The following is a 144,179-nucleotide window of genomic DNA, read 5'->3' as shown; positions in this document are numbered from 1 at the left end:
ACATCTTTTGACATCTTTTGACGTCTTTTGACGTCTTTTGACATCTTTTGACATTTTTTGACATCTTTTGACATCTTTTGACATCTTTTGACATCTTTTGACATCTTTTGACATCTTTTGACATCTTTTGACATCTTTTGACATCTTTTGACATCTTTTGACATCTTTTGACATCTTTTGATATATTTTGACATCTTTTGACATATTTTGTCAAAAATTTTCAAAAGATGTTAAAAGAAATAAGAATATGTCAAAAGATGTAAGGTGATCTCGGAAGATGTTAAAAGATGTCAAAAGATGTCAAAATATGTCAAAGGCAGTTAAAATATGTCAAAAGATGTAAAGAGATGCCGGAAAGATGTCATAAGATTTCAAAAGATTTCAAAAGATGTCAAATGATGTGAAATGATATCAAAAGATGTTCAGAAGATCTCGAAAGATGCCAAAAAATATCGAAATTGTTGAAATTTACAAAATTTTCAAAAAGATTTCTCTCATATTTATCTCAAATTATCTTATCTAATATTCTATTAAATTGACTTTCAAATTGTTTTAACTATGTGTTTGCTCAAAAATACCACAAATTTATCTCGTTTTGATATTTTAATCTCAAAAAATCATTTTTTTAATCTTTCAATAAGTACTTGTCTAGAAGAGGCTCTAGAAAGTTTTGAAAAAATTAGGAAAATTGTTTCAATTTTTGTTCAAAATGTTCTCAAAATTGGATCACAATTTTCTCGGAATACAATTGAAAATCCCAAAACCGTTACAGAAAATTTTTACAGCTGCCTTAAATCTTTTATAAACATTGTCCCAAAATCAGTTTTTAAGTTTTTTTTTATACTTTAGAGATGTGTCTTTATGTTGCCTCAATACTTTTTCAAGCATTTGAAAATTGTTTGGATATTTTTAATGTTCGTAAAACTGTAACAATGTTTTTTTTTCAAATTGTTTCAGAATTATATCAAAATAGTTTCAAAATTGCTCCAGATTATTCTTAAAACTGTGTGAAAAAATTATCAACATAGTCTTACAAATTTCCATGCAAGTATTTTATGACCATCTGAAAATAATCTTACAAATAGTTTTAAAATTTTCGTTAGAGTTGTTTATGAATGCTCTAAATTGGTTCAAAATTTACCCAAGGTATATAGTCCTTAAACTGAATCACAATTGAATCAAAATAGTCTTGAAATTGTCTAAATATTGTCTGAGAACTCTTTTAAAATAATGTTGAATTTTCTCAATCGAACTCAAATTTTTCATTAATTTATCTGGAAAGTGTATCTTGTTTTTTTTTTCTACAAATTGTGGCAAAATTGTCTAAAATCATTTCAAAGATTTCGCTAAATTGTCGGAAAAGTGTCTTTAATATGTGTCCAAATAGTCTCCAAACTGTTTCAAAATGGGTTTAAAATTGTCTCTTAAATTGTATTAAGCGTATCGTCATTGTATCGGAATTGTTCCAAAATTTTCCTGCAGTTGTTTCAAAACTCCTTATAAGTTGTCTTTAATTTACATTTTTAGTATCTCAAAATTTCCTCATAAATTACAAATAGAAAATTCAAAATTGATTCAAAACATGTGTTTTAATTGCCAGAACACGGTTACAATATTTTCTATTAATTGTCTGAGAAATATCTCTAAATTAAGGTTGCCAAATTGCCCGGTTTTGTCCGGGTTTGCCCGGATTTTCGATACAAAATTTGGGAAAAGTCCGGCCCTGCCTAGTTATTTTATTGAAAAATGTTCGGATTTTGCCTGGATCTTTTCACTTTTTTTTAGCAAATCAAACCAAAAAAATTGTTTTGGAATTTTTTTTATTATTTATGCCTCCAAATCGAAAATTTCTCGAGCTAGTTTAAAAAAATATTCATGAAAGGTTTCTGGAAGCATATGAAACGAATTTGAATCTGTCGATGAGTTTTGATGGAAAAAAAAATTCTTTCGTGTTTTTTGTTGAGTAAATTTTAGGTTTTGACAGAACTTTGTCTGGATCTATTAACTGTTTTTGTCAAATCAAAAAAAAAAAAAAAAGATTTTGAATTTATGCCTCCAAAAAGAAATTTTTTGAGCAAATTTTATTAAAATAATCATGAAAGGTTTTCCGGAAGCCTAAAATTCGATTTTAAATCTGTTGAACGGTTTTGAGGATTTTTTTTTTCAATTTTTGTTGAGTAATTTCTGGGTTTTGAAAAAATTTTGCCTGGATCTATTCACTGTTGTTGGCAAATCAAACAAAAATCAACAAATTGTTTTTTATTTGCCGCAAAATCGAATTTTTTGAGCAAATTTTATAAAAATAATCTTGAAAGGTTTTCAGGGAGCCTAGAATTCGATTTTAAATCTGTCGATGAGTTTTGAGGGGAATACTTTTTTTCTTGATTTTTGTTCAGTAAATTCTGGGTTTTGACAATGTTTTCACGGATAATGCCCGGATTTCAAGTCGTCAATTTAGAAATCAAATGCCCGGATTTTGCCTGTTTTTTTTTATAAAAAATTTCCTGGATTTGTACGGCCCGGATAAATCTGGCAACCTTACTCTTAATCATCTTGAAATAAATCCATAAAGGATAAATATGTACGTTAAAGTCAGCTCGAAATGGTTTCAAAACTGTCAGAAATTGTCTCCAAATTGTTACAAAATTTTCTTAAAATTGTTTCAGAATCATCTTCAATCAAATCATCTTGAATTAGTATCATAAAGGATAATAATGTGTCTGAAAATCTACGAAATTTTCGAGATTCTCAAATATGCTCTTAGTTTGCAAAATGTTACAAAAATTTCAAATGATAGCAATGTAGTTAAGTTATCATAAAATCAACAAAATAGTTATGAAACAACTTTTCTTATACCGTGGTTGAATTAAAGGGAATCTTTCGAATGCTTTGATTCAATCTAAAAGTTGTTTCAAAATTCTCTTAAAATTGTCTCAAATTAAGTGTTTAGTATCTCAAAATTTCCTCATAAGTTCCTCAAAGATTATTTCAAAATTTGTCCTAAAGTTGTCTCTAAATTGCCTGAAAATTGTTACAAAATTTTCAATAAACTGTATAATAAATATATCAAAATCATTTTGAAATTAACCCATAAAAAAGTTGTGCGTTAAAGTAATTTCAAAATTGTTTCAAAACTATCAGACATTGGTTCTAAATTCTTTCAAAATTTCCTTGAAATTGTCTTAGAACTATTTACAAATCATATTGGATTTGTCTCATAAAGGATACCAATGTGTCTGAAAATCGTCGAAATTCTCAAATATAACTTAAAATTTTATTTTAGGTCACAAAAATGTTTATTAATAACAGAAATGTCGCAAAGTTGACATCAAATCAACTGAAATGTCACAAAATAGTCATGAAACAAACAACATCAAACGGCAAATCTGTCACAGCATCCCAGAATTTTTCGATGCTCAATTCATTGGTTGAAAAAAGATTTCCCATCTTAAGGTGAAAAAAGATGGCTCCATTTTTTGCGTGCCGCGAGCTCATATTCACCTTCTTTTGCAAGCAAACCACCTGCATTTTGCTGACGTGCACGACACGAGACAGCAAAAAGAACTAACTTTTTGCTGTCTCGTTTTTCTTCATTTTGATTTATGGTGAAGCAACTTTCAGCCCGTGGCTGAACTGTAATTATCTCTAAATTGTGGTTTCCACCGTCTCATCAGGTGAGAAACTGCACCGAGCCAAAGGGTTGCCACGTCGAGAAGATCCCAAGGAATCGCGAGCTGGGTTGAATGTTTGAAAAGTTTGAACACAAAGTTTTTGATTCATTTAAGCGGGAAATTTATCAATCCGAGAGAACGAAACAATTTATCAAAAAGTTTGCTGGCAGGGCTGTTTAAAGCAGTTTTTGCTCGAAATTTTCCAGAAAATTTTGATTCTAGTTTCCAAGAGTTCAACTATAAATACTTTAGTTTATATTTTGAAACAATTGGAAACGAAGGGATTTTTTTTTGGTTGGTTTTCTTCGAATTTTATAAAATTTAGAGACGAGAAACCAAACCCAATCGGGTAAATCACATTCGTCGGAGACATTCCGTCATCGTTGGACAAACAACAGCTCGTCTCCTCGTGGTGTGTTAGTTTCGATGAGGTGGGTCGGCCATATTTTGTGTTTACACTTGGCGGCTTTCGAAACCTTTGATGTCTCTCAGCTCTTGAGGACAGGTTGTTTGGAAGGCAGCACCCGGCAGATTAAAAACTATCAACTGCTCAAACTGACCCAACCGATGCGATGATTCGTTGTTCGTCAAAAAACAAAAACTCTTCAACCAATGAGAGCTTTCAAGGGAGTCTCAGACAACGTCGTCAAAATTAGGTGATCGAAAAGCATTTTTGAGCTATCGAGCAGCCCCTTGAAAGTATGTTTTTCTCGTACGTGGAGAAACGTCACTTGTTGTGATGAAGAGCTTTCGATGTTTACCGGTCCCATGATTTAACGAAGTGGCCCCGAAACCGCCCAAGTTGTTGGTTTTTTTGGTTTGGATTTTTGGTTAAGCTAGACGATAAATATTTGATCAATGCTGACATTTTTCAGTAATGGAAATTCCAAATGGTTTTGTTTGAGCCATTATGGATTCAAACGAATTCCCGATCAATTATTTGAGCTATCAGAGACTGCTTGGGGCCGATCAGTTAAGTTCAAAGCGACGAACTCGGAAGATATCTTCATATGATCGTCGAAACGAGTTTCTCTATCAAGCCTCATAAAAAATGCAGTGAAATAAAAGTTTCAAAAATTATTTCAAACAGCTTTTTTGTAGTTTGATAAATTTAACGAAAAATTTGGATACCTGTTAAAGCCTTCATAAAAATGACATCTTTCTCAAACCTTAAAGGAATTCAAACCAGAATTTTTCAACCGTTGAACTTCCTGTTCCATCGGTTTAAATAATCTACTAGAAACCTGTCTCCCCAATCTCGATTTTACCTGGTCCAACTATCAATAAAGTTTGGCTCCCAGTAAGTGTCATTTTTACGACCACCATCTTTTTTTTCTTGTCCATATATCTACATGTGAATGTTAGGCCCAACTTGACCTTCTACTAATTTCACGAAAATAAAATCTTTGGAGAACATTTCGAGTCAGGGTCCATTGAAAATTGTCACCGCCACCCGAAACTTAAGCGACACCAAAATCGAAGGGGACCTCTCCCGCCTGAACAAAGCTCTACTCAATCGGAACCGGTTTCCGCGCCTCGCCTCGGTCGTGTTTTTCATGAATGAAACTTCCAAATCCGGTCTGGAATTTTTATGTTCTCGAAAGATTTAGATGGCCAACTGTTGTTGAAACACTTGTCGCTGCTTCGTTCTTTTGGCTGAGAGAAGAGCTTAGCGCGTTCCCTCCTCGTGGCACATTTAAATTTTTCTCATCGTTCCTGCCAGGATACGGATGAACTGTTTCGAGAAATTTGCTGCCATCCATCCGTGGAAAAATGCTCTAATTGCAAATTACTTCCTTTTGATGGTGGAATTTCTTTTTTTTTTGCATTTTAAGAAAGGGACCCGATAAGAAACCAGAAACCTATACATTATAAAATTAACGTTCAATTTGTCATGAAAAATTCAACACAATATATCAAAACATTGAAGTGTCGAGTTTTAAGTCCGTCACATACAAAAAAAATCGAAAAAAACGATAAAAAGCGGTAATATTCAATCTATTGACAAGTGATTCTCTTCAAATGTTGTGAAAATTTGTGTATCCTGATGAGGATTGTCTCGTGTTTTCATTATAAAAGATAGGGACCCCTCTTTTTTTTGACGGGAGGGGCCTAAGTGTACTAAAAATTTTATGCATTTTCACAACATTTGTTGAGAATCACCTGTCATTAGATTAAATTTTACCGCTTTTTTGTCGAATTTAACGATTATTTTGTATGGAAGCTCTCCCTCTCTTGAGTGCGACGGACTCAAAATTCCACAGATACCATTCTTAATTCAAAAAAACTAATCCATGCCTATATTTCACATAAATTTGTCTAACAGTTTCTGAGTTCTTGAAGAACAAATGCACAAATTCTTTCTATAAAAGTTAGAGAGATTTTGAAGAATTTTAGTAAATTTCATATAACCATTGAACGCATTGATCAAATAACATATCTACAGTTTTTTGATATTGTTATGATTGTAAAATAAACTACCAAATTTTAGGTACGAATGCCTCCTGTGGAGTTCAAGTACCTTTAAAAAATGAACTTCAAATGCAATAAGCGATTCAATTATCGACCTGCTCAATTTGGTGTTATTGAAGCTCTAAAAGAGTCATTTTTCAACACATAATAGCCTAATAGCTTCAAAAAAAAAAAACAAATTTTGATAGGAACCGTTTTCAACAAAAGATGCGCATTTTAATTATCTATAATGTAGCTGAATAAATTATTTTGAAGCAATTTCACCGTGAAAAGATATAAAAAAACTGATTTTTATAGGACCACCCTTACTTCATGAAAAAAAGTTGTTTTAAAACATTCAGTTCAAGAGATAGATGTTTGGTGTCTTGAAAAAAGTATCATGAATTATTATGTTCTACAATTTGGGCCTCACCGTAGCAAAAGGATGAGTTTTGGGGGTTTGCCCAACCCCCCCCCTCCCCCCCATGAGAGTGCAAAAAACTTCAAGCAAAATGTTCTTCTATAATCTCAAAATTTTAAATTCTTTATCAAATTTAGATGAACGACTAAAGTGAATCAAGAGTTAAAATCTTGACTCAGTATCAGGCCTAAACCTCAAAATCCTATCCCAGATCCAAAACTCTATTAAAGATTTTCAAAAAATTTCTCACTTGTTGATAGAAGTTTACTCGATGTACTCGGAAAACGTTATCAAGAGTTATTCACAAAAGAAGTTGGTGCGTGAATTTTGGGTACAGTCCTTAGTCTCGAATATCGAATTTTCAATAAGATTAGACTCACTAAGGTTGCCTGATAGCCCGAATTTAGCCCGAATATTTTTACTTTATATGAAAAATCAAAGAAAAATTTTAATTGTGCGATAACAATTATGTATTTTGTGTCCAAAACAATTTTTTTTAACAAAGGTTATCCGAATAAACTGGCTGATGTGTTTCGATAAAAAAAAAAACAACTTTTCGAGTTTCTTTTTTCTTCTTGATATCGATATTGCCGAAATTTTGGAAACTTTAAAATCGATTGCCCGGATTTTGCAAGAACTTTTCCTAAGAAACGATTTTTAGGCGAACTACAAATCTTCACTTTTTATTTTCGACTGTTTATTGTGGCAGTCTCAGTTTCGATTGGATTTGGACTAATAAGAGCATTAAAACTTTCCTTTATCAGACAACTCAAATTCAATTGGAAAAAAATAATTTGAACTTGAATGTTCGTTATTTTTGTCATTTTTGTCATTTTTGTCATTTTTGTCATTTTGGTCATTTTTGTCATTTGTGTCATTTTTGTCATTTTTGTCATTTTTGTCATTTTTGACATTTTTGTCATTTTTGTCTTTTTGTCATTTTTGTCATTTTTGTCATTTTTGTCATTTTTGTCTTTTTTGTCATTTTTGTCATTTTTGTCATTTTTGTCATTTTTGTCATTTTTGTCATTTTTGTCATTTTTGTCATTTTTGTCATTTTTGTCATATTTGTCATTTTTGTCATTTTTGTCATTTTTGTCATTTTTGTCATTTTTGTCATTTTTGTCATTTTTGTCATTTTTGTCATTTTTGTCATTTTTGTCATTTTTGTCATTTTTGTCATTTTTGTCATTTTTGTCATTTTTGTCATTTTTGTCATTTTTGTCATTTTTGTCATTTTTGTCATTTTTGTCATTTTTGTAATTTTTGTCATTTTTGTAATTTTTGTAATTTTTGTCATTTTTGTCATTTTTGTCATTTTTGTCATTTTTGTCATTTTTGTCATTTTTGTCATTTTTGTCATTTTTGTCATTTTTGTCATTTTTGTCATTTTTGTCATTTTTGTCATTTTTGTCATTTTTGTCCTTTTGTCATTTTTGTCATTTTTGTCATTTTTGTCATTTTTGTCATTTTTGTCATTTTTGTCATTTTTGTCATTTTTGTCATTTTTGTCATTTTTGTCATTTTTGTCATTTTTGTCATTTTTGTCATTTTTGTCATTTTTGTCATTTTTGTCATTTTTGTCATTTTTGTCATTTTTGTCATTTTTGTCATTTTTGTCATTTTTGTCATTTTTGTCATTTTTGTCATTTTTGTCATTTTTGTCATTTTTGTCATTTTTGTCATTTTTGTCATTTTTGTCATTTTTGTCATTTTTGTCATTTTTGTCATTTTTGTCATTTTTGTCATTTTTGTCATTTTTGTCATTTTTGTCATTTTTGTCATTTTTGTCATTTTTGTCATTTTTGTCATTTTTGTCATTTTTGTCATTTTTGTCATTTTTGTCATTTTTGTCATTTTTGTCATTTTTGTCATTTTTGTCATTTTTGTCATTTTTGTTATTTTTGTCATTTTTGTCATTTTTGTCATTTTTGTCATTTTTGTCATTTTTGTCATTTTTGTCATTTTTGTCATTTTTGTCATTTTTGTCATTTTTGTCATTTTTGTCATTTTTGTCATTTTTGTCATTTTTGTCATTTTTGTCATTTTTGTCATTTTTGTCATTTTGTCATTTTTGTCATTTTTGTTATTTTTGTCATTTTTGTCATTTTTGTCATTTTGTGTCATTTTTGTCATTTTTGTCATTTTTGTCATTTTTGTCATTTTTGTCATTTTTGTAATTATGACAATTATTGGGATTTTGTTTTTGAAATTTAGATTCAGAAATCGATTTCAAAATAGGAATTCGAAATTTTTATTCAGGTTCATAATGCAGAATTGAGATACGTTATTAAAATTCAAAAGTGCTCAAATTAAAACACAAACAGGTGAAAACCACTATTTGAAAATAAGATCTGAAATCATTTTCAAAAATGCGTTTTTTTTTTAAATAAAAATTTAAATTTAAATTTTTTTTACAGGATTTTAATAATAAAATAAATGATTAATGATGATTTATTGTTGATAAAATAACTTGTACTTAATCTTCAAGTTCAGGAAAATTCAGCAGGAAATATATTGTATTGGTTTGCTGTTTAACATTATACTTTCAAAATTAAGATTTAATCTTAAATCAGAATGTATCGAGTTTACAAGAGTTGAAAATAAATCTGATGCGAACGCCAAACAAGTTTTTTTAAATGAAGCTTTAAAGATTTCTCATTTATTTTTTAGAACCGAAAAAAACTTTTCGAAGTATCGAAAGAAATGATTTAAAAAAAAACCAATAATATAAAAAAAACCTCAACCCGAAAAATGTGATACTCTTAGTATCACTTTTAATATTTACTATTGATATTTCATGCAAAAATGTTATAGAAAAATTTTATCACCTAAACCCCCCTCCCCCATTCTTCCTACGACCCTGGGCCTCTATTTTATCACAGTTAGAAAATAATTTTTGTGATCTCAGAAATCTTATGAACCACCCTTAAAAATTTCCAATCAAAATGACCGCCTTTAATTGTTGTAAAAATTTGTTAAAGGCATCAAATCCATCAATCTTAAGGGGAAGATGCTAATAATTGTTTTCCGCTAAATTTCATTTCTGAACCACTGTGCATAGAATGGTGGATAAAAATAAAGAAAAATAAAATATGAAATCTAAAAGATCATTCTTCAAAAAATGTTTAGAAATTTGTTTGAAACTTGGAATTTAAAGTTTTAAACTCAGATTTGATATTTGAAAATAATCCATGCAATTCGAACGCAAAATGGTTTTAAATTTTTTATGCCAATTTTCAATTCCAGTTCCAAGAACGCAGACACAGTCTAGAAAAAATGTCTATTTTCTGTTGTTATTTTTGTGATAATTTGTCTATAAAAAATCGAAAAGACGGAACAAATTTAAAATTTTAAATCGCATAAAAAACATAAATTTCTTTTATAATTCAAGCAGTTTTTACATGTTTTTGTTTTTGTTCTTGTTTTTGTTGAAAAACTCAAGTGGTGCTATTCTTATTTCGCACCCCTTTTTCACATTTTTGGTTCTCAACGCCAATTGCTACTCCCATAAAAAGTAAACTTATGCTTGATTTATCCGTTAAGCAATTCAGAACAACTGTGAAAGAAAATTTTCGTAATTTTCAATCAGTAATATTTTTACAAGCAAAACACATAATGGTGCTACTCTTATTTCGCTCACTGTATGACACCAATGCTCTAAGTACTGGTTTCTCTCATTCTAACTCAAACTTGCTCATCTTCCCCAATTGATCACAATTTACCACAATTTCAATCATTGGCTGCACAATTTGAGTGATCATTGACGTAGTTCTCTTTATCTCAGTGCCCCGTGATGAACACGGTAGGGGAGGAGCGGGCTATATGCGCCTATTAAGCAGAATATTGATTTAATCAAATATTACATCGAATATGTGTACAAAAACTATATACACATGAGCAGACATCTGTTTACTATACACTGGAGTAATTTTTTTGTTGAAATCTCCTTCCGTTTTTGAGAAATTGATTTTGTTATAACTGTTGTCAAAATTGCCGAACCTCAAAATGTGCGGGCTAAACGCGCCTATTTATGTTTTAGGTAAAATTTCTATATTTTTGGCAATACATCCTTATAATTTCATTGGAAATGCTAGAAACTGATAACATTCATACGACAAAGCTGAAGTTTCATAAAAATCTATGTCTTTTATAACTTTATGGAATAAACAAAATTTAGGGTTGCCATCATATGAAGGAATTTCATTCCTAAGATGAATTTTATCAAATCTGTTTTAAATCTTAGATTTGCTCTTAAGATGTTAATTAGAGCTTAGATTTGAAGTTTTAATGATAAAAATCATATATTTATTATATTTAACCTGTTATTTTGGGGTAGCGGCATTTTACAAACATGATGGGGGCATACAAAAACACTCTCTTATTCCACTTTCCAATCATTATGAAACCATCATAAAAGCTTAAATTTGTTTTACTTCTAAGGTTTTTTTGAATAAGAAATAAAAACCACCTAACTTTTTGTTTTGAGCTTCTTTACGTATAATTTTTTGAAGTCAAAATATTACATCAAAAGTTATCAAAACCTTGTATGATTTTTTTAAATTTTTTTGAGTTGGTTTATTCATAACATTCTTTCTTGCCTTATGTTCAAAGCATATTACCCGCAAAATGCATTGATTAGATATTTTGTCTTGTCAGCCATTTCGCCAAACGGCCGTAGGGTCATTTAGCCCGATAGGCCCATTTAGGAAACCTTTCCCCTACAAATCATACAGTGAAATGAAACTACGCATAATGTGGTTCACTGGTTACACTCCAGTGTTGGCAGATGTCAATTTGTGTTCCAGTTAGAAAATGCTAATGTGTGCAAGTGATAAGTAGCTCTATTCGACCACTGAAACCTGCGCTGAATTACTCATTTCAAAAGTAAACGAGATATGTTGAGAGAGGTACTCTCAATACTTGCTGTTAGCTACTTCATCAGCAACCAGCGCAGCGGGGCCAGTCAGTTGCCAGAGAATCCTCGAAGAGACGACCGGGAGGAGAACTCTCAGGTTCTTCTACCAGGATTGGCAGGTCCAAATGCTCCAGATGAAGGCTTGGCACGGATTAAAGATTGAAAAAAAAAACGCGGGTTCCTCTCGAGGGTTACTGCCGTAATGTGGAGCTACGCTGCAGCCAGCACGCGTGAGTTCATCCAAGCCTACAGTTTGATTTTTTGTGGCTTTGGAGCAGATGTTTTGAGTGGCACGGCTAGTTCCCAACAACTTTAGCAATACAGAGTCAGATTGAACGTTTCTTGCTGAACTTAGCCTTCGGACTTCATATAACGGTTCGCATGCGCGAGCTTGCCTTCGACGGATGAAAGCTATTTTGGGAACTTCGTAAGAGGTGGTTCTGCCAACGGTTAGTCACCAGCGAATTTATCTACCTTTCAATCGTTTCTGAGGCATTCTGGATGAGTGCTGCCAAACGAACTGTTGCTAATTCTCAAGGCTTTTGAGTGGTTCAATTATCTACGAGAGGTTGCTCTTCTGGGGTTACTAGAAACCAACAACAAGAGTAGCGATGGAAACGATGACGATGATGGGTAAGATTCCGTCAATCCAGAACTGGGCCAGGAGACGTGGACGGCGAATAAGAAAAGCTTACCCCAGGTCACAGGAAACCCATTCTGTTTCTAACCGAAATGGCGTTGGTATGCCGGGACACCGGAATACTAATCTGATATGCAGATGAAGATGCAGATTATGATGATGATTTCGATGACCGAAGATCTGTATCGGGCCACGCATTCATGATCTTTGAGAATTTAATTTCGTGGTTAACAAAACTTCAGTAGGCGATCAGTCTGTCATCAATCGAACTTGAGATTGGAGCCCTAGGGTCAACGAAGGTTTGTGGCTAACACATTTTTCGGTGAGTTGGGTGCAGTTAACACTCCTTTCACATTAACGAAGGACAACATATCTTGCATCCAGTACCTAGAGGAGGCGCGGACTCATCAGCGGATGAAGCATCTGGAGGTGAAGTATTTATGCATTCATCAGAGAGATCGTGAAAAGCGGACGTCTCCACTGAGGATCAGCCAGCTGATGCTTTTACGAAGGCGCTACTGAGAGCGAAGCATTCTCAACTTGCGAATTGAAGGAGGTGTTAAACTTGCGGCTTTCGTCCTGTTCGGATCCTGCAGGAAACCGTTCCGGGACCACAACAACTGTCCCGAGTTGCTGCCGATTGCAGCAGAATCAAAACAATGTTTGATTTGGTTCGCCGCACTGTCGAGAAAAATGGATTGCTGATGACAAGTGATGTTTACATCATCACACGGTGGAATGAAACTACTCATACTGTGGTTAGCAGTTACACTGTAGTGTTGGCGGATGGTAGTTAAAGGATTGGACTGACGAAATTGAATAAAGATTACCTCTCTCCAACCACTAAAAACAGTATTTCAACAGGATCCGTTAACAATTTCTGGAAAAGACTGTTTCAATTTATCTCCATTCGAATCTTTTCGTTTGTATTTGTAAGTAATAGGATCCCTTCCCGTTTTTTAACACTGATGGAAACCAACGAAGAGCGATTTAATTGAAACCGTTAAGACTTTCCACCGGGATGCTGTAGCTGCAAGATCAAAGTCCGACGATTTACGTGATCCACGATTCCCGGGCCTCGCAAATCAGACCCACCGCCTGAGGGCACGATCTCGTGCAAGAGACCATAAAATGCAATGGCGGGCGGCTTCTTCGTCCCACATCTTCGAGTGGTGCCATTTTGCCACTTGAATTGAGCGCAACAAAGTTGCAAATACCTACCCAAACCGGCAACTTGCGGTTGCATTGTTGGTTAGAGCTTTTCATATCGTTTTTTTTAGCTACACCCATCGGGTAAATGAATTGCCGGTCCCGCGGAACCATCATCTTGATCGTCGTCGTCGTCGTCATCATCTTTTTGCATCGCGGCCGCATCGACGTTCCATTTATCTTATCGTGGTTTTGAAATATAAATAAGAGGCTACATGCAACACACTTATTGGCAGCAGCACACGAGATACCGACTGTCATTTTAGTGCGGAAAGATTCGTTTCAATGATTGGTAGAAGGAGAGGGAGTCCGGGAAGGTTTGCTATCTTTGCATCTTCGAGGACCGAGGAAGCCGAGGATGATTTATCGTTTTTCTCTTCCCATCATGTGAGACCACCACCGCCATTCGTTCTGTTTCATCATTTCCCCACTCCTTTTGATTGAATGCAACCTGCTGATTTGAGAATGAAAATGGTATACTCAAGACATCTTCGTCATCGTACTGAGGTATTGGCTTAACAGGTGGAGTTGTAGAAACCATCAAATTTTTAAAATGATACAAAATTTGTATCTACGTCTGGGACTTATGATACAGGTTAGCTATCAAACATAAGATTTTTGCGACAGTGTATAGAACCAGAATAGGTATGTAGACATTATACACTGTTGACGATTTGGCCCCATCGTCTTCACTGCCAGTCTCTGGCGGCTTCTGGTGGCACTCCGTTTTCCTAGTTCTGTTGGACAGCACTGTTCAATACTCAAAAGAGTTGTTGCTCAGTTCAACGGTTGAGATGATTTTTTTACGGTTGTTAGCATTCCGGATCTTTCGAAAAATCTTAAAATCTTCGTCCCAAAGAAGTGTATCAGATTGAAGTGTTGAGCACAGGTCATGTACGAAGATTATAAACAACAGTGGTCCGAGATGGCTTCCTTGAGGAACTCCAGACGATGTGGCAAACATTCGTGAGCGCGTCGTATTTCATATTCTGGTGAAAACTTGACGGTCCCTAAGATAAGAGGCAATCCACTCGAGTGCCCCAGTCCGGAATCCTTTGATCCGGCTTTGATATGCGAAAAAATGTGAAAAGTTAACTAGTCTAATACAGATTCAATGAATCCTTCATTTAGGCATCATATTCAATCGTCAAGTTTTGTTCATCTACAAACTTGAATCAATGAGATGTCGTTTCTGCAGCTTCCATTCAACGGAATATGTAAAAAATTTGCACACCAGCCAAGTCTCAGAACCTCGGTTCATTTGCCGACAATATTAATGAGCTCTGTACCTACCAACAAGTAAATAAGTATATACGCTATACTGAGTTGTACAAAGTGCAGAGCAATTCATTTGGCACAAATCAATTGACCTGCCAATGCCAACATCTCGCGTTGACTCACGCCTCTCACCCCTTCATTAATAAAAAGCCCCCTTCTTCTGACTGAAGTCTGAACGTCTCGTCGAGCGTCATCAACCCACGACAAATCCTTCTCCCCGTTCGTATGGGTTTGTGGGGGTAGGTAAATCTGAGGCCCCGAGACTCGCGGGAATCGCAATGTTGTAAGTAATGTGACTTGTGCAACCGCGCTTTTGACTGGCTGCTGACGTGGAATCGGTGAATGAGGTGCCAAGACTACCCACCTGCCTACCTACCCTTAAAGTGCCGAACAGAACTTGTTCTACAGCTTCTGTGGCCATGTGATGGGAGACATTCAAGAATATACACGCTGATTGCTAATGGCTTCTTGAATTGAATTTTCTGCCGGAGAGCGAAGGTTTCGTTGAATGGCGTGATTGAGGATTGAGCTGTCCCGGAATGTGTGCTGGATCTGTTGATGGTGAAAAGACTGGGAGCAGAAAAAAAACGGTAGCAGCTCGAGGTTTTTTTTTCTTGTGCATTTCGAATTGACAAGTTGTGTAACCCGATTTGCTACCACCACCGCCAGTAGCAAACTTGTTGGGACCGATGATGATTTCATGAGTGCTATTGACACCATTCAATGGTGTCCGAGGCGTTTCTTTTGATTCGTGTTCCTCGGCCAGTCGAATTTAATTTTTGGATTAAAATTTATAGTTGAAATTTCAATTCCGGGCTTACAGATCTTACAGAAAAACTCAATATATGGTTGAAACAAAACAAAAAAGACAGCAATAACAAAAACGACAGTAATGACACAAAAATGACTTTAAAACTACACAAAAATGACACAAAAATAATACAAAATTAACAAATAATTGCACAAAAATGACACAAAAATAATACAAAATTAACAAATAATTGCACAAAAATAACACAAAAATGAAAACAAAATGACAGAAGCGACACAAAAATGACAAAAATGAAAAAAAAATAAACAAAAACGACACAAAAATGAAAAAAAAATGACAAAAAGTGACACAAAAATAAAAAAAATTACGAAATTTTTAGGCATTTTTGTCATTTATGTCATTATTTTTTCTTTCATTTTTGTCATTTTTCATTTTTGTCATTTTCGTCATTTTTGTCATTTTTGTCATTTTTGTCATTTTTGTCATTTTTGTCATTTTTGTCATTTTTGTCATTTTTGTCATTTTTGTCATTTTTGTCATTTTTGTCATTTTTGTCATTTTTGTCATTTTTGTCATTTTTGTCATTTTTGTCATTTTTGTCATTTTTGTCATTTTTGTCATTTTTGTCATTTTTGTCATTTTTGTCATTTTTGTCATTTTTGTCATTTTTGTCATTTTTGTCATTTTTGTAATTTTTGTCATTTTTGTCATTTTTGTAATTTTTGTCATTTTTGTAATTTTTGTCATTTTTGTAATTTTTGTCATTTTTGTCATTTTTGTCATTTTTGTCATTTTTGTCATTTTTGTCATTTTTGTCATTTTTGTCATTTTTGTCATTTTTGTCATTTTTGTCATTTTTGTCATTTCTGTCATTTTTGTCATTTTTGTCATTTTTGTCATTTTTGTCATTTTTGTCATTTTTGTCATTTTTGTCATTTTTGTCATTTTTGTCATTTTTGTCATTTTTGTCATTTTTGTCATTTTTGTCATGTTTGTCATTTTTGTCATTTTTGTCATTTTTGTCATTTTTGTCATTTTTGTCATTTTTGTCATTTTTGTCATTTTTGTCATTTTTGTCATTTTTGTCATTTTTGTCATTTTTGTCATTTTTGTCATTTTTGTCATTTTTGTCATTTTTGTCATTTTTGTCATTTTTGTCATTTTTGTCATTTTTGTCATTTTTGTCATTTTTGTCATTTTTGTCATTTTTGTCATTTTTGTCATTTTTGTCATTTTTGTCATTTTTGTCATTTTTGTCATTTTTGTAATTTTTGTCATTTTTGTCATTTTTGTCATTTTTGTCATTTTTGTCATTTTTGTAATTTTTGTCATTTTTGTCATTTTTGTCATTTTTGTCATTTCTGTCATTTTTGTCATTTTCTTCTTTTTTGTCATTTTTGTCATTTTTGTCATTTTTGTCATTTTTGTCGTTTTTGTCATTTTTGTCATTTTTGTCATTTTTGTCATTTTTGTCATTTTTGTCATTTTTGTCACTTTTGTCATTTTTTGTCATTTTTGTCATTTTTGTCATTTTCGTAATTTTTGTCGTTTTTGTAATTTTTGTCATTTTTGTAATTTTTGTCATTTTTGTCATTTTTGTCATTTTTGTCATTTTTGTCATTTTTGTAATTTTTGTAATTTTTGTAATTTTTGTAATTTTTGTAATTTTTGTAATTTTTGTCATTTTTGTCATTTTTGTCATTTTTGTCATTTTTGTCATTTTTGTCATTTTTGTCATTTTTGTCATTTTTGTCATTTTTGTCATTTTTGTCATTTTTGTCATTTTTGTCATTTTTGTCATTTTTGTCATTTTTGTCATTTTTGTCATTTTTGTCATTTTTGTCATTTTTGTCATTTTTGTCATTTTTGTCATTTTTGTCATTTTTGTCATTTTTGTCATTTTTGTCATTTTTGTCATTTTTGTCATTTTTGTCATTTTTGTCATTTTTGTCATTTTTGTCATTTTTGTCATTTTTGTCATTTTTGTCATTTTTGTCATTTTTGTCATTTTTGTCATTTTTGTCATTTTTGTCATTTTTGTCATTTTTGTCATTTTTGTCATTTTTGTAATTTTTGTCATTTTTGTCATTTTTGTCATTTTTGTCATTTTTGTCATTTTTGTCATTTTTGTCATTTTTGTCATTTTTGTCATTTCTGTCATTTTTGTCATTTTTGTCATTTTTGTCATTTTCTTCTTTTTTGTCATTTTTGTCATTTTTGTCATTTTTGTCATTTTTGTCGTTTTTGTCATTTTTGTCATTTTTGTCATTTTTGTCATTTTTGTCATTTTTGTCACTTTTGTCATTTTTTGTCATTTTTGTCATTTTTGTCATTTTCGTAATTTTTGTCATTTTTGTAATTTTTGTCATTTTTGTAATTTTTGTCATTTTTGTCATTTTTGTCATTTTTGTCATTTTTGTCATTTTTGTAATTTTTGTAATTTTTGTAATTTTTGTAATTTTTGTAATTTTTATCATTTTTGTCATTTTTGTCATTTTTGTCATTTTTGTCATTTTTGTCATTTTTGTCATTTTTGTCATTTTTGTCATTTTTGTCATTTTTGTCATTTTTGTCATTTTTGTCATTTTTGTCATTTTTGTCATTTTTGTCATTTTTGTCATTTTTGTCATTTTTGTCATTTTTGTCATTTTTGTCATTTTTGTCATTTTTGTCATTTTTGTCATTTTTGTCATTTTTGTCATTTTTGTCATTTTTGTCATTTTTGTCATTTTTGTCATTTTTGTCATTTTTGTCATTTTTGTCATTTTTGTCATTTTTGTCATTTTTGTCATTTTTGTCATTTTTGTCATTTTTGTCATTTTTGTCATTTTTGTCATTTTTGTCATTTTTGTCATTTTTGTCATTTTTGTCATTTTTGTCATTTTTGTCATTTTTGTCATTTTTGTCATTTTTGTCATTTTTGTCATTTTTGTCATTTTTGTCATTTTTGTCATTTTTGTCATTTTTGTCATTTTTGTCATTTTTGTCATTTTTGTCATTTTTGTCATTTTTGTCATTTTTGTCATTTTTGTCATTTTTGTCATTTTTGTCATTTTTGTCATTTTTGTCATTTTTGTCATTTTTGTCATTTTTGTCATTTTTGTCAATTTTTTTCATTTTTGTCATTCGAAAAAAATAGTCAAAATTGTCAAAATTGACAAAATGGACAAAATTGACAAAATTGACAAAAATGACAAAATTGATAAAATTGACAAAATTGACAAAATTGACAAAATTGACAAAATTGACAAAATTGACAAAACTGACAAAATTGACAAAATTTACAAAATTGTCAAAATTGACAATATTGACAATATTGACAAATTTGACAAAATTGACAAAATTGACAAAATTGACAAAATTGACAAAATTGACAAAACTGACAAAATGGACAAAATGGACAAAATTGATAAAATTGACAAAGTTGACAAAATTGACAAAATTGACAAAATTGACAAAGTTGACAAAATTGACAAAATTGACAAAATTGACAAAATTGACAAAATTGACAAGATTGACAAAATTGACAAAATTGACAAAATTGACAAAATTGACAAAATTGACAAAATAGAAAAAATTGACAAAATTGATAAAATTGACAAAATTTACACAAAATTGACAAAATTGACAAAATTGACAAAATTGACAAAATTGACAAAATTGACAAAATTGGCAAAATTGACAAAATTGACAAAACTGACAAAATTGAAAAAATTTACAAAATTGTCAAAATTGACAATATTGACAAATTTGACAAAATTGACAAAATTGACAAAATTGACAAAATTGACAAAACTGACAAAATTGACAAAATTGACAAAATTGACAAAATTGACAAAATTGACAAAATTGACAAAATTGACAAAATTTACAAAATTGACAAAATTGACAATATTGACAAAATTGATAAATTTGACAAAATTGACAAAAACTTCAAAATATTAATGATATAAAAAAACACAAAAATGGCTTGAAAAGTGATTCAAATAGCATCGTTGCAATATTATTTTTTATTCTGGAATCAGGATAAACATTCCAATCGGAATTCTAAACTCATTATTTTTATTACCGACCGTTGGTTTTCATCCCTTGCATTTCAGAAAAAAGGATTGAATACCTGTTTTCGGCACCTCAGAAGAACTTTTTGGCCGAATGGGCTCATTTCGAAAGACAAATATTATCCCGAGAAAAAAAGTATTTCAAAATACGTTGAACATCAACAACCGTTTCCGTATGTTAAAACAATTCCTGCGATTCCCCCCCGAAAAAAGAACCTTTCATTTGATGCTAACTTTCCGAATGGCTTCCCCATAAAGTTTGGTGGTTGGAATATTTTTTTAGCCACCTCTCACCACCTAGCCTTTAGAGGGGAAAGAAAGCTCGACAAAAAAAAAAATCGGAAAGGAATGTGTTAAATATGGCAGCATAATACTAATTAATGTAGCTTCTCGCTTTCCGCGTTTTGTCACTGCTGCTGTTGCTGCTAATGAACTTTCTACCGAACTTTTCGAAAACCGTTTCCCTAAATATAAACGTCGAACATTCTCAGAAAATTTCCGCTTATAAAGTGTTGCCATTGAAATTTGAATAAATTATTCAAATTTCAAAGCCATCGCTCAGCATCAGCATCAGTTCGTCTCGACAAAATCAAAGCCCCAAACCTAACAGGAGAACCAAAACGAGAAAAAGTAACACAACAACGCAGCTCAAGTGTTGCTGCCGTCTTTAGCGTTTAGCCGTCAATAATCACAAAAAGTTCAAAGAGGTCCTCACTGTCTCGGAATGTTTTGGTTTCTTTTTTCGAAGGAGGCAATCGAAGGAAGAAAAACTTTTCTCCTTCAGTATGCAAATTTCGGCCAATGTTTCGCTTAAATAGTTGGTTGTTTCCAAATTTTCGGGAGTAAATTTTCGGCCAGGTTAAAAAAACTACAACACATGTGCCTTCGATCGTCTTTGAGATGAAAGAAAGAAGGACATGAAAAAAAAAACAACGCCAGCACTTTAGATGAGCGAACGTGATTGCTTTTTAATGATCTGTGCTGAATATTAATAGCCTGAAAAAGGGGAAATTTAAATTTACTTGGGAAAAAATACCGAACAAAAATTATTCATACCCCATCGTCACTTATAGGTTGATTGTTTTCTTCTGTGTTTTTCAATTTTCTCAAGTTAGAGGTTCGAGCATAAATTTGCATCCCGAAGAGGCTAATAGAGTGTTTAGTATTATTAAGGTCTCTTCAGTTCGCTTCAGAGGTCTTCTCATCCATTCCCATTTTATGCAGGATACCGAATAATCTTAATTAGGAAATGTGAAAATCAGATTTATGGTAATTTGAGCTGTGTTAAAATTTAAATAAAATCATCCTGTTACAGTTGCACTTTTCAAAACTCTCGAATGCGTTCTCCCATTCAAAGGTGTGTAAATACCTTTTGTCGTTTGAGTCCGTTTGTCGGTCTTATTTTCGATTTTCCAACGACGAATTCATTTTTTCAATATCACTTTGCAAGTTACCTGGAATTAAACAAAAAAGAGCATCAATTAGATAGGATGAAAATTATAAACAATATTTAAAATTCTTTTGAAAAAAATTATGTCTTTAGATTGGAAATTTCTTGCACGAGTAACCCAAATAGAAATAGAAAGAATTTAGAGATGAGATGAAGGATTTGAAGAAAATGAATCAAATTTAATAAAAATATAGTAAAATCATAGTTGAAATCGGCAACACTGAAGATAAATAACACGCTTATTTTGAAAAAGCCAGAGCCTGGCTCCATTTTACTCAGTGATCGTCTCTTGTATGACACAGCAGTCGCTTGATCTGAAACGACTCAGTTTTTCCGAGTAACGACTACTCAGACGACACGAGAATTGGCACTCAGCAAATTCAAGTGCTTGAAGGTGACAACTGAGTAAATGTTGATCGGTTTGTTCGAGGCCTTTCTTCACTTTTGTCGCTTTGGCTGAATTTTACTTCGGAAAACCAATTTCTAATGGTAAATATCAGCTATTATGGACATTTTATTAAGAACCTTTTTGACCAGATAATGGAAAATACGAAGAAGCACTAGCAGCAGCAAGGAAAGCCACAATCCGGCATCTCGGCCCCAATTACATTCTGTTACTAGGAAGGATATGGTAAAATCATTCGAATGAGAAAGCCACCATTTCGGAGTGAAAAGTGAAAGTGTGGTTTAATAAATTGTAAATTTGGTGAAAATGTATAAATTTATAATAATGGAAATATAAATGTTTTAAATTTTTTTAATTATATTATAATTGTGATCCACCAAACTGATAAAAACTGGGTTTTACTATTTCTACCACGACTCAGTTGTCCTGAAAAGTACGATTAGTCAGATTTGAGTAAAGGCTGTTTAGTCAGAGTTTATTGGGCCGGGTTTTGGCGAAACCGAGTTACTGGCAACACAGAGCTGAGTTGCTCAAAGTTAGCAAGAAAATAAAATAAATTTCTAAGGCTACGTTTGTTATGTTGGCAACACTACACGCTCCTTTTTTTAGTACTCAAAATTAAGTTTGTAGGTTTGTAGGTTTGTAGGTTTGTAGTTCGATTTTATGAATTTTAAATTGAGTTCCATTATTCCTCCTTGCGATGCGATGGTTTAAAACGGAGTTTGAACTGCCAAATTAAAAACTAATTCCCATTTTTGCAGAACTGTATTTTGGGTAGCTACAAATGAAGGCATTAAAAAGTGCAAATTGGAAATCGTTAGTCGAGTATGAGTATGCCAGTCAGAACTTAGTTTTGCGATTGCCCAATCAGACTCAAAGATGAGGGTTGTCCCTGCAGTGCCGTTTGAACCAAAACAACTTAATTATGAGTTTGAAAAAAGGAGCGTGTGGGCAAAACAAACAACACAAATTCAGTCTTTGATCTATTCTTGTGAGTGACAGTCGTGTCCGAGTGAATCTCTGAATTGAAATTCGTAAAATTCGTTAAATGACGACGGTAAGGTTTTGAGCTTTTGAAATCATGACCTGAATTTAAAATATGGTATTCAAAGTTTCATTCAAACTCTTCAAAAGATAGTAATATAACAGTTCACTTCTTATTGCTAAAGAGAAATAACAGTTCACTTCTGATTGCTAAAGAGATTGTATATCTTACACAGAACTCCCAATTTTGTTTAAATTTTCATTACAGTTGATACAATATTTCATTCGACACACATTCGTGTTTGGTGATTAAATCTGCCGATGAAATTTAAATATAGTTGAAACAAAAGTTTGAAATTTCAGTTAAAACTTCAAATGATGCCTTTGGAGCCAATGGGGTTTAAGTGCATATAATCTTATTTCGAAAAAACACGCTTTTAAGAAGTTGTTTTTGGCCATTTTCCATTCATTTATCAAATATTCATACTTTTCTTTCGAGCGCAAAAATATAAATAAAACAATAAATATAAAAAATCGTTTGGCATCATTATTTCTAAATCGACCATTTTGTCACTTATACCCCTTTGGCTATGAGGGCCTCAAATAATGATTCATAATTTAAATGTTTTTTACATGATAGATAGCTATAATTAAAACCATATTTATAAGTTTTTTCTTCTTCTGGAGCTTTTTTCTAAATATAATGAGGATTCTGAATTGTTGGAAAAAATATGATTTCGTTTTTTTTCTCCCTTCTTTAAAGTTTTCTTTAAATCAAGCAATATTTCTTTCTAATGGAACTCAACATTTTGTCACAAATATGGTATTAAAATTCTTATATTCTTTTTTTAGAACTAAGAATTTTAAATTTGCAGCCTTAATGTGAATTTTGAAACTATATTTAAGATTTTATGAGAGGTGGAATTTTGAAGTTATTTTTGTTGTATCTTCAGAGTTGAAGACTTGAAATAATTGATTTATTGAATAGATAAATCTGAATTCGTATAAATTTATTATCGTTTTAGTTTCTGAGGAATAACGTATCGAGATTCTAGAAAGTTAGAAAAATATCAAACATTTCTGAAAGACCTTTCTTCACAATAAATATAGCGGGATACCCAATATCAAATTTAACAAATCAATCAATATGAAACTTTGTAGATCATAGTTTTTAAAGTCGGATGGTTTCAATAATATTTTCAAACAGAACCGACTCAAAAGAGGGGGGCTCCAGTACAAAGTTCATACCAATATGGCTCTAATCATTAAATTTTTTAGCAATTTCCATTTAGGCCGAAGAAAGTATCAATTTTTTCTTTTGACATCCCCCCCCCCTCCCTTTGAAATTTCCTTAAAACCCAAAAAGAGGAATACATAAAGTTTGAAGTATTTATTTAATGGTAATCTTAAAAATATTACCAAATACCCTAAAAATTACAAGAGCAAAAATGAACTCTGGACGATGGGATTTCTATCACCTTTTATATTCTTGATTTCATTGAATTTTTCGATAAAATATCACTTGATTTATAGGTTTGATGCAATCATTACAGCATGCAATTTTGTTGTATACAAGCTTCAGTACAATTTATTCCAATTTATTAGTTTTTTTACTAGCTGACCCGGTGTGGTCTGCTACACCTCCTAAAAACCAATAACTTATGTGAAAATCATTTCATTATAAATAAATTTTCGATAGCTTTACAATGAGAGCTTTCACATCAAAATATTATCGGAATAAAAAGAAGATTAGAATCTCTGAAATGATTTTTTTTATGCTTGGTCTGAAATTGATTTTCAATAATTGTTTTTAATCTGATATTAAGAACTCAATTTTTGTGCCTTTTTTCCCTGCAATGTGGAAAGGGTCCTCAAACTGCCAAAAGAAACATTTAAACATTTACCGTAATTTAACAGGTCGAAAACATGATTTCGTGACATTTAATTTTTAGTGTACAGCTTTTTTACAGGAAATTTGCTGTAATAATAAATGAATCTTCGTTAACTTTCATGGAAAACAATTTAAAATTACAGATTTTGTTAATTACAGGTGATTTTTTGAAAGGTTGCTGTTCTCAGTGACACGTAATAGTCAAAAAAAATTTCTGTGTACTTTCCTTCTTCCTTCTTGAATTTAAAAAACAATCTCACATGTCAAGTATGGTTTCTATTGCTTGAAAAGTTTTAAAGACTAAGCGAAACTCTCCCATTTCCGGCTTTGTTCTGTATGGAATCTCTCCAAAATAGAAATATTTTTTGGTTTCCAATACTTTTTTTTCAAATTTGGTTCCATTTGTTGGATAAGTTGTCAAGTTATAGAAGAAATTGGACGGAAATGCTTTTCCCATCTCTGGAACTGGAAGGTCAAAATGGGTTTTCATATTAACCATAGAATCATTTCTCGTACACTTATTCTCACTCTACTCCGTAAAATTTGGTTGAGTTTATTTGATGAGCTCTTGAATTTTCAAGATAAACATATGGTACCTTTCTTGTCTTTCTTATTCCGTGATCATCATTGGAATATTTCTTGTATTTAAAGCCTTTTCACAATTTATTACCATCTAGATCTGCTAAATTAACACTCGAGTTCTTAAAAAAATTGTATGGTAGCTCCCCTTCATCCTTCCTATCGAATCAGTGAAAGGATGAAGAAGCCTTAAACAATTACATATATTAAAAATCTACTTAAATGACCTCTGCTATTAAATTTGATCGATAAGTTCTCCAGTGGTCCAAAAATATTGTATAAAAACCTCCCTCCTCCTTCACCTCTTCCGTTGGAGAGAGGGAGGGGTCTAGAAACATGAAAAAAAACATTACTGGAAGAAACTTACTGGAATATACTTCCATGATAAAGTTGGGTTCAATTAATTCTCGAGTAATGCATACCCTCTCTCCTTCTTATCCGCCAAGTGGAAGGACATACGGGTCTCTAACATCGTAGAAACTGAAATCGTAGCCTTATACCATCCAATGTGAAATTTGGATTCGTTTTCATGATAAGTTATCGAATAATGCAATAAACTGTATGGAACACCTCCTCCCCCCTTTTAATCTCCTCAATCGAAAAGGGTGTCCCAAATACTCATAGAAACATTAATGGTACCCAAATAACCACCCATGTCAAATTTGGTTCCATTTGCTTGATTACCTAGTTCTCGAATTTAGTAAAAACTTGTATGGGAGGCCCCTTCTTCTTTTCTATCTCCCTCCATATACCCTCGCATGCCAAATTTGGTTTCGTTAGCTTGATTAGATCTCGAATAGGAGTACCAAACCATTTTTGGAACATTTTTTATAACCAAATACACTCCCATACCAAATTTAGTTTCAATTGTATTATCGGTTCTCGAGTTATTCAAACATATTTATTTGTTCAAGAAATTCCCTTCCAGAGAGTTGGAAGGGTCTCAAACTATTATGAGAACCTTCCCCGACCCTCATGCCAATTTTCACGCAAATCGGTTCAGTAGTTTCCTAGTCTATAAGGAACAGACAGACATACAGAGAGAAAGAAAGGCAGATAGAAATTCGTTTTTATATATTTAGATTATACCCCCCTTCCCCCCTCACGATGTTCCTACTCCAAGTGAGAAATGATGGATTTGAAACATGTTCCGGCCTTGATTTTCATCAAAAACAATTTTTTACATCATGAGATGTTCTATTGTGATGTTGGACAAGTTTTGACATAGTAAGACGATCAGTTGTATTGAATCCTTCTGCATTGTTCGAAATGGGGAGGGGCCCATGCAAATGCGACAGAACGCGACCATTTTTTAAAATATTTTGATCAAATTTGGCACACATTTGAATTAAAAAAAAAATTCGTTGATGTAAAATATTGTAAATCGTTCCCCGTTTTTATAAAGGGGGCTCCCAAACAAAATAACCTGAAACATGAAAAAACTCGAAAAATATTTGAAAGATCTTAATAAAAAATCAATGCTCATTAAAAATTTGGCATTGTTTGATGGTTTTGGTAAATTATTGAAGCTGTAAGTTGCCGTATTCACGACCGGGAATGGTTTCTTTATTACCTATCGAATTAAGGAGAGGATGCTCCCATACAAAATAAACAAAAAAATAACAAAATTCGAATAATTTTCGGTAACTGCTAAACCAATCAAAGTCAAATTTGATGTGTAGCCGTTTCCAACTCTGAAAATGGTTTCTATAAAACTTTCAATCCCCTCGGAATTCAGGGAGAAGAGGTTCTTAAATTATCAAAAACATGACAGAATTTGAATTTTGTTTTTTATTATCTTGTAGATCCTTTCCATATTTGCATGAAGACTTAATAAATGTAAGCTACATATTATCAGCAAAAACAATTTCTAAGTGTTTTTTAAAATAATACTTTTACCGTTATCAAAATGGTTGTCATTTTTGTAAATTTAACAGGATTGTATGTTTCATTGAAGGTCCCTAAATTTTTGTGAAGGCCGGCTACTTATACCTTCCAACCTTCGAGTTGAGTTGAAACTTAAGCCACAAAACTAGAATACAGCTTCCATCAGTTCGCTTTTGAATACTGAATATAAAGAATGATCGAAATAATGTTAACAATTTTATTCATGAAAGGGGTAGCAAAGCATAGCTAGTTAAAAATAAAATTTTATTAAGAATTTTTAATTCAGGATAAAGTTATATATTTGGTTTAGTGGCCATAATCGTTTAAGGGAGAGCGAAGTGTCCATTTAATGTCATTTTGACCTGGGAGAAGAACTATTTAAGCTTTGTTGATTACTTAAAGTAAGACGTATTCCGTCAAACGTGTGGAAGATAAATGTTCAATTTTAGTTTGAAGCGTGCAAGATTCATCAAGTTTTTATTGGCCTTAGGTATTTACTTGAGAAACTCTTATGGGTATTTTAAGGCTCAAATTACACTAACCGTGTACTTACTGAGTTTAGAAAAAAAATAGGCAAAATAAAATAAAATTATGAATAGAAGACTAGCACGTGTTGGCCTTATGCAGCTTTTAGAGTATTTGCTCCGAGATTCTGTGCCATTCTTCCTGAACAAAAACCATAAACCCCAACCTGCCTTACTGGAATTGGCACAACTTTGATACACTAACTTTTTGCTATCGACAATTGAACCACCATTGGAGCGAAATCGGCACATCATCTAGGCGGATCCAAAACGCCCCACCACACCGAGAGCCAAAAAGCCACAAGAGAGCCGAGGAGTTACCAGAACGACAGAACTGGTTCTGGACTGGACCCTTTTTTTTATATTCCCTCAACTCTCTGCAGCAACGTGCTCCAAAGGGAAGGAAGGTACGTGTAAGTATAATCCTGTGCTCCAAAGCAACTAGCAACATCCATCTGCCCGCGGGAACCAGACCAGGAGAAGACCAAACCAACTTTATTGGCAGGCATCAGAGCAAGAACATGTTCGGGGAGCCTCATGTTTTATTATTATGATTACAGTTTGTTGGAGTCTCTCCCTTTCCAATTTTTCTTCTGCGCGCAAGGTGAAGTATATCTGCAATTACAAAAGAATTCGCCTGTAATTATTTTGAACCCTGCCCACCTCACTCGCTCGCTTGCTCGCAATATACGTGAGATGGAGACCTTCACGTAGTTTTATTTTTCTTCTGGCTGTGGTTTTCCCTCCAAATTTGGTGTTCGGTTTTGGGTCCTTTGCTTGGAGGCTGTCGATTCACGTCATCTCTCCCAGGAACAATAAAACAAAAAAATTCCTCCACCAAATTGTCGTAAATTTTCTCTCTCGGTTGGAATGTGTGCTCGGAATATGTGTTAGCCGTCGTCGCCAATGATGAACCTCCGAAGCGCTTTTTTATGTCCCAGAACTTCCTGCCCGAATAACGAACGATAACTACAAGTCATCTTCAAGTGGTCCTCATAAAAAATAAAGACGACGACGACGCTTTCCGATGATACAGATTTTCGAAACCGCGCACTGCTCTCTAGACTACGACTAGCTCTAAATCTATACAGCATTGGCTGGAGGAATGCCAACTTTCTCGCTGTACCTTCGAAAGCGTTTGCTCCTCATGTGTTGTACTCCAGTTTACATTCTCTACCCCAATTTACATTTTACTTTTCACAAGACACATTCCTCATACCGGGAGCCCTTCTTCAAGAGCAGTAATAATGCTTCACTGTCTGTTGAGGAGTTTCCCCTTTTTCGAAAGAAGAGACCGAATCGCAGCCGTGGAGCACTTTTAAGGTCACATAGAAGAAGACCGGGGCTTCAAGTTTGTTTTATCCTATTACCAAAAGTTGCTCTTTCCCTGGAAGTGGTCCTCTGAGATAGATTTTTTTTCTACCTCACCCCAAAAGTGCAGAAGCAGTACAACACTTATCAAAAGTTTCGTATCATCATCGTTCGGAAATGTCGCCACATGGTTTAATTTTTCCTTCTTTTTTTCTGTGGTCTTCCTCAAAAGCTGCCACTTTTCGTCGGGGGAAATCAAAACCGGAAGTTTTCCGAGGGTGTGAAATGTGTCCTTCATTGGGACGGTTTCGGGCGCTAAATGAGCGCGTAACTGCCTCTTTGGGAGCGAAATGCGTTCTTGGCGAATGTAAGAAACGGCGTCGTAATCGTTGCCATTTGAACTAATGTCGTAGAGGAATTCCGTTTCGAAGTAGTATGAGTGCTTTCAATAAGAGAACAAGTTACAATTTGATTGCTGGAAAACTTTATTAAGGGATTTTGACGATCTACAAAATGGCGTTTATTTAGGGAACTTTAAGTTAAATTCTATCCTTCATCAGAGAATAAAACAAAACATTTATTTAATTTTTTTTCAATTTTTCTTCCTGCAGTTCTTGAATTTCATGGCCTGCATGTGATCTCCCAAGAATATACAATTTTCCAGGGATGCGGGTAAATATCTTCCATTCCATTGAGTAGAATCTACTATCGGTAAGACCTCATGTGTACTTGTACTTGTTCGATTTTTTTCCCCATTCTTCTTACTACACCAGAACCCGAACCAAGGATGAACCCAATCACAAACTTGTTCCATCTCGCAACAACAGCCACCTCAAACGGTTTTTTCCGAGTCGTGTACTTGGGCTATCTTCCACTCACGGATCGCAAGAAAAGTGGATGACCCTACTACTTACAGAGCTTCTCACAAGCAGCAGCACACATAAGAAGTTCCCGGTTTATATTTTTCAATGTTAGGTATTTGTTCTCCGCAGCAGCCATTCTCGGTTTTCTGGTTTTTTCCTCCATACAGTCGTTATTTTCTGGGCCCTTCCGTGCCCCCTTTTTCAGAGGGTGCCCCCCTCCGGAGTTTAAGGTGATGCAACATGAATATTGTTTTCCCGTTCCTTAGTTTGGAAGATCGATGAAACATCAAGACAGTAATCATAATTACAATTTTTTTTTTCTCAAATGTTCAAGAAACTACTTCGACAAATTTAAAGAAACATCATCGTCGTCTGTAAAAGGTCCTATTTGGCCCAAATTTGGTATGGGATCTTGTAATTGGTCTAGGATCCATTTAAACCTGCAGCGCAAGTCAGGTCATTAGGGCACTCCAATGGATATTCATTCGAACATATCTACCTGTACTAGAATAAATGACATTACCTTTTCAAATCGTTATACTGTGTTTTTATTTTATATATTAATTTTTTGTTTTAAATTAGCAACTCCCCAGCAAAAATTTTTGTAGCAATATTTTTATGCTGTTTTGATATACGTTCCATGTACGTTATAGAAAGTTCGAATGAAAGTTGAAAAAACAGCATTTACCAATCAAAGTGGAGGCAATATACAAACATAAATTAAATTTCTTCTTTAAGCCTTCAAATCGTGGCCAGCGACAATATTCACCAGATCCCTCAATGGTCATTAGGTAAAGGGTGATACGGTCAAAATTTGGTCAAGGGAAAACGCGTATAAAGCGGTGAAATCGTTTATTTAAACGATCAAATTAAATTTCTTTTTCAAGTTTAATTAGTATAAAATTCAGCAAAAATATTCAGTTAGGCTTCCGCTTTTCCAAAACCGAATTGCAGGGCCTTACGCTTAACCCCTGTCATCAGATTTTGTACAGCCACCTTGTCCACCTTCCTCGCCGCAGAAAGCCAGTTTGCCTTGAACTGCTGCCAGTCCTTAGCAGTTTTTTTGGTCTTCTTTAGGTTCCGCTTGACAATAGCCCAGTATTTCTCAATTGGGCGGAGCTCTGGCGTGTTGGGAGGGTTCTTGTCCTTGGGAACCTCCTGCACGTTGTTGGTGGCGTACCACTCCATGGCCTTTTGACCGTGATGGCAAGATGCCAAATCCGGCCTAAACAGTACGAAACAACCGTGTTTCTTCAGGAAAGGCAGCAGACGTTTATTCAAACACTCTTCCACGTAAATTTCTTGGTTGACAGTCCCGGAAGCTATGAAAATGCTGCTTTTCAATCCACAGGTACAGATGGCTTGCCAAACCAGATATTTCTTCGCGAACTTTGACAGTTTCATGTGCTTGAAGATATCTGCTACCTTTCCCCTTCCTTTTGGCGTTTAAACTCCTGTCCCGGAAACTGCTTGTAGTCGGCTTTGACTTAGGTTTCGTCGTCCATTACCACGCAGTCAAACTTCGTCAGCATCGTCGTGTACAGCCTCCGGGATCGCGCTTTGGCTGTCGTATTTTGTTTATCATCGCGATTTGGAGTCACTACCTTCTTGTAAGTCGATAGTCCGGCTCGTTTTTTGGCTCGATGCACGGTTGTAGACGATACACCCAGCTTATTTGCGGCATCTTGGAGAGAGAGTTTAAGGTTTCGCTTGAAACTACCGGCAACTCTCTTTGTCGTCTCAGGCGGCTTCCGGTTTTCGATTTTCCCCCGATCCAGACTTCCTGGCTGTCGACAAACGTTCCGCAAATACTTAAATTACATTTGTAACGGTTGATTTGGCAAATTTTAGCGATTTTGCCAGCTTTGCGTGCGAGCAGCTCGGATTTTCGCGATGCGCGAGCAAAATTTTGATACGCTGCTCTTCTTCCTTGGACGGCATTTTGACAACTGAAGAGTGAATTTCAAAATCAAAATAGGAGCAATATTCTACACACCTTCAAAATGAGGGGTGTTCAGGTTTTTAAATGCAAAATTGAAAGAAATACGTTAAGTTGATGTTAACCAAATTTTGACCTTATCACCCTTTATTATTCAATTCCCATCAGAGTTTTGGCGGGGGACCTAGATAAAGGGGGCAGATACGTCAATGATCACACGAGTTGTGCAGCCGATGATTGAAATTGTGATAATTTGTGGCAATTCGTGAGGGAAAATCAGAAGGTTTGAGTTAAAATGAGAGAAACCAGTGCCCAGAGAGAGAAAAAATGTGCGAATTGTTGCAAATTGTTGCAATTTGTGAGGCAGTTGTTTAGTTTTAATCATTCCCATTCCAAATGCAAAAAATTCTCTCTCTATTGCAAACCCTTGAGTTTTAGCCTTCTGGATGCACTGCTGGAAGCAGAAAGAACATAACGATGGTTTTCTTATTTGAAGCCTGTGCGGGGGCAAAATCATTTCCAGATTTACAAACATGGCGGACTTTTTATCATAACCGATTTAACACGTTAGTCGCCACGTTCATTTTGGTTGTTTTACTAAAAAATTCTCGGAGCGACAAAATAAAGATGGAGAGCTCCCAGCTTTGCAACTAATGACTGAACTGAGCGGCTTATCAAACTTGAGTTAGACAGCGTCACAAGTTTTTGATGAGACAGGGCCTCCCATATATATGAGTCCCATGGCGTCGAACGTGTTACAATGACTTTATACGACATCTTATACGATCTTTGCACTATGCATTTGGAATTGCGATTTGCAGCACCATTGTAAACGACTTAAGTTATCATTTCTGATACGATTTCATTTTCTCTGGGTCGGCAGCCAACATTCAAGAAATCCATACCAAACACGTATGTTATGTGTATTGCTTATTAAGGGTTATTCAAAATATGAACGATTGCTCAATTTTCGGCACATAGCTTAACGGATCTGTTTTGGACCACTTTGGGAAGTGGCTATGCTATTTTTTTGGAATAAAAAAGTGCATGTTACAATTTTTGACTGCTTTATTCGTTCATTACGAAGATCAAGGCTTCTTCTATCGGAACATATCGTCGATTGTTGCAATATAACATGATTTGAGCCTAAAAACTTCGTCTTCGATCTTTACTCTGGTCGGTATTTTGGACCACCCTCTGGAACTATTTTGAACCACCCTAAAACTATTTTTTTTTTGTTTTCTAAATTGTGTTATATTTACGATTGCGATTGATATGCAACTATGCGAATAATTCAGTTAATCTTTTCCTTTGTTATTCTTGCAGTCAAGTTTGGTTTGTTCACGTTAATTCATTCCTGAACTAACTTTCATCAACTTTGCATTGGATTGATTGGAAAAGGTATAAAGGAATGAAAGGTCATTCTTGTCCTTTCGGAATCCTCTGCATCCTAGCAAATCAATTTTTGTTTGGAGATTTGGATTAAAGAATATAATCGGAAGACACTTTTGACTAGTGTGATCAAAATGAAGCCTATTCTTCTACCGTTTTACTTTTAGTTTGATAAAATAAGATGATATTAGTTCATATCTTTTTCCCTAACATTATTCCCTATCTGAATCTAACATTAAGCGTCATTACAGTTTGGATTGAAAAATTACAAACGCGTGTTAAATTCAATGATTTCCTTCTTTCGAATGCATTTTCGTTGGTCAACTTTAAAAAACAAAAAAAAAATCAAGTAATTTCAACATCACTTATTTCTAGAAAAATACCTTAAATTTATCAATTTTTGTAAAATTACACAGAAAATGATATTTTTCTGGAAGGTAACCTTAAATTCTTAACCAGAGCTGCAAATTATCAGTGTCAGACGACATCAGCTGACTTTAATACTACTTAGCATGTCTATGTCATGCGATATTGATTTTTGGTCAGCGACATAAGCTTAGTTGGATGAACGACATTATGCATGCTATGACATTTTTCTTCTTACAGCCCACAACTACTTTTTTTTAACCGTTGCGCAACTTATAACGTAAAATCCCTCCTAACATACCCAGAAAAAGAAATAGAAAGGGGACCGTATGTGTGATGCGAGTCAAGTGCAAAAATGTCATTCAATATTGACATTGCTGACTGTCTGACATTGAAGCTAGACGTTGGTGAGGAGGAACGAAATTGACTGAAATTTTCCAGCCTTGCGCTTAACTGAAAATGAGTTTGTTTAGATTTCTTCTTTTAATTGTTATATTTAATAAAGAAAAAATCAACTTTTATAGGATTCCAAATAAAAAAAGAAAGCAACGTATTTCACTTAAACATTACTATTTAATATACGAGGCATTGTTTCCAGTTCATCAAAATTGTAGAAAAAGAATTTATTCGTTGTTTCTCAAAAATTGAACACATATTTGAGTGATTATTTCCTGTGAGTTCAAAACATAAAAATTCAAAAAAAATCCTCTTTTTCCCTGATCCTTATAGTGAAAAAAAAGACTACCGAAAAAATGCCAAAAAAAAACAACTGTGATTGTGATTGAAATTATATTTGCAGTTCAATGTTTTCAACTAAGTGAATTAACGACAAGAATTTGAAAAGATGATCGAACAAAACTCAAGATGACGGAACTTTTATGCAAATTTTCAATGAGGTACGAATATATGTCAATATTTTTCAAATTGAACTAAATTTTCTACATATTATATTAGAAAATAACGAAAATAGTTAGCTTCAATATTTCCCAGAGAACATAAACCGTTAACTCCGAACGTCTCTCCTCCTCTTAGCGTAAACGGCCGACAGCAATCAAGAAGAACGGTTGTCCGGTTGTCCGATAATTTCTTGATAGTTAATCAAATTTGAAATGTTTCTTGTCACATTTCATAACTTTCATGCACAAATTAAACTTTTAAATTTATGTTAAGAGTCTTCAAAATTTTCCAGCCAAAAAAAAAACAAAACCGTCATCGACAGGAACAGCTTACCCTGTTAGTTTATCGTGGTTTAAAGCACAAAAAGTAAGTTAAAACAAGGATTGGTTTGGTTTTATGCCGATTGAAGTGAACCTCGTCTAAAGGCAGGTTTTGGCTTTAGAAAGTTGGTTAAACAAAAAAAAAAATGCCAAAATTCCAATTTTTATTTCTAGTATCCGTTTGAAACACTGTGCAAAATTCTTTTCATATCGTCGTACAACGTCTTATTACGTACATGAACATTTAACAGCTGGTGTAATACCCAGGTTATGTTGAGTGGTCCAAAATAAGTTCGTAAGGAATTAAGTAGGACCTATTTTCGACATTGGTCGAATTGCTATCAAAACAAGTTTTTTGGTTCTTCGAGCTAGCAAACTAGTTTTCAAGTTTATTTTTCATAGCTATGAACGTGTTTGTAGTTGTTAAATTCATCAAAGCTATGCAGAAAACTTTTTGAAAGTTGACTCCCATAATAGCACGTCCTCCTGAAATGGGTTTGATTCGGCTCAACTGTGAAAATTTAAAACTTTATTTTCAATTTTCTCTCCCTTATCCTCTTATTTAAATACAATGTGAAGTATGATTAGAATCATAAGAAGTCGCTTTAACTAAACTTTTTCAAAATTCTGAAGATTAAAATGATTTATTGGAAAAAAGCTGAAAGGTGGTCAAAAATATGTACCCGGTCCAAAACAAGTCCGTTACCCTATACTATGGACCATACACAAAGAATGTCGTTATCTTAAAAAGACTTCACACAGTTAGAATTTTTGTGATCCTTCGTGAAATTGTGTATTATTTTATTTTAAAATCAGTTTTTACAGCTTGTGCAGCCAATAGAAGAGTCATTCTTATCTCTATTTCCATTTGTTTTGTACTGAGCCCAACTCGAAAAATTAGTTCATGCTGTTGAATCAGTCCTAAACAAAAAAAAAAGGAATTCACTGTAACTCTTAGCTTCAGGCGTTCATGTTTGCTTCTAAAGGTAGATGATGAGAACAACGACGATGAAAATAAAAGACGAGAAGCCTTTCGCTGCAGCAGAACCCTGAACTCTTCCGAAGCGTAACACGGTTCACTCCGATGGAGTTTTGAACGACGGACAGACATCCAGAACCCATGAAGGCAGCCGTGAGTCAGTTAGTTTATCGCTCCGAGGGATGATTTTTTTTTGTTTTTTTTTCCAGCCTAGGTTCTTCCTTCAACGCAAATGCACTGCACAAGAACCATCGTCATCGGTCCATTATGGTGGCAAGTGCATCAGCGATACGAAATTAGCGTAATAGGTGGTTCGGTAGACTTTTTCTGCAGGTTTATTTAAAGTCTTTCTGCAAAGGTGGAGGTGTTTGAACAGACCTACAAGGCAGGCGGGACTTTTTTTCTTGCTGCCCTACATCATGTTGGTTGCAATTTTAAGCCCATCCTGTCGATCGAATGGTCTCAAATTAAAGCCTACGAATGGCGTTGAGGGTCGTTCCAGTTTACTGTTTTTTTGTATCATTTTCCAAACCCCTGGATAGCAATCAACTTGCTTCGGTGTTTAACGATAAGCTCAACCGACGCAGGTATTTATTAATTTTAAGCAACCTAATTACCGTCCGAAGGCAGCTGGAAGAGCCATTAAATTTTGCAACCCGAACACGCAGGGAGAGAAATCTCGAGGGCATCATCATGTTAATATTATTCAGCGAAACTTTCTTGCTTTCCCTAAGAACCCAGAGGAACATAACACCCCGATACAGCTACCAATTTTCAGCTGGATTGTCCGTTTTGCACGCCACCGCGCAGGGTCCAGAAACACTTTAAAATTCCATCTTTAAGACTTCCGCCAGCCAAAGTGCTCTGGTCACACGAAAGTTGCTGCCTGCTACTCTCTTGACAGGGTTTCCGTGTATTTAACTTTTGTTTGCATTTTTAAAGTCAGAAGAAAAAGTAACCCTGACTCGTTTCTTCTTAACCTTTTCTCAAGAAGAGGAAAAGAAAAATAACCGTTGTGTTTTGAAGTCACCGCATTTCGTTCGATAATTTTGGTGTCTTTTGAAAGTTCGTTCGTTTTTTGGCAAGTTCCAATACCACCCCGGCATGAAACACGAAAACGAAAAACAAAAAACCCCAATTAACTGCACTTGCAAAACGTCTCCGCCCTCCCGATGTGACACACTCGCTCAAGCAAGAAAGCACACGGAAGAAAACAAACTTTAATTGAGTTTCCTTCTTTCAGCAGGTTAGGTCTCCTCGAAGTGAAGATCGGCAGCCTCGCGCTTCCCGTTGCATTTCAGCTTCAGCCACAAGCTTCATTAATATGCAAATGCGTTCGGCAAAAAAAAAAAAAAGCGTTCGGCAGGAAAAAAAAGAAGTCTTAGTCTTAGTTAAGATTTCTTACGTTTTTCTGATAGTCCCAAGGAGCTTCCGCGAGCCTTGCTGAATGTTTGCTTGCTTGCTTGGTAGTTTAATTTCTTAAAAAAAAAGTGGAAAAAACTCGAAGAAGTCCAAGAGAAGTCGATATCACCGAGAGCTTATCTTGCCAATTTATCAATATTAACCGGGCAGCGCAGTGGTCGTTGTCCCGGATAATTTTTGCCTCTTCTTGGCCGTAGTTTTGGCACTGAAGCTTTCAACCTCCTCCTCCTTCAGCAAGATAAGTGCTGGCTGCTAGCAAACTTTTTTTTCTTCTCCATCCATAATACTTTGCTAAATCCTTTATCGATGTGTAGCGGTTGTTAACGTGTTTCGGAGGCTTCCTGTGTGCTGCCGGTCGTAAAAATATCTACAACTCCGATGGCCGATTGCCACTTTCCAATTATGGTATTGTGGACATCGATTAAGCCTCCGTACAGAGCGAGCTGAAGAGGTATTTTAAAACGCAATCAGAGAACTGCGACTCAAGTTTTACCTACCGAGGTACTTAAAAAACAGTTTCTGGGATTAATTTTATGATGAAACCGGTATGTTTAACTTTTCTTTTTTCGATTACGAGTACATGATTTTTTAAATTTTAAAATTTTTAGGTACGTACATTAGACTGCCCCGAATTTGTATGGAAAATTCAAATCCTGTAAAATGTTATGCGCTGCAGGCTGAAATTGATCCTAGTCCTATTACAAGATATCATGTCAAATTTGAGCCAGATCGGATCACAGGAAGGGGTCGCTCAACGAGCCTGAAGTTTGTATGAGATTTTGAGACATTTTGTTCGGGAGAAACATGAAAATCCTTGTTTTTCATGAAAAGTTTTGGTCCCCCAAGGCCGATTACTTTTGGAAACAATTTATCTTTAATCCTAAACTATGACAAATATTTCATTCGAAGACTGCATTTCAATAAGAGTTAAGATAAGAAAGTTATTAGGCTGCAAAAATGGGCTAACTTTTTTAAGGATGGTATTCATCAATGTTAATGAGTTGAGGCGGTCGATCATATTGACGCCTCATTAACAGTGCTGAATACCACCGTTAAAAAAGTTAGCTCATTTTTGTAGCCTCATAACTTTTCATCTTCACTCTTATCGAAATGCAGTCTTCGAATGAAATATTTTTGATAGTTTGGGTTTTAAGAAAAACCGTTTTTGAAAGAAATCGACCGACGGGAACCAAAGTTGTTGATAAAAAACTGGTTTTTCATGTTTCTCCCGAACAAAATGTCTCAAAATCTCATACAAACTTTAGGCTCGTTGAGCGACCCCTTCCCGGGATCCGATCTCGCCCAAATTTGGCATGAGATCTTGTACTAGGCCAAGGATCAATTTTAGCCTGCAGCGTATATCTTTTTGAAAAGTCGGGTCATTTGGGGCACTCTAACGTACATACAAAATAAAAATTTTAATTTTACTAGAAGGGGGAGGGGGTCTCCAAAGCTAAAACGATATATTTGCATAACTTGAGAACCATCCAAGCAAATGGTACAAAATTTGGCATGGGAGGGGATTTGGCCACGAGAAATATTTCTATGAATATTTGGTACCTCTCCTTTTTCCATAGGGGAAACAGAAAGGGGGCTCTCTTTATTTTTTTTACATAACTCGAAAATTTGTAAAGCAAATGGATCTAGATTTGGCATGTGAGGGTATCTGGATTCGAGCACTGTTTCAATGATTATTAAAGACAACTCCGCCGCAGAGACAACTTAAGCCGCAGCCCATTGCGTAAAGGATAGCCTTCAAGTCTCCTAAGCCAGCGGGAATGAGATCGAATCCCGGTCACGGCATACATAGTACACTTTCTAAAGGTTGGAGGTTTAAGCATTTGTAAGATGCTAGCCATCATATCCTCGAAAGATGTAGGCTTATATAGTTAAGAAAAAAGGAATCTTTTCGAGGAAACATCAAGTTTCATTGAGATCCTGTGTATGTTTGTGTTCGTGTTAAACTCCCTTTTCCAGTGGAAGATTGAAATGAGGAGAGGAGCTTCCATACAATTTTTATTGCAAAATTCGTTAACTATTCGAGCAGTTGGAAAAAAATTGGCTTGGGATCCGATTAAGCGAGGGTAATCAAATTTAAGCTCTTTCCATAGAGAAAAATAAATGCAGAGGGGGCTCTCATACAAGTTTTTGCATGACTGGTGAAATAATCGACTAAATGGAGCTGAATTTGGCATGGGAGAATATTTGGTATCGAAAAACTAATTTATGGTGGATTGAGACCTCTCTATCATCCCAGTTAAAACATAGAGGTCAAATTAGTCATAGGAAAGTATATGGACATAAGAATTTTAAACTTTCTACCTTTCTCTTCAGTGCGGAGCTTGAAAAAGTAGAGGGGTGAACCCATACTTTTTTTTATAAATCGAGAAATTTATTTTTAAACAGGGGGACCTTCATAATTTTATTTTCAAATGACTTGGAACGTGATCAAAAAAATGGATCAAAATTTGTCTCGGGAGAGGAATTTTTTACGAGTAAAACATTTATTGTAACAGAACTTTTTAATAAAAATTACAGAGTCTTAATTTAAGATACAAAATAATGATTGGAAAACAAATTTTAGGACAGGTTTTGAAAACAGTAAATTTTATTTAGAAATACAAGAATATATCTCTTTTGTTAAATTTCCATCAATTTAAGATGGTATAGCAAAGCACACCGGGTCATCTAGTTTTTAATAAAAATTGATAAATTTAAGCGTTTTGACATTATAAGATTATTTATTGATTTGGAAAACAAGTTTTACAGAAATGAGATAAAATATTGTATTGAAAGATTCTTCTCATTTTTTTATCATTTAATTAGATAATTATTGTATTGTTGTAATAATGATCACTCTATTTTTTTTGTAAAATTCTGTCAAAGGAGAAATGCAAGGTTGCCGAAAAAAATTCTGTGTTTTGGCAAAGAAAAATTCTGAGTTTCTGTGATTTTACCTAAAAATTCTGTGATGGTTTTCTACGCTTTTTCCTTAAGTTTAATTGAATTTTCATGAAAAATTGGTTCTTTTTAACATTTTACTTGAGCAAAATCAATCAACCTTACTTATCTTATCATATTCTTCCTATCTAAACTAAGAAATCTAAAATTTATATTTACTTCAAAAATTAAAATTTTGGAAAAACGTACAAAAAAGTCTGTGAAATCTGTGAATATTCCCAAAATTCTGTGTTCTGTGACACAGATTTTGGGATGAAAATTGGCTCAAAATTCAGTGAATTTACAAATTTGGGAACCTTGGGTGGAGGCTCTCATACAACTTTTTACATTTGTCGAGAACTGATCAAACAAATGGCATCAGTTAGACATGAGAGGGTATTTGAATTAAAGAAATATTTTTATTATAAAAATCTAAGCCGTCAGACACTAAAATTCGGCATTTTATGTTTCAGAAACCAATAGACAAAATTCAGCTGATTTACTTCATATATTTGAGGAAAACGAAGTGTTATGTAAAATTTTGTAGGATGAGGTTTCATTATTAGATTCAAAATATTTCAATACTAGCGGCTAACGAAAAAAATTTATATCTCGAATATATTTGGTCCGTAATGAGTCAATATTAGAGTTTTACAAAGCCAATTTTTAAACTGATTTCATTTATTTGGTTCAAGTTTGCATGAAGTAAATTTGATCCGATAAATTATTATCTCTTACCCTGTTTTTTTTTGGAAAATTTGATTTATTTTCATCGAAGGTTAAAATCTTAGAGTTTCCAAAGATTGGGCTTGATTGAGAGTATAATGAAAGTTTTCTAAGAAATGGAAGGCTCTCCTAAAAAAACTTATTTTATTCTCAAATCATCTATGTTTGATCTACCAAACTCTTAAACAAATTCGAAGATTTTAATCAGCGATGAAAGCGAATTAAGCCCACCTTTTAGGTTAAAGACCAATTGTATAAAGTTTCAATTTACAATTTAATTTGACAAATTTTAACGTAAAAGTACTTAAACATGAATAATAGTACAGTTACAAACATAATTTGTTGTAATTTTTATTTAATTCGTGCATTGTTGGGTAAACCATAGGTGAAAATCAGTCCCCCAAGCCAAATTCGAACCAAATTTGGCATGGAAGGGTATTCGGGTATGATGAATATTTCTACAATGGTTTGATATTCCTGCCTCCTTCCAGTGGTGAAAAAAGGGGTAGAGGGCTCCCATATATTTTTTGTGTAACTTGAACACTAATCAAGTAAATTGAATCAAATTTGGCAAGGAGAGATGATTATGTACGTAAAATGTTTCTTTGATTATTTGGAACCCTTCGCTACCTTTAAGTGGAAAGATAGGAACGGAAGAGGGCCTCCCATAAAAATTGTGGTACAACTTGAAAACCAATAAAGCAAATGGAACCCTATTTGGTATGGGAGAGTTTTTGAATAAGAAAAATGTTTCTATGACTATAAGAGACCCCCTGCCCCCTCTTGACACTGTGGGTATAGGAATGGGGGAGTGGCATTTTTGTATGGGAGAGTGGGGAATCATGGGCCACTTTTTTTCGTTGTTCCATAACTTCTTTAATATAAAAGATAAAATAAAAATAAAAAATGGTATGGTTTTCTACATTTTCAACGTATTATAAAGTTTTTTTTTTTAATTTTGAATAAGTTATTTTCCCCAAATTCTGACTGTTTGAAAAAAAAACAATATTTTTTGGATTTTGAAAAATGGTGGGGGATCATGGGCCACCAAATCCAAATTGACCAAATAACATGCAAAATTTATGAGTTGACCTAAAACTGTGATTTCCTAATTCATTTCGTTATTTTGAAGCAATTTCAGATGATGAAATAAAAAAGAGAGCTGTGTATGATCGAATAGATTCCAAAACCTGGCTCGCGAACGTTTTGGCAAAATTTCTTATAAAGGATGGACAAAATATTTTTCATAACTCTTCATTTGGCATGAGAAAACTGTACAGACTGTACTGTAAGTTCTGGATGTGTATAAAAACATAAAAATATAGGTGGTTCAAGATGTGTGGCCCACGATTCCCCACAAGCTATGATTTGCAAATTGGTTGCATTTGTGTGACTTATGGATGTTTCATCAAAAATTCCTTTTCCACGTGAAAGGTCATGAAAAAACTAAGATCATAAGTGTGTAGCCGATGATTGCGAGCACTACACTCTCTCGGCTGATAGGCCATTCCGAGTCGGCCTTCTCCCTCCATCGTCCTTACGATACACAAGCACACACACGATGAATGAGCTGTCGTGTCCTGAGCGGCAGTCAGTCAACGGATAACATTCAGTGAGTAAAGACGTGTGTCTCCCGTTCGGCCGATAGTGTATAAATCGGATCTGCACAATGGCGTATCCTGCCAGGAGATTTTTTGGGCTGAACGGGAGGCTCACGTTTATTTTTCGCGAGTTTGTTAAGTGGTTGTGAGTGTGGTGCCTAGAAGTGTAGCTGGAACTGCAATTTATCGGTGAGTTTATTTGTTTTAAAAAATATGTGGAAGAAGAAATTGAGAATAGTTTGTTGATAATTTTTGAATTGGTGGTCAGATTTTGTTTTTTTCTCGAGTAAATGGAGAGCATTAATTTCTTTAAGTACTTTATTGTCCGGAGTGTTAGGGGCCGTTCAGATACCACGTGGACAGAAAAATATGATTTTTGACCCCCTCCTCCCCCTCCGTAGACAAGCGTGGACATTTGGCAAACCCCTACCCCCTCCCCGGATGTCCACGTGGACAAATTCGAAAAAGTTTTTATTTTAAATACCTATAATTTGACAGTTAGAAAACACCCCTTTTTGCCTTTTTGTTATAGAAATGGCTGATTTTGTAAAACCGAATAAGAATTTCCCGATTTAAAAAAATAAAAATTTTAAATTTCTTATTTATCATATTTACCACTTGCTTTCAAGTAGCTACTTATTGTGCAAAGTTAAACTGGAAAGGTATGCCATTTTAAGATTTTGGTTTAAACATCTTAATATTTATTCACCTTTAAATAGAAAATATTATGAAAGTAAGTATGTCCACGTGGACATGACCCAAACCCCTACCCCCCTCTCCGTGGACAAGCGTGGACATTTCCATACCCCCCTCCCCCCCTAAGTTGTCCACGTGGTATGTGAACGGCCCCTTATTGTCCGTCCAACCATTGCCTTAAGAATGTTTTGAGGCTTTGGATGAGTTATTGGCTTGGCTGCAGTTGTGGTTCAACTGTTGGTGAATCATCATAGTGCATGCTTGTCAGCGGCTCCTTTTACAAGCCGCCATTTTTTCAAATGTTAGCAATGAGTAAGAAATAGCGAAATAGGAATATATGCCTAGTGCGCACATACTTTGGCAGTCCGCAGGAACGCTAGAAATTTTTTTTTCTCCCAAACAAGCGGTTGACCATGTTGTTTTTTAACGAAGTTACGGCAGTGGCTTGGGTTTAAGCCAGTGCTGCCCTCTAAAACTCAGGAGTAGACAAACCATCAATTTTGTCAGTGTTGCGAATGAGTGTGAGTGAGACAGCTGGGCATTTACTTCATTAAAATAAGAAAAAAAAGTTCAATTAGGCTGACAGTCGTGAACAAAATAATGAGTGTTAAAAAATTGAAGTATGGTTTGAATGTTAAGTAGGATTATCGATAAAATCCAGGTCCACAAAGCAAGTCATAACTCACGAAATTCAAAATAAAACTATTTATAAATAAAATAATATTTAATAAGTAATCATCACATTATTTAATAAGGTTTATTTTAAAATTGACTTGAATGAGAAAAGGTTCAATTAATGAATATTCGTTGGATCGGGAGGACCAACAAGAAGGGTGTTCTGAAGGTTCACTTTATGAATTTAAGTTGGATCGGGAGGACCAACACGAAGAGTGTTCTGAAAGTTCACTTAATGAATTTTCGTTGGATCGGGAGGACCAACACGAAGAGTGTTCTGAAGGTTCACTTAATGAATTTTCGTTGGATCGGGAGGACCAACATGAAGAGTGTTCCGAAGGTTCACTTAATAAATATTCGTTGGATCGGGAGGACCAACAAGATGAGTGTTCTGAAGGTTCACTTTATGAATTTAAGTTGGATCGGGAGGACCAACATGAAGAGTGTTTTGAAGGTTCACTTCATGAATTTTCGTTGGATCGGAAGGACCAACAAGATGAGTGTTCTGAAGGTTCACTTTATGAATTTAAGTTGGATCGGGAGGACCAACAAGAAGAGTGTTCTGAAGGTTCACTTCATGCATTTTCGTTGGATCAGGAGGACCAACATGAAGAGTGTTTTAAAGGTTCACTTTATGAGTTTACGTTGGATCGGGAGGACCAACAAGAAGAGTGTTCTGAAGGTTCACTTCATGAATTTTCGTTGGATTGGGATGACCATCAAAAAGAGTGTTGTGAAGGTTCACTTCATGAATATACGTTGAATCAGGAGGACCAACATGAAGAGTGTTCTGAAGGTTCACTTTATGAATTTTCGTTGGATTGAGAGGACCAACACGAAGAGTGTTCTGAAAGTTCACTTTATGGGTTTACGTTGGATCGGGAGGACCAACAGTTTGGCTTGAGAAACCTCCACTTTTGGATAGGATTGACGAACATGATTTGTGATCCAAAGGATTCACACGTGGAATTCACTGAGTTGAAATGGATATTGTTCCTTGTGTTTGGAGTGAGATGTCCAATGCCACAGTAAGTTTTGAGGCATCTCCGAGTAATTGACTCCGATTTCCAAAAATCGTTGGTCGAAGGAAGGTCATCAAATATCCGTGTTCTTGCATAATCTTAGTAGGAAATTTTGCAACCAAAACATTTTTGTTTCTGTTTTTTCGATTTTTGTGTAGGGGGGAGATGTGTAGCCGATGATTGCGAGCACTACACTCTCTCGGCTGATAGGCCATTCCGAGTCGGCCTTCTCCCTCCATCGTCCTTACGATACACAAGCACACACACGATGAATGAGCTGTCGTGTCCTGAGCGGCAGTCAGTCAACGGATAACATTCAGTGAGTAAAGACGTGTGTCTCCCGTTCGGCCGATAGTGTATAAATCGGATCTGCACAATAAGCGTATGAGCATATTTTTGTTATGCACTTTAGGTTCCCCATCGATGAAATCAGCGGTGTTTTTTAATTATGTAAGTAAATTTTTCAAACTTTTTTAAGCTTGAAAAATAAAAGAAGCATATGATGCGTATTCAAGTCAACAACATATAGAAATATATGCTCACGCAAAGCGACGATGATGACAGTTGGTTAGAGATTTTTATCTCAACACACATCTGATATATTAAAAGTGGCTTACGTTTCCCACGATACCCCACTCTCCCCTACATTTTTTTGCGTACCTCGAACACTTTTCAAGTTTTTGGAACCAAATTTGACATGGAGGGATATTTAGGTTGTTACGTAAAATGTTTTCAGGTGATCAAGCACCCCTTTCTCCTTCTAAAGGGGAGATACAAAGTACCAAGAGGGTCTCCCGTACAACTTTTTTTTTTTAAATTGGAGAACTAAAAGGAAAATGGAACCAAATTTGACCGGAGAAAATTGGGATACCAAAAATGTTTCTAAAATTATTTGGTACATTCATTCCAATGAAAAAACAGGAAGGAAGAAAGAGGTCTATTATACATTTATTGAAAAACTCGAATAATTTATCAAGCAAATCAAACCGAATTTGGTATGGGAAAGTATGTGAATACGTTGAAGGCTCCTCCAATTTTTCAGTCGGAGGATAAGATGCGAGGAGAGGCTTTTATATATTTGTTTTGGGTGACTTGAACACTATAGTCAAATGAATCCAAATAAGGAATAGAAGGGTATTTGAGTGGGAAGAGTGTGTTCATGATTAGTTGGAGCTTTCTCCCTCTTATTTAATCGGAACATATAAAGGGGAACTCTAGAACTAATCAAGCAAATGGACACAATTTTGGCATGAGAATGTATTTGAGTGCGAGAGATGTTTTTATGATTATTCAAAACACTTCTTCTCTTTTCCAGTGGGAAGAAGTAACAAGATGAAGGGGGCTTTTTTGTCATATCTCGACTCACTCAGGGCAAAAATGAAATCAAATTTTATTAGAGGCCCAACCCGCCTTACAATTGGAAGATTCCATTAAAATATTTGTTGCGTAGCCCAAGAACTAAAGAACATATTTTTGTTGTATAGTTAAAAAACTAACCAAGAAAGTGTAAGCAAATTGACCAAAGAAGTGTTTGCGCTACGAGAAATGCTTCTATGATTGTTCGGAAACCCTTCTTTTTTCAAGGGATGAACTCGAAGGGGGCTCCCATTCGAGGTTTATATAATAACACGGGAATTTATCAAGCATAAGGAACCATATTTTATGTGAGAGCATATTTGCATACGGAAAATATTTCTATGATAATTTAGGATCTCACCTTTCTTTCAGTAAGAAAACGTGATGGAGTTTTTGTGTATGCATCGAGAAATTTAAAACAAAAAAAAAAAATTCGTAGCACTCATTTTAAAGAGGTTGCATCTTGGTTAATACTTGATAAAAAATTATGTACACAAAATCAAAATTTAATTTGGTTTTCCAAAACTTTGTAAATTTTTGGAAGGTATAGCAAAGCACACAGTTCTGCTAGTGTTTTTATATTTTCGATTCGATGAAATCTTTTAAACTCATAACTATAATTATGTTAAGCATGCAAAGTACAATCACATATTTTCAAACGAAACATTTCTTTTGCATGTCAGTAGAGATTGTCCAATTTTGAGCCTTCCGTGGAAGAACAAACCTCGCGATCCGATTCCCATTTTCTTAGGAATTTCGATAGCCACCATTATGCTGCCAATCATATTCCTACCAGTCGGTGATCAGCAATAAATTTGATCCAAATCCAAATGATTTATTCTAGTTTGATTCTCCTGTCCAGCTGTCCGCCAACCTCTTTTGCCCCTCCACAAGACAGACAAACGTTCTCCATAAAAGTTTCATTTCGTTTCGATATCCAAAAATAAAACTGATGATCTGGATCCATCAATTTGGATCAAATTTATTTCGATCCCTTCTTCACGGACCAACTGAAAGATGATGGAAGAAGAAATGGGGAAAACGGGATCCGTCACGGTCGCCATTGTGCTGGCTTCACCGTTCTGTTCGCTCCTACAATATCAGGCACCTATCCATCCATCCATCTATCCAGCGGGGTCTTTTTTCCCTGGAATTACTATTAATTAGGAGGTGCCGCGATCTTCTTCGGATCCACACCATCACCTATAGAGTGCCTAACCAGTTTGTTTCTCTTTTTTCGTCCGAATCATTTTCTGCCGAGTCAGATAATTACTAGTTTTGCACGGAGTCGGCTGATCATGATGATGATGATGATGGGCTCTGCTCTGAACTATGTTGTACGTACGAGATGGTGGGGAAAGCCCCTTCTCACCAAATCTAGCTAGTGCAGAGTTAAGTTGCGCTGTCTTCAGAACTTCAAGAGAGAGCACACCCCAGCAATGCTCATGACCTCCAATCATGTTGAGTTGAGGGAGGGCGGTTTGCACTGAAATGAGTGTTACTTAGGAGGAGGCAGACATTCCCACGAGACCTAGCTTACACCTGGGAAACTCTTCTTTCTAGACCGGTAGAGAGGGTGGAGTCTAGCAAACGATCAAAATTCCAAACCAAGAAGATCGCGAGAACTTTTTCACTGGCACCCCGATAGGGTTCCATTCAATGATAGTGGAAACGCCTTACTTATTTGCAATTGCTACCACTACCTACTGTTGTTTTCCGGCCAACTTCCTGTTGCCAATGACTGAAAGCGTGAAAGACTCGCGCAGATCCATTTCAGGTGGTTGCGTTTGATTGTAATCTCAATTATGCTATCGGGTGGGGTTGCGTGCTCCTGTAATTGTCGTCGCGATTAACTTTGCGTGAGGTGTAATGAGTAGGTCTTAGCTCTTGTTTTGCCAAGAAATTGTGTCTGAGATGGTGGGAAGCATGATAATTTTTGCAATTTTTAAACGCCTTTCGAACGTTCTTCCTGAAGTTTCTAGATAGTACATAGAGAGAACTTCAACACGTGATGTTTCCAAGTATCAGAAAAGGGTTGGCTCGGTAGTAACATTTAATTCAAATCGACGGGGTTATGTTTTATGATTATGTTATAAATGCGCGTACTTTTATATTATTTTTATTTAATAACAATTTCCGGTTCGTTGAATTTGCTCGTAATGGAATTGCTTCCTGAAAGAGCTGCTTTTGGGGTTTTCAATAAGATATTTCACAAGTTTAATGAGACAATTTCACGCTTCCTTCTTAAATCATCAAGGAATCATTACTGACTTATAACATGACAAATTGATAGTTGAGACCAGGGTTGGCATTATTCATCGTCATTAGTCAAATGACTGTGACTGTTGAGTCTCTTGGTACGTCAAACTCAATTGACTGTTCCTTAACGACCAGTCACTTCGTTTGCCAGTCATTCAACCCCCAGTCGTATGAAGCTAAAAAAATTTCATAGTCAAGCATTCACCAATCGCATTCAAACGAGTCGTGGACCGAACTGAAGACGAAAAAGAAACGCATTTATTATTATTGTTACTCCTGCCAGCAAGCCGAAGACGACCGAAGACGAACAAGAAAAGCATTTATTATTATTGTTGCTCCTGCCAGCAAGCTCGTTTTCAGTTTTTTTTATTGCTATTGTTGCTCTCTGCCAGCAAGTCGTTCAATTAGTTGTACCTGCCGTCAGCAGCCGGTCGAAGTGTGAAGGGATTTGCCAGTCACTCTCAGGAGAAATTTTGACCATGTGTAGGAGCTTCGCCAGTCGATGATGGAGAAATGTTGATTGTTGTCGTGCTTTAGTCGTCATGCGAGTAGTGAGGCTCCATCAATTGAGAACAGTGCCAGTCGTTTGATGAAACAAAACTAGTCGGGTCAAGCGTGACGGGCGAAATTTACCAACACTGGTTGAGACACCCTTACATATTAGACTAAGTCGATTTGGGGTAATTTTTGAATCCCCTGAACTCGGGAGTCCTGAAAGCTTCGATGTGGTTCAAAACACATTCATGATTTTTTGCAGAATTTTAAAATAACGTTAACATGAGTTAAATTGAACTTTTATGTTTGTATAGGAAAATGGAATATTTTGTTTCAAAAAATAAACATAATTTTTGGTTCTTCTGTGGAACCGAGCTTGATAATGGATTAGGTGCCATTTCCTTAAAATTCTTTTAATATAATGTTGTGCTGAACAACTTTGTAATACTAATCAGGCGAAAAAGGTATAAACTGTTAAATAGGGGAATGTCTTTTGCCATTGAAAATCGATCAATTCGATTGACATTACTGCTTGAGCCTATCAAAGTACAGCTAGACAAGCAGTCAGGCAATATCTCGCTAGGCACCAGCAATGACGTCAGTTGAATTGATTAATTTTCAATGAAAAAAGACATACCCCTATTCAACTGTTAATAACTTTTGGCTTGATAAGAAACGAAGTTAAGATCTTGGACAAAGTTGTTCTGCGGAAAATTTCCTTAAAAGAATTCAAAGATTGGCACAAAACTCATTCTCAGGGTCGGTTCCACCGAAGAAACAAAAATGATGTTGATTTTTCAGAACAAAATATTCAATTTTCCCATACATACCCCAAGCAATCAAAAGTCCCATAGAACAGGTACAAAAAACCTTACTCAACCCCATCATTTAAATGAAAAACATTTTATGCAGCTTGAAATTTATGTTCTTATTATTACTTTCAAGTTCCAAAACAAGTCTTAATGACCGTCTGTTCAGCTTCCAGCGGCCTTTGAATTCAGCTTCCAAAAAATCGTAAAATGAGTTAAAAATTATGTCTCTATTTCAATTGCACCCTTGGCATCGGTTCGTATCACCTTCTCTTGATTATTTACTATGTTCAGTAGGGGAGAGTGGGGATACTTGATCCCCTTTTCTTATTTTCACCATATCTTTTTGGAAAAATTTAGCAACTCGCCGTCTTTGACATTTTCTGACAGCTTGTAACTTTAAGTTTCTATGCTCCAAAAATTAAAACGATACTTAAACCCGTTGATGAACTAGAAGCATTTTCGTGGGAGTAAAAATATTGCGATTTTTCTGAAGTTAGGGGAGACTTGATCCCCTATTGAAGGAGACTTGATCTTTTATTCAGAAAGCCCTAATCCTTGTATAAAAATCAAACAAAACCCCAAGATAGAATGTTAATTTACTATTTTGGTCATGTTTGTTCTCATTTAACAATTTATAGCAGACATAAGAAGAAAATTCTATAACTTTGTCTCAACGCTAATCACATTGCATACTTAAAGGCGCTATTTTTTATAATTAAAAGAAAATTAATAATTTTTGGTCTTTTCTTCAGACAATTGTTTGATAAATATAAGATTTTGGATAAATATTAGTAATTTCGTGATCAGCAATCATAACGATCCATTCAGAAGAAGAATATGCCGTTTGGAAGGGGGATCAATTGTACCCAACTGTAGGGGATCAATTATACCCATAATCAACATTTTAGAAAACGTTTTTCTGAAAAAAGTTGAGAATTTTCCATTGCTTTGAAAATATGGCATTATGAAGTTCATTGCCAGGTGTGGTTTTGATACATTGGATCAAATATTTTTTTCATAATTTTCCCATGTAAGGAACATTTTAAAGTGATGAAAAAAGATCTTCAAGTTACATTTTGTGAAATTTTTCAAACAAAGTTCAATTACTCAAACAATTATTTTGTTAAAATTTTTTAAACTACAAGCATTGTTATTTTGCTCATTTTGGCACATTTTTCTAGAACATTTGATCTTTGTAAGACATTCCAGTTTCGAGATATAGCTAAGGAATCAAGTATCCCCAGGGATCAAGTATCCTCATTCTCCCCTACAGGAGGCAGCCCTGATGCCACGCATCGGATTCCAAACACGACAAATTGCGATTTGCCGAGTTGCTGCTAAATTGCTTCTTTCCTACTCTTCCTACATGTATCGTATCAGAATGGTCACTCAAGTATCAAATTACTTATTGAAAAAAAAACTTGCTCGGCTTGGGAATCGAACCCCGACTTTCGTGGTGAAAATCGAACACGCTACTACAAGAGCACGCCTAGATGTTGTTCTAAATGAAACCAAAACTCGAAGTGGAGATATGATTTTGTAGCATACCTGCTGGCGCACCCGCCCAGCACTTTTGTGCCCTTTATGTGACTTAAGTCCCTTACAACGTACATATTATTCACTTTTACAACTTTCAAGTTCATTAATGAGTACATAAAGTTAACTCAAGGCAATTCGGCAGTTGATTCTCTTTGTCAGCCAATATGTAACTTTCAAAGCCTTCATTCAAGTAAATATGTGACTTTTGGTTGCTTGGGACATTAAAGTTCAAATTTACTCATGTTAACCTAACTTGTTTTTAAGACCCGAGGGTTTGGGAAATTCAAAAACTACCCCAAATCGACTCAGTCTACCTACATATCCCTTGTAAAGGAAGATAATTTCAAAAACGCTTAATAGTTTTATAAATAGCTTATTTTCCCTGAACATAGACAGTCTCAAAGAAGAAATGTGGCAAGCCAAACGAAATGTTAACAATGTGTTTGCAATCTTTCATTGTCTTTTTTTTATTAACGAAGCGTTTACTTCGTGTCTTCTGAATGTGTGAAATTGGTGGAAACCATCTTACTCAAGGTTTCTGATGTTGAAAATATAGGAAAATTTGGCGTTAAGTGCCTAGAAAACGGAACGGCCCAGCCAAAGTTATAGTTATCATTTTTTTTATTTCCAGTTTCATCAATTGACATACAATGGAGAACTAAGGCTAAGCAAAATTTACAGTTATTTTTATATGCCCTATTGTAAACGCTTGAAAGTCAAAAATCATAAAATTTTACATAATCAATGTTCAGTCTCTCAAATATCAAAGGTTGAACATACTATTGCCCAACCCTTGATCTATGATGACGAAACTATCACTCAAAATCCTTAAGGAACTTAACTAGAATTTCGAAAGAACCTAGGAAGCCATTTTCAATTTTGAAAGATGAAAATAATTCTCTATTGCAAGAAAATCAGCCCGCCAATTTGAGTTTGCTCGTGATACAATGGGCCATGATTTATAGGTCCAAGCGATGCCCAAACTACACTATAATTTGATGATATTTGTCCACATAAAATATATTTAAATTTTTAAATTTCAAAATATATTGCAATGCGAAGCTTTTGCATAAAATGAGTTTTCTATATTCATATTTAAAGTTTTTTAGAAAAATTTGCATAGTTTTTAGCCAAAATGTTCAACGGATATTTTTATTAGGCGTTTTTTCCATTTCCAATCTTGAAACCGGGAACAAATGTTTCAGAGCTGCAAGTTAACGATCAATAAGTTTAATTCTTCTATTGAAAAAACTATTAAAGAGACTTTTGTTGAATTTGAAATAGTGATTCAGATATTGGAAAAGCTACTAACGGGGTAAAGTTCAAATGAACAGAAGAAAATCAAGTAAGAATTGATTTTCCTTTATATCTTTGTAAAATCTATGTGTATATATGAAACTCCATCGCACAGTGGTCCAAAAGGGCAAAAAGTGGAACATTTTTCTTTGTGCTTTTGTCTTTCATCTTTTCTGTTAGGTGGTTTCAAATCATTTACGAATCAGACCATTCTTTATAACGTAGGAGTATAAAAAAATAGTCACAGCCTAATACGATCAGCATGAAAACACTTACTTTTTTGTTTGAGGAGATAGAGACAAAATTTGTTCTGCAAAGTTGGAGATATTATTAAAATAAGGAACTTGGCAAAAATGATGACAGATATATCTCAATTAAGCGCAGAGTTATAAAGCTTTTAGCTTAAAACATACGCAAAATTTGTTTTTTATACTCATCCACTGATGGTTTTTAATTAACATAAATATTATGTTCACAACTTTTATTAAGACATTTAATAAGCACATTTTGCAATAGATCTTAACACATTGCGGACCAAATACGAGACATTTGGTTTTTCGCTTGACGCGAGTGCGCTTCACTGAGAAGCAAAACTCAAATATTGTACATTTTATGAAAAAAAAAAAAGTTTTTCATAATTGTGTGCAACACTTGCGATGACTCAAAGAAACTAAATTTGTAATAAAAATCAGAAATGACTGAACCTTCTGAGATAGAAAATGTCAAATTTTTGTATTTTCTGGCTTAAATTTCCTCGGAGGCCATGGTCACCTTTTCGACCAAAGTTATCGCAATTTCAAGATTTATTTTTCCTTAAGTTTGAGAACTCCTTGAGTAAAATGGGACTAGTGGATCCATAAACAAAATACTACATCTTGAACGTTGATTAAAGTACTACAAACTTAACAGAAAACTGACAGAACTCGAATCCAAAAGTTTTCTTGCCGATATCGGGAATCGAACCCAGTACGTCTGGATTACCAGACTCCTCTCAGCCTTTCCATTAGAGCACCTCAGCGCTTTTTTTTATATCTTCCAAACTACCTACCTTCTTCAGTCAACGTTTTCGATTGATCATCAATCTGCCTGAATAAATTTGATCATCATCATCAATCGAAAACGTTCACTGAAGAAGGTAGTAAGTTGCTATCGAAATACCGATATATGAACTTTTCATTTACCGTGGTTGAATTAAAAGGAATCTTTCGATTGCTTTGAATCAGATGATTACAGAATTACTTGACTAGCCGAACTTCAACATTAGCTTTTAAAATTTTTTTTCAGGGCCAGTGACTCCCAGTGCTGCATGCTTGAGACAATTTTTCACAATATGTATTCTCTATTTTAAGTTCTAGAGGAGAAAAGCAAAAGATTATTCGCAAAATAAAAAACTTTTCTTTCTGTTAAAGATAGAATTTTAAAATATGTTTCGGACTTTTTGAAAATGTGGAAAATTTCTGCTAATGCTAGGAAAACTCATTTTTGATGTTCGTTTACTGAGTTAAATTTTTCAAGGTTTTTTTTACCTGATTGAAAACCACTAAACAAATTTTTTTTTGATCGATATTTAACTAAAAATATAGATAAAATTTTAAGCATCTAGTTTTGTAAAAAAAAAAAGTCAAAATTTCATGAAATTATTTTTAAAATGAGTACTAGCTAACTCCTATTTATGAAAACTGATTTTTTTTTTTTTGAATGGTGGAATGGTGGAGTCTTTTTCAAAATTAATTATGCATCAATTTGTTTGAAAAAAAAACGATTCTAGTTGTCACTTGAATTTTAGCAGTAAATCAGAAAAAAATATTTTTGATATTTTTACATTGCATGCAACTCGCTTGCAAACCAACAAAAATAGTTATGGAAATTAAGCAGTTTTATATGGGGTGACAATAAAAATAATTAATTTCTCTGATGTTGGCCATTTACATTCATCTGTACTTTTGATTAAAGATAGATTATACAGTATCAACGAAAAACATTTTTTGAATTAGATTTCTGGAACTAGGTCTGTACCATCAATTATAAGAATTGAAATTTTCTCGTCGTCCTTGTGTAACCATAAAGCAAAATTTACCCATGTAAACATTACTTAAAAATTCTGCAAGAAACCATGCATGAGTTCCGAAACCGAAAAAAAAATTTTTGATCCCAGGGTTTGGAGAAAACCTAAAAGGACCTCAAATTGACTCAGTCTACCCGTACACTAAACATCATGCCGGTGAAGCACAACAATTTAAACTAAATTTTTCATAAGAACTGAACATTAGACTGGCCCATAACAAAAAAAAAAACCTTATATTCCACGCGGCACCCACTAGACTGGTGCCTTTAGGTGAAGAAATGACTTTCTGAAAGTTTCAGGTCATTTGGCAGAAGCACGAGCTGGCGCAAAGTACTTGACATTGGAGATTTTCGGCAAAATGTATGAATGATCGACATACTTTCACTCTTTACGTTCTAAAGTTTGTTTCCAGTATGCTAGAAAGCTCAGAATTTCAGGAATTGTTGTTCAAACAATGACAAACAAGTTTGTTAAAAATTTTGACGCTATACGAGTTGACTGTTATGAGCTATTTGCAATTGAATGTGTGACAAACTTGTTTGTCATTGTTTGAACTACAGTTCCTGAAATTCTGAGATTTTTAGCATACTGGAATCATATTTCAGAACGTAAAGAGTGACAGTATGTCGATTTTTATACATTTTGCCGGCAATCTCCATACAAATTTCGAGTCTTTTGCGCCAGCTGGTGCTTCTACCAAATTACCTGAAACATTCAGAAAGTCACTTTTTTACCTAAAAGCACCAATCTAGGGGGTGCCGCGATGAAAAAAATGTTATAAAAGTCATCCCATACAAATTTGGGCCAGTTTACTGAACATGTATGGCCGACATAATCGCCCCAAGATAGGTGCCCCATAGGTGCCAAGTAGAGATGTACCGAATATTCGGTTGGCCGAATATTCGGCGCCGAATACCGCTTAAAAACCGTTAAGCCGAATATTCGGCTCACCGAATAGTTGAGCCAAGTATTCGGCCGAATAGGCCGAATAGGCCGAATATTTACTTTTCAAATTTAAACTATAATATTATTATCAAATTTTTTCAAATGAATTTAGATAATTTATAGAACAGCCAAAAATAATGTTGTAAAAGCTACACAATCATGAAAAACTCATGGTTTCAGTTAAGCATCTTAGGTGTATCTGTGTATCTTTCACTGAAGATCGTACAGGAGAATGCTCTTGAAATATCCAGGCTTGCCCATAAATCCAATAAAGAATTCAAGATTAGTCAAATCTGGCCGGGATGCTCAGATATTGGTCAAAACTTCTTGGATTTTGCCCGGATTTATTCAAATAATTGGCTAAATCAAATAAATACTTTCGATTTTTCTTTGAAAATTTCAAGATTTTCTGTTCAAAAAGGATTTTTAACAATTTCAAAATGAACATAAATGTTTGTTTAATCCTTAGATACGATTTTTATACTGCTTATGCATTGCAATGAAAACATATAATTTCCAGTTATTTTCTTTCACTTTCCTATTGTATGTTTTTTCCTTGATTTTGTTCAGATTTGCCCGTTTTTTCAATTTTTTCCTAAAATTGTCCTGATTTTCCCAACTGTGTGGTTGAAAGTAGAGCATTCATAAGGTTAAAGCACAGACTGATAAAAATCATCGTACTTTTTCACAACTATTTTGAAAAAATCCTGCTCGAATACTTTTCTAATCTAATTAGATATCAAAGTAATTTTAAATTGCTTGGCACCAGTTTCGAAGTGTTTTTTCCCAAATTTCAGAGGAACCCAACTCTTTGGTGATAAACGCCCTTGAAGTCATCTGATGTCCTTTCAGTTATTGATGAAATTTGTCAAGTCAGAGGGACCCCTACTTGAAAAAGATCTTGTAATACATCATCTGGTTGAAAATAGTCGACTCAAAAACATGAGGGGCATTAAGATGGAAGAAATAGAAGGAAATTGAAATATTCGCTTTTGAATTTTTATTAAAAATTCAACAGTATATTCGACCGAATATTCGTTTGGCCGAATAGTTTTTTTTTTTAATTTATTTATTTACTTAATGACATAAGATTTGCAAAGTTTTTCATTACAATCATTAGTTCTATGAATAACACAAATTAATCTACAACACTTTCATTTTTCTTCTTCTTTTCTCTCTTGGATTACACTGATATCTACTTGCTTTTAGATCGGCATTGTAACATATTTCTATTCTGTCCGGTTTGCATTCGAATAGTTGAAAAGGTCAATATTCGGTATTCGGCCGTTCGCTGAATACCACTATTCGGTACATCTCTAGTGCCAAGTATTTTCTTCATACTGTTTATAGAAATCAGACTCCAGAGCACGCGCTAAATCCCCCGTTTGGGACGTGACCCGCATGTAGAAAAAAAAAACTACTCCCAAAGACCCAAGCCTAATGGAGCACCTCAATCTTCTGTCTGATTAAAGAAAGAAGCAACACAGCATTATCAATAAAATAATGCCAAAAGGGTCTCTCAACCTCAACTCTTGAACCGGTTTTAGGTTTTTTTTTCCTTTTTTCTTACGATTGTTGTTAGGTTCGTTCAATTTGAATACATGTATGGCTCTCTGAGTGATGTAAAATTAAAAATAGGCATAAATCATATGTTATGGCCGTTTGACGATTGGCAGCTACCTCCTCAGTTACTGTTTTGTTTGTAGAGAAGCTCATTGAAATCTTTTCAAAAAGTTTTCATCAACTTAGCTCAACTTTAAATTTGTGAAAATTTTATAAAACTTTTACACTGATAAGTGGATCAAAGTTTAACTTTTTTGAGACTCCTTCTAAATTTTCTCGGAATTTCGCTTTTGCAAGGTTTCTGCCCCTCTAAGAAGACGAGGAACATGGGAACTCGAGCCGTCCCAATCGTCTGGCTGGATGGATGCTGCCAAACCGCAGACACTTTTTGACTAATTACCTACCTGTGGTCTCGGAGATGGTCCTGCCGCCGGAAGGCTTTCCCACAGATATCGCAGGAGTACGGCCGCTCGTCGGTGTGCGTTCGTTCGTGGATCAGCAGGTTGTAGGACTTGGTGAACTGGCGGTTGCAGAACTTGCAGATGAACTGCTTTTTCGGGCGGGAGGCTCGGCCCGGGGCTCGCAGCAATCTTCGGTCTAGACCGGGATGCATTCCAGGAACGCCGGGAGGGTAAAGGCCAACGCCGGCCGGTGGGAATGTAAAGGTTCCGGCTGAGGTGGGGGAGGGACCTGGGCCTCCGAGGAAGGCACCCGGTGGGTAAATGCCTCCAGGGGATTGTACCGGAGGTCCTCCAGGTCTTGGCAGAAGCATTGCGGCGGCTGCTTCTCGAAGGGCAAGCTCTTTTCGCTTATCGGCCATCATAGCCATTAGCTCGTAGCTGGAGCCTCGCTTGGGGACTCCTTCCTTAGAGAGCCCATCCGGGGCGTCGAGCATCCCAGGGTACAATCCAGGTCGCATCGATCTCGACGGTAGTACGGGTACAAAGGCAGAACTCTCACGACTGTGATGTTGGCTGGCTCCGGGGTTCATCATGTGAGCAGGAAATCCTCCCAACTGGCCATCGTATCCCCCCGGGGCACCGGAAGAGGAAGGCGTCCGTCCACCGCCACTGGAAGAACCGGAACCTCCGCTGGATCCACGAATGGTCGGTGAAGAAGGCGGCCCTCCACCGGCCGCCAGGAACTGGTCGATCCTGGAGGAACGTGACATTGTAGCAATGCCATGATCGTCCAGCACGCCTTCGGCAGGCATTCTGTGAAAGAAACCAGAAACAGAAAAAAACATGAATGAGTTGAAGACACACAAAAACGACAGAAAAAAAACAAAACTTTTCCGCCCAGTCTGTGTCGGGAGGACTTATGTTGTAAATACATGAATGTAGGTACATGAGTATGGATGGCCACCAGCTCAAAGTGAAATATGATTTACAACCACCATCCACGTCCGTCGTCGTCGTCGTCGTCCGAGGGAGGAAGAGTCAAACAAAAGTCGCTTTGCATAAGTGCTGATCCAGCAAAACCAGCCAGCCAGTATTATAGTTTTATGCTGCAGGCTTCTGCAGCACTCGAATGAGCGCTCTCGGTTTATTTTAGCCTTTTGTATTTACACTATCCGAATGTGAAAAAAAACTCCTTCCATCCCACTACCCATTCCATTTCGATTCGGGGTGCAAATATTGAATTACCGTTTTTCCCTCTCCTTTGCTTCCTCGGGTTAACATCACAAAATGTTATGTATACAAGTTTTTTTTCCATTTTTTGTTTTGTTTTCTTGGTCCGGACGCACTTGGTCCGTTTTTCTGGGTGTCTGGCTGAAATGCGGTAATGCTATCGTCCTGGCAAGTTTACCGAAAGCCAAAACGAACGTCATCTGGCTAATTTCGTCCCGTAGTATTGTGAGTGTAAGCATTGATAGTGTTTCTTTTAAAATTATTTTGAGAAGTTGTATGAAAACCTACACGTTCCTCTGATTCCCGAATTCACCTCAATAAAAGCCAGCAAATCCAAAAGGTAAACCTAGAGAAGTCTTTAGAAATCTTTATAGAATTTTGAAAGATCGGAAAGATAGAGTATCATTCAATGATGGAAACTTTAGCTTTGAAGGCATCTGAAATGGTAATCACTTACACACACAAGACACTTTTGGAGAACTGCAAATAAGTGGTTTTCTGCGTATAACTCTATTGGTTTTCAATATTTAAAAACAATTTTTTGTAGTTTCTTAGGGACCAATATTATTCATCGATTGAAATTAAAGTGAGAAAAATATGCTTGCCCAGTTCCGCATAAATCATGTGAACAAGTGCACACACAAATCTTCAACATGCTTGTTATTAGGTGACGAGCTGAGTCGAAAGCTGCCTCTGAAGTGTAGATTTGACCCTACATATTTTGAATCGCAAAATCAGTTCCATCAGTTGTACGGATAATTTTGCGATTCAAAATATGTATGACAATAACAGGTTCATTCTACACTTCAGAGACACCTTTCGACGCAGCTCGTCACCTAATAACAAGCATGTTGAAGATTTGTGTGTGCATTTGTTCACATGATTTTTGTGAAACTGGGCAGGCAGATTTTGCCCACATTAATTTCAATCGATGAAAAATATTGTTCTTCAAGAAACTACAAGAAATAGTTTCAAAATATTGAAAACCAAAAGAGTTATATGCAGAAAACCACTTATTTGCAGTGTCTTGCTGTAAAATGGTTATCATCAATTTGGCTCATTTCAGACGCCTTCAAAGCTGAAGTTTCCATCATTGAACAAAACTTTTCTGTGAAAATATTTCCGAAAGACTAATAAGAGTAACACCTTTCGAAACAAATAGCTCACTCCACGCTCATGAATTTTAAGTAACTTGAAATGGTTCAACAATGTTTTTTAGAAACACACTTCAACTATCTCTAGTATCCTCATCTATTTTCTCTTGGCTCTCCACTTCACTGCACGCTGCTACCCATAGATGATAATCTCCTCCAAGAAAGCGCTACTAACTAAGCTGGCATTGCATCGGCACCCGACTCGCAGGTGAGATGATTTATCGGCTTATTCCAATGAAGTTTTGTCCGAAGCTAATTGCTAATAAATGCACGAAAACCGGAGGCAAAGTGCGGGTGAAAATTAATTTCCACACCACGCCGCAGCCACGAAGCCAACCAACAAACTACTAAATAACTAACAGCAATCCGACGCGCGACGTGTTAAAATGACTTGTATGAGAATGTGCGAAAAGCTTTTCCCCCTTTTCCCCCCTGAAGCATTCGAAGCCGAAGCCCCAAAACCGGAAATCGCTGGCCCTCTTGGGGGAGAAGAGAATCACACTACTCATCATCATCATCATCAGCCAACAGCAGCAGCACCCGGTAGCTATCCGGTTGCCACCGTTTTGTTGTGTTGTTCACTCGATGCAGCTAAATTTGTTGTTTTGTTATGTGTTTTTTTGCTGCTGCTGCTTCATAATGAGGTGCTTCGTAATTGCTGCCTGATTTATTGGTTGAATGAAACACAGACACTATTGGGAAAAACAGACACTTGTTCAATTTGTTGTTGATTTTAGATGCGGCCCTTCTGTAGGGATTCTTGGTCCCTCGTTGAATGATTTGGAAACCAGGGCTAGTGATTTGTTCGTAATTACTGAAAATTTAAGTTATGTGTTTTTGTCCCTTGATAATACATTGGTTCGAGTTTTGGGCGGTTGCTCCAACTTTTCGTGGTATAAATCGAATTTCGTGTCTACAAATGTGTACACTTGTGAAGCCAACTGATTTATGAAGACATAGACTCCTTATCACCAGCTTATAGAAAGGAGTGAAATCTACCTGAAAAGCCAAAATAATTAGGAGTTTGAATTTTGAATTTGGCGAGAGTCCTGGGGAAATCCATTACGACTTTCGCTGATCTGGTTCTAATCATGGGCCTCATAAGGATTCAGGTCACAATCATCCGTGCCGTGAAAGTAAAGATCGAAGAGCTCCTGAGCTTCCCGAAGCCAGGTCCGAAATAGAGAACTTTCAAAGACTACTCAGGACTAGAATAAGTCCAGTTGGTACGTTCGACTACAAAAGCTCGAGAAACGGCAAGAGAATAGAGAATATAGACTGTTAAGAAAATTAAAAGACTGTATAAAATAACTGTCATTTCAAAAATCGTGTAAGGTTCACACACTCATTTGGTGCAACACCTTAAACTTGTAAAATTGACCCATTATTGCGAACAGCCGAGATCTGTCAAAAAAAGTGTCGTTTCATCGAGTCAATTTTACACATTATTTAGAAAAGCTGACTTACTAAATAAAGGGTAGTTTTTTAACTTGTCATTCAGAATATAGAACTCTTTCTGCCGTAACCGATCTCGTTCGACGATTCAATGAATCGGTTAATGCTGAAAGAAGATCAGCTGAATGAATATTTTCCTATTCTGTAACATGAGCATGAAAATTATACCTTGCCGAATTTGTTTTTATTATTTTCTTTCCATCCTATAAAGGGCTGACATCGCCATGCAGAGCGGGCTTCCAAAATAATGTGTAGATTTTACACGCTTACATTACTAATTTTCACTTCTGTTTGATGTACATGCTGTGTACACTATAAAGGGTGCAAGGGCTTTACATTAAAAAGGAGTTAACCCAGTCTTTTCCGATAACGGGTCAAAACTACACCATAAGGGGTTGCGCCAGATGAGTGTGCACCCCAATTTTGGCTGCGTACAGTTGTTTACATCCAAGAGAAGTAGGCTTTGTCATTTTTTGTCGTTTTTCTCGAAGAAATCTGAAAATGTGTGGCCTTACTCCCGAGTAAAGAAAACGGATTATGCACAAATGGGGTACTGTGAGTGGTCTATCAATCAGAAAACTAGCTAAGGAAAAAGGTGTGACTGTCGGAGCAGTTCAAACCGCATTGAGAAAGCATGGAGAACAGTATACTTTTGCAGATTCCCCGAGACGCGGTAAGGAACCTGGCCCTGCTGACCCTACAATGGACAAGAAAACCAAGGATAACTAAAAACGGCATCCTTCGGCATCAGTAGGGGAGGAGCGGGCTATATGCGCCTTTTAAGCAGAATACTGATTTAATCAAATATAACATCGAATATGTGTACAAAAACTATATACATATGAGTAGACATCTGTTTTCTGTCTGTGGAGTAATTTTTTTGTTGAAATATCTTTCCTTTTTTGAGAAATTGATTTTATTATAACTGTTGTCAAAATTGACGAGCCTCAAACCGTGTGGGCTAAACGCGTCTATTTATGTTTTATGTAAAATTTCTGTTTTTTTTGGCAATACTTCCGTATAACTACATTGGAAATGCTAGAAACTGATAACTTTCATACGACAAAGCTGAAGTTTTATAAAAATCTATGTATTTTAGAACTTTATGGATTAAACAAAATTTAGGATTGCCATCATATGGAGGAATTTCATTCCTAAGATAAATTTTATCAAATCTGTTTTGAGATCTTCGATTTGCTCTTAAGATATAAATTAGAGTATAGAATTGAAGTTTTAATGATAAAAATCATATATTTATTCTATTTAACCTGTTATTTTAGGGTAGTGGCATTTTACAAACATGATGGGGCCATACAAAAACACTCTCTTATTCCACTTTCCCATCATTATGAAACCATCATAAAAGCTTAAATTTGTTTTACTTCTAAGTTTCATTTGAATAAGGAACAAAAACCAGCCAACTTTTGGTTTCGAGCCTCTCTACGTATAATTTTTAAAAGTCAAAATATTACATCAAAAGATTTCAAAACCTTGTATGAAGTTTTAAATTTTTTTGAGTTGGTTTATTCATAAAATTATTTCTTGCCTTATGTTCCAAGCGTATCAACCTCAAAATGCATTGATTAGATTTGTTTTCTTGTCAGCCATTTCGTCAAACGGCCGTAGGGTCATTTAACCTGTCATTTATCGGTGATGTTATGTCGTGAGATGGAACACCATGTAAATAAAAAAAACGGGATATGGCCAAAACCAAAGGTACCTCATCGACTGACGTTACGCGTGCCAAAGAGAGAATAGGACTTCAGACCCATTGAAAGCAGAAGCATCCAAAAAACAATCAAACCAAACAGAATTAATTCGTGAAACCGAAGGTTCTGAAACTCTTCGACAATCTTCTGGCCAAGAAATCGGGTTATGTTATCATGGATGATGAAACCTACATTAAACTCGACAATAAAACACTGCCTAAACCATAATTTTTAAATTTATCGCTCACCGAAGCTAAGGGAAAGGATGTTCCTGCTTCAGTGAAAGCCATTTAAACTGAAAAATTTGGATTGAAGGTTATGGCTCTGTTATGGCGGCGTGGCAAGCCATATGCGAATGCGATGAATTGTTTCGTCCATTCATAACCACAGATTAAATCAATTTCAAAATGTATTGCAAAAATGTTTAGAAAAAATGGTAACTACCCTTAATTAAGCAGCATTACAATCCTACAATCTTTTGGCCTGATCTCGCTTCGTGTCGCTGCTCTCGGATGCTCTAAAATGGATGCTTTAAAATGGTATGAAGTCAACAAGTTCACATGTTTAACGGAAGACATGAACCCACCATACTGTTCAGAGTTTCGTCTAACCGAATCTTTTTGGTTTTGACGAAGGCAAATCTGAGAAAATTCATGAACACAGTGGACAGTGTAGAGAAATTCAAAAATAATTGGCCTAAAGTGGTAAAAATGGTCGAAGAAAGCACTGTGGAGAAGCTGATAAATAGTGTTAACTCTAATACGTCCCTGAGATTTTTACACGTTACATGGAGAAAATATACCAATCATCGAAGCGTAGTTGATTTTTTCGCATCCAACTCTAAATATAATAGACTCAAATATAAACCGTTAATTGACTTTTCTCAATCAACTGAAATTATAATAGATTCAACTGCAATTGTATAATTGATTCAATCGTAAATATGATAGATACAACTACAACTGTAGGATTGATTTTATGCATTAAACTATTAATATAATAAATTGAACTATACTTTCTTAGTTGACCTCTCACATTAAACTATAAATAAATACGGTAGATTGAACTATAATGGTATAATTGCTAAAACTGTAAATATGATTGATTCAACTACAATTGTATGATTGATTCAAAGCATTGAACTTTGAACATAGTAAATTCAACTTTATTCTTATGATTGATTGTGTGATACTTGAATAAACACATACACATCCAAAAAATAATGTAATTTGTAATGTGACTGCATGAACCGGCTGGCAAATGTGTAGAATTAAGAAAGTTCTATCAGTGACTTATATTTTTTCCCTTTCTAGGTCAATTTCCTATTATCGAATTCGGCAGACCTTACCACCTCTTTCTTCCGGAAGTTCTTTTGGCCGAAGATGACTTGGAAACTAACTAAGGTGTTCGATATTCGATCGGCCCGGGCTGCCACTGAAACCAAACTGTGCAACACAATCCGGGAACCAGGAGGAGGTTTCTTTACCGTGAGACCTGGGGTGCTCAAAACCATTCTTCCCGTTGGAGGCACCCACCGTGATACGGTAATTTTTGTCTCTTTTTAATGTTTTTTATTATTTAAATAAAATTTTGTTTGCATCAATCGGATCGAAGCCAGGCATTCGGCTCTTGAAAAACGTTCTAGATCATTTCTAAAGTAAGACGATAAGTGGACAAATCGAAATCAAATTGCTGCGAAGTGAGCATAAAACAAATCCATAAATAAAAAAGCAAATAAATAGAAAATAAAACGCAATAAAATTATTCCGAAAAACTACCTTAAGATATGATAACTTCTATAGTAAACATGAGTATAATCTATAGTTGAAATACGAATCAATCGTAGAAATATTGGAAAATCTATTGTATTTACAGTTAAATCGACTATATCAGTATCGTTGAATTCACTATATTTATTATTGAATGCACAACATAAATCGTGCGATCAAAGTTGAATCTATGATATTTATAGTTGAATGCTTAAAATCAATCATACAACTAAAGTTGAATCTATTATTTGTGTTGTTAAACGCAAAATATCAATTAGCAGTGTTCGGCATCGCTAACTGAAAAATTAACGCCGCTAATTAAATCGCTAACTCAAACAAAGTTAGCGATCGCTTATTAAATACGCTAAATGAGCCAAAAAAGTTAACGTTTTAAGCTTAAAGCGCTAATCGCTAATCGCTAACTGGTTACCAACATTAAGGCCGGAACAAATATTAAATTTTTCTTTAGTCACGCACTTCCCCCTTTCGATTTTCTCAACTCCCCAAGGGGAATTAATAAAGTTTCAAGTATTTAATTTAAAATTAGATAAATTGAACGTATTTTCAGAAAATTATATGAGTAAATCCAAAACTGTCAAAGATAGGAGTTTTAACGAATCTCTGTGTTCTATAAATTAAAACAAACGATTTTCGAACAATTAAAGAAAGAGCAAAAGAACACAATATGGAAAATGGGAACTATATCTCTCTTTTTTTTAATTTAAATTTCGGTTAAAAATTTACTCGATTTATCGGTTTTGTGCAAAGTATATAGTATGCAGTTTTGTTGCAAATAATCTTTTGTGCGTTTCTTTTTTTTTGTTTTGGCATTATTTTACATAACCCTCATTTAAAATCTTTAACGTGTTTTCCCTTTTTTCAAATTTGCAGAAGCATTGTCAAACGTGAACATTTATACAATTTCAATTTGAACTGAAATCGAAGGCTACAATAGTGATTTTATCTTATTTTTATATGAACTGATCTGCAAAGTCTCTAAAAAAACTGTATTGTTAAAAGTAAATAGCTCAACCACTTGAAATCCAATACTGATGAAGAGATGTTGAAAATAGTTTTATATTATTTAACACCTTTTATTATTATCTTTTTCTGTAAAAGTGTCTAAAAAAGTGCTTAAAGAGAGAAAAATGACACTAAACACATCTTTTCTCTAACTCTAGTATGCATTCCCCTAATGATTCCAATTAAACAATCAGAATGATGCACAATGTCACTTTAACTTGATTAAAGAAAAAAAGTTTATTCTATCACTAAGAATTCGAGAGATTGATACAAATATATGGGAGTTAGCGATCTTCAATTAGCGGAACCGAAAAATAGCGGAACTATTCAATTCGCTAAATCAATCCAAACTTAGCGGCAAAATTAAACCGCTAACAAAAAGTTAGCGGACTAACTAGCGAATAGCGGATTAGCGCTTTTGTGCCGAACACTGTCAATTAGATAACCTACTATATATGTAGTTGAGATGTATGCATGTAAGTATGTTGGTTATCCAGCATGGGTGCACGGATTCACCGCAGTTTCTGCCTAAGTAAGTGCTCACATGCATTCTTAGATTATTAGGTTCAACAAATCTCCAATGCAACGCGTACACCATACTCGGACCCCATGGCTTCGTATTTTGGAAGAACGAGTCAATCAGGTGGGGTAGTTTACTTACAGGTATTCTGGCATCCGTGTATATACCTGGTCAGCTGGCAACTGATTGAACATTCTTATTATACAGTCATACATCTTACCTGTCGGCCACTTATGGGATTCGAACTCAAAAATGTTCTTGCCGATACCGGGAATCGATCCCAGTACGCCTGGCATACCAAAACCAGACTCGCACCAGCCAATCCACTAAACCACATCGGCGCTTACTATATATGTAGTTGAAACCTTCAGGTTTATAGTTGGTCGTGAAGTTATCAGAAATATAGTTGAATATACGCGGACTATTAATGGAAAAACTATACTTTTTTGCTCCGTATACAATCCCTGGAGTGTAAATTTGTCACTCCTGACTAAACCAATATATCTCTCTTGTTTCGCAACCGATCTTTACAAAATTTAGTGTTTCATCTACAACACTTCAGTTTTCCATTATTTAAAGTATAAGAAATAATATATTTATTGCGAAATCTTGCGTGAATATACTCAAAATCCAGTGCAAATTTGAATTTAAGTCCTAGAAAATCTGAAAATAGCAAATTGATAAAAATTTCAAAAAAAAACAACAGTTACCTTTGGAAATTCGTCAAAAGTTCTGTGTTTCGTTTTCTGAAAATCTAAAAATCCTTTTTTCAAAATTTATCTGGTGTGACTTAAACAATTTTGACAGTTCATTGATTGAAAAGTACGGTTTTTACATTTTTTTGTGGTCATGATCTCTAAAAAATTAGAAAATCCTTATGTGCAACGTGTAGCTTCTAATTTCAGCTTTTTTGGAAACTTTGTTAAATTGTTTTTGAGCATTTCGAAGCTGATCAACAGTCTTTTTTCCGAAGCATGTTTTTCGAATTTTGTTCTTAGACTTTGAATTACGGAAAATTGAAGTGTTGAAGCTGAATATTTTCATACATATTTGAGTATCGTTACGGTGTTTCCAAAACTAAAAATTTTGTAAAAATCTGTCGAGAGAGATATATTGGTTTTAGTCCGGAGAGTCAAATTGACACTCCAGGAACTGTAACGGGTAAAAATTTCTGAGACGTATAAGGGTTTAGCAACAGTTTAAAAAAAATAAAAATCTCTACATGTCTGCCAAAAGTTTTACACAATTATAAAATTTTCAGTAACAGTATATATTAGAATTGTTTTTAACAGAACTAGACTTCGGGGACATTCGCTTCGTTCTCGAGTATCCGACTGATACTATTAACTGCATCCAAGATATGCTCTCAATCGCTTAGCCACATTGAAAGCCATTGATTGTCTGTAGGAACACGCGTGAATGACACTCACGGATGAGGTCACAGGTTTTTCCCCCCTCTCGATTGTTGGCTGTTGTCGTTGTTATTAATCGATTCCGCAATGAGTGCAGCTCAACAAATCTTGTAACTTGTAGCACGGCGACGACGACAGATAAAAAGATGCCGCCCTGCGAGGTCGCCATCGCATTACAGCAAGTGGCTTAAAGAGAGCACAGCTTGATGGGGTATTTGATGCAGTGAAAAGGTAGAATAATTGTATATTCGCGGAGTAAGAGGTTCGATACTTGTCGGAATTTCATAATTTTTTTAGGTTTTCGATTAACAATTATCAGTTTTTAAAGAAACTCGATCCAATTAAAACTAAGTAATTCTATAAAGTTGAATTTACCCTAATAGAGCCAGCTACAAAGCTCGTCTTAATTAATTTATTACCGAAGGCCGTGGAAGCTGCCAACAATCGATTCGTTTGTCCCAATCTCGACGTCGCGTCCTCATTAAGAACATGTTGATTCGTCAACAACTTACAGGCTTAAGCCATTCATACACACCGCACGCTTCTCAGGCGTACGCTAAGTTGGTAGATACCTACTTTAAGTAGCGCTCGACGGCCCGCAAAATCATCCATCATAACGAAATATGAGCGAATCACGCACACGCGAAACCATTTTTCTGCTTGAGTGACATCATAATTTACATTGCACGGATCGTGGAGTCGCGTTTCTGTTGTTGGACTGATGCCGGACACTTGTTATTGCACTTGCGATTTAGAGAAACGCATCTCAAGAACGAGATGTTGAACATGACAAACGTCAGAACTTTGTAAGAGGGAATCAAATGAATCATACCACAAATTGGGTTAATAAAATCGAGCCAGCTATCCATAACGGAGCTATCCAAAGAAACAAATCTAACGCCGTTTATCACACGGTACATAAATTCCAACATCCGTCGTCGATAGCAATCGCAAATTCCAAATGTAATCAACAGACAGACTTTCCACATCCAGCTATAAAACTTCCAGGTTAAATCACCATCTGCCAATCCAAATCACCATTTGAGGAACCCCGAAATAAAAAAAAAGGCTCTGGGAAACCCCTGGCATCCGCGCACACGAGAGGTCAATAAATCAACCTGAACCTTCCACCATCAATCCGCATTAGCTGTGAAGAACTCGAACGGCCAAACCGTTCATAAAAAAAACCTCAAAAGTTCCCTGCAACAGAAACCTGAATCGCGCTGATTCAATCAAAATCTGCCTTCCTCAATCCTCCGCGCCTCTCCCGCTGACCACAAACCACTCAATACGCAAATCAACCGCGAGGAGCGTTCGCGTAGCTTTCCCCACGGGTGGTCCCGAGTGATAGATCAACCCGAAATTTTTTGAGAAATAAAAAACGCGACTTCGATCTTCGACTTTCGAGGCAGGCGCGTAGGATCGCGTAGGCACTCCATCACACCGTTTTAAAGGTCTACCCCCTTCTTCTGCGAGCTAATGGAGAAGGCTCCGATGAGTTCGTTTGCTTACTTATGCTGAGGTCTATCGAGCTAAAATCTTAATTATGTTAGGGCCGCAATTACTTTTTCCTTTCAATGGTGGTGGGTTCATTTACGAAAGCTCGGATAGCGATGTGGAATTTCTCATTTACGATTTGTAACCTAGAAATGGAATGTGTTGTATTTCTTAAATGTAATGTGTCTTCGTTCTGAATTGAAATACTTCGATTTTCCTATTAGTTATGTCAATTCCGAATTAAAGTACTCAAAATATTACTTTCAATTCTACCACATTTAACGAAAAAGTTCATTTATTTGTTTTCCAGTGAGAAACCACCTTGAACAGGAAATGAGAAATGCGATCTAATCAGTTTTTGAAGGAAGCCAACTTTAGAAACTAAGAAACGCCCAACAATAAAACCATGGACCAGAATTGAAAGCATATCAGCAGTTTGATGGCATTTACCTCAAACAATCTACAGTTCTGAAGCCAGAACTGTATAACAATTTTACTGCATGCTAGACAAGTGAGTTATCATATTTGTCGAAAAATCTTGTAAGATGCACGTTACAGGCAAGGTTGTTGAGAAAAATCTATGATTTCACAGAATGTTAAACAAATTTTCATCACATGTGTCTCAGAACACAAAAAAGTGTAAAATTCACAGATCTCACAAATTTTTGAAATTTTGTACTTATATCCTAAGACTAAAGTATTTTAAATCAACATAAATTATGTGTTTCTAACTTTTCATTGGAAACATATGATAAGTTTGATAAAAGTAAAAGTTTATTCATAAGCCAAGAGTAAAAAAACACAATTTGTCACGAACTCTCAATTAAAATCATGGAAATAGCATCACAAAAACCCATCACAGAATTTTTGGGCTAAATCACAGAAAGTCCGAACATTTTTTTTCGCAAAAACACAATTTTATTTTTTTGGTAATCTTGGTTACAAGAAGGCTGAAATTTTAGAAAAACTTATCAACCATGACAAAGTTGGCCAATTCGAGAAAAAAATTCAAGTAACGGTTCTAACATTTAATATAAGGATGCTTGAAAAAAATCTTGTGATATGTTATTGTGAAAATTTCAGCTCTACCAAAAAAATTACAACCTGCTAAATGTCACTGATAAATGAACTTTATTATTTCAGAAGAATAGTTTGAATAGAAGTTTAAACTACAGATTCGATTTAGTCATTTTCGTAATTTTTGTAATTTTTGTAATGTTTATTGTCATTTTTGTTATTTTTGTCATTTTTGTCATTTTTGTCATTTTTGTCATTTTTGTCATTTTTGTCATTTTTGTCATTTTTGTCATTTTTGTCATTTTTGTCATTTTTGTCATTTTTGTCATTTTTGTCATTTTTGTCATTTTTGTCATTTTTGTCATTTTTGTCATTTTTGTCATTTTTGTCATTTTTGTCATTTTTGTCATTTTTGTCATTTTTGTCATTTTTGTCATTTTTGTCATTTTTGTCATTTTTGTCATTTTTGTCATTTTTGTCATTTTTGTCATTTTTGTCATTTTTGTTCTTTTTTTCATTTTTGTCAATTTTGTCATTTTTGTCATTTTTGTCATTTTTGTCATTTTTGTCATTTTTGTCATTTTTGTCATTTTTGTCATTTTTGTCATTTTTGTCATTTTTGTCATTTTTGTCATTTTTGTCATTTTTGTCATTTTTGTCATTTTTGTCATTTTTGTCATTTTTGTCATTTTTGTCATTTTTGTCATTTTTGTCATTTTTGTCATTTTTGTCATTTTTGTCATTTTTGTCATTTTTGTCATTTTTGTCATTTTTGTCATTTTTGTCATTTTTGTCATTTTTGTCATTTTTGTCATTTTTGTCATTTTTGTCATTTTTGTCATTTTTGTCATTTTTGTCATTTTTGTCATTTTTGTCATTTTTGTCATTTTTGTCATTTTTGTCATTTTTGTCATTTTTGTCATTTTTGTCATTTTTGTCATTTTTGTCATTTTTGTCATTTTTGTCATTTTTGTCATTTTTGTCATTTTTGTCATTTTTGTCATTTTTGTCATTTTTGTCATTTTTGTCATTTTTGTCATTTTTGTCATTTTTGTCATTTTTGTCATTTTTGTCATTTTTGTCATTTTTGTCATTTTTGTCATTTTTGTCATTTTTGTCATTTTTGTCATTTTTGTCATTTTTGTCATTTTTGTCATTTTTGTCATTTTTGTCATTTTTGTCATTTTTGTCATTTTTGTCATTTTTGTCATTTTTGTCATTTTTGTCATTTTTGTCATTTTTGTCATTTTTGTCATTTTTGTCATTTTTGTCATTTTTGTCATTTTTGTCATTTTTGTCATTTTTGTCATTTTTGTCATTTTTGTCATTTTTGTCATTTTTGTCATTTTTGTCATTCTTTTTTTAATTTTTGTTATTTTTGTTATTTTTGTGGTTTTTGTTACTTCGTTATTTTTGAATTTTTTTATTATTTTTGTAATTTTTTTTTATTTTTATTAATAAATCCTTCAAAATTCATCAAAAACAATAGGACAAGAACAAACCATGCCAGTTTTTAATTTAACTATCGTTGCAGTGAGATTTTACTTCGTTTATCAAACTCGGCAAAAGCACTTTTATCGATGGATCTGCCTTCCCTATAATATAATCATACAAAATGAGTTTAGTTTTCAACATTTCATTACCAATGCATTTTTGTGCCACTGTCACGGTAAAAAGACTCCAGCAGCAGCTCGAATATTCGCCCAACCAACTTTTCTTCACGCTTAAGTCTCAAAAGTGCACTTTTGCTTGCTGCTGCACTCGAGCCAATTTCACCGCATCATCAGAAGCTCCCGGTACAAAACTGTGTTTATTTATTGAAATTTATTCAAGATAAAGGCGAGCAACATTGAACGCACAAGATGATTCCCGGCACAACTACCGGGATCGTCCGGGTTTGTCCTCGTCTTGTCGCTCGCTCCCTGGTTGGCTGGAGAAGCACTTCCAGTTCAATGCACATCTTTGGGGTTGCCTCCGGGAAGGAATTTGAATTAAAGTGGAAGAAAAAACAAACCCATGTATACATCAGTTGGCTGAAAGGGTTCCAGGCCAAGTTTCAACCAGACCTGGCATTACAGAAATGCGGATTTGTCGCTCGCTCTATTCGCGGGATGATGATGGGGGCAAAACATGGTTCCCATTTCCTGATATAGCAGTGCACTTAGTAGTACACATTTGTATTCCAGTTCCAGTACTCGGTGAAGTTGATTGCGCACTGTTCTTCTGTCTGTTGTTGAAGCGAAGTTTTATGTTACTTGTAAGCTCTCTGGCCTCCAGGCCACACGGAAAACAGTTTGGATTTTATTTAACCATGTTTTTTTACGTCCCATCCGTGTCCACAACGAAACACATATCTGGTTGGATTCTTGCCACAACGACACCACCACGGCCACGGTAAAAGAAAGTTTGCTGTTCTGCATACCTACTCCGGTATTGCGGTAATAATGTAACCTCCCCCGGCCGAGGAAGATTCGTTTGCTTGCGGTTGTACAATTTTATAAGCCCAGAAACCGTTCCCGTTCGTGTTGTTCGTCTTATCTTGTTTGAACACTTCTGGGCTACGCGACATACTCGCAGTTTAGTTAGTCCGACGATGTGGAAACGCGGTTGCAGTGGCAATCATTCTCGAACACTTTTTCTAAGGTAGGTAACTGAAGCTTCTTAAAAAATGTCGTAAATTTGACTGCTGGTCGTCAAAATGGTCACCCTATGTCTGACCTGACTGAGTTCTACTGATAATGAATATAAATTGCTCTGCTCCAGTGAGCAGCAGTGCAGTGGTAATTTACCTAGAATACACACACAGTACATCGAAGCTCAGGTATAATTGATTGAGATGCACAACCTTTTATTATTATTCTGAATAAGAAAGTTTTTTTCCCCCAATTCAAATTCCTACTGCATCAGAAAACTGAAAAACTTATTTATCAGGCTAGCTGCTTTAATACACCCAAGGAAGAGGTTGCAAAATTTCAATGCCGCTCGGCGCTAACTATATGCCAAAAATGCGCTGAAACATGCGTTATACCAAAGATGATAAGATTGTAAAAGCATATGCCAGACAAAGACTCGAGCTACATTGAAGCGCAACAAGAATGAGATTTTCATAGTACTGGATAATTCATCTTGGAAACAAGAAAATAAAAAAAAAAGCCGTTGTTGAGTGATAATCGAACTCACAACAACTTTCACCTTCATTTTGCCAATCGAACAGCTTTGCCATCTGAGCCAGACAACCTGGACGACATTTAAACTGCTAATTTCTACTGGGTGTTGTTGTTTTCAGTTTAACTTAAAATTATGAGTATCGTGAGTCTCACTTTTCATAATTTTCGCGAAAATCAGAAGAAGAATTTTCCCGGAGAAACGCAAAAATATCGTACACAAATGGTGTATTTTCCCCAATATTTTGCTGAATCAGTTGGCGAAAACGAGATAAGTAGTAACCATCGGAGCCGTCCGAAATGCGATACGGAAGTATGCGGATGAAAAAAATGCAGCTTCGTGAGAAAAAAAAAATTTGGGCGAAACCGGGTCCGGTGGACAAAACTTTGGACCATAAAGTCATGCGTGCTTACGCTAGTAGAAAGACTGCCACAGTTCGGGATGTGGCTGAAAAAGTGGGATCCTCTCTCCACACCGTCCATCGTGCCAAGGTAAGATTGGGGCTGAAAACATATAAGAAGCAGGAGCCAAAGCCGAAGCCGAAGCCGAGTCAAAAACAAGCTGGTTTTGTCAAACCCTTTGTGCATAATACCTCTCAGGGAAAAATTTTTCGCTAAAAAATTCACAGCGACTTAGTTCAATGATTTTACATTTCTTTTGTTAAAAGAAATAAATTGTCATTGAGGAACAATTGTTGTTCCTCAACGATAAAACTAAGCGAAAAAAATGGGTTTCAAAAAGAATTTTCCCTAAAACATATGATGAGCACAGCAAAAGGAAATCAAGTTATCCAGCTCTCCCCTAAAGTTTCGTCTGAGCTACACTCCAAACTAACACATAACTTGAAATGCATGCCATTTCGTAAAAAAATGACCGATTTCAACCATTTAAGTTGCGTTAGATTGTTTTAAAATGTTGCCAAATTTACCTTCACAAAAATCGTTAAAGTGTGTAACCCTACAAACGAAAAAGTACTAAAAAACATGTTGCTTGGCCCCTGTGAATTTTTCAGCGAAAAAATGGGGCTCTAAAGATTGCTGAAAGATATGATGAAAACAGGAAAAGAGGAAAAAGATATCCGATTCTCCCCTAGAGTTTCGCCTGGACTACTTCCTGCACTAACATGTAAATATTACCACTATATTACAACTAAATCTTTGAAAAATTCGCAATAAAAATAGTTGAAAGTGGTCATTATTTGATGAAATGGCATGAATTTGAAATTGTGTGTTAACCTAATCCGCTCTTAAGTGTCAAGTGAGTGATACTATTGGAAGTTTGGCTTCTTGTAACCCAAGTAATAATTGAGGTCTTATGCAAACCTTCACAGCTCGTTTAAAACTATTTCCTGAAGCTACTTTATAAGCCAAAGCGCATTCTATACTTCAGCACAACCACTTTAAAGCTAAGCCTGTTTTGTTAATGTTTTTAAGGCTTATTATATAAGCTATAATAAAACATCCCACAGAATAGTTTTATTCGACCTTATAGACAAAGCATTAAGAAACCCTTCAGAGCTCTCTTAAGACTACCCACAGCTCTTTCAATACTACGTCATGGAATCTGATAGGAATTTTACTGTGGGAGCTTTCTGTTCCGTGATTTTTTCTCCTGTTATCATTTACTCTTCCAAGCATTTGGTGATTGGTGAAGATTACATTAAAATTATTTTAAAAATATTTTCGATTGAATTTCACAATCAACATGGCGTTTATTTATTTATTTATTTATTAGTCTTTGAAAAAATATTGTTTCGCACAGACTTATTGTTCTAAGAGATGCCTTAACCTATTTTTAAATGACTGCTTAGACATACCAAAATCAAAACCTCTAGCACACTTATTAAAATAACGGTTACATGTGTCTATTGGATTGTAGTAGCCATACGTGGTTCGATGAGATGGAATCCAAAGAAGCATTTGATTCCTCAGCGGGCGTGTAGGAGCATACAAATTTATGCAATCCAGGAGATTGTTGTTTTCAATATTGCCGCTTAGTAAGTCGAATGTGAATAAACACTGCAGAAATTTCCTTCTACGGGATAGCGTTTCAAGATGAATCAGCTTACATCGATGCTCATAGGGAGTCCTGACTTCGGGATTCTTTAGCAATACTTTTGCAACTTTTTAACAACACTCTCAAGATATTGTTTTATTCAAGTTTTAACAAAAATTTCAGGGCTCTTTTAAAACACACAGTAAATGAAGCATTTCCTATGTTACAATAAAACCATTTTAAAAATGGGATTCCATGGAAGCCTTCATATAACAATATAAAAACTCAAAAAAGCCAATTGACATAATCTGTGTTACTTGAGAAGTTTATTGAGGTGCATCCAAATAAAAAAAAATCTTCGAGGACCCTCAATGAATTCTTGAAATCTTTAATTTTGCCTTAAAACTTTCTTATGGAAGTACCCTGGAAACCCAGAAAAAAATACTCCCTAATCAGACCTTGTGTGTCAATTTGACACACCTCGCTTAAAACCGCTATATCTATCTTGTTCTTCAACCGATTTTTACAAAATTTGTAGTTTTTAAGCTCCGGAAAGTAACTCAAATATGTTGCTTAGAAAATATCCATCTATAACACTTCAGTTTTTCGTTATTCAAAGTCTAAGAAAATATTCGAAAACATGCTTCGAAAACAAGATTGTAGATCAGCTGATCAGCTGTAATGTAGCTTGACTTACATTACAATTTTTTTTTTCAATTTTTTTTAGATCATGAATTCAAAAAATGTAAAAATAAAGTGGTGTTAAATGAAATTACCTTTCTAGTGAATATTAATTTATGACGGAAATCTCGCGTGAACAAACTCAAAATCTAGTGCAATGTTGAATTCAAGTCCTAGAAAATGTGAAAAAATTGCAAATTGATAAAAGGATCGAAAACAGCTTCTTTTGAAAATTCGTCAAAAATTCTGTGTTTCGTATTTAAACAACCAAAAACTGCCAAAAGGTGCCAAATTACGTCGAATTTTTAAGTCCTCGTTTCAAAATTTATCTGGTGTGATTTAAACAATTTTGATGGTTCATTGCTTGAAAAGTACGATATCCACACCACTTTTCCACATTTTTTTTTGTGGTCATGATCTTAAGAAATTAAAAAAAAAAACATATCCTCCTGTGCAACGTATTGCTTCTTTAGCCTTAACTTTTTTGGTCATTAAGTGAAATTTTTGTTAGCTGAAATTTTCCGTAGCTGATCTACAGTCTTTTTTTCGAAGCATGTATTTTCAGACTCTTTTTCTTAGACTTTAAATAACGGAAAGCTGAAGTGTTGTAGGTGAATATTGTCTGACAAAAATATATGAGTTACACTACGAGGTTTGCTTAACTATAAATTTTGTAAAAATCAGATTGGAAACAAGAGAGATATATCTATTGGTTTCAGTCTCGAGTGTCAAATTGACACTCCAAGGACTGTAACGGATAAACATTTAAGGGACGGATGAGGGTTAAAAACTCATAGACTTTTTTAGCTTCAAAATTATTCTACCAAATTTTAGCACACTGCCTTATCCCATTAGACCGGATTAGCTTCCACCGTGACTTTGTCTAAGCTAAGCTGACATCACCAATCGGCGGGCACCCACTCACAATTTTTTTCGTTTGTCTTTTTTTTTTAATTCCAACACGGCAGCTAACTAACTACCACACGCCAACTCTATTGACTATGTGCATAAAAAACCGATCGAGCAAATGTTTCCAAATTAATCCAATTCATTGAACGAGCCACTTTGCGCTGCCGTTTCTGTTTTTTCAAACTCCACCATCCATATGGGTTTCGCCCACTTAATACAAGATACTTTTTTTGTGTTTTGTTTTTTTTTCGCCTGCCTCTGTGGCTGATCGTATATGTTGGCCTATACGCGAATATACAATGTGCCTTACTCTCATCGCATGGGCAGAAACAACGAAAGGAGCCACATCACCCTGCCGAGCACACTAAACAAACAAGCAGCAGCAACAGTCGATCAGCAGGCAAAAATCGCCAATAAAAATTTCGCCAACCCACCCGAAAAATCTCTTCAATCTGTGGGCACCATGGTCCGAGTTCAAGCGGGGACACGTAGGTAAATGGTCGGTCATCGATTCCGGATCGTTAAAGTCGCATCCTATTAGAGTGGTGGATGTTTGGTGGGTTTCGAGCGAAAGTAAGGAAGCTGGAAGTGTCCCCGAAACGTTTACAATTTGGTTTGGAGACAAAACAGCAGGGGCACGAACACATTAGCAGCGGCAGCCTAACGGCAGTTTTTGTCAAATTTATTGAAAAATCTTTTTTTTTTCTGTGGCTCCTTCCTCTTTCCATCTTTAATCCGAGGTAATCCTTCTCCAAACGAGACGAAGATCGAATCCGAGATCGATTCATCGCAGAAGCAGAAGCGTTAATCCGACGATTACGATGATGCATGAACCGGGGCTCCTCGAAGCCACGACCCAAGACAGCCATCGAACGCAACCAACTCTCACCGGCCACAGAAATGGTTGACAGCAGCAGGGTTTCGACTGAGCGACGACGACAACGAAGACGAAATCAGGTGATGGGGTGCTGTGGTTTCGTGCGGTAAAGCCAACCCCTTTCCCTGTCGAACTTTCTGAAGTTGGTTGAGTTCAGTTCAGCAATGCACCACTTTTCCCCGGGTGGTGGTGAACTTTCGTGTGGGCGTCCTCGAACAAACAGACAGCAAGCAAACCGGCAAGAGAGTCGCAGTGGGTCGACCTGAAGCTGCTGATGCTGCTGATGTTGGTGGTGGCTGTGGCACGAAACGTTTGACAAACTGGATCTGCTTCTGATGCTGCTGCCGTTGCCGTTGCTGTTGGTTTGTGTCGTTCGAGAGAGGTTGGGCCCCCATTTTTTTTTCACCTCTTCTGTTTTCCGTTTACAGCGTTCATCGGCGGTCGTGTTGCCCCCTGAATGGAAAGGCTCGATTGAGTAGGTGGGGTGTCTGCAGCAAGCAGCAGCAGCAGCATCCAGATTTTGAATTATTGCCTTCCAATGATAATTAGGCGACGGACCACGACAACGACTACGGTGAGCAACTATGACAGCTTCAACCGAACCGAACCCCAAGCCAAACCAAGGCAGGAGCCGGTCGTCAACCAGTCAATTATTGATGACTTTCAGCTGTAATTGGTCCCAATGAGCTTCCCGTGTTTCAATCGATGATTTCGATCGGAGGTGGCAGATTATGGATTCCGAAAAATCGAACGAACCATTCGACAAACGTTTGTCCTTCGAAATAAAGTTGGATGTTTTCAAATAACCAGCTTAAAACACACATTTGATGAAAAAAGGGTGCTCCTTATTTTCACTTGAAATTGTTGCTAAAAGGTGATAAAAATTCATGAAGTTTTTTGAATGATTTTTCTAATAATTTTTACTAACTTTCACGCTGAAAATATGCATTATAATGTAACTTTCTAAGATAAACTATGAAGGCCCAAAAAAAATAATAAATTGTACAGCCAAATTGTCAAAACTGACAAAACTATCAAAATCATCAGAATTGTAAAAATTGTCCAAATTGTCCAAATTGTCCAAATTGTCCAAATTATCCAAATTGTCCAAATTGTCCAAATTGTCCAAATTGTCCAAATTGTCCAAATTGTCCAAATTGTCCAAATTGTCAAAATTGTCAAAATTGTCAAAATTGTCAAAATTGTCGAAATTGTCGAAATTGTCAAAATTGTAAAAATTGTAAAAATTGTCAAAATTGTCAAAATTGTCAAAATTGTCAAAATTCTCAAAATTGTCAAAATTTTCAAAATTGTCAAAATTGTCAAAATTGTCAAAAATTGTCAAAATTTTCAAAATTGTCAAAATTGTCAAAATTGTCAAAATTGTCAAAATTGTCAAAATTGTCAAAATTGTCAAAATTGTCAAAATTGTCAAAATTGTCAAAATTGTCAAAATTGTCAAAATTGTCAAAATTCTCAAAATTGTCAAAATTGTCAAAATTGTGAAAATTGTCAAAATTGTCAAAATAAAATTGTCAAAATTGTCAAAATTGTCCAAATTGTCCAAATTGTCCAAATTGTCCAAATTGTCCAAATTGTCCAAATTGTCCAAATTGTCAAATTGTCAAAATTGTCAAATTGTCAAAATTATCAAAATTGTCAAAATTGTCAAAATTATCAAATTGTCAAAATTGTCAAAATTGTCAAAATTGTCAAAATTGTCAAAATTGTCAAAATTGTCAAAATTGTCCAAATTGTCCAAATTGTCAAATTGTCAAAATTGTCAAAATTATCAAAATTGTCAAAATTGTCAAAATTATCAAAATTGTCAAATTGTCAAAATTGTCAAAATTGTCAAAATTGTCAAAATTGTCAAAATTGTCAAAATTGTCAAAACTGTCAAAATTGTCAAAATTGTCAAAATTGTCAAAATTGTCAAAATAAAATTGTCAAAATTGTCAAAATTGTCAAAATTGTCGAAATTGTCAAAATTGTCAAAATTGTCAAAATTGTCAAAATTGTCAAAATTGTCAAAATTGTCAAAATTGTCAAAATTGTCAAAATTGTCAAAATTGTCAAAATTGTCAAAATTGTCAAAATTGTCAAAATTGTCAAAATTGTCAAAATTGTCAAAATTGTCAAAATTGTCAAAATTGTCAAAATTGTCAAAATTGTCAAAATTGTCAAAATTGTCAAAATTGTCAAAATTGTCAAAATTGTCAAAATTGTCAAAATTGTCAAAATTGTCAAAATTGTCAAAATTGTCAAAATTGTCAAAATTGTCAAAATTTTCAAAATTTTCAAAATTGTCAAAATTGTCAAAATTGTCAAAATTGTCAAAATTTTCAAAATTGTCAAAATTGTCAAAATTGTCAAAATTGTCAAAATTGTCAAAATTGTCAAAATTGTCAAAATTGTCAAAATTGTCAAAATTGTCAAAATTGTCAAAATTGTCAAAATTGTCAAAATTGTCAAAATTGTCAAAATTGTCAAAATTGTCAAAATTGTCAAAATTGTCAAAATTGTCAAAATTGTCAAAATTGTCAAAATTGTCAAAATTGTCAGAAATGTCAAAAGTGTCAAAAGTGTCAAAATTGTCAAAATTGTCAAAATTGTCAAAATTGTCAAAACTGTCAAAATTGTCAAAATTGTCAAAATTGTCAAAATTGTCAAAATTGTCAAAATTGACCAAATTGTCAAAATTGTCAAAATTGTCAAAATTGTCAAAATTGTCAAAATTGTTAAAATTGTCAAAATTGTCAAAATTGTCAAAATTGTCAAAATTGTCAAAATTGTCAAAATTGTCAAAATTGTCAAAATTGTCAAAATTGTCAAAATTGTCAAAATTGTCAAAATTGTCAAAATTGTCAAAATTGTCAAAATTGTCAAAATTGTCAAAATTGTCAAAATTGTCAAAATTTTCAAAATTGTCAAAATTGTCAAAATTGTCAAAATTGTCAAAATTGTCAAAATTGTCAAAATTGTCAAAATTGTCAAAATTGTCAAAATTGTCAAAATTATCAAAATTATCAAAATTATCAAAATTATCAAAATTGTCAAAATTGTCAGAAATGTCAAAAGTGTAAAATTGTCAAAATTGTTGAAATGGTCAAAACTGTCAAAACTGTCATAAAAGTGTCAATAAAAGTGTCATAATTGTCAAAATGCAAATACCAAATCCTTTGCATTTTAAGGTTTTGGGTGTTCAGTGTTGCAATTTTTCTTAAATTTTAAGTGTCGATTGATAAATTAAAATATAAGGTTACAAAAAATATAGTTGTAGCTTTATATCCATGATACGGCGAATAACTAAAGATAATAACAAATTGTGTAAATGCACTTACATTTAAAAGCTTTTCATGAGTGATCAAGTGCTTTTTGCAACTTTCAAATAATAAGTTATCTGTACACTGCAAATTATTCCAGGATGTTTGAAACATCGATTTACCTGAAATGAAAAAAGAGAAAAGCTGTGTTAAAAATATTGTCAAAATACGCCGCTTTTCATAAATAAACTAAACTAAACTAAAGAAATGTACCTGAATATTTTTTTTTGTTTATCGCACACGTTGTTTGGATTTTGATACAGATGAATTAGAAAAAGTTATTTAAAAAAAAAAAAAACTTTCAAAAGTATGGAGCTGATCTAACTGATTGAAATTATTTTTATAACTCTCTGCGCCAAGTTATTCTAGTACTTAAAACAAAAACCAGCTCAGCCCAAATTTGACTCCAGATTCTTATCCTGCGCTTATCGGTATTTTCTAATCCTTCGCAGCTAGCGAAGCATATTGGAAGAGGTTTACGATCGCGTTTATAACTGCCCCGAATAAGCTTGCCTCATTAGAAATCTTGAGAGAAAAAAAAATCAGGCTCCGAATAGAAGAAAGAGACAATTTTACACCTTTTAGGCTCGATTGATGTTGTCTGTTTGTGGGTCTCCTGGGCCCGAGCCTTTTTAATGATCCCGCGAGACTGCCTTCGATTGGTTCACGTTTCGATTAGTTGCGCAGCTCGATCGATCGATCTTGATGGGCAATGGAAAATCAACGAACGAAAAAATGGATGAGGAAAAAAATTCAAACCGGCTAAACGCTTCCAAACTTTTATGTTCCTATAGATAAATGAAGATTGATTAGGAGAGAGGTTTTTTTTGGCTATTTTCACTGTCAACTCGAATCTTGGCTTTTCCTGATTGTTTTTATGGAGGTTAAGATCGATTAGAACATTGGAAACTGAATAAGTTTATTTGAAATGCGTTAGAAAAAAACCGACATTCTTTCATATTTACATATATCTACTAAAAATCAAACACTTGATTTCAATCTTTTTGAAAACTTTGTAAAGAAAATTTTCTAGAAAAATAAAGTATAGCTCATTATTCTGTGTTGATTTGGGGTCTTTTTTGAATTTCTCAAACCCTGGAGCCTAAAAAGCTTCATTTTGGTTCAAAATACATTCATGAATTTTGGCAGAATTTATAAGTACTATTTACATGAGTAAATATTAACTATAATGTTTGTATGGGCAAATTGAATATTTTGTTTTGAAAAATCAAAATGATTTTTGTTTCTTCTCTGGAACCGAGCCCTTTTATGGGTTTTGTGCCAATTTATAAATTCATAAAAGGAAATTTGCCGCTGAACAACTTTGTCCAAGTCGTGACTTCGTATCTTATCAGGCAAAAATGTTATAACTCGGGTATGCCTTTCGACATTGAAAAACATTAAAGTCAACTGACATCCCTGCTGGTGTCTAGCGAAGTACTGCTTGAAAAGTTGTCATGCAATAATTCGATAGGCACCAGCAGTGATGTCAGTTGATTTGATTGTTTTTCAATGTCAAAAAACATACCAATATTCAACAGTTTGTATTTTTTTTGCCTAATAGGATACAAAGTACAAGATAAGTCTTTGAAAAAGTTGTTTAGCGGTAAATTTTCTTTGATGAATTTATTGATTGACACAAAACCCATTTGCAGGCTCGGTTCCAGAGGAAACTAAAATAGTGTTGCTTTTTCAGAACAAAATATTAAATTTTCCTATTCAAACAAAATATGTAACCGTTACTTAAAAATTCTGCAAAAAACAAGGGATGAGTTTTGAACCAAAACAAAAGCTTTTAAAGCCGCAGGGTTGAGAAATTCCCGAATGACCCCGAATCGACTCAGTCCAATAACTCTTGTTAACTGGAAATTATTGAATAAGTGGCACAGGACTTTCAAAGAATTAGTCATTTTTTCACGCACACACGACAGAACAACATTTGAACAAATTAAATTAAACACCGGCAATCATAAATTATAATTAAAAAAACGAACGCTTCTCCGGATCAGATGGGGCAAAAAGCTTCACCAAACAAAGCCCTGATTTTCGTTTGATAGCGCACTTTCGAGCAGGTTTGGGAAGCTGGAGAAAAAAAAAGAAAAGAAAGCAACGCTACTCCAGTCATTCCCGGAGAAGTATCCCAACGACTGAGATCGAGATGCTGCGATAATCACCCGTCGTCCAGCAGCTTGGCCCCCTATTCGAGGAGAATGGGAAACGAGACGAAAAAAAAGCACTGATACAAAAACCGTTGTAATTCTTCACCTTCTCCGGCAGAGGAAGGTATTTGAGCCCAGCTCTGTTATTGGTTGTTATTTCAACCTCGAACGCCGTTCACATTTCAGGAAAGTTCTTCTCGTACGAGTTCTTTACACCCCGAAAACGGAGGTATCGTTTTGGACAGCCTCAACTCCATCAATATCATCAACATCAACAGCATTGGCAGCAAAAGCAGCAGCATCGAGGTAACGCTTTTCGAAGTCACACTGCTGGGTTCACTTCCCCGAACCGGTTATTTTCATTTTTGTTCTCTCCACCTAGCGCTTTTTTGAGAAGATTTACCTACCCTACCTCTAACTAAATACATGCACGATATATACACGATTGGAGCAAAAGATACCCAAGCCAGGGACCGAGAGCAGAATAAAACTGATTGTTATCTTAACATTTTTCAATTTATTACCGCTTGATTGGTATGCCGAAGAGCGAAGCGATATGAGAGCTGAACTAAGGCACATAAGTACGGTACTAGGAGAAACAGGGATTGGGGAGCAGACACATTCGAAGGTCTCTCCCTCGCCCGCCCCCGACGATTCACTTCTCTAATACTTGATTTTTTAGGTTGCCGGAGCCTGTCGATGGAAAGGCACAGATAGAGGGCAGCATCAGCCCTACTGCTGGCTGATGCTGCTGGTACGATGACGAAAGATAAAGTTCAATTGCTTGTCATGGTGCAGAAATTTCCTTTCGAGTAATCGCGACTTAAGCCTTTGAGGTGAACTTGGAAAATATGGGATGAGGCTTTTGATCGAGCAGTAAATATGTGATTTGAAGCCAACCCTAAAAATGTTGAAATATGTTTTTCCAAAAATTTAGATTATATTTTGCCGTGATTGGTGGAGCTGTCTAAATATTCATCCAGAGAAAAAAATTATCACGATGAAACACAAACTGAAACTCTTCACTTGCTTTAATTTTCAATATATGCCCCGATATTGAAAATTTAAGCAAGTGCATCTGTATAAAAGGGTTCAAGAAATGTCGTATTTAAAACGTTTGCTATGTTTAAATAGAAAAAATTGCCAATTTCGGCAATTACCAACTACTTCCTAATGAAATGCCAAAAATAGAGTATGTTTTCAGTGGAAACCTCGATTTGCTATCATGTTTGAGCCTAACACCGTAGGGTAATGGATTTATTTTGAACCAGCTTGTCTTGCGATTTACTCTATTTTTGGCATTCCATTAGGTACACCCACAATTCAGACTGTACTCCAATAATGAACTTTCTTGGAGGTGGAGTTATCGGCGTAAGATTCTAAGCCGGACCGACATTAACTAGCTGTCTTATAACTGACATTTTCCTCCCAGCGCAACCACAATGCAAATGTTTGAAAGAAACCAAATAAAACATATCCCACATCCAATCACAAGACAAAGCAGGATGGAAACAACCAGCCAGCAAGGATATTGTCGAATGAAATACCGAGCGCTGTGTGTGTATGTAAACCGACATTTGAAAAAAAAATCTTTGTTTCCAACCGACGGCAAAACATCACCAGCCAAGATGAGCTGTGCGTGTGTATGTAAACCAGCAGGCAAAAGTTTTTAGTTTCCCATTCCCGTCCCATTCTCATCCCTTTCCCATCAAAGACAAAGGAGGATGAAAAGAAAACACCGGCCAAGCTGCAGATGGCTGATGCACTTTGCTAACCGACTCAGATGGTGTACTGGTTAAGACATCGGATTGGCAAGCCGAGATGAGATGTTGCAGTGAGTTCGATTCTCATCGATTTTTTTTCGGATGAATTTTACAAAAGGATGAAAATTTTATAAAACTTTTTTTTTCATTTCGCTTGAATGTGGTGGTCATGCATCATTTTGCTTGGAAACTCGAGTCTTAATTCCAGTAGGGTGATTTGGTTTTGGTTTTTATGCTGTATTTTAGTCATTTCAACCGAATTCATTCGATTTTTTTTTCGATTGCACTGATACAAAATTGGTCAGCAGGATCCAAAAGTTCAAGTTTTCGAAAAATTTAGCACAAAAATTTGAAAAAAAAAAACATTAAAAATAGCTTGTCTGTGCCCAATAGCTGTACAAAAAAATTTCGTTTCGAGTTATGTTGTCCGATTTTTTTTCCAATGGTTGCACATTTTAAAACCCTTCTCGAGGCTCAGCCATCATGTGGTCAAAGAGACGAAAGCTTATTATGAGAACTTCCAGATAAAATGCAATCAAAGTAGGAGACGGTCTCTTTTGAAGGGGGGGGCTTTTCATTTATCACAAGTGAAATTTTCCATGAAATTCAAAACTAATGCTAGATTTAACCGGAGCCACCGGAGTGTTATTTGAGATTATTTGCCCAGTATTGAACTTTTTTCTTTAGGGGAGAGTGGGGATACTTGATCCCCTTTTCTTATTTTCACCATATCTTTTTGGAAAAATTTAGCAACTCGCCGTCTTTGACATTTTCTGACAGCTTGTAACTTCAAGTTTCTATGCTCCAAAAATTAGAACGATACTCGAACCCGTTAATGAACTAGAAGCATTTTCGTGGGAGTAAAAAAATTGCGATTTTTCTGAAGTTAGGGGAGACATGATCCCCTATTGAAGGAGACTTGATCTTTTATTCAGGAAGCCCTTATCTTTGTATAAAAATCAAACAAAACCCCAAGATAGAATGTTAATTGAATATTTTGGTCATGTTTGTTCTCATTTCACAACTTATAGCAGATATAAGAAGAAAATTCTATAACTTTGGCTCAACGCTAAAAACATTGCATACTTAAAGGCGCTATTTTCTATAATTAAGAGAAAATTAATTAGTTTTGCTCTTTTCTTCAGACAATTGTTTGATAAATATTAGTTTTTGGATAAATATTAGTAACTCCGTAATCAGGAATCATAACGATCAATTCAGAAGAAGAATATGCCATTTGGAAGGGGGATCAATTATACCCAACTCTAGGGGATCAATTGTACCCATAATCAACATTTTAGAAAACTTTTTCTGAAAAAAGTTGAGAGTTTTCCATTGCTTTGAAAATATGGCATTATGAAGTTCATTTTAAGCTCGAACGATTGATACATTGGAACATATATTTTTTTCATAATTTTTCCCATGTAAGGAACATTTTAAAGTGATGAAAAAAGATCTTCAAGTTACATTTTGTGAAATTTTTCAAACAAAGTTCAATAACTCAAACAAATATTTTGTTAAAATTTTTTCAACTACAAGCATTGTTATTTTGCTCATTCTGGTACATTTTTCTAGAACATTTGATCTTTGTAAGACATTCCAGTTTCGAGATATAGCTAAGGAATCAAGTATCCCCAGGGATCAAGTATCCTCATTCTCCCCTATATTTCCTACCAACATTAAATTTTATGTCATTGATATCTCTTAGAATGAACTAGAATGTATTTAATACTTAATTTTTTTTAATGCCTATTCACAGGTGAAAAGATAAAAGGACACGATCTGTTTTTACCCCTTTATCCCTATGAAGGAGGTGTGATTTGCTTTAGGAATCAATTAGAAGTCACACGACTATTAAATAATGAATATCAATTCAATGCTTCAAAATAAACTCAACCACGCCCAAAGCTTCAGATATTTCCACTGATTTATGCTCAAGATAAAAAATTTTGTATAAGAGTTTATCTTTTCAAAAAGTTTATTGATTTAAATGTCTTCTTCATGAAAGTGCGATTATTTGTAATAAATCTAAATTTTGTATTATTTCATCGATCTTCAAGAAACATTCCCATTGAAAAGTTTCCCAACAATTTTCGTGCTTAAAAAATGATTTGATCAAATTATGTTTCACGAAATTATGACTGTTTATATTTCAGGATAATAAGGCTCAAATAAAGCTTCACTTTGATGTCTCCTGTCTAAAACGACGGCAGATTTGAATTTCTGAGAAAATTGCACATAACATATTTCATATTTCGGGGCTTCCTACCTTCGATTCTAATTTTTTTTTTTGGGATTAAGGATAACCGTAGAATATTTTGGTAATATTAATAACAAAATCATGGGATTCGCTGTTGACATGAAATACAGTTCTTTAAGATATGTCGTCTTATTTGAGAAACAGGGGTTTTTCATAACAATTTTTAGATTGTTTTCATTAAATGTTGATGTTCGAGATTAAGGATTTCAGAATAAATGTGATAAAGAAGTTCACACGAAGCCAAAGCAGTAAAAGTGACTTTGTTACTTTTAAAAAATTCCAGATTGCCCGGCTTTATTCGGGCTTGCCTGGATATTTCACTTATCGTTCTTCCATAAGAAGAAAAATGCTCCGTGATGAAAATACCATGTTAAATGTAAAGTAACTTCTCCAATCACTAGAGCCATTCTTCATGGGCTGGAAATGATTTATTTGGTCCACAGAAACCTCAAAACTGTAGACTAAAAGTCTTTTTAAAAATTTGATATATTTGATGAAAGATGTTTTTAAATTTGCTTGTAATTTTCTGCGTTGAACTGTTTTGGCCAGTCAGTGGCGTTGTCAGTGTACAATCATTTCTGGTCTTAGGCCAAGGATAAAGCGCCTCTACTCGCTCTTGAAAATAAAAAAAGAAGCGGAAACATTAAAAGAACGGAGCTCGAAAAGTTCTTTTAATATTTTACCCGTTTAAAAGAATTTGATAGTGAGATTACTCCGAAACCTCTTTGCAAATGATGAACTTTCATTTTTAATAGTAGGTGATTGTATTCAGTTAACTTATTAAAAATGTAAATCTTATATGATTCAGAAAAAAAACATTATGACAATGAAAACATTTAAAAACCATGAACTAGTACATTAGTGAGAAAAACATAAAGGCGAAAGATTGGAATTGGCTCACCGGGTTTTCGGTTCTCGTTGGTTATCACTATCAGCATTAATGATGATACTGTGGTACTACTTTGGCCGGAAATATATTCGAAAAAAAAAATCAAAAACCATTTCCCCTTTCGCCCTAAACAGTTAAGCAATTTACATTATCGCAGTAATCCGCTGTTAGCAACAAAACAACTTCAAGGCGTTTGCTCAATGGAAACTAAATCACAAATAATTCCTGCTTTCACGTTCCTTTTAAAATTAATTTTTCAACTGTTCTCAAAATATAATTTGCTCAACAGGCACTGTAATTCTTAATGTCCAACTTTTCTTCTTTGGACAGTGTCATTTAGTAAATATTCCTCTGATAACCTCCCATCCCCATCCCATCCCACAACCTATTCATTTGTCCACGGTCTCGTTCTGCTGTTTCAAAAACACTTTTGAATGCGCTATTTAATCACTTTTAACCAAAACTAAGACGACACATTCACGAGTCCTCTTTTTATTAGGTTCTGTTGATATTTTTAAACATATTTCACTATTTTAAACAATTTTACAAACACAATTTGTACAGACGGCGAATAAACGCGTGCGCTGACATTAAGTCAACGCCTACCTTTTTCTTTTCGGGTTTGCCCGGATATTGAATGTAAAATTTTGGGACAGTCCGGCCCAGCCTGGTTGCCCCGCTTTCATTCGAAAATGCCCGAACTTCGCCCGGATCTATTCACTTTCATTGGCAAAATAAACAATAAAAACAACTTGTGTTGTAATTTTTTTTTAATTCATGCCTCGAAAAACGAAATTGTTTGAGCAAGTTTAGTAAAAATAATCATGAAAGGTTTTTTGGAAGCCTTAAATACGATTTAATTCTGTCCATACATTTTGATGATACATTTTTTTTATCATTAATTTTCTTGATTTTGGCTGGGTTTTTAAGACATTTGCCCAAATATTGCCTAGCTTTTTGGTCGTCTATTTTGAAATAACCCGGATTTTTCCAGGTTTTTGTATAAAATTGACCGCGTTTGTCCGGCCCGGATGCGTGCTGAAATTTTTTTTAGCATAGTTCAATCAACTTCATTAGAAGATTCTCTAATGCAGATCCGAATGCATTAAGAATGTGGGACGAAGGATCCCGTAAAGATTTAAAAGAGATTAACTGTCGCGTTCTTAATATTTAAAGCAAAAAATCCATCAGGGAACGATCTAAAGAATGAGAAGGATGAAGGAATTCTTCATCACTTGGCGAGATAGAAGTTCTATCCTGAATTCACAGGTTGTATTACAGACTCTCGTAGCATGTTCGGTAATCCGTTAACCTAAAAGGCTGGACATTGTAACTCAATTTGAGTTACCAGATTCCACTTCTTATTTCTTTGATCCTCAATTTTTTTCACTCGACTATCAGACGAACCAAGCAAAGAACTCTCTCAAAAGCTTGGAGCAGCAAATTATCATCCGTTGCGAACTTCCTCGTTGAAAAAAGTCCACTCCTGTCAACGATTTCTAACGCATAACAAAAGCCCAATCGGACATAATTTTGCCAAGAAATATTAGCTACTGAAAACATCGTTGTTCCCTTGATTTGTTCGCACTTGCTAATGCAAAGTAACGGCACCGTCCATTCTTCAACGTTGTCACTACTTTCAAGTTTCCCCCGAATAAAAAAAACGGGTCAAAACAAAAAAGAACAATGCGTCGTCGCTCAACCAACGGAGTGCAGAAAATGCCTGATTTGAGTACCCAATTCATCATATCTAACTAGAGATTAACTCCTTCCATTAATTACAATCAAAGCCCATCGCAATTCGGTAGTTTCCGGAATGAATGGGCACTGAGCAGAGCCACTGTGTCTTATCGAAGAAGTGCTAAGACGCACAGGTTGAACTCGCTAAATCAGCACGCTGCTGACGACGACGGCTAGCGGCTTGCGCATGAATTAAACATGCAATGCGGCAACTGGTAGGCCGACTCCCTGGCTTTAGTTGTTTGACCGTAATACCTCAACGTCCTCAACCAAACTCAAGTAAGCAGACCCACCAAGCCTAGAAGCTTAACCGACCGTGCAGCAAACGGCGGAGTGCGCGATACGGGAAAGCTAGTAAATAAGCTCGGAATCGGAATCACCAGAAGACGTGCGCCCAAGACTCAAGAAGAGTTAGTTTCATCAAATGTTATGGTCCTTTTGTTTTGAACTGGGGCTTGTCGGCCGGTCCGGTCGTAAATTTCTACGGATTCGCGCGACGCGCTTCCAACCTTAGGTTGAAGAAAACCGTGAAAGGTCTACACAGACGCCTCTTTTCGAGACCCTCCAAACACCCCAAAAAAAACAACTTGGCATCACAAGTAGCTGGGCCGTTCCGTTTGTTCGCTGCCAGAGACCGACGACTCGATAGCCGCGATTTGGCCACACAGCTCGCATACATTTCATATCAAATTCAATTCCTATAATTTTATGGTAAATTTTATTGCTCTATTAAATATATTGTTATTTTTGAAAATTTGAAACCACAAGTGAGTTTGAACTGCCTTTATTTTTGAAGAACGACGTACGGGTTTTTCTTTTGTTTTGGGTAGGTGGGTCCAAAGGTGATTATTATTACGCTTCTTTGGTTTTACCGAAGCAGAGAGGGGATTAAGTCTGCGGGCGAGTCATAAAGGCGGTACCCGTGAGGCTCGTAAAATTTACAACTTATTAGCCGGGCAAAGTGATGAGGTATCATAGTCGAAATATCTTAAAAATGAAATTATATACAAAAACCAAACTTAAAAACTAAAGCTAAGATCAGAACTTAAACACTAAAGTAAAGATCAGAAGACTCAAATTGTCGAAATTGTCAAAATTGTCAAAATTGTCAAAATTGTCAAAATTGTCAAAATTGTCAAAATTGTCAAAATTGTCAAAATTGTCAAAATTGTCAAAATTGTCAAAATTGTCAAAATTGTCAAATTTGTCGAAATTGTCGAAATTGTCAAAATTGTCAAAATTGTCAAAATTGTCAAAATTGTCAAAATTGTCAAAATTGTCAAAATTGTCAAAATTGTCAAAATTGTCAAAATTGTCAAAATTGTCAAAATTGACAAAATTGTCAAAATTGTCAAAATTGTCAAAATTGTCAAAATTGTCAAAATTGTCAAAATTGTCAAAATTGTCAAAATTGTCAAAATTGTCAAAATTGTCAAAATTGTCAAAATTGTCAAAATTGTCAAAATTGTCAAAATTGTCAAAATTGTCAAAATTGTCAAAATTGTCAAAATTGTCAAAATTGTCAAAATTGTCAAAATTGTCAAAATTGTCAAAATTGTCAAAATTGTCAAAATTGTCAAAATTGTCAAAATTGTCAAAATTGTCAAAATTGTCAAAATTGTCAAAATTGTCAAAATTGTCAAAATTGTCAAAATTGTCAAAATTGTCAAAATTGTCAAAATTGTCAAAATTGTCAAAATTGTCAAAATTGTCAAAATTGTCAAAATTGTCAAAATTGTCAAAATTGTCAAAATTGTCAAAATTGTCAAAATTGTCAAAATTGTCAAAATTGTCAAAATTGTCAAAATTGTCAAAATTGTCAAAATTGTCAAAATTGTCAAAATTGTCAAAATTGTCAAAATTGTCAAAATTGTCAAAATTGTCAAAATTGTCAAAATTGTCAAAATTGTCAAAATTGTCAAAATTGTCAAAATTGTCAAAATTGTCAAAATTGTCAAAATTGTCAAAATTGTCAAAATTGTCAAAATTGTCAAAATTGTCAAAATTGTCAAAATTGTCAAAATTGTCAAAATTGTCAAAATTGTCAAAATTGTCAAAATTGTCAAAATTGTCAAAATTGTCAAAATTGTCAAAATTGTCAAAATTGTCAAAATTGTCAAAATTGTCAAAATTGTCAAAATTGTCAAAATTGTCAAAATTGTCAAAATTGTCAAAATTGTCAAAATTGTCAAAATTGTCAAAATTGTCCAAATTGTCAAAATTGTCCAAATTGTCCAAATTGTCAAAATTGTCAAAATTGTCAAAATTGTCAAAATTGTCAAAATTGTCAAAATTGTCAAAATTGTCAAAATTGTCAAAATTGTCAAAATTGTCAAAATTTTCCAAATTGTGAAAATTGTCAAAATTGTCAAAATTGTCAAAATTGTCAAAATTGTCAAAATTGTCAAAATTGTCAAAATTGTCAAAATCGTCAAAATTGTCAAAATTGTCAAAATTGTCAAAATTGTCAAAACTGTCAAAATTGTCCAAATTGTCAAAATTGTCAAAATTGTCAAAATTGTCAAAATTGTCAAAATTGTCAAAATTGTCAAAATTGTCAAAATTGTCAAAATTGTCAAAATTGTCAAAATTGTCAAAATTGTCAAAATTGTGAAAGTTGTCAAAATTGTCAAAATTGTCAAAATTGTCAAAATTGTCAAAATTGTCAAAATTGTCAAAATTGTCAAAATTGTCAAAATTGTCAAAATTGTCAAAATTGTCAAAATTGTCAAAATTGTCAAAATTGTCAAAATTGTCAAAATTGTCAAAATTGTCAAAATTGTCAAAATTGTCAAAATTGTCAAAATTGTCAAAATTGTCAAAATTGTCAAAATTGTCAAAACTGTAAAAAATTTAAAATTGTCAAAATTGTCAAAATTGTCAAAATTGTACAAAATTTAAAATTGTCAAAATTGTCAAAATTTTTAATTTTTTCAAAATTGTCTCAACTTTTTTCAAAAATGTGTTAAAATGGTGTCAATAATTTGTTAGAATTGTTTCAAAATTACAAATAATTCAATAACATGATACCTACTCTTCACTTCTTCTGCCTACAGTTTATTGATTTTGTATAAAAACTTTGCCATATATCAGTTTTGCTCAAGTGCTAAAAGTGTTTAACAATACCATTGCTAGGTTATGTTTTATTGATTGCCAACATAATCTGGTAATAACTCATAAGTTTCTCCCCGGTCCTATCAGTAACTAATCTCTGGTTTATGTCTTCAATAATCTAGAGAAAATGACACTCTCTGCCGTATCAGCTATGTACTTTTCCGAATTCATTCCACGAGTGTGGCAAAAAATCCCTTCATTGGAATCTCGTAAAGGGGCTAATTTGATGATTTCGGAAATAAATTTTCCGAAGACAGCACACGCTCGCTCACTCTTCTTCAACGGCATCTGTCTGCAGAGCTCGAATCAGTTAAATGCTCCCGTTTCCCGTTTCGTTTCGTCAAAACAGCAGCTTCTTCTCGTTGCTGTCTCTGTTGTCTCTGATCCGATGGCAACCCACAGGCTGGATTTAATTTATTGACCCCACCGTGTCGTCCGTGGCACCTCGCGAGCCTCTTCGCTGTCGAAGTCGATGAATGTGAACTAACTTGGAAAGATTTCCGGAGGCGCCCACAGATTTCCTAAAGGCCCTAAACCAGCAGCAGCAGCAGCAATTGGAAAAACGTACAGCAACACCAACAACGACTGAGCCAAACCAAACCAAACGAACGAACCGGTAACAAACGATCAAAATGTTTCAGAAGTGAACAGTATAATTTTTATAATTTTACGACGCCATAAAAATTAAAGTGGGAAGGTCCCCGGCGAGAGATCGAGAGAGGGCTGGTGGTGTTTAGTCCAAGTCAGAGGCTCTCTTCGAGCGAAGTGGAGGGGAAGAGGCGCGGTATGGGTGGTCATAAAAATATTGGCTTTTTCCTACTGGTACCAAGATAGGAGCTTTTGGGCCGTCGCGAACAGAAGGAAGGTGTAGAAGAGGGCGTAGACTGACTAACTAGTTGAAATGTTAGAGCTTCTAATTACAGGTTTTCAGGGCAGCAGATAGATAGTTAGTCTTTCCATAGAGAGACCTAGTCCAGAACCAGGTGATATCTTACGAGATTCCTTTCCGTATGCACACACAGCTCGTTATCGTGATCTAGATTACGAAACCGGAGAGTAACTGCAGTTACGAAGAAGTTCTGTTTGGTTTGTTTGCGATAGATAAAATTTGGTAGGTGGAGTGTTTTTTATGAACTGGCGAGCACTGATTTAGAAGGTGTCTCATTTTGAAAGTTTTTCGATTCGGGTTGATTTTATGAGGTTCTGGCATAATGAACTGTTTGGATCGTGATAAGAATTGAACAAGTTTAAATTCTTTTATTCAGGTAGTAAGGATTTTTCAATTAAACATGTTCATACAAAATGGGTACTTGTAGATAGATTTGGGGCACAGATTAGGGTTTAGATTTGAATCAACTTAATAACTACAAACTTTTGAACCAGTTTAAATGTAGGAGAAGATCGCCAGACTAGACAAAGGTGTCTACCGATAATATCCCTTCACCCGAACCTGCGAAGGTTATCTCGGTCCAAATGAAGAAAATTATGCTTAATCCCTTTCGTCACTCATAAACGGGTGACGGCTCTCTTACGCAAGATACTCGCTCAGTTTTGCCACAGGTTGTAAATCTGAAGCTCTCTCGCTTTACTTTCACGCTCCGAATTTTTTTTTTTTGGGGCGACGAACGTGGCGACGAACCGAGGTCATTCGGCCAATGCGTTGGGCCGAATGGGTTATCTGGCCAAATATACCACTAGGCCGAATGGTTATCAGGCCGAATGGTCATCAGGCCGGATGTATGCCAGGCCGATAAGACATATTAACGCTTGTTTGCATGTTGGGGCGAATGGTAGTTGGGGCGAATGGTAGTTAGGTCGAATGGTCTCAAGGCTGAATGATCGAAATAAATGGTCGCTATAGGTCAAAAAGAAATCTCTTACACTTGCCTGCATGTTTGGCAGAATGGTCATTAGGCCGAATGCTCATGAGGCCGAATAGTCGTAAGGCCGAATGGTCGAATCCGGCCTAGCATCCATTCGGCCTAATAACTATTCGGCCTAACGACCATTCGGCCTAACTACCGTTTGGCCTAGCAAGATAAAAAGCGATATTTCTTATAGGCCTAGCATAAATTCGGCCCAACGATCATTCAGCTTAACAACCATTCGTCCTCACGACCTTTCGGCCTAGCGCCCATTCGGCCTTACGAAAATTTGGCCTCACAACCTTTCGGCCTTATGACCATTGTGCCTTGCGATTATCCGGCCTTGAAACCATTCGGCCTTACCACCATTCTGCCTAATGACTATTCGGTGTAATGACCATGCGGCCTAATGACCATTTGGCCTAATTACCATTTGGCCTAATGACCATTCGGTCAAATGACCATTCGGTCTAGCGACCATTCGGCCAAATGACCATTCGGCCAAGCGACCATTTGGCCTAACATCCAATCGACCAAATAATATTCGGCCAAATAACCTTCGGCCATTCAGCCTATTGTCCTATTCGGCTGAACATCCGTCGGCCTTTTAACCCATTCGACCTAGCGACCTTCGGCCTAACATCTTTCGGCCTATCGGCCTTCGGCCGAATGTCCTGGCCCCGTTTAAACCTACCACTTGACTAAAAGGGCGTGGCCGGCGCCTTTATCGATGTTTGAAAAGATAGCAATGTTTTGGCATTGTGAGTATGCAACCAACCGTTGAAGCAGATTTATGCTCTCGGTCTATCATGGAGTAGCAACCATTGGCAATTTGAAACTTGTTCTACTAAGCCACGTCTGCAAATCGTGGAATTTGAAACGCAATAAATATTAATTATTAGAAGAAATGGCAAGAAGCTTCAGTTAAAGTTTATCATTGCTTTTGATAGAGAATATAAGGTTCAAATATTAAAGATGGATGTGAGTAGTCAAATTAAGCTAACTAAGCAAACATGTTCATACATAAATGCATATCTTACTGTTATTCAAAGTCCGAGTAGGAATCCTTCAGTTTGACTTCTTCGATCAAGTTTTGTACAACCCTAAAACCCATGTACAACATCTTAAGTGTTTTAAATTATAATATAATTTTTCTTTTTTTTTTTTGTAAAAAACAATGAATTGTTTGTTGCTGATTTTATTGATCAATTATTTTGGTCAATTTAACTGATTCTTGTAGAAGCATAATAAAATTCAATTATGTTCTATTTATTAACTAAAAGAATGTAGGCTGGTGATAAAAAACACAACATAAATAACACGAAAAAAATCAAATTTGAATTGAGAGTTCGAGTAGGCGTTGACTCGCGCGAACGTCTCTTTGACAACATCGTTCAAATTGAGGAAGAAAATAGTTTAAATCATGAAGGAACATTATCGTATCCAGTTTAAAGAAAACCTAAAAAAATGTACAAAACTGTGAAGTTTCCTGTAGCAAAAAAAAACAACAGTATGTGGGAAGAACAAAATCAGCTTCAAAAACTTCGGTTGCAGTGGGTTCCGACATCGAAACAGCGTCAACCTGGCTCCTATCAACTTCAGATGTCCGGTTATGAATCAGCGAAGAATGTGTCCTGTTGACGAAAACCCATTTGGCGAGATCCAAACTTTTTTTCGATTTCAGACTTTTGCACTGTATGATGAAATTATTGCAACACATTCAACAAGGCATAACTTTTTCACCATTGGTAAAATCAACCAAATCTTGCACACTTTCTTAATGATGTGTATTGTTTACATCATGGGTGGCCAACATTTTCAACAGGCGGGCCAAATTAAAAAAAATGAGATTGGCTGGCGGGCCAAAAAATAAACAATTGTTCTGAAATATTAAAAAAAACAAATTTTTGAAAGCGCTATAAAAAAAACTTGCCTAGGTCACAGTAAAGTGAAGTAAAGATTAAGCTTGCCAGATTGCCAGGTTTTGTCCAGGTTTGCCCGGTTATTTAATACAAAATTTGGGAAATGTCCGGACTGGTTGGTTACCCGGATTTTATTGAAAAATGCTCGGATTTATTCATCTTTTTTGCCAATTCGAACTAAAAAATATCATGAAAGTTTTTGTGGAAGCCTAAAAAACGATTGAAAATCTTCTGATAACGTTTGATTGACTTTTTTTCAAGTTTTATTGTTATTGATTTGTTATTATGAGTTTTGGTCGACAATTTTAAAATCAAATGCTTGGATTTGCCAGGATTTTAGATGAAAATAGTCCGGATTTTTCCGGGTGGATACGTGCTGAAAAAAATTCTTTTGTACTTATACTTTATACAACTTTAGTATAGTTTCATCTTAATAAGTCGTTTTTGTTACTTGCATATTTTTCCTTATCTAAGTTTATGGCATATCGGCAAATTGAAATTCTAGTTAGAGAGCAATTAAAACAGAAATGAAAATTGATAGGTTGAAAGGTCAAAACACTTCGAACAACTCTTCCGAGTCACGAATAGCGATGGTCAACAGAACCCGCAGCTTGAAGCGCCAACAGTAAGTCGCATAAATGGCGTCAACTCGGAAGCGCCCTCGCTGGCTGAAATAGAAGCGGCAATCAAAAACATGAAATCCAACAAAGCACCTGGGATCGATTGCATCCCTGCTGAAATGCTGAAAGCCGACCCTGCCCTTTCAGCACAAATGTTGCACCGTCTTTTCGCTGACATCTGGGATACTGCAACATTCCCGGCCGACTGGATGCAGGGTATCCTCGTTAAGGTCCCGAAGAAAGGAGACCTGACAGAGTGCGGTAACTGGCGAGGCATAACGTTGATCTGTACAACCCTCAAAGTACTCTGCAAAGTGATCCTGAACAGGATCCAGGAGAAAATCGACGCTACACTCCGACGGCAACAAGCTGGATTCCGATCCGGACGATCATGTGTGGACCACATCACAACGCTACGAATCATACTGGAACAAATCAACGAATTCCAGGACTCTCTTCTGCTGGTGTTCGTTGATTTCGAAAAAGCATTCGACCGACTTAATCATGAAAACATCTGGGCGGCTCTAAGGCGACGAGGGGTCCCAGAGAAACTAGTCCATCTCATCGAAGCACAATACGAGGCATTTTCGTGCAAGGTCTTGCACGATGGTGTCTTGTCCGAACCAATCCCGGTAACTGCTGGAGTGAGACAAGGATGTATCTTATCACCGCTACTTTTCCTCATCGTAATGGATGAGATTCTGACTGGATCGATCGACTGTGCACCGAACCGAGGATTGCCGTGGAATCCTTTAACAATGGAGCAACTGAACGACCTTGACCTGGCTGACGATATTGTTTTGCTCGCCCAAACACAACCGGACATGCAGAGCAAACTCGACAACCTCACCGAAAGCTCCAAGGCAGCAGGTCTCAAAGTCAATGTCGGAAAGACCAAGTCGATGGAGATCAACACAGGAAATCCCTCCAGTTTCATGGTAGCTGGGCAACAAGTTGAGAAAGTGGAGTGCTTCCAGTATCTTGGTAGCCAGATAACGCCTGATGGTGGTACCAGGAAAGACATCGAAACCCGGATCAGAAAGGCCCGATTTGCGTTTGCGAGTCTCCGAAACATCTGGCGGTCACGCCAGATCTCTCTACGAACGAAAATCCGAATCTTCAACTCAAACGTCAAATCCGTATTGCTGTACGGGTGCGAAACTTGGTGCACATATGCGGTGACGACGCGAAAACTGCAAGTATTTGTAAACCGCTGCCTGCGGAACATCATCCGCGCTTGGTGGCCTGGCAACTGGATCTCGAATGAGGAACTACATCGCCGGTGTCATCAAAGGGCGCTAGAAATCGAGATTCGGGAACGAAAGTGGAGATGGATTGGGCACACGCTGCGAAAAGATGAAAACGAGATTTGCAGAGAGGCGCTTGACTGGAATCCAGAAGGTCATCGAAGAAGAGGCAGGCCCAGAAACTCGTGGCGGCGAAGCCTAGCCGCTGAAATCCGAACTGTCGACGAGAATCTTGACTGGGACCAGGTGAAGACGCTGGCTCCGGATCGTCAACAGTGGAGGTCTTTTACCACGGCCCTATGCACCGGAGGATCGGCGCGGGATCATTAATAAAAAAAAAATAATAAAGGTCAAAACAAGAGCGCTTTTGGTAGAAGAAACGAATAGATGGTGAAAATGTGAGCTAGGGCATTGTGTTATCGACAGCCTTAAAATTACTTGTGTGATTCTTTGCCCCAGCATCAGCTGGTGCATATTTTTACAAATTTCGCTCCATTTGAAAAATTGTATAAATATTACGCAATACTTAAATAACTATCCCTCTCAACTTATGTATGTATGTCAATATTTTCAAGGCATGTAAAATCTCGTCGGTTTATTCAACCCAGAAATGTCTAATGGCGTTACTACAATGTAAAAAGAGTAAAGTAAATTTTATGGTCTACAAAAAATTGAACGCCGATTTTCCAAAGTTTTGAAGATCACCGTTCTCCTTAGAAAAATTTGATAGACAAATGAAAAACGCAGAATGATATTGTTGAAAAAAAGAAGATTTTGAGAAGTCAATCCAATTCTTTCACATTTTTTCAATGTCTCGATTTGACAAGTGAATTTGGAAAGCCTTCAATGAACAGAATGGATTCGAATTTGAGTCTTTTTTAATCATTGCACTGCACCTTTTTCAAACGAAAATTTTGGTTAAAAAAAGTCGTTCTTCTGAGAGATTTGTCAGTACCAAACCGGTTCTAGTTGAATTTTACTGGACAACTGTAAATTCTGACTAGTTTTTCATTTTTGATGTTCATAAATACAGAGCAAGATGCCATTTAAAATATGTCCGGATTTGGTTTAATTTCCATAAATATAATTAACACTTTTCTGTTAAACCTTAGCAATTTACATAGCAAACTTTCGATGTTTTACATAATTTGCAAAAGTTATTAAATTTGGATGGATAAACGACGTTGTTGAAAAAGAATTCATATTACGAATGGTTGAAGTTGTTGTAAATGTATAATTGTATGATGTTGATATGCTTCGGTGCTTTTTTACGATTTTTAAACGATTTTGATACGATCTTACTATTTTTCAGAGGCTATCTAAACTCATCAATATAAAAACTAGAGTCCGCTTGAATGCTCTTTATACCAATGCCGTGTAGTCACCAAAATCCAATCGGAAATCCTTGAAAAATGTGTGATTGAATTTAAAGATAATGTGATAATTTAAAAATTGTAATTGTAATTGTTTTTTTATACAGTGATGGTTACCCTTTTTTTAAATTATGTGAGGCCCGCAGCGCCAAAGGGGTTCAAAAATAATCATTTTTGAGTAAATAATGCCAAACGATTCTCCATGTTGAATTTTTGCATTCTTTTACGTTCGAAAGAAAATTGCCAATGTTCAAAAAATGTACGGAAAATGGCCACAACATTCACCCCTTTTGCTTATATAACTTAAGAGGTTTTCATATCTTTGTTTTGAATTTAGTTAGAGTAGATTAAGATATATTTTTCCAAATGATATACGCAGACCAAGAAAATCGATCAATCCTTAAAACATGGCTTTTCCAAAATCAGCTTCCGGGCCACAAAAAATTGGTCGCGGGCCACATGTGGTTTGGCCACCCATGGTTTACATGCTGTCAAACTCGAAGTCATGTTTTTCGATTCAACGAAAATGGAGGTGAACCAACGCGAGTTGAGAGAAGAAATTCTTCTAAACACCTGAAATTTTCTTTCTTGTCGCATCGGCACACACAGGGGTAAATGCGCCTAAAAAGCGACCAAAATTATTTGCGGACAAACGGTAAACGACAGACATTTGATGTCTTCACAGCATTTTCATATTTTTCGATGATCTATCAAATTCTTTAAGAAAAAGTGATTTTCCCACCTGGAAGGGAAATAAATTTTTTTTTTAAATAATGAGTTTAGAGACATGATGTTTTCACAAAAGTGGTAGATCTTATTATTATACGAAACTTTGTTGAAGACACTATCAAGGTCGCATGAAAATCATAAATGTTGCGAGCAATTTGAAAAAATATATAAGTAATTTATTTATAAGTTTTTATTTAATATTTCTTTTATGATTTCAAAGAAATCGATGATTCCTTTGAATTCAGCCACAGTATCTTTTTTAGTTTACGACTTACAAACTTGGTATATTTGAGAAAATTGTTTAAACTACTGAGACACACTATTTTGTGAAACATTTTAAATACATATTTCAACTAAGAAAGGAGATATACTACAAAATATCCAAAACAATGCCTTTTTTAAGTGAGTAATAACCTTAAGAGTTCGTCCGAGCTCGGCCGAGTATAATTTTTTGAGTGGGTTTTGTTGGTCAAGTTATTGGTTTTCCATTGATATATAAAATTAACATCAGTTTTGGACAGATTTTGTGTAAACTAGCAATCAACAACCAGCTAGAAACACTTAAAATTCGAAGAAAAAACCCTCAGCTTTTGCTGAGCTAGACTAAGGTTGCCAGAATTTTTTCAGCATGTATCCGGGCCCCACAAACCGAACAGCTCTATATTAAAACCTGGCAAAATCCGGCAATTTGATTTCAAAAGTGAAGACCATAAATCCGGTCAATATCCGGGAAATTTTTCCCAAAATCCAGGAATTACTCAAAAAAAATCAAGAAAAAAAAGAAAAAAAAATTTTTTATTAAAACTTATCGACAGATCTTGAATTGAATTTAAGGCTTCCAAAAACCTTCCATGATTTTTTTTTATAAAACTTGCTCAAAAAATTTTGTTTTGGAGGCATTTTTAGTTGTTTTTTTTTTGTTTGATTTGCCAAATGAAGTGAATACATTCGGGCAAAGATTAGATACATACAAGGTACAGAACTTCCCAAACCGCGATGAGAGGCATCAATCGACGGCTAAAACTTGGGCAAGGAAGCTCTACGAGAAGATGCTGACAAAATAAAGCTGCTGTGTGATGGACGACAAAACTTATAAAAAAGCCGATTTTAAACAAATACCGGGGTTGGAATTTTCCACCGGCAAGAGCAAGTTCGATGTGGACGACAAATTTGAGAAGAAGAAAATGTTGCTTTGGCTCTTGCAGACTAAGGAGTGAGCCTTTCGTGACAAAGGGCACCGTAAATTGCGAGATCTACAAATCTTAGTGTCTCAAGAAGCGCATTTTGCCGTCCTTGCATCAGCACGACGAAGCTCCGCTATTTTGGCCAGATTTGACATCATGCCACTATTCTTAAAGTGTCCTGGAGTGATATGAGTCCAATTCTGTCTATTTTGTTCCAAAGGACATGAACCCGCCAAACTGGAAAATTAAACTGAGAAACTGGTACCGGATGACACTGTAAAGACTCCATCGATTAACTTTCCTTTTGATTTTTGAAGGAAATCAGAAATAAAAACACTCTAAAATTTTGGTTTGATTCTTAAAATTATAAAAAAATTGGCATGACATTTTCGTTGTCGCAATAATTTCGTGTTCGCCTTATATTGTATCTCTAACAAAACTTATAATTTGCGACTTTATTTCGACCCGAACAGTGAAAATTGTGTTTAAAATTAATCAGGATCATAAAAATTTGTAAGATTTCTAAAATGACATTAGGTTTTAACGATCAAACCATCCGCGAGAGAAATTCCGGCACCCGACTTATAATATCCCACCGCAAATGTAATAACACCGTGCCAAACTGCTCCTCAGCCATTGTCCCATTGATTGAAATTAATTGCGCAAAGTTGTAACAGTGGCTCATAAATTTCTCGGTCGGTAATCGCGAATTACACCTGGAAGGACAAACACCTGCCTCAGAGCGCTCAAAGTTTATCCAACAAGTGTGATTAAAATCCAAATTAAACAGTGGCGGCATTGCACAAAGCTTAAGCTAGAGGATATTTTGTGAGTCGCAGTTGAAAGATGGGTGTGTGGGTGACGTTCCGCAGAAATCCCCAACCCATAAAACCCTACCGCTAATCAATTGTGAACAGCTGTTTCCATCCAGTCAGTTGACGATTCGGTCTAAAACCCAGACGGGTTTTGTCCGAAACGACAATCTCATTAAAAACTACACAAGAGTAGGTACTCATCACAAAACTTGTCCAGCTTCGAGAAATGCAACCCATTCGATGGGTTCTGGACAAAAAAGGGGGACCACCCATCTGGACAGCGATTTCGGAGGCAACCCCCGGAAAGTCGCCAGATGTTTTATCACAACATGCCCCGGGTCAAAATTCCTGGGCGTTTTTGGCACTCGTTTTGAAGAGCCACCACGGCAAAAGAGCGCATTACACTACGAAATAATGACCATTAGCTGCCGTTTTATGGATTCCACCATTTCAGCCACTTCCCACATCACACCGACCACATTGGAGGGACATCTCGAAAATTGCACCTCAATGAATGGCGCGCGCTAAGCGAGAGGTGAAAGCATTCTAAACACATTTCTGCTGAAGCTTATCTCGAGTGGGTCATAATGGGGTGGATGTCCTCCTATTTTGCCGCCCATTTTATCCGGTCCTGAATGTAGCTCCTCCGAGAAGGCGAGCTTCACCGATCCGTGTCAAAATGTGAAAATTCCACACGCGATTTTGCACGTGTCAGTTGATGCGCGACGTCCGCTTTTAGTCCGAAAAACAACAATGCACTTTACGCCTCGTTTAGTTGGAAGGATAATAGACTGAGGGATGGAGGGTCAGTATGGGGAGATGGGGAGGAGCTTATGATTCTATCGTTTCGGTATTTTACACCAACGTGTGTATGTGGACAACAGGTGCAATATTGCGGTTAACCCGAAATTGACAGCTCGTTGAATGGTTTTGAAGTTTGCAAATCGGAGAAAAAACTTGTGGTGGATGGCTTGATGCTTTTGATGCTGTGTATCTACATAAAAAAAGAGCTATAAGTAATTTAAAAAAAAAATCACTTAAAGTGAAGTGAAATTTGAGGAATACGATTTGAGTTGCCTCAAGGAAGTCAATGAAATCTTTTTTTCAGATTTATTTTTTTCCTATTTATCTCAATATATTTGAAAAAAGCCATGACATTTAGTCATAATTGATTCTCAATTCCATATAATAAAATATTAAATCAAAATTCATTTAACGAAGTAACAGACCTTAGAACGTTTGATATACCTTGACACAAAATGGTCGTTGTTTGAAATTGATGCTGACAATAACAATAAGGATGTAATGTGACGTTAGGATCAAAATGCGATACGATGCTTCAAACGGTTGTTGGTAATGCTTTCGTGATGATAGCGAATAGTTTCGAGCATGATAGTTCGAAATGAAGTTCAACTATCATAAATGAGATAGCGATTAAATAACAGGTGGGATACACTCTGAGCCCTTTGAACTTGATAATTGTTCCGTGGAATTCGCATTTCGTCCTTCCTTCCAACCGTTTGTTGAAGCAAATTTAACCTACATATTTAAAACGAAACATATTTTAAATGAGGATTTTTATACAATAATATAAAGATAACGATTCAAAACAATCTCTCCTTTTCTGAGTTAAAGTTATGACCATTGAAGAGGTACTTCTTCTGGTACTTCAACTTTTGTCATTCCTTCTACCGTGATTGATCATCAGTTCACTTCAATTGTCAATCTCGATTGAGTAAGTTCAAAAGATCGATTGGTAAGCTTCAAATGTTTAAGGATCTTGTAGACAACTACCCTGGCTCCCGAAACATCAAAATCTACCATCAACCTTTTGAGAACTGATTTCACTCCATAATACTCTACATCTTTGGCCAGTTCCAAGAGACTCTATATGGATAGGTCATAAACAGTGAATATAAGTACCTCACCTGATTCAGTAGTCTCTTGTAGCTAGTCAAGCCTATCAAATCTCTAAATCCGGATGAAGAACAAGACTGCAATTCTTCCGGGTGAAAGTATTGTTCCTGTTATCTATTGAAAAAAAAAAATCAAATTGATCTAAATTGTGAGCTATTCTTTCATGCAATTGCTTTGCACGATCGAAGCTTCAAGAATTTCAATTGCTCGCACGCTTAAAAAATTCAAGAAACAGCATAATCGTCGATCGTCATGGAGCATTGAAGGAGATTGTAGCATAAGTGCTGCGTGTACATTTGATTTTCATCCTGATTCCTCGTGAAGAAACCTTTCAAGTAAACCTTGGACACATTCGTAAATCTAAAAACAGAAATGAAGAGAAACTTTTTGCTTTCTTAACATATCTCAAGATCAGCCGGCTGGAAGGTATAACCGGCTTGAAGCACCATTATTCAGCTGTTGGCTATATGTATATAAGAAAGCCAACGGATGTTTGGTAAAAAATTTCATGATTGAATTTAAAAAACCGACCATATAAATTTTGTAGATTGGCCCCAAAAAAACTCACCTATGCAAAGATGTAGCTTAATCGAACCTGATTTAGGGGTACCTCAAAGCGTTCAAATTTTCGGGTTTTTACCCTCAAATAAAATGAAGGAAATTCATCTATTCGAAATTTGATGCCAAATTATTAAGAAAAGCATGAAACGTCTGTTGTCATCTCGAAAAAATGGCTAAAAACTGACTTTCTGATTTTTCAAAAAAAAACGACCGGTTTTTTCAGTCCCAGAAAGAAGATTTTTGGTCAGATTTTTTTTCGAGAATAAAACAGATTTCGACGTTCCATGTATTTCTATATCATTTGGCAACAAATTTTAAATTTCGATTTTTCTTTTCGCGTTTGGATGAGTTTGAAGGGTAAATAACCGAAACTTTGAGCGCTTTGAAGTTAAAAGAAGTTTGAGCTGAAATGTGGCACCGGTCAGTTCTTTTGGGCCAATCTACAAAATGTCTATGGTCGGTACTCAAAATTCATCATGATTTATTTGCCACCCTACTGTATAAACAATACTGTGCCCCAAATTTGGGCTAGATTGGATCATCGGAAGGAGTCGCTAAACGAGCCTGGAGCCTCTATGGGATTTTGAGACATTTTGCTCGGGAGGAACAAGAAAACCTAGTTTTTCATCAATAGCTTTAGTCTTCTTCGGCCGATTTCTTTTAAATGCGATTTTTCTGAAAGCCTTAAATATGACAAATATTTCATCCGAAGGCTGTATTTCGATTAGAGTTAAAATAAAAAAAAATTTTAGGGTTAAAAAATGAGCTAACTTTTTTAAAAGTGATAATCGACCGCCCCGACCGGAACACTCAATTTGAAGTACATGCCATTTCGTTAAATTATGATCGATTTCTACCATTTTCAGTGCTTAGCAATGCAAATTCTACAGATTTTTCAAATATTTGGTCCCGGACTATAGTTCGGAGAGTAGGTAGTTCAAGCGAAACTGTAGGGAAAAGTTTTATTTCTAGATTTCCTTTTCCTGAGTTTATTATATCTTTCAGGGAAAGTTTTTCCTTTCAAACCCCATTTTTTCGCTAAAAAATTCACAGCATCTTCGTTGAATGATTTTGAAAAACTTTTTCTGAACGAAATAGTTTATCGTTGAGGAACATTTTTTGAGAAATTTTAAACATTGCATAACCACAGGAGCTAAGGAACATGACTTTCACCACCTCACACTTCAATAGTGTTTTCCTTAAATTTGTAAACATTTAAGACTTACTCTTAGCTACATTTCTTCATAAAAATTGTTAAAACATTTTACAAATAACTGAGATAATTCAACTTATACGAAAGAAAAGTAAATATAGTTCATAATTGTACGCTTTTAGACTAAGCTTGTCAGATTGCCCGATTGAATTCGGGTTTGCCCGGATAATTAAAGAAAAAATTGAGAAAAGTCCGGTCCGGCCCGGTTGTCCGGATTCCATTGATAAAAGCCCGGATTTTGACTGGATTTATTCACTTTATTAGCCAAATCAAACAAAAAAAAATACAATTGTGTTGCACTTTTTTGTATTTATGCGTAAAATCAAACATTTCTGAGCAATTTTCATAAAAATAATCTTGAAAGATTTTTTGGAAGTCTAAAATACGATATCAACTGAACTGATGAATTTCAATTATAAAAAAAAATATTTCAAGTTTTTTATCTTAATTACTGGTGAGTAAATCCTGAGTTTTGAACAAATTTGCCCGGACATCGCCTGTATTTTTAGTTGGAAATTTCGAAACAAATGCCTTGCTTTTGCCAGGTTTTTAAATAAAATTGCTAGGATTAATCTGGCCCCTTTGAGTGCTGAAAAACTCTGGCAACCTTACTTTAGGAGAGGTTCATGTTACATCTCTTCTATCTTAATTAGGATCATTTTTTCCTCCTAAATCGAATCAGAATGATTGTAACTTTAAGACTCCTAGATTTTTTTTTATCAAAAACACAAGGACCACGGATTTCTTACAAAAATATTAATTTTTCGAAAAAATGGTCCGTTTTCATTTTGTCGTTTTTAAGATTCTCTTAGCTGTAGCTTATTTAAAGTTGATAATGGAAGTTTTTTTTTATGGTATGGTGTTGTGATTCATAAAAGTGTTTTACTCGGTTTTGAGTGAATTGTGCTGAAGTTCAAATTGCTAAAAATGGTAAATGTATTACCTACGTTTAAAAGAAATTTTCATTCAATAATAAGGCTACCGAGCAGGCTTCGAAAAAAAAACAGTTATTTGTGAAAAAACTTTAAAACAATTACAAACCCCGTTCGTTTTTGGCACATGTGCCGAAATCGAACGGTTTTTTGGAACGACGGTTTCGCTGTAACAGAACCAATAATATTTATACTTACACCGTAAATAGGGTAACGGACTTATTTTGGACCAGAGGACCAATTTTGAACCACCTTGTCTAGCTCTCATATAAAGCATCTAATAAAGACAAAAATTAGTGCATTACATTTAGTGCCCGGGCTTCAACAATATTTGCTAGAAAATTTCAAGATTATTTGTTTTATAAGAGAGCTAGACGAGGTGGTCCAAAATAAGTCCATTACCTTAAGTTTTTACGTTCTTGATTGAAAAAAAAAATTAATTAAATTATAAATCACTCAAAAATGACGAAAAACATAAATATGTCAAAAATTGTTCCTCAACGATAAAGTATTTAGTTCAACAGAAGCTGTTTGAAATCATACAACTAAACTTCTGGGAATTTTTAAGCGAAAAAATGGGTTTTAAAAAGGATTATTTTCCCCAAAATATACGATGAACACAGGGAGAGGAAATCACGTTATCCAACTCTCCCCTGAAGTTTCGCCTGAACTGCACTCCGAACTAACAACGAATACTGCCCACAACTAATTTTTTTTTTAAAAATTAAGATTTTGCAACTGAACGCATAAAAAAAGTTGAAATCGGTCATAAATTTCAGAATTAATTTATTCCAATGTTCAATCATATTTACTGAACACATTTTCACCTAAATTGGAAGATAATAGAAACGACTCTGAAAAGGGATCAACATTCAACTCTGGAGAGTCCAGAAAAGATCTTTTTTTTTTCTTGGATTTCCAATGAACTAAAAAAATGTCTAAGGTAACATCATTACCTTTTTCACGAACTCTCTTTGAGTGCTCATGAAACAAATTCCCTGAAAAGTTTTAGAGTGTTGATTTACAACAACTAAACACCGTATTTTCTCAACCAGACCCTTTGCAACCTTCAAAGATTTTTTTTTAAATCATGTAATGTAAGAAAAAAAAAACCCAAAGAAATGCTTAACCATAATCCTCTTTTAAGTTTCAATATGACACTATTGGAAGTTCGATGGCTTGTACCTTTATTCGGGTTCAGCCAAATAAAACAAATTCTTGGAGACCCTCAATGATTTCTTGAAATCTTTAATTTTGAATCATTACTTTTTTTTTATGGACGCAACCTGAAAGCTCAGGACAAAACTTCCTAATCAGAACTTTAGTGCCGCAGCCAGTGGCGTAGAGGATAGCCTTCAAGTCTTCTAAGCCAGCGGGTATGAGATCGAATCCCGGTCACGGCATACTTAGTACACTTTCTGTGGGTTGGTGGTTTTGACATTTGTAAGCAAGGTTGCCGAAATCACAGGAAAAACAGTAGTTCCACAGTATTTTGAGTATATTTTCATCACAGAATCTGTGTCACAGAACACAGAATTTTGAAATATTCACAGATTTCACAGAATTTTTGAATTTTTAATAGATTTTCAAAATTTTTTTTTTTTTTTGCCAATATAAAACATAGATTTCTTAGGTTGAATTCGAAAAGTATGATGGTTATGTTAATTGATTTTACACAACTAAAACGTAAAAAAGACACAAATTATCATGAATTTTCAATTAAGTTAAAGGAAATAGCATCACAGAAAACTATCACAGAATTTTTGGGTCAAGTCGCAGAAATTCAGATTTTTTTTCTTAAATACACAGAATTTTTTTCGGCAACCTTGTGTGTAAGATGCCAGCCATTATATCCTCCAATGATGTATGCTTGGAGTTAAGAAAAAGAAATATCTTCAAGGAAACGTCAAGTTTCATTGAGATGCTGTATGTTTTTGTGTCCGTTTAAAAAAAAACTTGAGTGTCAATTTTAAACTCCTCACTTAAAACCGGTATATCTTTCTTGTTTCAGAACCGCTTTTTTACAGAATTTTAAGTTTTGGAAACCTCACGATGTAACTCAACTATGTTTTTCAGACATTACTCACCTACAACACTTCAATTTTTCGTTATTCAAAGTTTAAAAAAAATTGAGTGCAGAGAAATTATGTTCGAAAAAGTTTCAAGTTTTGTCCAAATCGTTTAATAGTCAAGACAGATATAGAAATACGACTTATATTAAGAGCACAGAGAACCAGGCTTCTGCGATTCTCTTGATTTTTGCTCACTTTTTCTCATCTCCTTGTCAAACGCCTGGGAGAAACATGCTTTCTCGCACTTTAAACGATCAAGCAACCCACATTTTGTTGGAGATCATTTCAATCACGCAGTCACCCAATCTCATTTTCGCAGGGAGAAATGTTCGTTAGCTTCTCAGTAACTGGCTGAGAAATAAACGACCGAGCAAAGTTGTAAATGCTAAAATGCTGAAAATAATGTGAAACAAATGTGTAAATCTTTAATTACCTTTTTGTTTACAAAATCAGATATAAAAGCATGCCAGAATTATTAAACGTCCCCAACAGGTTGACAAATTCTGAGGCCAATATTCCATAATTCCACGTAGAAAGAGGACGGTCAAATCACACATTAAAGCTGTCCACGTGATTTAGTGAAACGACCAAATTTCATGTGTAATTTTTTTGTTTTGTTTTCAGAGTCACACACCAACAATGCTCTGTCAGTAGAAGAGTGATCATTCGTTTGAGAAAAAATTTCTCCCTGCTCTCTCAGCAGCGGAGGATGAAATGCTCATTAAAAATAAGCTCACAATTATTCGGAGCGAAAAAGTTCACTGTCTCCTTTTGTTCAAGATGAGCAAAATGAAGCCTGCAGAGAACAGACGTAAAAAAGCTAGTCCACGAAACTTGTGTAAAATATCCAACGACCCTTTTGAATCAAAATCTGTTTTTTTTTTTTGGCTGGGTCAATAGATGTCTCCAAACACTTCAAAGAGAGCTGTCAAAACAAAACTGAGTAAAAGTAACAAAATTTAAATCATTTTTAAACAGGTCTTATGAGCTAACCGGCATGTTTCAGGAAAATCGCTGTAGAAGTTTCGTTACACATTTGTCATGTTTCTTAATGGTGAAATACCAGGGAGATAGCAGTCTGGATCTTCTTGCAAGCAAGAATGTTTTTATTCTTTTCTATCCATGCGGAGAGTGCTTCATTATTAACTACCAGATTCTGGGTATTGTCAGGTGAATTATTACATTTCTTTTTACTTAAAAATTTGAATAACCATGAACTCATTTTTGATTTCAAATTCCAATGCTTTCAGCAACATAAATTTAAGCGAATTACTATTCAAAGACCGAATCAGTGAGACATTTCCTCGATCAATAGAGTGACCAGATTCACACATGTGTAATGCTACTGCAGATCTAGGAATCTATGAAAGTAAGTTTTTCTTCTTTTAGTCATATCTTGCTATAGCAAAGTGAATCTATCAATCAGTTTACTTTTGGTTTGTCCAATGAACACCTCATCACAGTCGGAACAACTGATTTTGTACACACCAGATTTATGGAGGAGATCTTCTATATTCTTATTCGATCCTTAGTTAGATTTCAGTTGATTATTTGAGCTAGTGAACACTAGCTCAATATCAAACTTTGTTAACTTTTATCGCAATTCAAGTGCGTTGACATTGTTGTCCGTTGATGTCCGTTGAAACAATCTTTCGATTTTTCCTTAGGATGGCTTGAAAGGATCTACTTTCGTATCCATTTTTATGAACCGTTTGGAAAATATATTGAAGCTCAATTTCGCTTCCTCAAGTTGAGAGAGGAATGGAGTTCATGCGATGAATGCAAATAGTGATACAACACTTGGAAATAAACCGCTTTGAGATGTTTACAATCAGTATTGCTGGATGAGACTGAAAGTCAGGAATGTTCCTATTACTCTCTGTGTTATGAGTTATTTACCGTGCGAACACGAATTAATTTAATTAAATTCATCGCTTTCTATAAAAACTATCTTTTGGAACCCCACCACCATTGTCATCATCATGATCATCATTTGTATGTCTAATGAACTAGATCATCGCTAAAATGTTATTAGATCATCCAAATAAGCTGCACATCCAATTATGGCTCAAATAACCTACCTGTAGTATTTGTCGGCTTCAATCTGCCAGCTTAGCTTGTATTAGTAAACTCCTTAGTAGAGCGCGCTAGTTTCGCACAACTTCAGCGTCCAGATATGGGCCACTTCACCTGAGGTCAACTCAGTTGCTCAGCAAATTTTATTGACAGGGTTATTAAAAAAAACGTGCGGACACCTTGCAAACTTGGTAGTAACACACAAACACTTTCCAGAGTAAAACCGGCTACCTTATTTAAGGTTTTTTTCCTCTCTCACTCGTACTTGTCACTTAGTACACTCAACGTTTTCAACTGTCGAGACCCGTTCATAATCCAATAATTGTTATCCAAATCTGGCGGGTTGTGGGTTAATTTGGCATATTACAAATTGACAAATCCTTTGTTTTATGCGCTTTTTGGCACCGAGATTGCGACAACAGCTTCGATGGTGGTTTCGCGCGAAATTTTGCCCCTACTTTGTTTATCGAGGCTGTGTAAACCGCGAATCGGGCGAAGCTTTTAACACAAAACACAGACCGCACTCAGTTTTATGATTATTTGTTTTATCACATTGCACACAGCTCGCGAAATGCCGGATTTTTTTTTCCTCCAGGGAACGACAACCGGCAAAAGGTTTTCGGGGGGGTAAGTATTTCACCTTTAATCCTTCCGGAGCACAATGTTGGTCGCGTACAAAAAAAATACACAAACTCACGAGACTATCATCCGGATGCATTTAACCGCGGACGATGACCACTGAGCTGGCACTTGAAATTCGATAAAACTTAACTGCGGTGAGTGCTTGTTTTATTTTCGACACTTGTAGGACGATACCACCAGCTATTTTTCCCTCTTCAGTCCATGGACCAAAGCTCGAGTAATGGTTCAACGTAAAGCGCTCGCGAAGGCTTCCTTAACCTCGATTTGCGCCTCAAAGGTATCAGCAACAACAGCAGCACCAAACAGCGCTTAAACGTTGGCTTAATCTCCGATAAACTTTCAGAAGCAGCACCTTAAGCAGCCACAACGGCAGCCTCCATCTTGGCTCCGACCGTGTACCATTCTTGATTCGATCTCTTCGCGGTCACTTGAAAGCTCATGCAATAACCGACCTGAGGCCTAGTACTCAAAAGCACACTTTCAAATCTGTTTTGAACCGACACTTATCAGGAATCACATTTTCGTGAAACGAAACTTGTCAACCGTGGCACGACTCATGTTAACTATCATCCTTTGAGGATCTCCCCCACTTCCACAGCTTCCACAGAACACTCTCTCTCACACTGTTAATCAAACAGATCAATTATTTGCGTAGAACCCTCCCCTGCGAACAAACTTCGGGGTCGAGCCCAGCTTAAACCCGTCGCAACCACTGCAATTCACACGAGTTTCACAGAACAGATACGGATTCACGCGAGCCGAACACAGGTGCGTCGTTCAACGACGATCAACTCTCTCAGACTGAGACACGATACGCAACAAGGCTGAAGCGCGCGCTTCTGGTTCCAACGATACGATACGATATCCCTTGCTTGCTTGCGAGCCATGCGATGGGATGATGGGAGTTCAACGCTCTTCTCAAACGGAAGCGATCGATTACTGCTCCTGCTCCTGCTCCTACTGACTGGCTGCTGCTGCTGAGAGCGAGAGCGACCCAACCAAAGGCTTAAGTCAAAACAGGTTCATAAACTTGCTTCGGTCGAACTCTGCTCTGCTGCAGTTGCCTTCAGGGTTGCCAACTGTTTTTTCGAAAAAGTCTGGAAGATTTTGAAAAAATGTCTGGAAATATGTGGAAAAGTCTGGATAGCTTACTTTTTGGTGGTGACCTTTTTTTTTTGGTCGCCAGATCCCAATGTTGCAGTTGCAGATAGCCACTAATCGTTTGTTTCTGACACTATCACTTACGTGTTCTGTTTGACTCGCAATTTAACTCACAACTTCAAGCATTTGCCATTATTCCTAGCTTTCAACCACTTCTGCATTCAAAATTCATTGATTCTAATCATTTACTGCAGGCATTTTTTATCATGACCATTTTGAATTTTCATAGTTTCATAGAACAATTTACGTCCTAAGCCAAAAGTCTGGAATTGTCTGGAAGCAATGTCAAAAGTCTGGAAGTCTGGAAACCTGAAAAAATGTCTGGCATAAGTCCAAAAAGTCTGGAAGATCCAGACAAAATCTGGAAGGATGACATCACTGGTTGCCTTCGGTAGAGCTTCACACTCAATCTCTCAGCTTGCCAATTTGGTTTACGATTTCTCTCTCCTTGCTCAACTCGCTCTAGGGCTTTTCTCCAAGTTGCGCTGATTCCTTTTCCATCTTGAATCTCGGATCAGCAGCCATGTTGGAAATCACCACCACCAACACAGAAAGCTTACGGCTAAAAGCTTTACGATTGCGTTGTTTTGCTTCGAGTTGCTTGAAAAACATGTCACGTTCGAGGAAGGAAACCTGAAGTTCCGTAAAGTTACACAAAAATATTTGGATATTTTCTATTAATGCGTAGCCCACTATAATTTATTTGTCGAAAAAACAAAAATAAGTCTAAAATTAATAAATAATGTTAAATGATTATCAACAGAAACAACATTGAAGAAGTCATGTTCAAACTAAGTAAAACGAACGTACACACAACAGCGACGAAAGAGGTAAAAAAAAACAAGTCGAGCCGGTTTCTGGTTGTTTTTCTTCCTCGCACATTCCCTTCCGTCAGTGTCTTGACCAAAACCTCCGTCCGTCGATCGAACAGACACGGACGGGGAGTCATAAGCAAAAAGAGAGAGAGAGAGGGTGCTGTTTGGTTGCTTGGAAGAGCTTTTAAGTCGACCCAGCTAGCTGGCTATCGCTTGAACGTCCTAACCTAAACACACAACGTAGTGCGGTCCGGGCCGCAGTTTGTTTGCCTTTTGGTCTTCTGCAGCCAGTTCAGCCAGCCAGCCCGGAATCCGTTCGTCCACCGCATCGATCGGTTTGGTCAAGTAAGACGACGACGACGGCGTTTTTTCCTGTACCTTCTTACTTCTCTGTTTAGTTTATAATTTGAACTCCTCAGAAATGAACCTTGTATATAGGTATTTCTTCTATACTGCATCAAGGTTTGTTGAACGATTGTGTACGATCAACGACGAGACAAGAAGAGTTGAGACTCTAAAGTTCCTCAGCCAGCGATGAAAATGACGATAACGTAAAGGAACGGAACCTCACGGAGCTCAGTTCAGAGCCATAAAATTATAACGATTTTAAGATTAAAACAAGATTCGCTCCGGCTAGATTTGTATTGATTCCTAGGCACAGCACAGCACCTACAGACACTCAAAGATCAAAGTTACTACAATAATAAATATAAAAAAAAACAATTTGTTCTTGCCCATTAGGCAGTAGCCAGTAATGAAGTTCAACTACTGAACCTATCATATTGGCCGCCCGCTGTCTTGCTGTGAAGACGACACTTCGGACGTTTGAATCTAGCGGCTTGAATTGTTCTTGGTAATTGAGTTTGACTTATGTCATTTCGTTTGACTGATTTACTTGTGTCGTCAAGAATTAAATTGATCGCACCTAGCTTGACTAAAATCTTTGATCAAGTTTCAATGATCAAAACTCGTTGAGTAACTACGAGAACAGCGTTAAGTTGTATTAACTAATTTGAAATACTTATATATGAAATATTAATGAATGTAAAATATCCTTCAATTATAAGTTTCAAAGATTAGTTAATATCTTAAATATCCATGCATGAGCGTTCAAAAATACTCTACTAATAGCTAAGCTTAGCTTGATTGACTACTTACATCCACCATTAATCATCGAACTTGAAACTATTTACATATAATTTTGAAATTGTACGGAATATTTGATACACATAGATATTTCATACACTGTAGTTTATATCCTTGTTACGTAAGACCATTTCGGAAAGAGAAAAATAGGTAGGTACTAACTTCAAAATAATAAAACTTGATGTGAGACAATCGAAACACCTCTTTGTCGGTGCACGCCTACTTCTCTCCTTTCCTTGACATATTGATCACATCTATACTGAAAAAAATCGGCTGCAAAATCTCTGCTACTACCTATATGATTCAAATGAGATTTATGTTTGAGTTTTAGTTTTAATTGAATTGGAATATGATGTTCATTACCTCACACATAACTTTTATAAATATAACTTTTTGTATAGGAATTTAACCCATTAAGGTCATTCTTCCTTCGAAATATCACGTTTGAAAAAAAAAATCACTCTTTCAAAACGGCCGAAATTGGAAATGAATCACGAAGTGCCGGTGAAAAAAATTTTTTCTCGGGATAATTAAGTCAAATAAGGTCAGTAAATTTTATTATAAACTTCCAAAAGACGGTGTTTTAGCTACTTTTTTTGCTGATGGCCCTTAAATAATTTGTTGCAATGCTGGAGTCGGAAAAGGACCCTCGGATATCTCGGATGATGAGCCTTCGGAAAAACTTCTACGACCTTGATTTCCGCCTGAGTCCTGAGTTCGATTTTAGCGACGGTGTTATTTACAGGTAAGTATCCATTTTATGTAGGCTTTCCTTTTCGTGATGGACTCTCTCTTTCCAGTGCACTGTGCACTATCAACGTGTTACGCTCACTAGTTCTTCAGCATGTTCTTCTCCAGGCCTCGAAAATGTAGCAACTTGTACTTAGGCCTTCAGTACCGGAACGCAATGTATTAGGTCTAACGGAGACCCCTTTGCCCTTCGACTCAGTCACGCTGTTTCCTGCCAGCGCCTTCTGTCGTCCCTGCCCTGAGTTCGTCTGTGGCGCAGGGGTTCTCCAGCCTGCAAACTCAGGCGAGTATGGCACTCCCGACCGGTTTCCTCCGCCTGATGATACTCTCTTTTCCAGTGTTCGGGGATCTAGCTCTGCCTCGGAAACTATAACTTTGTACTAACAGAACTTCGGAGGTATGATGCCGTTTCTAGTAGACTATCTGCTCGCAAGCTCATGTTGTTATTACGACGTCGTGGCCTTCACGGAAACATGGGCTGAACGACCGTACTCTTACGAGTCAGATATTTGGCTCTGACTATTTAGTGTTTCGTTGCGATCGCAGTTCCCCTAATATCAAAAAGATCACCGGTGGCGGAGTGTTAATTGCTGTGCAGTCGGATCTTCCAGAGTTGCACATCGAAGACAGTTCCTGGAGCGATCTGGAACTTGTGTTGATCCGCATTGATCTTGGTGACCGTAAACTTTATGCTTGCGTACTGTATCTGCCTCCTGTTCGCACTAGAGATGTTGCTCTAGCTTAGTCTTTTTCGGGCTGCTTATCTAAAGTTAGTTCTATCTGTGCACCCGAAGATGACATTCTCGTGATTGATGACTTCAATTTTCCCGATTTTAAGTGCTGCTCCAACCATGGTAACTTTCTTTACTCGGATCAAAAACGCCCAACTTTCTAGACCCTATGGATCGTCATACTAGATTCCCTGAGTACAGCGACTTTGCGGCAGATTGCGGCGTGACTAACGAAAACGGTCGTATGTTGGATCTCTTCTTTGCCAGCGACAGTACTCGTGTACCGTCCGTTGTTTCGGCCTCTGCTCCGTACGTTAAAGCGGTAAACCATCATCCTGCTTTATTGGTCTCGCACGATGTTACTAGATTTGTTCCTGTCGCAATATTAGCATCCTTCTATCTTGATTTCTATAACGCCGACTTTGACGACATTTCTCGTATCCTGGTTACCATCGACTGGGAATCTAAGCTTGAGCTATCTGATCCCAACGCTGCAGCTGAAACCTTATCGCACATCTTGGTTTACGTTATCGATCATCACGTACCAAAACACACTACTGAAGAGAATATACGGACTCCTTGGATCACGACTGAACTACAACGACTAAAGACTGCAAAGAGATGTGCCCTTAGAAATTATAACAAGTCAAGATCCCCCTACACTAAGGACTCAATTCTAAATACTTACAAAATAGTCAGCAAACGCTTTCACCAAAACTATTAGCTAAAAATCAACGTGATCTCAAGTCCAGACCAAAATCGTTTTGGAAGCATTTTGAAAGTCAGTGGAATGTACCTGGTCTGCCAACCCAGAATTTTCTGGATGACAATACGGCGAACTCTGATCGTGGAGTCTGTGATATCTTTAACAAAAAATTCTCGTCTATCTTTAAAACAGCTCCAACATCCCATGAACACTTGGATAGTGCTGTCAGGAATATTGTGCCACTGGGCTTCTCTATAAATAACATTGTAAATATCCATTTGATTTTTAAATTTTAGAAAGTAATCAGTGATCAAATATTTGATGCTTGGGTGAATTTGTAAAGTTATAATGGTTGTTTGGAATTATGAACTTGTTTACAGTTCTTGGTAGAGTTTCCGAATGTTAAGATTTGAGTTTGAGTATTATTCTTTGTTTTATAGATTTAAAATCAAGTTACGATTTATAACCTTCATATTGTGTCGTAAAATATAATGCGTTGGGTCTTAAGTTATGAGGGATAATTCTAATTAAAACAAGGATTTAATTCCAAAAGCCGAATTCTAACATGTTTGTAAACCCTTATTTGGAAGTACCTTTTGGAATCCAATAATTTTCCACTTTACTATCATTACCAAATAATTATTCTTTAACTAAAATTTTTAACTAGATATAACAAACCTTAAAGGGGGGGAGGGTTCTTCTCCCTCTCCTTGTTCGCACGGCCTTGAATGAGGATCAGGCCAGAATGGGGGTAGGCTTAAAAGCGGCACGTTATCCAGACATATGGGAAAATTGTGCCTACACTAACTTGATACAAGAAAATATACCATGCCCCATCGGAGGCTACCGTTGCTATTCGTCACGTGACTAATCGACGGTGATCAACATATTGGTGAAACATTTTGAACGTCGCTCCCTCAATCATTTCCGAACGTCTATCCTTGCATCATTGTTGATAATGTTCATTATTGATAGACGATCATGAATGTTTCAGAAGGAAAAATCTAAAGAAATACCAGGACCACATGTTTAAAAGAGAGGTAGCACATGCTGGACAGTTCATTGCGGTTACCTAGTCATGATTTTGTCCTTCTACGCAAAGCGAAAAATAAAAAATCATCTAATAGCCTATACACAGCAAAAATAATTCGTGTAATTTTAGATCGGAAACGATGCACGAAAACGGAACATCGTTTTCGATATAAAATTCTATCACGGCGTGTAAATTTAGATCGAAAGCGATGCACAAAAATGGAACGGCTTATTGTCGTGTAAAAATACATCGTGATGTAAAATGTGAAAATTCATTCTGGATTTTGGCAGTTTTTTGTAAATATTCAGGTTTCAAATATTTAAAAATGAAAAAAAAAATACGATGATTATTATTATTGAACATTTATTTTAAAATATAGCATTAAAAATAAAAACCTTCACCCACTACCACTGGTGCGCCCAGTTGTATCAGAAGTTGACCACGACCCTGGTCCACCCTGGTCAGCGTCTCACCAGTCGAATTGTTGAGAGGAATTCCTTTTCGGCAATCCGGATCCACGTCACTGTAATAAAATAAAGAAAAACTGTTAGATTTAAACACCTTTAGCTTTGTATTTCACATAATTTACCGTCATCCGTCCGGAATTTCGTGGCTTTCTCGGGCTTTCATGATTTTGGATTCGAACAACCGCCGCTATCAGCTAACAGCACATTCAGAACATCTTGCTCGTACGGTGTCTGTGCAGAGCCTCGCCCTCAAAGTTAGCTGCCGAATGCTGACGGTACGATCTTCTGCGATCTTAGGACAGCGGCTGGGGCTGTGACTCCCATTTCCGAAACACATTTCACTTAGATATCTTTTGGATGATGCTACAAAAAAAAACCATCATCTTGAGTGAAAATTTACTTACTTTAGCCGCGAAAGAAACAAAAACAATGGATCTGTCAAATTTTACATCGTTTATGGTGTAAAATTATATCCCAACGTTCCTTTCTAGACCATGCTGTGTAAATTTATTGCAAAAGATTTAATTTTACACTTTTTATTTTGAACTGATGAAAAATAGACCAAAAATAGTTTGAAATTACATCGTTTTTGAATTACACTGGGGAAAAAATAGATGCCACACATTTTAGATTGCGTATACTTTTAGAAATTTTTTGCTGTGTATAGATAGCTCAAAACTTATACATATCAGTTATGATCCTAAAGTTTGAAAGTCGTCAAGGAAGGAAATCAGCATCGAGACGTTCGATAGCTGATAGTCTGTGTCCTTCTTTACAACATCATGTATCGCAAAAATGTTTCAAATACAGAAGCGTCGTTGTCATGCATGATTGTTTGTATTATTCGGTTGAAGAAGGAAAATTTTACTGCTTTGATTTTTTGGCTCTGAATGTATTCAAGCATGGCTCAGTGAAAATGATTGAATTTCGGAACATTGCCCTTAGGTGGGTTCAGCGTGTTTGGTGCAAATAGAAATCAGTGTAGGCAACGTTCAACTACAAAATACTCAATTGTTACGACGCACCCTACGATTTTGTCGTTTTAGCTTCCACCCACTTTAGGAAACGAAAAGCAGCTGCCAGCGGTAAAATGCGCTGACTTGTGAATGTTTAAAAAGTATGTCACATTTCTATTTATCATATTTTTGAGAAATTTCGCAGCGATATGTAATTTCATCAATAGAATTGGAATGAAATGACCTTTTCGGTGCATATAAATTTACTGCGGAAATATTGCTATCTTGCTTTGGAAATATAATCTAAATCCAGTAGAGGAGAGTGGGGTAACGTGGGCCATGGGGAAATGTGGGTCACTCTGAATATCTCAGCTGTGTGTTGAGACAAAAATCTCAATCCAACTGTCATCGTGGTCGCTTTTCGTAAGCATGTTTTTCTATATGTTGTTGGCATATGTAAGAATCATATGCTTCTTTTTTTTAACTTGCGTAAAAAAATGTACTTACATAATTAAACAAGCACCCGCAAAATTGCATCCGTGGGAGACTTAAAGTACATAACAAAAAGATGCTAATACCTTTATGATCTTAGTTTTGTCATATTCTTTTACGTGGAAAAGGAATTTTTGATGAAACATCAATAAGTCACACAAACGCAACCAATTTGCAAATCATAGCTTGTGGAGAATCATGAGCCACATTTTGTGGGGTATCTTGGGCCACCTTATATGTAGGTGTTTTTATACACATTCAGAACTTAAAATACGTTTTTCCTTCCTGCAAAGTTTTCTTATGCTAAATAAAGAGTTGTGAAAAATATTTGCTCAATTTTTTCCAATGCGAAAGAGACGAACAAAATCTTGTATAAGGATTTTTGCCGAAAAGTTCGCGAGCCAGGAATTAGGAACTAATCGATCATACACAACTCTCTTTTTTATTTCCTCATCTGAAATTGCTTAGCAATAACTAAATGAATTATGAAATTTCAGTTTTTGGTCAACTCATAAAATTTGCACGTTATCTAGTCAATTTAGACTTGATGGCCCACGTTTCCTCACAGTTTTTCAAAATCCAAAAAAAATACTTTAAAAAAAAGTCCAAACTCGGGAAATTAATGTATTAAAAAATAAAAAAAAATGCCTAACGATACCATAAAAATGTAGAAAACCTTTCCATTTATTTTATTCTATATATCTTTTATAATAAAGAAGTTATGAAGCAAAGAAAAAAAGTGGCCCATGATATTCCACGCTCCTCTACAAAGTTGAATTTAAGTCTTAGAAAATTTGAGGAACTGCTAATTGACAAAAAGTTCGAAAAACAAATATTTTTGAAAATTCGTCAAAAATTCTGTGTTTCGTTTTTTTGGAAATCTAAAAACGCAAAAATTTGAAAAATTACGTCTACTTTTCTATCCTCTTTTCATAATTTGTCTGGTGTGACACAATTTTAACGATTCATTCACTCAAAAATACTTTTTTGTGTTTATGATTTAAAAAAAAATACAAAAAAATATATACTTATGTGCTTTTTATATTTTCTAGCTCCAGCTTTCTTGGACACTAAATGAAATTTGTTTAGCTTTCCGTTGCTAATATTCAGTCTTTAATTTTTGGAAGCCAGTTTTTTCAGATTTTTTTTTCTTGGACTTCAAATAACGGAAAACTGAAGTGTTGTAGCTGAATATTGTTTGAAAAATATATTTGAGTTACAGCACGAGGCTTACAAAACTTTAAGTTTTGAAAAAATCGGATGAGTAACAAGAGAGATATAGCGATTTAAGTCAGAAGTGTAAAATGTACACTCCAGGGGCTGTAACTGAAAAAAAAATCTTGGACGGATGAGGGTAAACAATACATAGAATAAGTCACATTTTAATCACACTTCATTTACTTTTAAATACAATCATAACTTTTAAAACATCATAAGTAAGGAATTATTGACGACGAGATTTGACGATTTAAAACTATGGTGCTGAATCGACTTGACTTGATGAGGGTTGCGAACTTATCAAAGCCAGACTAATAAATGGATAAAAGGTTTGTAGTTAGATACTTATTATATGTTAAATGCTTATAAGATGAAATAAGTTGATTATTTGCAGAGTTATTATCATTAACATAGGGCAGTACATATTTCAAACAATATCGGTTAGGGGATAATCTCAAAATTAACAGTTTTGGTACTAGAGTGACTTCAATACGGTAGACGACGAACCTGTATGTTAATTTAAGTCCGACTCGTCAGAAGCTTTTCGTCCACAAAAGCAAACAACCTAAATCATAAAATGAATAAAGGTTTGGCGTACAAACAAACATCAAACTGAAACGAATCAAGAACAAGAACGTAGGGAAGAAAATTGTTGTAGCCCTTAAAATACGCTACCCAGTCCCCGGAATCAAGCTCCGAGGAAAAAATGCAGAACTAAAACGTAAGGGATAATTTAAAGAGCGTTTTAAGAAGACCAAGAAGACAGCCAGCATCCAAAAGAACGCAAACGGACAACGAACCAGCATCGACATGATCGACCACTTTGCCGTGCTAGCTCCTCAAAAATATGTGTACGAGATCCAACCAAAGTCAGTTTCTATTGCCCTTGATCTCACGAAAACACTCTCAAGTTTTTCGGAATTAAGTTGGCTGGTCCCGGAAAAAAATGAACCTTCTTTCCTTCTCAATTCTCGAACTTAGTTGGGTCTGGAAACTTGGACAGTCCAGATCGAATGCACAACAACTTGAGGGAAACAAAAAAAACGTTCAGCATCCCGCAGCTAAAGCTCTAAAGTCAGTCAGTCAACCAACAGGTCCACCACATAGAAGAAGGTCCACGAAACAACTCCAGCCGCGCAAAGAGCAGCAAAAGATTTAAAAAACCCTCTTATAACGTCATCTTGTTTTTCCGCCTCATACTCCATTCTCTGGTGACCGGACTACGTTTGTTATGCCTTTTCCGTTCTTTCCTCGTTGCTGCTTCATCCTCTTATTATTCGTCTTGCTGGATGCTGATGATTTGCTGCTGCCTTTTCTCGGGAAGCATATTTTTAGCATCGACCGACCCATGCCCGCATTTCTTCTTGGTAGGGTTTCCGTGCTCTTGATCTTCCTGCATCTGGAAGACCGTGGACGATCGAGAGGAACCTGGAATATACAATCTTTTATAAACACATTTCAAATGAGTTTTTTTCCAGCGCTGGATCGTTACGCTTCTTGAGATGAAACAAAAAATCCATTCCGGATTGAAAATTCTATTCAAAGAAAGGAGGTTTCTCAGGAATACATTCTTGTTATTAAACATCTTTGACACTCTGATTCTATTTCTAACATCTGGCTGACAACCTGCAACCTGCAAACAAAATTTGGTAGGTTTTACAAAAAACGGCCAGATTCTCTCAAAAGGCAATTTTTGGCCAAAAATTTGTGAAAATCAAATTCCCGATAGGTTTTTGAATCATGAAACATATAAAAATGTTATTTTTTATTGAAAAGATTGGGAAATATCCGTAGGAATTTTCATTATTTTTTATGTATAAATACCCTAGAAACTGGCGAAAAGAGAAATTGTTTCTAAAATATGACTTGCAAAATGTTAATGTCTTGAAATCCAACGATTGTTATGTAAAAAAAATACTGGTTAACATATCGATCAATTCTGAATTTATTTTTGAAGCAAAACACTGTAAGGTGATTTGCTCACGTCGCTCTTTTTTTATGGTAGTTGTTGCTGCTAACCGTTGGCTGCTGAACAGGCTGCCGTTGGATGGATTTTAACATCACCACTGACTGAGACCGACCGACTCGACCGACTCAAGCCACCAAGAAACGGCTAAGACGACGACGTCCTCTCAAGTCGTCCTCCTCCTGCCCTTCCACTTCGATAGACAGCCCTTTACTTGACACTGACGACGATCGATCCCCCATGCACGTTTGGCATCAGCAGCAGCCTCAGACGACGACGACGATGAAGGTATCCAAACGTCTTGGAACGCGCGATCGGTCAAGAGTGTACAATCCACAAAGATCCCCCCTGCCTAGCTCCCATTCCTCAAAATCATCCCCCCTTACTCAGGCGAAGAGACGAATTGACAACTCGTGCAGCATCCAGGGAACCTTCCCGAGCCAACTTTGAAAGTTCTCCTCTTCTGCTGAGGAAGCTTGAGCAAAGTAGGAAAAAAAAATGGTCTCTAACTCTAGGTTACTGCTGCCCAGATAGTCCCAAGTCCAGCATCCAGCGCACATGGACTCGGCGCGTCGCGACACCACCATTACGATCACCTTCTTGACTGTGATGTGGTATGCATCATGGCGGACCGGGCTGCCTGGTCTGAGTTGGAGCATAAATATCTCATTGGTGTTCAGCCTCTTGTAAATGGTTGTCTACTTGATTGGTACCCCAGTTCAGTGTAGCCGTTTTGTTTCAATGGGGTCTCCTATCTGGTTGTATGGTTGTATGCTAATTCTTTTGCAAACTTATTTTTGTTTAGAAAAAATCACTAGTTAAGTAACGTCAAACGAGGCATCATGCAACAGCAGGGTTAACGGCAACATGTGTATACCACACACAACACTAATTCATTTTTTAATTTAATTTAATTTATGAAAGATATCATTGAATGATACGAAAATTAAGTTGAGATAGTTTTTTTTTAAGTTTTGTATTCTCATGGAAAATTTGAAAAATCGAGAAATGGATGTTCATTTTTTAAAATTTTTCGGAGCCGTGAAAAACTTTTAACGGATTGGCTTATTTTATGATATCACGTACAAACTTTGAATTGCTTTTTTTATCCTATGTAAAAACTGTAGGTATAAAATTTGTTTTGAACAGTCTCCAAGTTTTTCAAAATATTTTCTTTTACAATTTACGATTCCCCTTTTAAATCTCGTATCCATATGCTGGAAAATTTGGGCTTGTGATATAGCTCAGTTGGCAAGTCTGTTGTCTCCTGAGCCGATGTCCGCGAGTTCGAGCCCAAGAGTAAACATCGAACACAGTTGTACCGGATAGTTTTTCAATAACGATCCGCCAACTGCAACGTTGATAAAGTCGTGAATGCCATAAAGATGGTAGAACGACTATAATCGAAACAAAAAAAAAAAGCTGGAAAATGAATGTTCCACCCATCTGATTTTTTGCCATCCGGATGCACTGCTAGTTGCAGATAGAACATGACGATGATTTGAGGCCCGCGTGGGAGCAAAAACATTTAAATTTTTTTGATAAAATTTGACAGGTTTGAGAAAATTTTAACAAATCAACAAAAATTTACAAAAAAAAGCTAAACAGACAAAAATTCGAAAAGTTTAAACTATTGACAAATTAAATAAAAAATTACAAAATTAACATAAGTGATAAACTGACCACATTGACAAAATGAATGATAAAACTTATGAAATAGACAAAACTGACGATATTTTCAGGATTGACCAAAAATTAGATAAATTTGACAAAATTGACAAGAATCAAAAAAAGACAAAGCCCGAAAAAGACAAGCAATTCTTCAAAATTATCAAATCGACAAAATTTGAAAGTGAAAAGTGACAAAATGACCACATTGTAGAAAAACTATTTTGACAAAACCAATAAAATTATAAAAAATTGATTGAGTAGATTCAACTGACAAAATGAACAATTGGCATGAACGACAGCAATGAATTTTGCCGCTATTGTCATTTTTGTTAACATTGACAAAAACGAATTTTGAAGTTATTGTTATTTCCATCACTTTGAATCATTTTGGATCATTTGGGGTCCTTTGGGGATCATTTGGATCATTTTGGTTATTTTTGTTATTGGTGTCTTTTTTGTCATTTTTGTAATTTTTCTAATTTTTGTCATTTTTGTTATTTTTATATATTTTGTAATTTCTGTAGTTTTTGTAATTTTTGAAATTTTTGTTTATTTTGTAATTTTTGTATTTTTTGCAATTTTTGTAATTTTTGTAATTTTTGTAATTTTTGTAATATTTGTAATTTTTGTAATTTTTGTAATTTTTGTAATTTTTGTAATTTTTGTAATTTTTGTAATCTTTGTAATTTTTGTAATTTTTGTCATTTTTGTCATTTTTGTAATTTTTGTAATTTTTGTAATTTTTGTAATTTTTGTAATTTTTGAAATTTTTGTAATTTTTGTAATTTTTGTAATTTTTGTAATTTTTGTAATTTTTGTAATTTTTGTAATTTTTGTAATTTTTGTAATTTATGTATTTTTTTTAATTTTTGTAATTTTTGTAATTTTTGTAATTTTTGTAATTTTTGCAATTTTTGTAATTTTTGTAATTTTTGTAATTTTTGTAATTTTTGTAATTTTTGTAATTTTTGTAATTTTTGTAATTTTTGTAATTTTTGTAATTTTTGTAATTTTTGTAATTTTTGTAATTTTTGAAATTTTTGTAATTTTTGTCATTTTTGTCATTTTTGTAATTTTTGTAATTTTTGTAATTTTTGTAATTTTTGTAATTTTTGTAATTTTTGTAATTTTTGTAATTTTTGTAATTTTTGTAATTTTTGTAATTTTTGTAATTTTTGTAATTTTTGTAATTTTTGTAATTTTTGTAATTTTTGTAATTTTTGTAATTTTTGTAATTTTTGTAATTTTTGTAATTTTTGTAATTTTTGTAATTTTTGTAATTTTTGTAATTTTGTAATTTTTGTAATTTTTGTAATTTTTGTAATTTTTGTAATTTTTGTAATTTTTGTAATTTTTGTAATTTTTGTAATTTTTGTAATTTTTGTAATTTTTGTAATTTTTGTAATTTTTGTAATTTTTGTAATTTTTGTCATTTTTGTCATTTTTGTCATTTTTGTTATTTTCATATATTAGTAATTTCTGTAATTTTTGTAATTTTTGAAATTTTTGTATATTTTGTATTTTGTAATTTTTGTAATTTTTGTAATTTTTGTAATTTTTGTAATTTTTGTAATTTTTGTAATTTTTGTAATTTTTGTAATTTTTGTAATTTTTGTAATTTTTGTAATTTTTGTAATTTTTGTAATTTTTGTAATTTTTGTAATTTTTGTAATTTTTGTAATTTTTGTAATTTTTGTAATTTTTGTAATTTTTGTCATTTTTGTCATTTTTGTAATTTTTGTAATTTTTGTAATTTTTGTAATTTTTGTAATTTTTGTAATTTTTGTAATTTTTGTAATTTTTGTAATTTTTGTAATTTTTGTAATTTTTGTAATTTTTAATTTTTGTAATTTTTGTAATTTTTGTAATTTTTGTAATTTTTGTAATTTTTGTAATTTTTGTAATTTTTGTAATTTTTGTAATTTTTGTAATTTTTGTAATTTTTGTAATTTTTGTAATTTTTGTAATTTTTGTAATTTTTGTAATTTTTGTAATTTTTGTAATTTTTGTAATTTTTGTAATTTTTGTAATTTTTGTAATTTTTGTAATTTTTGTAATTTTTGTAATTTTTGTAATTTTTGTAATTTTTGTAATTTTTGTAATTTTTGTAATTTTTGTAATTTTTGTAATTTTTGTAATTTTGTAATTTTGTAATTTTTGTAATTTTTGTAATTTTGTAATTTTTGTAATTTTTGTAATTTTTGTAATTTTTGTAATTTTTGTTTTGTTATTTTTGTAATTTTTGTAATTTTTTAATTTTTGTAATTTTTGTACTTTTTGTAATTTTTGTCGTTTTTGTAATTTTTGTAATTTTTGTAATTTTTTTTATTTTTGTAATTTTTGAAATTTTTGTAATTTTTGTTACTTTTGTCATTTTTGTAATTTTTGTAATTTTTGTAATTTTTGTCATTTTTGTCATTTTTGTCATTTTTGTCATTTTTGTCATTTTTGTCATTTTTGTCATTTTTGTCATTTTTGTCATTTTTGTCATTTTTGTCATTTTTGTCATTTTTGTCATTTTTGTCATTTTGTCATTTTTGTCATTTTTGTCATTTTTGTCATTTTTGTCATTTTTGTCATTTTTGTCATTTTTGTCATTTTTGTCATTTTTGTCATTTTTGTCATTTTTGTCATTTTTGTCATTTTTGTCATTTTTGTCATTTTTGTCATTTTTGTCATTTTTGTCATTTTTTGTCATTTTTGTCATTTTTGTCATTTTTGTCATTTTTGTCATTTTTGTCATTTTTGTCATTTTTGTCATTTTTGTCATTTTTGTCATTTTTGTCATTTTTGTCATTTTTGTCATTTTTGTCATTTTTGTCATTTTTGTCATTTTTGTCATTTTTGTCATTTTTGTCATTTTTGTCATTTTTGTCATTTTTGTCATTTTTGTCATTTTTGTCATTTTTGTCATTTTTGTCATTTTTGTCATTTTTGTCATTTTTGTCATTTTTGTCATTTTTGTCATTTTTGTCATTTTTGTCATTTTTGTCATTTTTGTCATTTTTGTCATTTTTGTCATTTTTGTCATTTTTGTCATTTTTGTCATTTTTGTCATTTTTGTCATTTTTGTCATTTTTGTCATTTTTGTCATTTTTGTCATTTTTGTCATTTTTGTCATTTTTGTCATTTTTGTCATTTTTGTCATTTTTGTCATTTTTGTCATTTTTGTCATTTTTGTCATTTTTGTCATTTTTGTCATTTTTGTCATTTTTGTCATTTTTGTCATTTTTGTCATTTTTGTCATTTTTGTCATTTTTGTCATTTTTGTCATTTTTGTCATTTTTGTCATTTTTGTCATTTTTGTCATTTTTGTCATTTTTGTCATTTTTGTCATTTTTGTCATTTTTGTCATTTTTGTCATTTTTGTCATTTTTGTCATTTTTGTCATTTTTGTCATTTTTGTCATTTTTGTCATTTTTGTCATTTTTGTCATTTTTGTCATTTTTGTCATTTTTGTTATTTTTGTCATTTTTGTCATTGTCATTGTCATTATTTTTGTCATTTTTGTCATTTTTGTCATTTTTGTCATTTTTGTCATTTTTGTTATTTTTGTCACTTTTGTCATTTTTGTCATTTTTGTCATTTTTGTCATTTTTGTCATTTTTGTCATTTTTGTCATTTTTGTCATTTTTGTCATTTTTGTCATTTTTGTCATTTTTGTCATTTTTGTCATTTTTGTCATTTTTGTCATTTTTGTCATTTTTGTCATTTTTGTCTTTTTTGACATTTTTGTCATTTTTGTCATTTATGTCATTTATGTCATTTTTGTCATTTTTGTCATTTTTGTCATTTTTGTCATTTTTGTCATTTTTGTCATTTTTGTCATTTTTGTCATTTTTGTCATTTTTGTCATTTTTGTCATTTTTGTCATTTTTGTCATTTTTGTCATTTTTGTCATTTTTGTCATTTTTGTCATTTTTGTCATTTTTGTCATTTTTGTCATTTTTGTCATGTTCGTCATTTTTGTCATTTTTGTCATGTTCGTCATGTTCGTCATTTTTGTCACTTTTGTCATTTTTGTTATTTTTGTCATTTTTGTCATTTTTGTGATTTTTGTCATTTTTGTCATTTTTGTCATTTTTGTCATTTTTGTCATTTTTGTCATTTTTGTCATTTTTGTCATTTTTGTCATTTTTGTCATTTTTGTCATTTTTGTCATTTTTGTCATTTTTGTCATTTTTGTCATTTTTGTCATTTTTCTCATTTTTGTCATTTTTGTCATTTTTGTCATTTTTGTCATTTTTGTCATTTTTCTCATTTTTGTCATTTTTGTCATTTTTGTCATTTTTGTCATTTTTGTCATTTTTGTCATTTTTGTCATTTTTGTCATTTTTGTCATTTTTGTCATTTTTGTCATTTTTGTCATTTTTGTCATTTTTGTCATTTTTGTCATTTTTGTCATTTTTGTCATTTTTGTCATTTTTGTCATTTTTGTCATTTTTGTCATTTTTGTCATTTTTGTCATTTTTGTCATTTTTGTCATTTTTGTCATTTTTGTCATTTTTGTCATTTTTGTCATTTTTGTCATTTTTGTCATTTTTGTCATTTTTGTCATTTTTGTCATTTTTGTCATTTTTGTCATTTTTGTCATTTTTGTCATTTTTGTCATTTTTGTCATTTTTGTCATTTTTGTCATTTTTGTCATTTTTGTCATTTTTTTGCATTTTTTTGCATTTTTGTCATTTTTGTCATTTTTGTCATTTTTGTCATTTTTGTCATTTTTGTCATTTTTGTCTTTTTTGTCATTTCTGTCATTTTTGTCATTTTTGTCATTTTTGTCATTTTTGTCATTTTTGTCATTTTTGTCATTTTTGTCATTTTTGTCATTTTTGTCATTTTTGTCATTTTTGTCATTTTTGTCATTTTTGTCATTTTTGTCATTTTTGTCATTTTTGTCATTTTTGTCATTTTTGTCATTTTTGTCATTTTTGTCATTTTTGTCATTTTTGTCATTTTTGTCATTTTTGTCATTTTTGTCATTTTTGTCATTTTTGTCATTTTTGTCATTTTTGTCATTTTTGTCATTTTTGTCATTTTTGTCATTTTTGTCATTTTTGTCATTTTTGTCATTTTTGTCATTTTTGTCATTTTTGTCATTTTTGTCATTTTTGTCATTTTTGTCATTTTTGTCATTTTTGTCATTTTTGTCATTTTTGTCATTTTTGTCATTTTTGTCATTTTTGTCATTTTTGTCATTTTTGTCATTTTTGTCATTTTTGTCATTTTTGTCATTTTTGTCATTTTTGTCATTTTTGTCATTTTTGTCATTTTTGTCATTTTTGTCATTTTTGTCATTTTTTGTCATTTTTGTCATTTTTGTCATTTTTGTCATTTTGGTTTATATGCTTTTTTCTGTAAGTTTTCTCAATATTTTTAGCTTTTGACATTTTTTTCATAAATTTTGCAATTTTCTTCAAATTGAACCACTTTGTCAATTATGTCATTTTTGTTAAACTTGCCAATTTGTGTCAATGTTTAAAAAAAATTTAAATTTGTTTATTTCATCATTCTTGGCATTTTTGTAAATTGGTCCATTATGTGAGTTTTGAAGGTAAAAATTAAGATAAAAATCATTTTAATTGTACAGACCTTTCTGTAAGAAAGACAAAAAAGGGCAGCAGCAGATGAAGTTTGCACTTAACATAAACAGGCCAACAATACCTGAACTTTGCTATGTATTATTGAGTTCTGCATCAATTATCTATTACCAGCAATTCCATTTGAATCATTTCAGGAAGAATAGATTCCCAAAACGATTCCAACTCTTCCATTCGAATACATATCAGCAAAGCACCTGCACTGCAACTCTATCAAACCTTTCATGAAAGCTTCTGTCAAAATCAACAGGTAGCCATCAGGTTGCTTCCGTTCATTTCATTGCTGCTGTGGGTAGGTGAAATGTTCCTTTTTCTCAATTTTAATAGCATCCTTTCCGGAATCGTGTAAATCTTGCGTCGCATCCTTTTGCAATTTTACTGAGGTGTCCGTTCATAAATTGCGATACAGGCTCACATTGATTTTAGTTTAAACGTGACTTCAAAGTTACAATCTTTCATCAAAGTTCAGGTACGTTGATTGTGGAAACACTCGTTTTCCTTGTACAAATCCTTCGAGTCCAAGCTGAAGTCAAAGTCATCACAACTTGACACTTTTTGCGCTTTTCATCTCTGTGGCTCTTCGCCTAACTTTTCACTGGAATCCATTAGTCAAAGATTTACAATGTGCATTGAAAGAGCGCAGAGGAGAAAAGCTGCCTTCATCCTTTTCTGACAACCTGATTCGGGACTTATGCCATGTCCTACTTTGGTTGTTGGTCAGTTGAATCGAAATTGAAAGTGTGATTGTTGTTTTATTATTTTCGCTTTATTGTTGTTTCTTCTGTTTTTCACAGTCTGACGGACACACAAAACACGACAAAATGCATTAGTCGTGTTTTATTCTCTGATCCTTTCATTTCTTTTCTTTGCCTCCATGTGCGGATGGGATGGGATCCTTTTTCTTGAGCTTTCGTGAGCCGGTTGAAGAAATCTCGTCTTTTGGACAGACATCGTAAATAGGAGAAGGAATATGTTTTTGGAACGAAACAATCGGTCCGATCTGAAATGGTACAAATTTCTCGAGCTGGATCTGGTTTCGGGTTTTAACTTTTCCACTTGGAAGAGGCAGCCATTTGAGCAGAAGAACTCAACAAACAACACCCGACCGGAGAAGTAACCAGGAGTTGAAGGTGGAAGAGGAAATCGCTCTCGATACGACTTTTTATGACTCCACCAATACAATATCATGGAACCCGGGCATTGGAAAGGTGCCGGCAAAACGCTAAAAAGAGTGACAGCGCACAGAAGCCAGCGGGAGCTAGAAAACTAATTAAATGGGGCTTCCTTTTTAAATTTCTTGTGCTTTTGTTCGATGACCTTTTTTCTGTCTGTGCCCAAATGCTAAGAATTTTTTTTATTTTGGTTTGAAGTTCCCTTTTTTGTGATTGCTCTCTTTTTTCTCCTTTGATGGTGTGAATCCGATTCGGCCATAAAGGACAAATTTGTTGTCACTGCCTTCGCCAACCAGAAATTGTGAAAGTAGAAAGGGAGGTTTTATTATGCGCAATCTGTCCTCGGAATGAGATAATTATGTCAATTGGTCACAATTATCACTACTTAATTAATTTTCCTGGCCAGGGAACGAAGCATCAAACGAAATTATTTTAACAAAAATCAGTAGAAATTAAAAATGATTACCAAAAAAATTCGCTTTCATGTTTATTTAAAGGTGAAAACGAATAAATAAAGGGTGTTCGGATCAAAAAGTGGTCAAACTAAATCGCGTTTTAATCGAATAATTGTGTATAAAAAAAATTAGAGTATCTTTCTTTTTAAAGTTCAATATATATAAACGACGTAAAAAAAAAAGTCAGCAAACACTTCCGAAGCCATTCTTTTACATAAATTTCCTGGTTTACGGTCCCGACTGCAACGAAAAAACCCCTTTACAAGCCTCAGGTACAGATAGCTTACCAAACGAGTTATTTTTGGCAAACTTTGATAGATTAATATGCTTAAAAATGTCTGCCACCTTTCCCCATCCGGTTACTGTAAAACTCTTGTCCAGGAAGCTGTCTGAAGTCGGACTTTGCGTGGGTTTCGTCGTCCATTATCACGCAATCCGCTTTTGCAGTAAGATATTGCTTTTCATTGTGATAAGCAGTCACTACCTTCTTATAAGTCGATAATCCGCATCGTTTTTAAGCTTGATGCACGGTTGACCGGGGACCGGACCGGGGAAAGAGAGTGGTGAAAATAAAAACTTTCCATGGAGAGGATGTTTGGTGAAAAATTCTAATGGGTTGGGTTTGTCAGTAATAGTAGAGAGAGGAAAAGTGCCAAACGAGGAAAATAGCGTCAAGTTGGCATATTCGGAGCAGAGTTCAATAGGCTCCATAAGTCGATCGGGGAAAAAAACTTGGGCTACTTTGAGTATAAAAAATGAAGTTCAAAAAAAAAATAAGTGAGGTTATAAGGTAAGGTAAGTAGAGTGGTGGAAGAGAGGTTAGTTATCTAGGGTTTTTGAAAACTCTTTTTTATATAACTATATTGTGTAGAATGATCAAACATTTGCCAACTATCCTGGTATAAACACGGATGCCGGAATACCTAATGAAAATTTTTTTAAATTGTTAATTTTTATAAATTTTTGAATTGTTGTTGAGGTGATTGAAACATTCATCCCAAATAAATACCGACATTGACACGAAGAACACACATCCTCAACAGATGACACGAAGCCATGGTGCCGGGTATGGAGAAGTTTGCATTATAGATACCCAGACCTTTTAAAAAAAAATGCAGAGAGGTTCATACTTTGGTAAAACTGCGGTGAATCCGTGCAGCCATGGTGGATACTAAGTTACATACAAACGCTTTAAACGGCATCTGAATGAAATAAAATATAGTCAAGAATATAAAATCGCTGATGCACAGAAGAGAGAGAGAGAGAGAGAGAGAGAGAGAGAGAGAGAGAGAGAGAGAGAGAGAGAAATAAATTACAGCGAGACGATGAACGATCAGAAAATATGAGAAAAGGATTCTATCTGTAATTTTTGCTCAGAATAGACCATGATGGTCTAGTATTGTGGTCTCACATGCCAAATCACTCGTTCAGCTATATTGGAAAAAGTTTTGACAGCTGGCTGAAGTGTTTAGAAAAATGGGGGTCCAGGGATGCCAGGTGTTTGAGATAAAAAATCAGAGAAATTTGAAATAATGTCTATGTATGTCTGTACACAAGCTTATCGTAGACCAAAGATCAAAAGATGCTTTGAGTATTCAATGAATTTATTTTATTCGAAACACTTTATTGTATTTTAAATTAAATAACACTCTGCACTTTTCGGATGCTCCGAAAGAGCTGTGATTAACCGGATCTTTTAAGGGTGGACCAAACAACCAAAATCCTACACCGGATGTTGCTTGTCCGATCGATGCATTCAAGGTGTTCACCATCGAAGCGGCAGTCGAGGCTACATCATGCACTACGTCACTGGCACCGCAGTAACTCCACCACCCTTCAGCTCAGCGGTTCCCTCGTTCAAAAGGGCCAATAACTCCATCTGGTTCTCCCAAATGATATCCATCAGATCCGGATTACTCGATTGGATCATCTGGAGTAGCGATGGCAACAGACGGGGGTCCCCCTAAAGCAGCTGTTTCCAGCCCGGAACTCAGCCGGAAGAATTTTTTCGCTTCTTGGGACTATATTTGCAAGAATGAAGGTGAAATCTTTGTCTTAGGCGATGAATAACACGAGAGTGTTAAAATCCAGAGAAACTAAAACAATAAATTGTTTGAACAATATCTTGATTATTGGCAAAACTCCGTGTGGCATCCCAAGCCAACCAGCAGCCAGCCAATAGTCAGCTGTCAAATTTAGGCTTCGTTTCGCCACCACCACCGCATCCAATTCTCGTCTACTTTTTGCCAAGGTGAGACTACCATATTGAATTCATCATGGGATTGAGGAAGAGGGTGAAAACAATAGGTTAATCCCTCACTAAATAAAACATACAAAAAATAATCATGGGATAGACGCGCTTAAGTGAACGTTTCGAAGCGCGTAAAAAGTCGTCACGAAAAGTTCAATTAGCTAGGATACGACAAACACACTGAAAATCGAAAATACCCAAACTTGAGAACTGCCACCCGCCAAACCTAAGCTCAAGAATGACAACTTAAGTTTGTGAAAAAATCACAGCTTGCCAATACGCCAGACTTGTCCTTCAAGCGGACAACTGTTTTTTTGGGGGGTTTGTTGTACACTGAACCTCGAAAATACCCAAACTTGAGAACTTTCTCCGCCAACCCGAATTAAACCTCCTCCCTACAGGTTTGGCTATTGGTGGCAAAGCACAAAGTTAAGCTCTTAAAGGAGAACTCATCCCCCAAAATCTGATACCACAATAAAATGGAAATCAAAATAAAAAAAATATCGCCAGTTACAGGAATCACACCCATACCTGCAATGGCTTGGCGATTACCATCTCAGGATGCTAACCGCTCGACCACCGGAGAGTTGTTGAGAGAGGCAGCTACATCATCATATAAGTGAGACTTTCTGCGAATGGAGCGGGAATAAAAGTTATCCCCCAAAAAAAAAACAGTTCTTCGCTTTGAACTTACCCCCCAAACCTAAATCTGCCAGGATGGAGGTAACAGAATCAGATGCACTTACAACAAAAACCCCCCAAAAAAACAGTTCTTCGCTTGAAGGACAAGTTTGGCTTATTGGCAAGCTGTGATTTTTTCACAAACTTAAGTTGTCAATCTTGAACTTAGGTTTGGCGGGTGGCAGTTCTCTAGTTTGGGTATTTTCGATTTTCAGTGTAAGCGCATCTGATTCTGTTACCTCCATCGTCGCAGATTTAGGTTTGGGGGGTTAGTTCAAAGCGAAGAACTGTTTTTTTGGGGGATAAGTTTTATTCCCGCTTCATTCGTATAAAGTCTCGGATATACGATGATGTAGCTGCCTCTCTCAACAACTCTCCGGTGGTCGAGCGGTTAGCATCCTGAGATGGTAATCGCAAAACCATTGCAGGTATGGGTGTGATTCCCGGACCTGCAGTTATTTTTTTTATTTTGATTTCCATTTTATTGCGGTATCAGATTTTGGGGGATGAGTTCTCCTTTAAGAGCTTAACTTTGGGTTATGCCTCCAATAGCCAAACCTGTAGGGAGGGAGTTTCATTCAGGTTGGCGGGGAAAGTTCTCAAGTTTGAGTGTTTTCGAGGTTCAGTGCATGACTTTCACTGAACCTCGAAAACACTCAAACTTGAGAACTTTCCCCGCCAACCTGAATGAAACTCCCTCCCTACAGGTTTGGCTATTGGAGGCATAACCCAAAGTTAAGCTCTTAAAGGAGGACTCATCCCCCAAAATCTGATACCGCAATAAAATGGAAATCAAAATAAAAAAAATAACTGCAGGTCCGGGAATCACACCCATACCTGCAATGGTTTTGCGATTACCATCTCAGGATGCTAACCGCTCGACCACCGGAGAGTTGTTGAGAGAGGCAGCTACATCATCGTATATCCGAGACTTTATACGAATGAAGCGGGAATAAAACTTATCCCCCAAAAAAACAGTTCTTCGCTTTGAACTAACCCCCCAAACCTAAATCTGCGACGATGGAGGTAACAGAATCAGATGCGCTTACAACAAACCCCCCAAAAAAACAGTTGTCCGCTTGAAGGACAAGTCTGGCGTATTGGCAAGCTGTGATTTTTTCACAAACTTAAGTTGTCATTCTTGAGCTTAGGTTTGGCGGGTGGCAGTTCTCAAGTTTGGGTATTTTCGATTTTCAGTGTTTAATCTTAAAATTATCACAATCACTTTGAAAAAAACAAACCTCCTTATTCTACGCCGCGCGTGAGGTGGCGATAGTCGAGTCGAGTCGGAGTCACATGAGTCTTGTCACCTTTTTCCCGAAGCCGATGTGACCGAGGTTCATGCCCAGCTGACTACTAGATAAGGATAAGAACTCAAAAAGTTCATTTTAAAAGACGTTTCTCACCTAAAGCGACTTCTGGAATCGGGTGACTAGGGTGGAAAATCACTCAGGAAACTATCTGCTTCTTCAGGGTCGATTGCGCGGTACGTTTCAGAGACAGGGTCCAAAAACTTCAGATTTCCTTCGGTCGGGTCCAATTGTACCTTCCTTGTGGTTGCTTCAAGATCCACCCGGATTTTTCACAACTTCAAGGGCGATTCACCGTTCGTCCAACGGAAGGTCGTAGATAGAGCAGCTCGCTATCACCTCAAACCGTTTATAAAAAAATATTATTATTTCTTCGTTTTCCGAAAATAGTTTCACCGGAATAACCTGCTTATCACTGACAGAATAGACAGCTTGATAGAAGATTGTTGTTATTTTTTGTTGCATTCATCATTTTTTGTTTACATTTTAGCGGAAATGCCATCCACAAAGCCCGTTAACGGCATTCTCACCGGCCTTCTTAGCTTATATCAGGCTTGTTTGACGTTCGAGTGTGACATTTTTAACAATATTTACAGCTAATTGTCACTGGAATGCTGTTAGTCGTTTCTTTTTAAGCTTATAATAGTGCTTAATGGTTTGCTGGGTTATCTTTCTAATCGGGTTGTTCGAGCTAAAGCATGGATCACGATGAATCTGGAAGCCTTAAAACGGGTCTATCTCGGAGCTATGTAAACGAAATAAAAAAGTTTTGTACTAAAATGTAGGGTTTTTAATGCACTTTAAAGGAAAATGAATAAAAAAATTATTCCGACAGTCATTAATACTTGTTTTGGAACTTGAAAATATCAATAAGCACATAAATTTTGAACTGCATAGAACGAACTTCATGTGCAAACAGCCCTCACATAATAGCAGACATATCAGAAAGTGCATTATTCATAAATGGAGTACTGGGCTTGTGATATAGCTCAGTTGGCAAGTCTGTTGTCTTCTGAGCCGATGTCCGCAAGTTCGAGCCCAAGAGTAAACATCGAACACAGTTGTACCGGATAAGTTTTTCAATAACGATCAGCCAACTGCAACGTTAATAAAGTCGCGAATGCCATAATGATGGCGAAACGACTAAAATCGGAAAAAAATGGAATACGACATTAAAATAAATCTATAAAAAAATCTTAATAATTTAAAATCTTCTTCCGGTACAATTAACAACTCAAACACTCCGTTCATTCCAGATAAATCATCAAATTTGTTACTTTGGTTAACAGAAAACAGGATAAAATTCTAGTTTTTTCAACCAGTTTTTTTTTCTTGTTAGAATGCTTTCCAAAACAGAACTTTCAGAAATTTAGCTTACAAATATCTTCAACATTTATTATGAATACAAGTTTTTGTGAATAAAAAAAAATTTATCCTTCAAAAACTATTAATATACTTAGGTGTGTTTTCAATGGCAAAAAAACACCAGTTTTTGAAACTTAGTGACCGATTAGGTTTAATCAAAATATATTTAAATAAATATTTAAGATATTAGAAGAAGACCTAAAATTTTATTCTATTCACTTTTTAAGTGAAGTCTGAAGGAAAATCCACAGTTAAATAAATTTTACAATCATCGAAAATTTTCACCTTTTTGTTTACATTTTTTCCTAATTACAAAACGTCAAAGATTCATCTGGCATCCCGAATTACAAGGCTTCTTTGCAAGCAAAAGGAACTCTCAAATCGTATAGGCAAAACCTGCACCATTAACGATACTGGGCAAACACTTTTAGGTTTTTAGAGCAACGTTTTATTTAAAAAAAATCCAATTTCAAACTATCTTTTCTGCACCGAAATTTTGAGTTCTGTCTGAATACACTTTTTAAAGTGGGTTTGTTGTTTATCTTTTGAACTGTAGGAAAAATTTTCTCAAATCTTCAAAAACTGATTTGATGATGCAAATATATTCCTATCAATGTTGCAAAGTTGAAGAGATAGCATTTGTGGTAAGATTATTCTGGCTTTTGGTTTTCCATGCAACAAGCGTTGCAAGAGCCACCGAAAGCTGCATCTTTCTTCATCAGCCGTATTCATGATGTTCTGGCTACTGATGGTTGATTTTTTTAAGAGGATTATTTACGTCTCAATCTTCATTTGCTCATACATGCTTTGGACGGAGAAGTACGGGAACTCGTATGATAAAAAAAAAGTTCAATGCCATGATTCAACCGCAAACATTGTCCGTCGTCAGTTTCATTCCGGAGGACCAGAATCTGGCTAACCAGCCAGCCAACTCCGGCAAGTCGGCCAATGTGTTCATTACAGCATCATAGCGCGTCGTTCTGGACCATCAGAAGTAGGGAAAAATGACTTTAAAGCGTTTTTAAGCAAGCAAGGCTACAAAAAAAAAAAAATGCAAGAAAAATGATGCTTTTGACCTCGCCCAGCGTGTGGGCGTTCGAAAGGTGAAGGATATCGGGAGCCCCGTTGTTCATCATTCTCCTTTACTCGGGCGAGGGTGTAGGTATTTTACTATGCGCACAGAGAAACGTTCAGCATGATGAAAGAAAAACTGTTTCCAATAACAAAGATTATCAACAGTCTAAATAAACATTGAATGGTGCAAGAAAGTCTAGGTGGCTCTACTTAAAAATCGAAACTTTTTAGACACAGAATCAAAGTTCATTGACTGAAATTAGCTTTAGGAATCAGAATATGAAATTAAAATACGAATTCCGTTTTAAGCTTTCAAATTTATTAATTTAATTATCATGGTTGACTACTCATGCCGCTCCATTTTTTCAAATATTCATAAATTTTTTTATAAATCAGCACTACGTTTTTAAAGCGTTTCTTGAATTTTTTTTATCTAATGATACTCATGTCACAATTCATGCTCTCAGCTTCTGTAGGAACCTAGCATCAAATAAAAAAAAATCAAGCCATAGGTTTCGATGAGCTTGTGCCAACTCGAAGCTTAAACCGACACAGCATCCGATATCTGAGAAACATCAAGAGAGGGGAAAAAAAACAGTCGATAGCCATAACTTTTAGAGGCACACCGTAGTCATTCCCTATGATCGGATGCTGTTCTTCGTCAATGCTTTTGCTGCTGCAGTAGCAAAAGTAGCAGAAGGTCGATTTTATTAATAAAATGGTGGTTGCTACTGTTACCGGTTTGCGTTTTGTTTTTTAGTCTTTTTTGCTGCTGCTCTGCCATCAACTGGTTCACATAAGATACGGAAACCGGGTGGCTACCTGACTTTAATTAACAATTCAACGTGTGGACCACAAATTATTTGCATGTGGATCGGGGATTTATGAGCTAATAGTATAAAGATGCAGGGAATTAGAGTTTTAATTTCGTTGGTAGGAAAAGGTTCAGGAAAAGATTCCCCGCAATTTGAATTTTTTTTAAATGTTATAACATTAAATCAGGTTGGCTTTAATTCTTTTGGATGTATCGAATTAGTTTCCATGTCAAATTCATGCTCATAGCTTTCATAGCTGTAAAAATTGTAATTGTTTTTATTTATGTTATTGTCCGATACCGTTTAAAATTAAAGAGAGGAAAACAGATGATTGCGTAGTAATTAAAAATTGCTTTTTTCAAGAAAATAACTACAAGCATTAAAGAGTGTTCAATGAAAGAAATCACTGCAATTCTCATTGCATTGCTGAAAACTGGTTTGTTATCCGCGATGAAAAATAATAGAAAATCATCTTTCAATTTCCTTCAGTGCGTAAAACGCCTGAAGTTATGTCAAAACATAGAAGTGGTTCGATCAATTTAGCACTGGCATAAATTCTAAAGTGATTAAACAGTTTTTTTTTCGTGATTTTAATGATAAAAAAGTAAACAACAAAGATAGTGCACATCTGTTTTCCATTGATTTTTTTGATTTTAAGTTATAATTATAGTCACTATGTCAAATTAAAACGACGAACAGTTTAGTGATTATTTTGCGAATCAAACTTCCTTTTAGGTAAGTGAATAGACTGAGGACTCACTTTATAATTGTTTTTTTTTTAGAACTGATTGAGAAACAGTTGAGTTATAAAAATTGATGATTGTATATTGAGATCCAAACTTTTATGTTGAAAATTGTTAAAAATCCATTCCAAAACTGGTGGATATTGCTAATAGTGCAGTGAGATTTGAGATTTGCTTGTAAAAATATGAATGATTGAAAATCATCAAAATTTGACGTTTGAGTTACAATACTCTATTAAACTGCTTAATTTCTTCATAACCACAACGTGAAATGATTAAAACATAGATTCTAGGCTGAATATGAATCCAAAAAACAGGCTTCTCATTCAAAAATTATTTGTTTAAACAGTCAAACACTATTTTTCCAGTTTTAAGCCGTATATGGCATTACTATTTGGGGCCGTTCAGATACCACGTGGACAAAAAAATGAGACTTTTGACCCCCTCCTCCCCCTCCGTGGACAAGCGTGGACATTTGGCAAACCCCTACCCCCCTCCCCGGATGTCCACGTGGACTTATTTAAATTTTTTTTCCAAATACCTATAATTCGACAGTTAGTAAACACCACTTTTTGCCTTTTTGTTATTGAAATGGCTGATTTTGAAAAACGAATAAAAATGTCCTGATGTAAAAATATATATAAAAATTTAAATTTCTTAATTATCATATTAATCACTCGTTTTCAAGAAGCTACTAATTGTTTAAACTAAAACTGGATAGCTTTGCAGTTTTAAGATTTTGATTATAACATCTTAGAATTTATTCACCTTGAGAAAATATTTTGGAAGTAAGTATTGTGGTGGATATGAGTACAAATAAGCAGTTAGATAAAAATTAAATTATAATATTCAAATAACGTTTAAATCTGTTAGTAATAAATGCTTATAAACGTTCTCTGGCAACACGGAATGTTATTTATCATTGGGCCTATGATTCGGTAACGCATTCATTGATCGAATTAGATGTGGGTGTCAGGAATTGAGCAGAATGAATCTTAGGCTGATGTCATGCTGAAGCAACTAGCAACGCAACACAACGCAACGTTCCAATAAGATTGCGTTGCAACGCATTGGTATGTCATGCTGGCGCGACCTGTCACTTTGAAATTCCCTACAAATCATCACTTCTCTACATCTGATAATACTTTGAATCGTCTCCTTTCTTTCCGGAGCCATCAAAAACTCATCAAATCACGACCCGGATTGCAAGAATGCCGAAATTTGAACCGACAAAATTCCTTGTTTTTTTGCCGGAACTAAGAATTCATGAAAATTTTCTCGCCGATTAAGATAGTTTTTAGTTTATTATCACAAGTTCGGACAGATCTTCGTACTATTGTGCTTAAAACCCGAAATAACTGCTTCAAATCGAGAAAAAACAATGTTCCTATTGGATTTCCTACTAGTCGCGCTACTAAACACATTGGCATCAGATTGGTCGCGCTACACAAAGCGACCAGTATGACAGGTCTGCGCGATTTCCATGGAGATCAAATGAGAGCTGGTTAGTCGTGTGAACGTTGCGGCGTAGGTCGCGTTGCTAGTTGCTTCAGCATGACATCAGCCTTATTAAGGCGGTCTTGAAAGTGTGTGTGCGAGGAGAAAGGATGATGCAATCGAATGAAAAAAACGGTCATTCTTTTGGCGTCTTTTGGGAAGAAAAGTTTGTGCGCGAGTGGATAAGATACATTAATGAGAAATTCCTTCTTCGGTCACCACAATGGCGTAAGTCATGCTCCCGGAATAAAGAAAATAAAAATGACAGGAGTGATAAGTTAAAGTGTGGTTTATATAATGTGAAGAGTGGAAATATGTAATAAAAAAGAAAGTGTTTGGCAAGTTTTAGCCTGGCGATAAACAAGTGTTCTGATTTGGATGGAGAGATCATCTATATGTTTGACGACGGCTGCAAAATTCTGAGCTAAGTATTTTTTAGTTGTTTTTAAGAAATCAATATCTTATCCACTGCACCGATATACATATGTTTATATAAGTGAGCACAGGTAACGCCATGACTTTTCGGTATTTCCGGGAAACAAATAACAATTTATTCAAGTTAGATAATTCGAAAAATATCGATGAAAATTTAAAGGCAGAAAAAGGCCTATATTTTCTTGACTTGATAGTGGGTTCTATCTTCTAAACTTTGAATCTTGGAAAGTTTATACATATATCTTCACTTTAAGGCCATTGATAGAATTCTAAAATCACTTTTGAAAATGGAACCTTTAATATAATGGTTTGTAAAAAGATTCTTAAAAGTTTTGAAAGTTTCCTCACTTTTGAACACTAATGAAAATTACTGTGTTCCAATTTTGTTAATTTATCCTGCTGATTAATCTTATTGATTTAACAAAAAAATATTTCAAAATTCATCAGAAAAAGTTGATTAAATTTAAAAAAATGTGTTTTTAACGCCTTTTGGAGTTATTGTCAATCTATGTTAGGAAGTTAACAAACCATTGACTACAAATTAAATTCATTAAAAAAATTGGGTTCAGATAAAAATCTTGAAAATATCATCTGCATGGAAAAGCTTGTTCTTTATTTCTACTATTATCATTCTTCACCTTTAAAAAAGATTATCAATCATAGAATGGATTACTTTATTTTGCAAACAAATTTTTTCATAAATATATAACAAAAAATAATCTATATATATAAAAAGCAATTTCTGTGGGTTTGTTTGTTTGTTTGTTTGTCCTCTATAGACTCAGCCGTCTTAAGAGCTAGCGAGCTGAAATTTGGCATGTATGTTCATTAGGACCAGGAATGATGAAAAATGTTTTCGGATGACCCCTTCTGAAGGGGGTCGTCCATACAAGACAAATATTGTTTCGCGATATTGACGTTATTTTTCGTCGGATTGTGATGAAAATTTGCACATGAGGGTTTTGAAAGACGAGCAATCGATTTCAGGCATTGCATTTTGGGTCAGGGGTCGGCAAAAGGGGTCGTCCATATTGACTGTTTATTGTTTTTGCGATATTGGCGTTATTATACATCAGATTGAGATGAAACTTTGCACATGGGAGTTATTAGGGACAAGCAATAGATTACGCTTATCCAAATTAAAGTCAGGGGTCGGCCAAAGGAGTCGTCCATATTAGCAATTCACTGTTAATGCGATATAATAGTTATTATACAACGGATTCAGATGGAAATTGGCACACGAGAGTTTTGAGGGACGGGTAATCGATTCCAGGTATTAAATTCAGTGTAAGAAGTCGGCAAAGGGGGTCGTCCATATTAACCTTTCCATATTTTTGCAATATCGTCGTTATTATACATAGGATTGGGATGAAAATTCGCACACGGTAGTTTTCAGGGACGGGCAATCGATTTCATATGTCAAAAGTTTTGCCAGGGGTCGACGAAAGGGGTCGTAGACATTTATTAAATGTCCACTGTTTTAAGTAAAATTGACGTTATTATGCAATGGATTGCTCAGGAAATTTGCACACGGGAGTTTTGAGGGAAAGGTAATCGATTTCAGATATCAAAGATTGTATAAGAGGTCACCAAAAGGGGTTTATTTTTTTGACAATAATTGCGTTGCTATGCAACGATCGAGTCGAAATTTATACACGGTGGTTTTCGTCGCGGTCAATTGATTCAGGTTTTCAAATTAAGAAGCAGACGTCAGAAAAGTGATCGTCTAATATTTTTGCGATTATTACTTAACAATTTATTCGGCAGTGCATCTGGAAAAATGCTTGGCAATTGACTTTCATACAAACTGTTCATAAC

General features: G+C 35.1%; 1 protein-coding gene across 1 annotated transcript; it reads right to left on the bottom strand.

Moving 5' to 3' along the window:
- Positions 1 to 56,976: 56,976 nt before the first annotated feature.
- Positions 56,977 to 112,631, bottom strand: LOC129749276 (protein bowel-like). The gene is made up of 2 exons (XM_055744217.1): positions 111,215 to 112,631; positions 56,977 to 57,832 (listed from the first exon to the last, which is right to left on the bottom strand). The coding sequence occupies exon 2, from the start codon at positions 57,829 to 57,831 to the stop codon at positions 57,019 to 57,021; it is 813 nt and encodes a 270-aa protein (XP_055600192.1). The 5' UTR covers position 57,832; positions 111,215 to 112,631; the 3' UTR covers positions 56,977 to 57,018.
- Between the last annotated feature and the right edge of the window lie 31,548 nt (positions 112,632 to 144,179).

Source organism: Uranotaenia lowii, chromosome 2 (genome assembly GCF_029784155.1).
Source record: "Uranotaenia lowii strain MFRU-FL chromosome 2, ASM2978415v1, whole genome shotgun sequence".
Taxonomy (NCBI): domain Eukaryota; kingdom Metazoa; phylum Arthropoda; class Insecta; order Diptera; family Culicidae; genus Uranotaenia; species Uranotaenia lowii.
This window is presented reverse-complemented; position numbering and strand designations above follow the sequence as displayed.

What these genes read in the sequence shown, in the direction of transcription:
- LOC129749276 (XM_055744217.1), bottom strand. Translation starts at nt 57,831, where the DNA reads ATGCCTGCCGAAGGCGTGCTGGACGATCATGGCATTGCTACAATGTCA.